The 132,238-nt window shown below is 39.9% G+C and overlaps 3 protein-coding genes across 7 annotated transcripts; 1 reads left to right on the top strand and 2 right to left on the bottom strand.

Annotated features, from left to right (window-relative positions):
- Positions 1-356: 356 nt before the first annotated feature.
- On the top strand, positions 357-5,349 carry LOC128028606 (endonuclease domain-containing 1 protein-like). Its single transcript, XM_052615875.1, has 3 exons — positions 357-691; positions 4,288-4,444; positions 4,677-5,349. Exons 1-3 carry the CDS (start codon positions 395-397, stop codon positions 5,066-5,068), a joined length of 846 nt encoding a protein of 281 aa, XP_052471835.1. The 5' UTR covers positions 357-394; the 3' UTR covers positions 5,069-5,349.
- Positions 5,350-11,716: 6,367 nt separating this feature from the next.
- Positions 11,717-17,918, bottom strand: LOC128029445 (TRPM8 channel-associated factor homolog). Of its 4 annotated transcripts, none has more exons than XM_052617232.1 (9): positions 17,819-17,918; positions 17,305-17,426; positions 14,779-15,481; positions 13,703-14,694; positions 13,518-13,612; positions 13,221-13,434; positions 12,889-13,128; positions 12,410-12,747; positions 11,717-12,286 (listed from the first exon to the last, which is right to left on the bottom strand). In XM_052617232.1, the coding sequence occupies exons 3-9, from the start codon at positions 15,393-15,395 to the stop codon at positions 12,044-12,046; spliced, it is 2,739 nt and encodes a 912-aa protein (XP_052473192.1). In that variant the 5' UTR covers positions 15,396-15,481; positions 17,305-17,426; positions 17,819-17,918; the 3' UTR covers positions 11,717-12,043. The 4 variants fall into 4 exon arrangements, with proteins under 4 accessions (XP_052473192.1, XP_052473195.1, XP_052473194.1 ...); XM_052617235.1 differs by having other exon boundaries at positions 12,928-13,128; XM_052617234.1 differs by having other exon boundaries at positions 17,781-17,879.
- An 11,045-nt stretch (positions 17,919-28,963) lies between these two features.
- On the bottom strand, positions 28,964-118,796 carry LOC128029446 (TRPM8 channel-associated factor homolog). 2 transcript variants are annotated; one of them, XM_052617238.1, is made up of 8 exons: positions 118,731-118,763; positions 32,288-33,019; positions 31,212-32,203; positions 31,027-31,121; positions 30,677-30,890; positions 30,340-30,579; positions 29,862-30,199; positions 28,964-29,653 (listed from the first exon to the last, which is right to left on the bottom strand). In XM_052617238.1, exons 2-8 carry the CDS (start codon positions 32,902-32,904, stop codon positions 29,411-29,413), a joined length of 2,739 nt encoding a protein of 912 aa, XP_052473198.1. In that variant the 5' UTR covers positions 32,905-33,019; positions 118,731-118,763; the 3' UTR covers positions 28,964-29,410. The 2 variants fall into 2 exon arrangements, with proteins under 2 accessions (XP_052473198.1, XP_052473197.1); XM_052617237.1 differs by lacking the exons at positions 28,964-29,653; positions 29,862-30,199; positions 30,340-30,579; ... (2 more) ...; positions 31,212-32,203; positions 32,288-33,019 and adding exons at positions 107,618-108,137; positions 108,322-108,659; positions 108,795-109,034; ... (2 more) ...; positions 109,668-110,659; positions 110,745-111,477 and having other exon boundaries at positions 118,731-118,796.
- Between the last annotated feature and the right edge of the window lie 13,442 nt (positions 118,797-132,238).

Raw genomic sequence — 132,238 nt, 5'->3', positions numbered from 1 at the left:
ACTGACAAACACAACCTTTGCAGGAAAAATAAAACAGAAATATATATATATATATATATATATATATATATATATATATATATATATATATATATATATATATATATATATATATATATATATAAATTTTAACTACATAATACATTTATTTATTTGATCTGTTCATCCAAATGTGGCTAATTTTGGATCTAGCATGTGATCTCTAGTGCTTATCAGTCATGTAACTACATAATACATTTATTTATTTGATCTGTTCATCCAAATGTGGCTAATTTTGGATCTAGCATGTGATCTCTAGTGCTTATCAGTCATGGGGAGTGAAAACAAATAGGAGCGATAAAGGAGAGCTGTGTTATAAGACGTTTCTACATTGTTGCATTTAGTCTGTTGCATTATGAAGGTTACTTTCATCGTGTGTGTCCTCACTGGTGTGTTCCTGAGCCCTGCAGATGGACATGTGGTGGCAAATTTCTGGGATTCACCTGATTGCATCAAGTTCTTCTACAAGGAGAAAGTTCCAGATTTAGGAGCTTCCCTGACGGATGTGGTCCGTTTATGTCAGCGCTTCCTAAACACGTATCACTTTGCCACGCTGTACAACACACACTACCACACAGCTGTCTATTCTGCTTACATATTTCAGCCAAGCAATGGTGGAGGCAGAGAGACGCGCTGGTTTATAGAGCCACAGGTGAGTTCAATCTATTTATCTATATTGCCTTCAAACATTTTGGAAAATTTGGTTTCTCACTTCAATAAAACAATAAATATATACAAAACGTATATTTCTATTTCGTGTGTATGCTTTTCTGTTTGAACTCTGATAACTTCATGTTTTCATAAATGATGTATATTTATTTATTTATTTATGTGCTGTATTTTTATATGATCTTTTCTTTTAGTTTTTTTTTTTTTTTTTTTGCTATTTTACTTGTATTTTATTGTAAATATGGCTAAAAATGAACAAAATACTTTTGGAAACTAATGGAAGGATTTACTGTGATAAAAGGTTGAACAATATATATACAGTGGGTATGGAAAGTATTCAGACCCCCTTAAATTTTTCACTCTTTGTTATATTGGAGCCTTTTGCTAAAATCATTTGAGTTAATTTTTTTCCTCCTTAATGTACACACAGCACCCCATATTGACAGAAAAACACAGAATTGTTGACATTTTTGCACATTTATTAAATAAGAAATACTTAAATATCACGTGGTCCTAAGTATTCAGACCCTTTGCTGTGACACTCATATATTTAACTCAGGTGCTGTCCATTTCTTCTGATCATCCTCGAGATGGTTCTACACCTTCATTTGAGTCCAGCTGTGTTTGATTATACTGACTGGACTTGATTATGAAAGCCACACACCTGTTTATATAAGACCTTACAGCTCACAGTGCATGTCAGAGCAAATAAAATTCATGAGGTTAAAGGAACTGCCTGAAGAGCTCAGAGACAGAATTGTGGCAAGGCACAGATCTGGCCAAGGTTACAAAAAAAATTCTGCTGCACTTAAGGTTCCTAAGAGCACAGTAGCCTCCATAATCCTTAAATGGAAGACGTTTGGGACAACCAGAACCCTTCCTAGAGCTGGCCGTCTGGCCAAACTGAGCTATCGGGGGAGAAGAGCGTTGGTGAGAGAGGTAAAGAAGAACCCAAAGATCACTGTGGCTGAGCTCCAGAGATGCAGTCGGGAGATGGGCGAAGGTTTTAAGAAAGTCAACCATCACTGCAGCCCTCCACCAGTCAGGGCTTTATGGCAGAGTGGCCCAAAGGAAGCCTCTCCTCAGTGCAAGCCCCCATGGAGTTTGCTCAAAAACACATAAAGGATTCTCTGGTCTGATGAGAACTATTTGACCTTAATTCTAAGTGGTATGTGTGGAGAAAACCAGGCACTGCTCCTCCCCTGTCCAATACAGTCCCAACAGTGAAGCTTGGTGGTGGCAGCATCATGCTGTGGGGTGTTTTTCAACTGCAGGGACAGGACGACTGGTTGCAATCGAGGGAAAGATGAATGCGGCCAAATACAGGGATATCCTGGATGAAAACCTTCTCCAGAGTACTCAGGACCTCAGACTGGGCCGAAGGTTGACCTTCCAACAAGACAATGACCCTAAGCACACAGCTAAAATAACAAAGGAGTGGCTTCACAACAACTCCGTGACTGTTCTTGAATGGCCCAGCCAGAGCCCTGACTTAAACCCAATTGAGCATCTCTGGAGAGACCTGAAAATGGCTGAGGATCCCCAAATCTAGGTGTGAAAAACTAGTTTGCATATTTCCCAAAAAGACTCATGGCTGTATTAAATCAAAAGTGTGCTTCTTCTAAATACTGAGCAAAGGGTCTGAATACTTTCTGTACCCACTGTGTGTGTGTGATATATATATATATATATATATATATATATATATATATATATATATATATATATATATATATATATATATATATATATATATATATATATAAGCACTTTGTAAGAAAACTGGTACAGAGAAATGTTAAAATATAATACATTTTAAAATATAATAATAAAACACTAATATATAATACATTTTATCCTTAAATATTCACTGGAGTTAAAAAATACCTCTAGTTCCAATATTGTTAAAATGAAGGGGCTTGTGTTTTTTAAAGGGTTAGTTAAAGTTTTTTAAAGGTACTCACCCTCATGTCGTTCCAAACCAGTGAGACCTCAGTTTATCTTCGGAATGCAGTTTAAGATATTTTAGATTTAGTCCGAGAGCTCTCAGTCCCTCCATTGAAACTATGTGTACGGTATACTGTCCATGTCCAGAAAGGTAAGAAAAACATCATCAAAGTAGTCTATGTGACATCAGAGGGTCCGTTAGAATTTTTTGAAGCATTGAAAATACATTTTGGTCCAAAAATAGCAAAAACTACAACCTTATTCAGCATTGTCTTCTCTTCCGTGTCTGTTGTGAGACAGAGTTCAAAACACTGCAGTTTGTGATATCCGGTTTGCGAACGAATCATTTGATGTAACCAGATCTTTTTGAACCAGTTCACCAAATCGAACTGAATTGTTTTAAATGTCTCCAACATGCATTAATCCACAAATGACTTAAGCTGTAAACTTTTTTAATGTGGCTGACACTCCCTCTGAGTTGAAACAAACCAATATCCCGGAGTAATTCATGCACTCAAACAGTACACTGACTGAACTGCTGTGAAGATGAACACCGAGCCGAGCCAGATAATGAACAAAAGACTGACTCGTTCACGAGTCAAGAACTGGTTGCATTGGTTTTCGGATCACCAGTAGTTCTTTCTGACAATTTGATTCAATAAACCGGTTGAAGAAAACAGTTCATCAGTTCTTTTGCGCTCGACGTAATGGCGTCATTGGCGCTGACTGCAAGCCTTCAGTTTACCTGGGCTCATAACACTAGCACAGAATCAGTTCAGAATCAATCACCAAAAGAATCAGTTCAGTTCAGACGCCCTGTGTGTCGGTTTGCTTCACGCTGAATCACACATGCGCAGTATCATCAGCTCCTCGGTACTTGAATCGGACGCATCTGACAGAAACGGTTCTTGACTCGGGACGAGTCAATCTTTCGTTCGTTATCTGGCTCGGCTCGGTGTTCATCTTCAGTTCTCTCTTCACAGTAGTTCAGTCAGTGGACTGTTTGAGTAAATTAATTACTCCGGGATATTGGTTTGATTGAACTCAGAGGGAGTGTCAGCCACATTAGAAAAGTGAACAGCTTAAGTCATTTGTGGATTAATGCGTATTGGAGACGTGAACCGTTTAAAACGATTCAGTTCGATTTGCTGAACTGGATCAAAAAGATCAGTTTACATCGAATCATTCATTCGCAAACCGGATATCACAAACTGCTTTGTTTTGAACTCTCTGTCACAACAGACACGGAAGAGAAGACAATGATGAATAAAGTCATAGTTTTTGCTATTTTTGGACCAAAATGTATTTTCGATGCTTCAAAAAATTCTAACTGACCCTCTGATGTCACATGGACTACTTTGAAGATGTTTTTCTTACCTTTCTGGACATGGACAGTAGACCGTACACATAGTTTCAATGGAGGGACTGAGAGCTCTCGGACTTAATCTACAATATCTTAAACTGCGTTCCTAACATAAAAGGAGGTCTCACTGGTTTGGAACGACATGAGTGTGAGTTATTAATTACAGAATTTTGATTATTGGGTGAACTAACCCTTTAATTACTCTTAGTTATGCTAATGTAATGTTGATGTCTCTGGATTAAGCCATTAAAATGATGACGTTTTGCTAGTTGGTGAATCCCTCATGGTCTGAAGAAATGGAAGATGGGTATAAGCTGTTGCAGCAGAACCCAGATATCTATTTAGGAGAAAAACAGGCTCTGAATGAAGACTACACAAACTCAGGATTTGACCGTGGACACTTGAACCCCAATGGACATCATGCAGGTAAAATTAAGCATTTCGTTATGCCTACGCTCCTGTTTAACTTTTTAGTGACTGAGGTCATAGTTTCAGAAAGATCAGATAACATTTCACACTATTACTTTTATTGCCAAAGTTAGAAGTTAGTATTGTGAACACTTACTGATATACGTTGAAATTGAATTTAATCAAAAGTGAAATTATTTCTAATGTTTACTTTTATTCTCTTTCTTTTATCATAACTGCTTCCTATTAGTTCCAAGTCGAAATGCCACCTTTACCCTGACAAATGTGGTGCCCCAAAACCCAACGCTGAATCAGAACGCTTGGAACAAACACGAGTCTAAACTGACCAGCTTGTTTAATGGCAACTGTCATCAGGCTTATGTGTTGGCTGGTGCTATTCCCTCTTCTAACAACTGGATCATCAAGAACAATGTCAGACGGGTCAACATCCCAGAGTACATCTGGAACGCTTACTGCTGTGTCGATCAAAATGGCCGCCCCATTCTAAGTGGTGCTGCAACTGCCCTAAACACAGAGCTGAATGTGGTAGTTGAACACACCTTAGATGAGATGGTCGACTTCCTTCAGCAATTCTCTGATGCACCGGTGAATGAACTGTTTAGCGGCCAATGCAAAGCTTAGGCCAACACATTCACTTCAACTGGTAACACTTTATATTAACTTTCATTAATAAATCATTAACAAGCATTATGTAATACTTAACAGATAATTTTATGTAAGTTCAAATGCTTACAACTGTTATTTAACTTTCAGTTCATATGATCAGGCACCTTTTAAAAATCTACAAATTTATTTTTAAAAATCTTTTAAATTTCAACAGAAATTAAACAATTATTACAAGGTTATTTGTTAATGTACTTTTGAATGCTAACAAATGTAATTAAACTTTAGTTCACACATTACCTAATGTCTGTTTTTTTACACAAATGTTGTGAAAAAACTTGCTTAATCAGTTATTTTAAGCTCTTTACTGTTCACTGAACTATTCATGTTAACATATTTTTTGTTCAATCAATCTATAAAGGTAATATATTTGGTCTTCATTTTTTTCTATTATTTTCATCTACTGTTTTCACATCTTAAGAAATTATTTGTTCATGCATGTTTTTTAGTACCCAATCTAAAGTGGAAACTATTCATCCTTTGTAAATGTTTATAAAGTTTTCTTAAAATTTGTACATTTATAAGGAGTCACCTCGATCGCAAAAAGCATCCCAGATGTCCAAAATTCACCCTATATACACATAATATTTATTACTCATTTGTTCATGCTTTTGCAGTACTCAATCTAAAGCATTAACTATCCATCTATTGTAAATGTTTATAAAAGTTTATTAATAATAATCACTTAAAATCAGTCATCTCAATGGCAAAGTGTGTCTCAAACAGTGGCAGTTTCTCCATTAGGGTGATTGGGCGACACACCACCAAAGGAAAGGGAGGGATTTTTATACTTTTGCATTCAACCAGTGTTACGCTAGCTTTCACTATTCTAGACTGTTTGTGCTGCCTCTAAACAGTCAAATCAGCGTCGAGTCGCGTTTTGTGTAGTACCGCCCCTTTTTGGGTGATTTTTTTTGTCAAACTGAGAATCGCCCCGAGTTCTCTCATAGACTTCCATTCAAAATATTTTTTTTTTTCCTAACTGTAGGCACTGCACTGAAATCTTAATGAGTTCCGGGGGGAACTAACATGCTTTCGTCATCATGCGTAACCTTAACTTGTGCAACGAGTGGGATCAGTGATATCCAATATTTAAAAACTATTTTGAATTTTAACAAGAAAAAAAAATGAAAAACTACTTTAATATCTTCATTAAATGTAAAAAAAAAAAAAAAAAACAGAGACGGGGACAGCTATGCCTTTGTCAGCTGAACTTGATCGACATCACGGTGAATGTTACCGCAGCGCAGATTAATTCTATCATGTCACTGAAAGAAATACCATTCATTCGCTGTAGCAATAAGGATAAATTAAAGATTTAGGATAACCAAGACCAAATTTAAACATCAAACAAGTATCTACAAAGGGCGGGAAGTTGTATAAACAAGGATTTTCGAAGACGTGGTATGAGCAGGGAAAAAGGCTAATAGGATGCGAAGTAGCTTTATTCTGCTAATTTACCGCTGCATTTTGTTCCATTGCGAGAGCGTGACAGACATTGCATAGGCAACTACAGGTGTCACCGAAATGCGTCATCTCTCGGAGAAAGTGAAAAAACACGAAAGAGCAAAGATGCATATGGATAGTAGGGAGCAGTTTAATATGCATATGGATAGTAGGGAGCATCGCGTCCTCACCAGAGACGAACAGAGTAAAAGTACAGATACCCCTTGCAAAATTTTACTCAAGTTTAAGTAAAAGTACTACAGTCAGATGTGTACTTAAGTAAAAAAAGTACTTGAGTATCAAGAGTACATTTTCTAAATATTGCATTACTACTGCCACAGTGCTTACATTTATGTACAGAAACGTCCTTCATGGAGTTATGAAAAATTGTAATGTTAATACCTTGGAGAATGTCAAAGGAATTTTTACCATGTTGCTTTATTTAACATTTCTCACTTGCCCACAAGGCAATAGCACAATGGCAATGCTCTGACAAACCTCTGCAAGAGTTTTAATGGATTTTTTTGCACCCACATTTGAGCCTGTGTTAAACACATTGCATACTCAAGAACATCAAAGCAAATGCTCAGCTTACATTAATGTGTAATATCAGAAATGAAAATTCAGCTAACAATTGTGTACATGTAAGTTTCTCTGTTTTTTCATTAATCAAATCAATAAACCTAAACCAGCAAAGAAGCCAATATAGCAATGTTCTGACACACCTCTGAACCTGACCGTGTTATACATGCAGCATAGAAGAGAAAATAATAATTATTAAAGAAAATCAGCTAATCAGCTGTGTTTAGGTCAGCGTACAAAGAAGGAAACATAAAATTCAGCTCATTTGAGTGGCAGTATTAAGCACCTTCCTCTGACACTGACATACAGGCAAAGGCAAGAGAAAATACTTTCAGCTGAATAACACCATTCTCACACACACAATCTATGTGTGACAACTGTCTCTGTGTGTATGTGTGTGCACAAAATTTCTAAATTTTTCCTTTTTTTTTTTTCGTCTCACACATTTTTAAGCGGATAGGCGTTTTCGTCCACATAGATCTGGCGTTTTGGAAGAGTGAAACCAATGTTTTTTTAAACCGGGTCCCAAAGTTGATAAATCTGAAAACGCGGCCTTTGCATTTTCGTCTGGACGGCAAATCCCTGAAAATATGATGTTAATCAGCCCACGTCTCGCCCCTAGTCAAACACCACTACGTCACGTAACAGCAACGAAAACATGAACAAACACTGAACATAACTGTATTTTTTATTTACTAACATTAACATGGATTAATAAATGTGTACCACGAGCAAGGTTTATGAGCAAGTCCATGTCTTCTTCTCCTTTTTAAGTGTATCTCTGTAGCAGAATTACAAATTACAGAATTACAATTTGTTTTTCGTGTAGACGCTGATATTTTTTTAGATGAGGGGAAAAAAAGATCGGATTGGGGCAAGCTCCGTCTCCGTGTGGTCGGGGCCGAAGAAGTAACGGGTACTTACGGTTATGGATAGAAATGTAGCGGAGTAAAGAGTACAATATTTGCCTCTCAAATGTACTTGAGTAAAGTCATGAGTACTCCAAAGAAATGATACTTGAATAAAGTACAAAATTCCCTCATAATTGTACTCAAGTACTGTACTCAAGTGTACTCCGTTACTGTCCGGCTCTGGTCCACACGCAGTGGCTTCTCTCTCCCCCGACAGAACGGTGTTTTCGTGTTTTTGGTCTTGTAATTCGCAGTGTTTTTGTACATCATCATCCCGTCTACCTGTCTTTAAGCGCACATACAGTCATGAGTTTCTAGTGGATGTCAACCGCATTTTTACAGTTAAACTCTGCTTTTTAGAAAATAAACTGGACTACATCCGATTACTACATTCAACTCTGTAAAAGACAGTTGTGTTTTTGTGTTCATGGAAACATGGCTCAGCAACAGCATTCCAGACTGCGCTATTCAGCTCGACCAGCTGACATGCTATTGAGCGGACAGAGCTCTCGTCGCGGGAGGAAAAACCCACGGCGGCGGGCTTTGTGTTTACATTTTTGTGCTCATTTCGGTTTATATTCCCCTGAACATCAACTGCAACAGGAACGATGCACTAAATGAACTGTACCAGCACATCAGTGAGCAGCAGACAGTGCACCCTGATGCTTTTCTCATCATAGCTGGGGATTTCAACCATGCTGACTTAAAAGAGTGCATTTCCAAAAATACACCAACACATTAACTTTCCAACACGAGGTAATAACATTTTAGACTTTGTTTACACATCACAGAGAGGAGCCTACAAAGCCCTCCCCATCCCCCACCTTGGTGACTCAGACCACATCACTGTCATGCTAATGCCTGCATACAGACTGCTCATTAAAGTCGACAAACCAGTTCAAAAACAAATTCAAGTGTGGCCGGAAGGATCGTCAGGGGCTCTTCAAGAATGCTTTGACACAACTGTGTGGAATATGTTTAAGCAGGCTGCCACATACAATAACACCACTGAACTCCAGGAGACTGTGTATTGATGATGTAACAGTCACAAAAACCATCACTGTCTGGGCCAACCAGAAGCCGTGAATGACAGGGGAGGTCTACAGACTCCTGAGGATGCGGAACGCTGCCTTCAGAGCTAGAGATGAGGTGGGCCTGAGAACAGCCTGGGCCAACTTGTCCCATATTTAATAAATTCATATTTATCCGGGAGGATAGCCCATCAATTCAGCGACAGCAGAGACACTCTGAATCTGTGGCAGGGGATACAGACCATTACAGACTACAAGCCCCTACCGCGGACCTGTGACAGCAATATCTCTCTGCTGAATGAGCTGAACACCTTCTTCACTTACTTTGAGCAACAAAACAGCACCAACTGCACAGAAGACCCCACCTCCTCCCGGTGACCAGGTGATGACGCTGTCCCCAGACGGCGTGAGGAGATCCTTCAGCAGGATCAATGCACGCAAAGCTCCGGGTCCTGACAACATCCCTGGGCGTGTACTGAGAGACCTGGCCGGGTGGTGCAGTGACAACAATCTCTCTCTGAATGTGGAGAAGACGAAGGAGATTATGGTTGACTTCATGAGAGCAACCACTCAGCACGCTCCTCTGAGTGAGCAGCACCAAGTTCCTGGGTGTACACATCACAGAGGAACTCTCCTGGACTGAAAACACAGCAGCACTGGCCAATAACTCACAGCAGCATCACTACTTCCTTCACAAACTGAGAAGAGGCAGAGCCCTGCCATCCATCATGTACACCTTCTACAGAGGCACCATCAAGAGCATCCTGACAAGCTGCATCACTGTGTGGTATGGGGCCTGTAACGCGTCCTGCCCAAAGACTCTGCAACGCATAGTGAGAGCAGCTGAGAAGATCATTGGTGTCTGTCTCCCCTCCCTCCAGGACATTTATGGAACCCGTCTGACTCGCAAAGCCCTCTGCATCTCAGGTGATCCCACACACCCATCACACATCTTCTTCAGTCTGCTGCCATCAGGGAGGAGACTGCAGAGTCTCCAGGCCAGGACCAGCAGACTGAAGGACAGGTTCATTCATCAGGCTGTCAGGAAGCTGAACTCGCCCCCGACCTTGCCCCACCCCCCCACCTGTGCCTCATCTGCCCCAGGCATCACAGAACTAAACCCCCCCCCCCCCACCAGATCCCACATCTCCAGTTCCTTCCACCACCCCCCAGTCCCCCTTCACCCCCACTAACATACGATGACCTGCACCAGTCACTTTATGCACAAGCATGGAACTGACGTCATTATACTATCTCATCAGTCAGTTTAAATAAAATAACTGCCCTTGAGCCCTTTATCACTTCAATCAGACTGAATAAGGTTTTTTATATTTTTTATCTGCACTGTTTGTTCACTTCACTGGTTTGCACTCTATCTGCCATGTGCCTTGCACTGCTTTATTAATTTTAAATTGTATTATATGTCTTTTTTTACATTCCCTATATAGTCGCATCTTATATTTTATTCTTAGGCTCTACTGTTAGTGTTATACATGTGGAAGAATTGACAATAAAGCAGACTTGACTTGATAAGTGAGTAATTTAAGTAAGCAGTGTAATATAAGTGAGGAATGCGATATAAATGAGCAGTGTAATATAAGTGAGTTGTGTAAACAGTGATTTATGTGACTTCAATTATTTCTTATTATAAACTGATATCGAAGTAAAATAACTTTTTGGAAAAACCACATCCTGGCGTCAGTCTTCATGTGCTCCTGAATTGTGTTAACACGCATATGGAAACATAGGGAGGGCAAGAGATTGATTCCTATAATGTCAGTTTATTTTTAATTAATACAATAAAAGTTAATTTAAGTTACCTTTACATCTTAAACCATTAATTATTTTTTTTACACATTTTTTACACATGTTTTTGCAGTAGCCAATCTAAAGTTTAAACTATTCATCATCTGTAAATGTTTATAAATGATTACTAATCATGCAGTACTTTTATGGGCACTGGATGTTTAGCTGCCGTAACAACATCTATTTAAAGGGATTTTTAGTTAAATGCATCTCAAAGAATCATTCTCAAAGAAAAATGTTTTTATTGCCTCAACACTTATATTAGTATACTATATCATTAAACATGTTATTCCTTGAATCATACATCCGTGGAAGAAAAAAATTTCATTTATCAAAACGTTATGTAAACGGATTGACCTGTGTTCCCTTATAGTAACCAAACTGTCCCATCTACACTTTTGACCCATTAACCAACCCTTAAACCTACCCATACCACACAACCCCAACCTTGTATCACACTACGATAACAGCAAAAGTGTTGTATATTAACAAAAGCTCTTAATTATTAGATAAAATCTGTTAAAATCATTTGTAGAGTTTCAAGACGTGCATGATCATAAAAGTTTTAATTTACATTAATTATTTGTTGATCATTAGGTAAAGTTTACTAAGTTTAGTAAACATTAACAAGCACATTATAACACATTTCTAGTTATGTGAATATATATAAACCAGTTAAAATTATATGTTTGTTAATGATTCATTAATGAAAGTTATTATAAAGTGTTATCCTTGCATTTATTAAATCTGTTGAGCATCAGCAACAGGTCTTAATTCCATATTTTCAAAACACAATAACATTATGCACCATCCAGAGTCTTAGACAATAATATGATATATAGGATTTATTCTCTTGGATAAGAAAAAGATTCACCAATATAAAACACCATGCCATACAGTTAAATTGACTTTTTGAAGAGCATTTCATACAGTAATACAAGTGGTTTTTAGTATTTATGTATAGTATGTGCTGTGATTTAAACACACATTTTTCTGGTTGTGCTTAACCTTAGTCCACTTAGACTATACCCACCAATAACAAGTGTTGCTCATCTTCTTAAGCAAAATGAGAACAATAATGATTTCAAATTACATAAGCATATATAATCTTACTAATTAGCAACATTTAAACATTTTAACAGCTAACTAAGATGTTCTTATGCATACTGGACCATAGGATGGTCACTCCACTCAGCGAGATGAGAGATTTTCTCTTGTGTGCTGGTCTGGATGGGCCAACCCCACGCTTTGAAGAAGGGGCAAAGATTCAAGTTGACCACTTTGGAGAAGGTCTCAGCATACAGATTCATCTTGCCTGCATTGTCGTTTGGCACTCCATTCATATCATTGTAGGCAGTAAAAACTTTCTTGAAAGAATCCCAGCCAAATTTTTCCTGAAGCTGGAAAAAATTAGATGTGATGATGAAAGATGAAATAAAAAAAAAATATAAATAATTATTACCCACAAATAATGCATTTATTTTATTAAACTATCTTTTAAATTATATGCAGTCTGTTCGCACCTGCATGTAAGTCTCAAGTGCCGTCCACATACACCAGCTGTTTAAGTCCTTACCGCCACTGCAATACATTGAGGTACGAGCCTGGCGGTTTTCTAGAGTCATGGCTGGATGAGCATTAGACCTATTCAAACCCAGCACTTCCTCATGTACGTACACTGACCATAGGTTGCAAGTGCACTCAGTGGTGTGTGGAGGGAACTCCCAAACTCCACGCTGCTGGTTATGACCCAGCTCGTGAATGGGTCCCCACAAACCACTTTTATAGGCTTCCTGTACATTTACTAGTTCTGGGGCAGAGGTAGAGTGCATCATGATGGGATATCCAGCATGCATCCAACCTGCAAGGGGAAAAGGGGAACAGTGTTATCACCAGCACAGTGTGAGTGTAATTAATATTATTAGCATGATTCCGTTGTAATAGTGATGGTTCTTTTTATCAACTAACAAAGATACTGTGAGTGTTTAATAGTACCACCAACCGTGAGAGATCTGAACATCGGCAACAAACCGCTCCTTACGGGGGAACTTGCCAGGCCTTGCTGCCAGGTCAGCAATGCTTCTCATTATGGTATCCCAAAGTTTTGCCACCTCATCAGGGCAGTCCAGATTCCTTATATATTCTGATTCTAAAGTTATGATGATGTTCTCAAATTCAAGCTCCGCCCAGGGGGCAGGTGCCTGACGGATCCTGTTCACCCAGTCAGCCACACTGGTCTCTCCTGAGGGACAAAACATGTTAGCACTGCAAAGTTTTACCATACAACATTAAATGTTCTGTATAGAAACCGGAAATCACAATCAGAAATCTTACCAGACTTGAAGTATGGAGCCTGTACTGAGACCTGCACAACAATTTCCACCCCATCCACTTTGCTTTGAGGAGGTGCTATTAAGTAGATGAGCCCTCCCCATAGATTGCAAACTTGGACCATCTCTTTGTCCAAAGGGAATCGCTCATGGACCACAGGAGCCCGTTTCAGAACATCTGATGCACCAATGTTATCCGTTTGGCAACCAAGCTGCACCTGCATATTGTTATCCCCTCATGTTAATAACATGCCCTCCAAGAATTCCATGATTGGATACATGTATAGACTTTATTCATCACCTGCCAATTTTTCCCAACAATCTCTGGAGGAACTGCTATGTACGTCTTCATACCAGGAGAAAGATATAAGCCTGTGCTTATCCATTCTTCACAAGCTGAAACAAATAATTGCATTCTTATTGTATAGTATTCAAAAATTTTGAAACTTAAACATGAGATAACTTTTGGCGGGAAAACTTTTGTACCTGCAGTGTTGGCACTGATCCGAACTCTTGCATTGGACACAGTCGGCAAGTTAGGTCTGTCCTTAATGATGTATGGAAGAAGGGCATCAGGATCAGGAGACACTTTGTATACCTCAGTTCCAACGTGGAGCATCAGGTGGTCTTTTTCACTCTGAACAGGGCAGTTCATACACACTTGTGGAACACCTACCTCCTTCACTATGTCACTAAGAACTGCTACCATTGAAGTATAGGCAGCACTGTCATGAGATCTCATGCGAAGGTAACTGGAACAGTCATTGCCCAGCTGTTTCAAGCAGCTCTGTTCATGATTTGTCAGATCATTCCCCAGGCTTACATGTTTAGCAAAACGATGTAGCATGCTACGAAAGTGGTACACCTCTTTACACATATGTTCTATCTCTGGGGCTTTATATAACCCCCCACACAAAGTGTTGCCCAAGAGACAAAGACCCATCTTATTAAGAATGCGATTTCCTGCATAATCGGTCATCACATTAGAGCCACAGTTGGTCTGAGCCCAATACCAGGCATGGCCCCCAATCATAAGACCTCCGCCTTCAGCAACAAAATCTTGGATCTCAGCACACTGGGCATCACTGTATGAAGTGCAAACATAGACGCTTAGATCTTCTCTGAAACCAGTCAACTGACAATCTAAACCAGATTTGCTCAGTACTGTGTGGGCTGCCTGTAGGCTGGGTATGATGCCAATAACACCCTTGCGACCCTCGTCAAGCCACTTGATAGCATTGATCAGGAAAGTGGACAAAGAGTCCCGGCCCATGTAGCCTTCATGTGACACCAGAATTACTCGACCTTGCCCATAATAGGCACCAGCAATGAATGTTTTTCCATCTGGAGTGACTGCAATGGGAAATGCTAATGGTCCGTGCACCATCACCTCAGACGCTATAGCCCCACCTTGGACGTCGAACTCAGACACACCTTCTAGTAGGAACTTTAGGTCATCTTTAAAGTCCTTGCCTATACTGAAAAGTAACAATTGAAAACAGTTGGTGAAATGTATGTTTCTGAAAGAATGAGTAAAAATTAAGAATGTCTTCTGAACTTACGATACAGCAAGCCAATTAGAAGGGATGTTTCTTGGAACAGGAAAGATGCCAATTTCTCCACAGTGTTCTGAGAAGTAGATTCCTGCAACACTGCACACCTTGTTTCCTGGGAAGTTCTTTATGGTGTTTTCTTGCGGGTGGGTTGCAGCCCAATGCCAGGCCTGGCCAGCAATGATCAAGCCACCCCCAGCTTTGATGAATGCAATCAGATCCTTTGCACAGCTCTCAACACTGTAAGCATCTGTGATATATACAGCTAATCCATTCCGAAAGTCTCCTAGCTCTGTCTTGATAGGGCAGTAGTTCAAGTTTTCAGCTACTGAACGGAAACTCTTCTGAATCCCTACAGAGCCAGAATCACCAGTACGTGGCATGAGCCACTTTATGGCATTCTCTATCAGGACAGGGAAGCGTGTTAGGTATTCCTCATGTCCCAACACCACCACACGTCCCTGACCATAATGAGATGCAGCCATCAGCACCTGACCTCTTGGATTCATGGCAAGTGGAAAGGCTTTTTCACCTATTAGTACAAGATCACTGGGCACTGCTTTCCCTTGGAAATCAAGCTCTTGCAACCCATTCATGATTGTGTAGTAGTCCTGTTCACGTGCCATGGTGGATTAGTAAGTCAGTTCAAAACAATCACTCTCAACCAGTTTTACAGGGTATGAGCACTGGGTTTGTGAGTAAAATTTCAGTCCTACACAAAAACAGAAAATCAAAGAATAAGAAATCAAGTTGCATAAATATTGTAATGGTAAAGACGTTTTTCATTAATTATACCACTTAACATGGTATACAAAAGTCTGAAACAATTCTAATCACAATTTCAACTTCATATCCTTTCCCAATTATGACTTCATGTGTAACAATTCCGATTCACATCTTAAAACTGAAACTTGGCATCACATAATTTCGACTTAATTCTAAAAGGAGCATTCTTTGTACACACTCACCTTCATTTGGAGTTCTTCCTCGCCTTGACTATGTTTAACTACTGTGAGAACGAGTTTGGGGCTTTGACAATGTCTCGCCTACAAGGAGCACACCCAATGAACACGCCCATGAATATACCTTTTTCATGTTGTTTGTTCACCCAGAAACCAGTTGACCACTCCCTCTACAGTATTCAACATTTTTAAATTAAATTAACTAAATTAAATTGAAGCTATCCATTAAACATATTACAAAGTAATATATTTCTGATTTTGTTTAATTTTTAACAAATCACTAGAAAATCTGAATTATTATTTAATATTCATTGACAGTGGGAATGTAGGCTATGATAACTCAAGTGGATTTTTTTCTTTTTTGATGGCAGAGTGGGTTCTTGGGTAAAAAAAAACAAAACAAAAAAAACCCCAGGTGTGACCATCTACATTTTACAAGTTTTTCCCACATCAGTCCTAAAAGTATAGTTCAGAAAAGGTCTTCAAATTAATGTCTTTTTTTATTTTTTAGCTCTTGTTAAAATGTCATTCCCCCCCCCCCCCCAATTAAGATGTTTTCATTAGAGTGTATTATCATTATAATAGACTTTCAAGTTTGGGATCAGTAAGATTTTTCATGTTTGTAAAAGAAGTCCCATATGGTCATCAAGGCTGTATTCATTTGACCAAAACTACAGAAAAACAGTTAGATTATGAAATGTTTTTACAATTTAAAGTACTATTTTAATATGCTTCAAAACATAGTTTTATTCCGGTGATGGCAAAGCTGAATTTTCAGCATAATTACTTGTCTAAAGTGTCACATGATCATTCTAATATACTGATTTATTATCAAAATTGGAAGGAGTTATGCTGCTTATTTATTTATTTATTTAGGAAATTGTAATACTTTTTTAACAGGCAAAAACAATCATTCTAACAATAATTGTAAAGTTTTGAAAGCCATTCTAAATGTCCACACCATCTAACAGCACAGAGAAACAATGTCAATGAAATCACTTTGAGAATTATTTATTTCTAGCTCATGAACAATAAAAACATTAATAACCAATCTTTACTACTACTTCAGACCACAATTTTACAGTGCTAAATTTACCTGCAGTAACTTTGGTAATGCAAAAAATATTCACCTCTAGTCACACCCAATGATTTGTAAGCAACACAATGAATGTCCCTTTTCAACATCGGACATATTATTTACGTGTCAGAGCAGTAAAGCGTGTACAACAAATGAACCGCAAGACAACTGGTTAGCGCTATTTTACAATATTGCGTTTTTAGCCAAATCATGGGGGTTAGATGGAAGTATAATTTTGGGGGACTTTGTAGATACACGCAGACTGCGCAGGTTGTACAGTTGAGCCCTCTGGCGTTCATTATCTTTACACAAGACACATTAAAGGATGTATTAAAAAAACAAAGTTAACGTATGTAACGTTAGCTAATCAGTTATTTGTAATATACATATTCATAATATTAAATATTCATCATTAGCTCAAACAGTACGTGTACGGCAACGTTAGCATGTTAATTTGGCATTTAATTAGGCTGTTTGAATCTTAATTGTTCTTACCGTAACTTCTCCTGGAGTTCAGCTGTTGTCGTCCGTGAATGGAGGTGCAGTGCACACTAATAAGTGTGAATGGAGCTCAGGAAGAGCTGGGAGATGGTCGAGCTTTAAATTAGGTCGAGGTCCTGAAACCAGAAACCAAAAGAAGTGCTCAAGGCATCAGGGTGGGTTTTAAGGTCACATCACACCTATCACAGTTATACAAAGGTTGCACGTGTCACGCTTGTTTCTGTTCATAAAGAAACACGGAAGCGCGTCTCTTCTTGACTAACTTGTGGGCCAACTATGGAAATCCAGGAGGTTATGGTTACGCAGGTAAAACCAACACATCAAAGGTTTCAGAAAAGAATTTCAAAACGTTGTTATTTATAAAATGTATCTCTCAGTGAATGTTACAGTTTACTGGGAGATACAATTTAATAAACAAAAACGTTTTGAAATTATTTTCTAAATATACAAAAGCATAAGTGAGTTCAAACCTTCCTGTGTTTCCACAGCTTGGGCACAACCTTCTTACCTGGACGGTCAGTGTTTGGGACGTGGAGCCTCTGGATGTCTGATAACTGGTTGCACACTGCACCTGGTTAATCAGCCCCACCTGTTCACTGTGGAAATATCTGGAAATTCACACGAAATCCCCTAAAAGCCATTAAAATTCAGACTAGATATATGACCCTGGACCATAGAACCAGGTGCTGGGCTATATTTGTAGCAATAGCCAAAAATATATTGTATTGGTCAAAATTAGAGATTTTTCTTTTATAACAAAGTAAGAATTATGTTCCATTAAGATGTCTTGTAAATGTCATACCATAAATACATCAAAATCTTTTTGATTAGTAATATGCATTGCTACTTCATTTGGACAACCTTAAAGGTGATTTTCTCAGTATTTAGATTTTTTTTTTTTTTTTGCACCCTCAGATTCCAATTTTTTTTAATTGTTGTATCTCTTAATATTACCCTATCCTAACAAACCCTACATCAATGGAAAGCTTATATATTCAGCTTTCAGATGATGTATAAATCTCAGTTTCCAAAAATTTGCACTTTTTGTGGTCCAGGGTCACATATATATCACCCTTCCAGATTGAACGTGTAAGCACATTTCATTGACGTCAGATTTTTTTTAGTTCCATTTTCATTACTTAAGTAGAGTTTGGTGATAATAGATATAGTATAATTTATATAACAAAGTTTTACAAAAGAAAACTATAATCTTATATAAATATATAATCTTCTGCAAGTTTGTCTGAGAGCTTGTATAGTATCACTTAACCAAGGCTCTCTTAGTTTTTACACGTTTCACCTTCAAAGGTGCAGTAGAGTCTAAAATATTTAAAACAAACATAGTTAAAAGAACACAGTAGAGGCTCAGGAACCAAATATAATGGAGGATTTTCAAAGGTAGAAATATTATGATTTCTCGAAAAATGCCCTATAAAACTCGCTATAATCACACTAGATTTCAACATCCGACACAAACGTGTCGGTGGGCAAGATCTAACAGGCTGATATGGGCGAGAAAGAACTGGATTGTGTTCAGAAAAGGTTGCAACACAAACATTCACATAACCCAAAGAAATACCATAAGATAAAACTAAACCCAATGTATAGAAACAGTTTTGAAGAATAAATAGCTTGTGTTAAAAGTCTTTAGGAGTTTCAAAATATATGAATTTTAAAAGTATTAATAGTGAAAAATTTATGCTTTTTAATGAAAAAACACTTTTATCATTATAGAAATTATTATTATTTTGTTAATTAAAATAAAATATATCATGATAGAAAAGCATAAACTTTTAAATTTACATTAGAAATATTGCTTTAGCAAGTAACTAAAATGATCTAAGTTTAAGTATTAAAATTACTAAAACTAAAAGGTGCTGTTTAATCCACTATTCCTTTGTTTTATGTTGAACTGAATTTGCAGCATCAGTACATTTGACTGTTTGTCTAGTGTAAATGTTTGTAGTTATTTTTGCTTTTGTAGCACAATTCTTGGTCATATTTGTGTCTTTTTAGGTTGTGTTTTTTCACTATTCAGATGGGTATTTCTGGAGGCAAACTCAGACCGGAAGTGTTCAAATCAAAAGTTGAGGATATTCACACATTTCTGCAGTTGCCCATCCAGGTTAATGACACGTTGGATTTTTTACATACAGTGCCATTTGGGCCAAGTTTTGGGTCGATAAGATTTTTAAACCACTTCTGAAGGAAGTCTTTTATACTGACCAAAGATGCATTTACTTTATATTTCTATATATTAAACATTTGTTTACTGATTTGTTTACATTATGTAAAAAAAAAGCGTTCTATTAGAGAAACCTGTGTATATTAAGATACTGGAGTGTTTTTGCAGGCAAATGGTTTCAGGTACTGTAGATGTGTCACGGAGCTTTATATGTAGGAGGTGAGCTCAATCAAGTTATTTCAATGATCAGTGTTTGTGATTAGCACTGATAGCACATGTTTTAATACTGAAAAGTATTATTTTAGCAGTGTTTTATTTATCTTTTTAAATATTATTTTAGAGATCTGTTGAGTAGCTCTGAATCTTCAAGCTAAATATACAATTTATTGATTATTTATAAATGACAATATAACAGAAAAATGTTTATGATTATTTGACATCAAAAGTTAAGCTTAAAATATATGTTCTATATCACTTGAAACTAAATAAATAAATAAAAAAATTAGTCAAACACTTTGTTTTGATAACAACTGTATTATTTGTTGCTCAGGGCGAGAAGGCAGATGGTCGAGCTTTAAAGTTAGGTCGAGGTCCTGAAACCAGAATTACAGAAAAGAAGTGCTCAAGGCATCAGGGTGGGTTTTAAGGTCACATCACACCAATCACAGTTATCCAAAAGTTGCACGTGTCACGCTTATTTCTGTTCATAAAGAAAAACAGAAGTGCCTCTCTTCCTGACAGTCAAACTTTTGGGCCAACTATGGAAATCCAGGAGGTTCTGGTTACGCAGGTAAAACCAACACATCAAAGGTTTCAGAAAAGAATTTCAAAACGTTGTTATTAATAAAATTGTCTCTCTCAGTGAATGTTACAGTTTACTGGGAGATACAATTTAAATAACAACAACGTTTTGAAATTCTTTTCTAATACATAAATATACAAAAGCATAAGTGAGTTCAAACCTTCCTGTGTTTCCACAGCTCGGGCAAAATCCTCTCTTACCTGGACGATCAGTGTTTGGGACATGGAGCCTCTGGATGTCTGATAACTGGTTGCACACTGCACCTGGTTAATCAGCCCCACCTGTTCACTGTGGAATTAACTGGAAATTCACATGAAATCCCCTAAAAAGGCATTAAAATCCAGACTATATATAAAATATATGTTCTATATCACTTGAAATAAAAAAAAAATAGTCAAACACTTTGTTTTGATAACAATTGTATTATTTGTTTACAGCACATGCTGCAAAATGACCCAATATACCAGGTTGCTATGCCCAGTCATGTTTTTCCTTGCTGTACTGATAGGACGTCCTGCTCACTGGGCACCAGGAAAAAAGAAGAAATTAACTGCATTCTTCATTACACATTATTCAGAATGGCTTTCTGTGAGTTACTTGTTTTACATTAATAAGTATTTAAGTAAATAAAGTGCAATAGCTTTACTTTATTTTGTCCACAAGGAGGCGCAATAGTGCTGTCTTGTGCCATTTTACTATATAAAAAGGGGGAAGTTTTACAGCCTTCCACAAAATGATTTATTTTCTTCTCCCTTTCTCCAGTTCAGCTTGCCAGAATTTGACTGCTTCTTTTTTCATGTAGATATTTTATACCTTTAACAATACTGTTTAAAGGGGGGGGGGGGGGGGGGGGGGTGAAATGCTATTTCATGCATACTGAGTTTTTTACACTTTTAAAGAGTTGGATTTCCATGCTAAACATGGACAAAGTTTCAAAAATTAAGTTGTACGTTTGAAGGAGTATTTTTGTTCCAAAAATACTCCTTCCGGTTTGTCACAAGTTTCAGAAAGTTTTTTTCGAGAATGTGTCTGTATGATGTTAATGGAGCGGAATTTCCTTATATGGGTCCTAAGGGCACTTCTGCCGGAAGAGCGCGCGCTCCCGTAGAGTAGAATTGGGCAGAGACATTCACTGCTCAGAGTGAGAGCGTCGCGAAATGTCACAAAAGAAGTGTGTTTTTGGTTGTGAGGGCAAGACAACCCTGCACAGATTACCAAAAAAAAAATATTAAGGGACCAGTGGATGGAGTTTATTTTTACAGAGCATCGACGGAGTTGTGCAAGTGTTTTTATTGGTTCCCTGCATTTCGAAGATGCTTGTTTTACAAACAAGGCCCAGTTTGACGCCGTATCGTTTATATGTTTAATGCAGTCCCAACGAAAAAGGGTCACGATCGTGTGTGGGAACCACAGGCAGTGAGTAAAACTGCTTCAAATATCTCTGTGTTGTTAACTTAGCTATCAGCGCGTAAGCACATCAACACATCACATACCACATGTAGACGTCCTGCTGTAGTCATTGCTGCTGCTGCTTTCGTTCAGTTTCAGCTTGGGGATTGGATTCTGGATCATAAATAAACGGCTGAATCTGACTGTAAGCCATGGTTTGTTTTGGATGTTTTTTTTCCCTCACGGTAATGTCACAACTTCCAAACTCTCTCAAAGCAAAAGCCTACTCGCGCTCGTGATTCTTCAGCTCCGCCCACACGTCACGCCTCCAGACGCTCGTGTTTTTCCGAAAAAAAAACGGCACAGACTATTTTTCTCATATAGATATAATAAAACTAAAGACTTTTTGGAGATATGAAGGATGCAGTACTACTCTATAGGTACTCAAGATTAACAGGAGATTGAGTGAAAATGGGCATTTCACCCCCCCTTTAAAAGTTTGAGGTCAAAGTATATATATATATATATATATATATATATATATATATATATATATATATATATATATATATATATATTGTGACAAGTGTCCCGAGGGCTTATCAGCGTCGCCCTGGCAACATCGAAGACACATCTGTGCCTACTCATCATGGGCTGAGCGGCCACACCTGCGTGTCATCAGCTGCTGCCCATATAAACCCAGCAAGCGGGCACAGAGGTGAGAGATGTCTCCACAAGAATCGGCTAACATTGTCTTTTCCTTAAGCCCTAGACAGCAGCGTGTGACCGCCAGCCCCAATGCCACAGGAGAGCATGGACCCACACTGCCCTAGAGCACTACCAAGACAGGATGCCGAGCACTGAAAACCCAAACCACCTCACAGCAGGTCATTTTTGATATATATATATAAAAAATTACAGCAAAAGCATTTATAATATGACAAAAAATATATATATTTCAAATAAATGCTGTTCTTTTCAACTTCCTATTCCTTCCTAATTTCCTAAAATATGTTTTCAATATTGATTTATTTATAAGGTTATAAGGAGCAGGAGATCAGCATACTAAACATCTGTAATAATGTATTGTGTTTTTATCTCCTCATCCAGGGAAAATTAGATTCTAAAGGACATGTTTACGATCCTCCTGATGCCTCCCTCACATCCACCAAGCAGGAAGTCATTGTAGCAGTGGGATTTCTTGGATGTGAGACATTTTTCAGTGGGTTTTTTTCATACTGTTTTCAGTTGACTATTTTTTTTTTTTATGACATAACACAACTTTTTTTATTTTGCAGCGGGCAAAAGGACGTTTTTCCAGACACGCATCATTACAAAGGGCTATGTATATCTGAACAGGGTGAGTTAACTGCCACAACTGAGAACCAAGACACAATAAGTTGATCTAGAAGAGCAGGATATCAAGCTGGTTTAGAAGCTTTGGAGGAAAACATCTAAACTTGTATAATGACTTGTTTTAACTGTTTTATTGTTGTGACGTGCACATGAACTCTAAGACATACTTGGCTTCTGGCAGCAGTGTGTTTCAGCCTGTGAACATGCTCTTTTTTTCAAAACAAATGCTTATTTCAAATCTGCTATGGCACCAGCAATAATTTTTTTCCAAAGATATATATGTCAGACAAAGCATAGTGCTTCCTAAACATGTATCACTTTGTCACGCTGCACAAAACACACTACCAAACAGCTGTCTATTCTGCTTACATATTTCAGCCAAGCAATGGTGGAGGTAGAGAGAAGCACTGTTTTATAGAGGTGACCTGATAACTTCATGTTTTCATAAATGCCAGATATTTATTTATGTGGAAAGCTGTATTTTTACATGGTATTTTTTTTTTTTTTAAACAGGTAAAATTAAGTCTTCACTCCTGTTGACCATTTAAGGGTCTGAAGTCATAGTTTCATTAAGATCAGATAACATTCAACATTTTTACACTTAGTGATAACATACTATTTTAACTAATTATTTATTACTCATTTGTTCTTGTTTTTTCAGTACTCAATCTAAAGTGTTAACTATTCATCTTTTGTAAATGTTTATAAAAGTTTCTTAATCATTAATCACTTAAAAGCAGTCATCTCAATGGGAAAATGTGTCTCAAATGTCCTCAATTCACCCAATTTACACATCTTAAATCATTTATTAAATATTTGTTCATGTTTTTGCAGTAGCCAGTCTAAAGTGGAAACTATTCATCATCTCTAAATGTTTAAAAATTATTACTAATCAGGCAATACTTTTATGGGCACTGGACTTTTAGCTGCTGTAACAACATCTATTTATAGGGATTTGTAGTTAAATGCTTCATAAAGACGTAACACACATTGCAATTTGGGTGCAAAACTTGTTTTATTGAATTAAAAAACACTTATATTAGTATACTATTGTCAGACACAGACGAGGACACAGAGGATTCAGTGAAACAGTATTTAATGTGAATCAGAGGTTTCAGACACAGGTGAATCTTGACACGTGGAGGACACAGAAACAACACAACTTTCCTTCAGGTGAGTGGTGGTGCAGACGGTGACTCAGACGAAGACGATGGTAGTAGAAGTTCCGATGAGGATGAAGAGGGGAAGGCAGATCAGGTAGGTAGATTAATGTCGTTCAGGTAAGTGAGGAGATCGGTGCAAGACCAGACACTGAGTGATGGTGACTGGTGGCTTTATATGTGGTGCTGGTGATGATGCACAGGTGTTTAGAATTCAGGTTATTGGGGACGAGTGGGTGTGGCGTAAGTGTTCGATCCTGGGAGTGTAGCAGGTGTGGTTGTGACAGTACCCCCTCCTCCACGGGCGGCTCCTGACGGCTGGGATCTTGTACGACGACGGGGTCTCCCTCGGCCACGGGGAGCGGGGCGGTCTGGATGGTCTCGGTGAAAGTCAGTGAGAAGGCTGGGGTCCAGGATGTCGTTGCGATTAACCCAGCAACGCTCCTCCGGGCCGTAATTCTCCCAGTCTACCAGGTACTCCAATTGTGGACCCAGTCGTCGAGAGTCGAGGATAGCTCTAACCCGGAAGATGTCGTTGTCTTCTTCGATGGCTGGAGGAGGAGGTACGGCATCATCACCAGGCTCTGTGGATGGAGGAGACAAGGGTTCAGTGAAGGGTTTGAGGAGTGAGACATGGAATGAGGGTGAGATGCGGTACTGTGCAGGTAGCTGGAGTCGATAGGTCACTTCATTCAGTTGCCGTTCAATGGTGAATGGTCCGATGTATCGGGGACTCAGCTTACGGCAGGGCAGCCGGAGGCGGATATACCTCGTCGAGAGCCAGACTCGCTGTCCAGGTTGGTATTGCGGTGTAGGTCTTCGAGCGTCCGCTTGCTCCTTATGCCTCCGCACTGCCCGCTGGAGATGCACGTGAGCCGAGTCCCAGACCCTCTCGCTCTGTCGGAACCAGTGATCTACCGCTGGGACCTCCGAGGGCTCACCTGACCATGGGAAGAGCGGAGGCTGGTATCCGAGGACGCATTGGAAGGGGGTGAGCCCGGTGGTGGATTGCTGGAGGGAGTTCTGAGCGTATTCGGCCCAGGGTAGGTACTGGCTCCAACAGTCCTGGTTACGGTGGCAGTATATCCTCAGGAACCTCCCAAGCTCCTGTATCTTACGCTCCGTCTGGCCGTTGGTCTGTGGGTGGTATCCGGAAGAGAGGCTGACGGACACCCCTAGAAGACGGAAGAAAGCGGACCAGACTCTGGAGATGAACTGGGGACCCCGGTCGGAGACGATGTCCTCAGGAATGCCAAAGTGGCGGAATACATTGTGGAACAGTGCCTCTGCCACTTCAAATGCAGTGGGAAGCCCTTTGAGAGGGATGAGTTTACATGACTTTGAGAACCTGTCCACCACTACCAGCACACAGGTGTAGCCTTGAGAAAGAGGGAGGTCAGTCATGAAATCTATACCTATATGGGTCCAGGGATGTTCAGGAATGGGCAGAGGCACCAGTTTACCCTCCGGGAGTCTTCTAGGGGTGTCTGCTATGGCGCAGACGGAGCATCCCTTGAGGTAGCGGACGGTATCCAGAGCCATCGATGGCCACCAGTAACGTTGTTGAAGGAGCGAGAGGGTCCGCCTCCTGCCTGGATGTCCAGATCCCGGAGAGGTATGAGCTAAGTCCAGGAGGGTAATCCGATGTTGAGGGGGGGGCGAAGAGTTTCCCTCCTGGACCTCCCGGCGGAGCTGGGTGTTGAAGGTTTTCTTGTTCAATCAGATGATCAATGTTCCATTGGATGGGACTTACAATCATGGTTGGAGGGAGGATTGGTTCCGGAGATTCGGGTTCAGGATCTGCTTGATGAAGACGGGAGAGGGCATCGGCTCTATTGTTCTGAGAGCCAGGACGGTAAGTGACCTTGAAGTTGAATCTCGTGAAGAACAGGGCCCATCTGGCTTGGCGATGATTCAGTCTCTTAGCTTCATGGAGGTATTCCAGGTTCCGGTGGTCTGTTACTACCTCGAAAGGGAACTGGGCTCCCTCCAGCCAATGACGCCATTCTTCCAGGATAGGACTGCTCCGACTCCGGTTGATGAGGCGTCCACTTCCACAATGAACTGTTGCTTAGGGTCAAGGTGGACCAGGATCGGAGCAGTCTTGAAGGCCCGCTTGAGTCGGTGGAAGGCTTCTGTGGCTTCGGGGTTCCAGGACAGAGACTTGGGCCGGTTCCGGATGAGAGAAGTTAGAGGGGAGCTGAGTAAACTGTAATCTTGGCTGAATCTTCTATAGAAGTTGGCAAAGCCCAGGAAGCGTTGGAGGTCTTTAATGGAACCAGGTTGAGGCCAGTGTGTAATGGCATCCACCTTCCCCTGGTCCATCTTCACGCCTTGTGGGTCGATGATGTATCCCAGGAACTGGACTGAGGGCATGTGGAACTCACATTTTTCCATTTTGAGGTAGAGGTGGTGTTCCCGGAGTTTTCGGAGTACGAGCGTGACATGTTGGATGTGTTCCTCCTTGGAAGTGGAGTAGATGAGGATGTCGTCGATGTAGACAATTACGAACTGGTTAAGGTATTCTCTGAAGACTTCATTCATGTAATTTTGGAAGACGGATGGACTGTTGGATAACCCATACAGCATGACCCGGTATTCGTAGTGTCCGGAAGGGGTAATGAAAGCAGTCTTCCACTCGTCCCCCTTCCGGATGCGGATTAAGTTGTAGGCGCTCCTCAAGTCCAGTTTTGTGAAGATCTTGGCTCCGCGTAGTTGTTCTAATGCTGCTGGGACCAGGGGAAGAGGATAGCTGAATTTGATGGTTTGAGAGTTGAGGTGGCGATAGTCGATACACGGCCTCAAGCCTCCGTCCTTCTTGGCCACGAAGAAAAAGCTGGAAGCGGCAGGGGAAGTAGATGGTCGGATGAACTCCTGAGCGAGTGCTTCCTGTATGTACTCCTCCATGGCCTTCTGCTCCGGCATGGACAGTGGATAGACTCGTCCTTTAGGAAGGGTTGCTCCAGGCAGGAGGTCGATGGCGCAGTCCCATGGCCTATGAGGTGGAAGTTTCGTTGCCAACCGCTTACTGAACACATCCTGGAACGCCCGATATTCCGGAGGGATGACATGATCAGCCTCAGAGTCGGGGCTTTCCACTGATGTGGACTGGACCGGTAGGGATGACTTCTTCCCGGGAGGAATGACCTTGGGAATTTTAGTTGGGGGAGTGATACAGGTAGGATGACAGGATTGTCCCCATTTCAGGATCTCACCAGTGGGCCAATGGATGTGAGGTTGGTGTTGATTTAGCCAGGGGCGTCCCAGGATGATGTCTGCGGTGGATTCCTCCAGCACCATAAACGTAATGTTTTCCTCGTGCAGGAGTCCCACGCGGAGGATGATTGTGGGGGAGAAATAGTGGACACGACCCTTGCCCAGCGGTTTTCCCTGTATTGTTGTTATTTTGAGTTCGACGGGGCTTCGATGACGTTTGGCACTAGACGAGTTAATGTTTGCCGGTTGATGAAGTTCCCCGCCGAACCGGAGTCGATGAGGTCTTGTACTGAAACGGAAGAATGGAGATGTCTTAGAGTAACCCAGGTTTTAGTCAAAGGAGCAGTTAGAGGTGGAATATGGATGGTACTCACCGCTGGGCGTGGAGGTCGTACTGGACAGGATGGTAAGAGGTGTCCATCTCCCCCACAGTAGAGGCACAGCCCGATGTTAATCCTCCGCTGACGTTCCGATGTGGATAGATGGTTAGAATCCACTTGCATGGGTTCTGGTGCTGGAGGAGCGACAGATGGTATAGCGGGCGGAGGAAGTACAGCGGGAGTGAGCGGGTGACAGGCAGTGAGTCTCTGGGCAACTCTAATGGATTTTTGGATTAGACACTCAAGTCCCAGTGAGTCTTCATATACCACAATCAACTCTTGTACTCTGTCACACAAACCGTGGCGATATGAGCAGTTGATCTTGGACAGATAAGGCCGAAGTTTGATGACCAAAGACGGATTTTAACTGAGAACAGAAATTTGTTACCGATCCGATAGCTGAGGAGTTAGAGTCCCAGAGAGATTGAGCCCATTGAAGAGCTTTACCTGAGAGCAGGTTGATGATGAATGCGACTCGACTGCGTTCAGTGGTGAATAAATGAGCGTTGGATTCCAGGTAGAGGGAACACTGTAGTAGGAACCCGCTGCAATCCTCCGCCGAGCCGCTGTATGTCGCAGGTTTGGCCATGGGACTCGCAGGGGCAACTGAGGAAGTGACCGGCGGTGTAGCGGTGATAGTCGGAGCAGAAAGTTGAGTTTGTTGTAGTAGTGAGGACCGTACAGCGTGAACCAGTTCGGTGAAGGGATCCGCGGTGCGGTCCTCGCCTGTATCTGGAGAGCTCTGCATTTGGTCTGGTCTTCTGTCAGACACAGACGAGGACACAGAGGATTCAGTGAAACAGTATTTAATGTGAATCAGAGGTTTCAGACACAGGTGAATCTTGACACGTGGAGGACACAGAAACAACACAACTTTCCTTCAGGTGAGTGGTGGTGCAGACGGTGACTCAGACGAAGACGATGGTAGTAGAAGTTCCGATGAGGATGAAGAGGGGAAGGCAGATCAGGTAGGTAGATTAATGTCGTTCAGGTAAGTGAGGAGATCGGTGCAAGACCAGACACTGAGTGATGGTGACTGGTGGCTTTATATGTGGTGCTGGTGATGATGCACAGGTGTTTAGAATTCAGGTGATTGGGGACGAGTGGGTGTGGCGTAAGTGTTCGATCCTGGGAGTGTAGCAGGTGTGGTTGTGACAACTATATCATTAAACATGGTTTTCCTTGAATCATACATCAGTAGGAGAATACATTTAAAAAAAAAAAAAACATAACCCTAACCTTGTTTCACACCAAGATAACAGCAAAATTGTTGTACATTAACAAAAGCTTTTAATTATTTTATAACATCTGTTAAAATCATTTGCAGAGTTTCAAGGCATGCATGGTCATAAAAATTCTAATTTGCATTAATTATCTGCTGATCATTAGGCAATGTTTAATAAGTTTTATAAACATTAACAAGCACATTGTCTCATGTTTCTAGCTATGTGAATATATATTAACTAATGATAACGTAAAAATGTATATAATGTTTGTTAATTATTAATTAATGAAAGTTATTATAAAGTGTTACCCTTGAGTTTATTCATTCTGAAAATATGGAATTAAGAACTGTTGCTGATTCTCAACAAAGCACATTAATATTATGTTCTTATGCATACTGGACCATAGGATGGTCACTCCACTCAGGGAAATGAGAGATTTTCTCTTGTGTGCTGGTCTGGATGGGCCAACCCCACGCTTTGAAGAAGGGGCAAAGATTCAAGTTGACCACTTTGGAGAAGGTCTCAGCATACAGATTCATCTTGCCTGCATTGTCGTTTGGCACTCCATTCATATCATGGTAGGCAGCAAAAACTTTCTTGAAAGCATCCCAGCCAAATTTTTCCTGGAGCTGGAAAACATTAGATGCGATGATGGAAGATGAGAAAAAAAAAATAAAAAAAATAAAACAATTAATATATATATATATATATATATATATATATATATATATATATATATATATATATATATATATATATATATTACCCCCCAGGGATCACAAATAATGGATTTAATTAATTAAACTATCTTTTAAATGATATGCAGTCTGTTCTCACCTGCATGTAAGTCTCAAGTGCCGTCCACACACTCCAGCTGTTTAAATCCTTACCGCCACTGCAATACTTTGTGGTACGAGCCTGGCGTTTTTCTAGAGTCATATTTGGATGAGCATTAGACCTATTCAAACCCAGCACTTCCTCGTGTACGTACACTGACCATAGGTTGCAAGTGCACTCAGTGGTGTGTGGAGGGAACTCCCAAACTCCACGCTGCTGGTTATGACCCAGCTCGTGAATGGGTCCCCACAAACCACTTTTATAGGCTTCCTGTACATTTACTAGTTCTGGGGCAGAGGTAGAGTGCATCATGATGGGATATCCAGCATGCATGAAACCTGCAAGGGGAAAAGGGGAACAGTCTTATCACCAGAACAGTGTGAGTGTAATTATTATTATTATTAGCATGATTCCGTTGTAATAGTGATGGTTCTTTTTATCAACTAACAAACTGTGAGTGTTTAATAGTACCACCAACCGTGAGAGATCTGAATATCTGCAACAAACCGCTCCTTACGGGGGAACTTGCCAGGCCTTGCTGCCAGGTCAGCAATGCTTCTCATAATGGTATCCCAAAGTTTAGCCACTTTATCAGGGCAGTCCAGATTCCTTATATATTCTGATTCTAAAGTTATGATGATGTTCTCAAATTCAAACTCCGCCCAGGGGGCAGGTGCCTGACGGATCCTGTTCACCCAGTCAGCCACACTGGTCTCTCCTGAGGGACAAAACATGTTAGCACTGCAAAGTTTTACTATACAACATTAAATGTTCTGTATAGAAACCTTAGTGTGATGCTCATTCAGAATTCTTACCAGACTTGAAATATGGAGCCTGTACTGAGACATGCACAACAATTTCCACCCCATCCACTTTGCTTTTAGGAGGTGCTATTAGGTAGATGAGCCCTCCCCATAGATTGCAGACTTGGACCATCTTTGTGTCCAAAGGGAATCGCTCATGGACCACAGGAGCCCGTTTCAGAACATCTAATCTATCAATGTTATCCGTTTGGCAGCCAAGCTGCACCTGCACAGTGTTACCCCCTCATGTTAATAACATGCTCCCCAAGCCTATGAACAACAAGGCTGTATCTATCATGACAAGTATAGTTCATGCAGCAACTATACCATGATTGGATACATGTATAGACTTTATTCATCACCTGCCAATTTTTCCCAACAATCTCTGGAGGTACTGCAATGCAAGTCTTCATACCAGGAGAAAGATATAAGCCTGTGCTTATCCATTCTTCGTGAGCTGAAACAAATAAATGCATTCTTACTGTATAGTATTTAAGTATTTTGAAACTTAAACAAGAAATAAAATTTGGTGGGAAAACCTTTATACCTGCAGTGTTGGCACTGATCCGAACTCTTGCATTAGACACAGTCGGCAAGTTAGGTCTGTCCTTAATGATGTATGGAAGAAGGGCATCAGGATCAGGAGACACTTTGTATACCTCAGTTCCAACGTGGAGCATCAGGCGGTCTTTTTCACTCTGAACAGGGCATTTACTACACACTTGTGGAACACCTACCTCCTTCACTATGTCACTAAGAACTGCTACCATTGAAGTATAAGCAGCACTGTCATGAGATCTCATGCGAAGGTAACTGGCACAGTCATTGCCCAGATGTTTCAAGCAGCTCTGTTCATGATTCGTCAGTTCATGCCCCCGTCTTACATGCTCAGCAAAGCGATGTAGCATGCTACGAAAGTGGTACACCTCTTTAGACCTGTTCTCTATCTCTGGGGCTTTATATAACCCCCCACACAAAGTGTTGCCCAAGAGACAAAGACCCATCTTATTAAGAATGCGATTTCCTGCATAATCGGTCATCACATTGCAGCCACAGTGGGTCTGAGCCCAATACCAGGCATGACCTCCAATCATAAGACCTCCGCCTTCAGCAACAAAATCTTGGATCTCAGCACACTGGGCATCACTGTATGAAGTGCAAACATAGACGCTTAGGTCTTTTCTGAAACCAGTCAACTGACAATCTAAACCAGATTTGCTCAGTACTGTATGGGCTGCCTGTAGGCTGGGTATGATGCCAATAACACCCTTGCGACCCTCGTCAAGCCACTTGATAGCGCTGATCAGGAAAGTGGACAGAGAGTCCCGACCCATGTAGCCTTCATGTGACAAAAGAATTACTCGACCTTGCCCATAATAGGCACCAGCAATGAATGCTTTTTCATCTGGAGTGACTGCAATGGGAAATGCTAATGGTCCGTGCACCAACACCTCAGACGCTATAGTCCCACCTCGGACATCAAACTCAGACACACCTTCTAGTAGGAACTTTAGGTCATCTTTAAAGTACTTGCCCATACTGAAAAGTAACAATTTAAAACAGTTGGTGAAATGTATGTTACCTAAAGAATGGGTAAAAATTAAGAATGTCTTCTGAACTTACGATACAGCAATCCAATTAGAAGGGATGTTTCTTGGAACAGGAAAGATGCCAACTTCTCCATAGTGTTCTGAGAAGTAAATTCCTGCAACACTGCACACCTTGTTTCCTGGGAAGTTCTTTATGGTGTTTTCTTGCGGGTGGGTTGCAGCCCAATGACAGGCCTGGCCAGCAATGATCAAGCCACCCCCAGCTTTGATGAAAGCAATCAGATCCTTTGCACAGCTCTCGACATTGTAAGCATCTGTGATATATACAGCTAATCCATTCCGAAAATCTCCTAGCTCTGTCTTGATAGGGCAGTAGTTCAAGTTTTCAGCTACTGAACGTAATTTCTTTTGAATCCCTACAATTCCAGCATCACCAGTACGTGGCATGAGCCACATTAGCGCATTCTTTATCAGGACAGGGAAGCGTGTTAGGTATTCCTCATGTCCCAACACCACCACACGTCCCTGACCATAATGAGATGCAGCCATCAGCACCTGACCTCTTGGATTTATGGCAAGTGGAAAGGCTTTTTCACCTATTAGTACAAGATCACTGGGCAATGGATTCCCTTGGAAATCAAGCTCCTGCAGCCCGTTCATGATAGTACAGTAGTCCTGTTCACGTGCCATGGTGGATTAGTAAGTCCGTTCAAAACAATCACTCTCAACCAGTTTTCCAGGGTATGAGCACTGGGTTTGTTCAACCAGAATTTACAAAGTAAATTATACTGAGTGGTTTTCAGTCCTACACAAAAACAGAAAATGAAAGAAAAATAAATCAGTTTGCATAATTTTTTTAACTGTAAATACATTTTTCCTAAATTATACAATTTAACATGGTATACAAAAGTCAAAAATTCAAATCACAATTTCAACTTCACATCCTTTCCCAATTATGACTACCTGTGTAACAATTGCTATTACTATTTAATTACAAAATAAATTGAACTATAATCAGTTACAGTTACTAAGAAAAATGTGTAATTAAATTACAGTTACTTATGAAAATGTTAACAATTACAAAGGGGTTTACATTTTAATATTTACACACATCCACATACAGATTTAATTGATTCAAAGATTAAAAATTTCAGTGACTATTCTGAGACATATTGCCCTATAATTTTCTGTGATGCAGAAAACACAGTCTGGTTCGTAGAATCCAGTCATAAAAACAGAATTCCTATTGCCTAACGTGGACGGAATATGCCGCATTTTGGACAAATACATCAAAAGTAGTTCAGTACACTTGAATCAAAATGTGATATGGTCTAGTGTCTGTGAATATTAAGCCGCAAAAAGACAATATATGAATCCTGCAGATTCTGTGTTTGTGGATATCAGGCACGGACTGGCCATCGGGAGAACTGGGACAATTCCTGGTGGCGTGGCAGCCGATTTGGCCCACTATTTTAGTATTATCATTGTATGATTAACTGACTATATGTCTAAAGGATTCTTTTTTCGAGTTTAACTGCTGCAAATAAATCAATAATCGCACTTTGCTGGGACGGTAAGGGAGACATCTTAAGACTGTGATTACATATGCAACAAATAGTCATGATGGAATGCTCCTTAGCTAGATTTAATAAAGCTAAACCAACAATGGTACAGGCCTGGCAAAGAGCTGTTAAATCTATTGGTGACCTGTTCTTTAGGTAGTGAGATGTAGATGTATCTCTTTAGAACTGAGAAGTATCCATATCTAGGGTATTATTATGTTATATAAAGTATTCATCTTCTATGCAAGTAGTGCTGACAGATCTTGTTTCTTATCTCTGTTTTGTTCAGTTTTCATTGATTATGGATATGTTTGTGTTAAAAAAAAAACCCAACAATATCAAATTTGATATTTTATGAGGATTTATTTTAGGTGTTTTTGTTTATACAGGACAGTACAGAAAGCACACAAGTGGGAGAGAGTGGAGGGGATGGCGTCTGAAAGCACCTAGTGCTGGGACTCTTTCAAGGGTTACCAAAATAAAAGATCAACTGGTTTCAGTTATAAAAGTACAAGGGTTTCTCTTGCAAGTGCAGCACAAAATTTGCATATTATTAAAAAAAAACATTGGTGGTCTCATATGGTGCATCCAAAGAGATTATTATCACATTATCACATTATTATCGACGACTGATGACTCTGATGACTGAATGTGTCCTGGGTGATGTCAGAAATGAAGGAATGGGGCATTTCCGGTGAGGCCCCTGAAGCAGCCCCTCCCCTTGGGTGCCAAAGTCAGATAGTGAACTTAAATCCGTCCTTGCAAAGTCTGTGGAAGATCTGGGCCTCTAGTTGTTGGCTCCAGACGAGCCCGTCCATGGCTTACTTGATGAGTGGTTTGTGCCAGAGACCTGCCAGCAATCCTCTCGCCAGTGCCCAGCCCAGTTCTTGCCATACACATCAAGCTTACCAAGATGTGGCGTGCCCCCTATTCAGCATAGTTAAACCCCTCCACTGCAGCAGTTCTCGCCACCATTGACGGCGATGACGAAAGAAAATAGGGCAAACTTATCCCCCTGGAGGAAGCAATCACCAAACACATATGTGCCCACCATCTGCCCTTGGCTTAAAGGGCCATGCAGAGCATCCATCCAAGCCCTTCAGGACCACCCCGGCCATCGCCAGTAGGGTTTATGCTGCATACAATGGCGATCCTCCAAGTGTTTCAAGACAGACTTCTCCGTAGCATGGATGAGTCTGGCCAAGAGCACCAGGAAGCCTTTAAGGAGCGAACATATGTGGACATATCTGGCTGGACACAGCAACATATCTGGCTCTGCACACTACAAAGGCCACAGCACAGGCAAGACCATGGCCAGTCTGATGGTGCTGGAGTGCCGCCTCTGGCTAATGCTGACAGAGACCTGGGATGCCGAGAAAATGGCCTTCCTCGACTCTGCAGATTTGCTGGAAAGGCTATTTGGCTCCTCTGTAAATGCGTTCACTGAATGGTTTACGGAGGCTTAGAAGATGTCACAGGCACTGCATCATTTCCTTCCTAAAAGCACTGGCACCATGGCTGCAGGCCACCAGAAGAGCCCCTCTGCTCAGCCTGCAAAGCCAGCTCAACGTGGCACGTACCCCAATATTTTACCTCTGTGATAGCGGACCCACATACTCTGAGAGAGGATAAGGAAATTCGCTCTTTAACCACAAACAGCTCGTTCAGCTCTCACCCGGGAAGGCACTATGGAAATACTACACTCAGCTAACAGTGAGTCAGGCTTTTTCAGCTGCTATTTCCTATTTCATTGATTTACAAAGCACTTTGTGTTTTGAGTTTTCGAGCTTAATGACTGCAAGGTCATTTTGAAACCGAGACACGGCTATATTCCTAAAGTGCTCTCTACTCTTCTACGGTCTGCAAGTTATATCCACTCTGCAGATGGCGAGCAGGGACAGAACACTTTCTGCCATGTTAGGTCTCTGTGAGTCTATGTGGAACATAGGCAGTCTGAACAACTGTTTGTTTGCTTTGAAGGCTGCCAGAAGGGTCTTCCAGTTACCAAGCAAAGACTGTCTCTCTGGATTGTTGATGCAATAGCTCTGGCTTACGCATCGGAAGAATTGGAATGACCTATTGGTGTGAGAGCCCACTTCACAAGGGCAGTGGCCTCCTCATGGTCGTGGTCCAGTGGTATATCCATCAGTGAGACTATAACTCAGACATCCCTGCCCTGAAGGCACAGATTCTATCCGTCTAACCTCCCCTTGTGGGAAGTGGTCTCTCATGCACTCAGCTAAGCTTGAGGCAAGATAATGCCCAAGTCCCTTAGGGCCCTTATTAGTGCTCTAACACTGGGCTCGCAGAGCAGCATGTGATTGTTGCTTGTAGTGCGGTGTGATTGGATTCGTTCCCATATATAACGAGAGTGAACATTTGAAAGGGAATGCTTTTGGTTACCTAACCTTGGTTCCCTGAGATAAGGGAGCAAGTGTTATGTAACTTGCCGCACTACAAGCTGCATGAATCGATGATCATCCCTTCAGTCAAATCATCAATCATCCCTTATCTCAGGGAACCGAGGTCACATTAAGAAACCAAAACGATCCGCTGATTCCATGAATCCGCTCAGTGTTTTCCTGCCATTCCACAGCATCAATCACAACTTGTGTGCCGCTCTCTGGATTAGAGACCACAGTTCTCAGAGCTCGTTCCTTATCAGGTAGATGCATTACAATCCACATTACAGTCAGTGGATGATTCGCTGAATTAGTCATTTGGTAGTTTGTTTTTATTTTTCTGACGTTAAAGTAATAAAAAAGTGATTACTACAAAATATCCAAGTTCTTAGAATTAGAATGTCTAACCAAATTGTAATACCCGATCAGATAACATAAATAACACCAAATCTGCTGTTGATGGCACACTTGAGAGAAAGAGTGAAGGGAGGCTGCTAAAGGCAGTTCAACATTGCAAACATGAATTCAAAGCTCCAGCAAGCCAACAGATAAATCATCATGTAGAATATTTAGTAGTTTGTCGAATGACCCGAGATGGTGGCGTGTACAGATCGCGAGGCTCAGCGTCTCTCAAGTTTTTGCTATTTTGCAGTATTATCTCGAGTCTGTTCATTCTGAACAGCTTTGCTTTAACATCCTACACCCGACAGAAGCTTTTGGATATCGGTGAGGACTTTTCCATCAGTTTTATCACCAATCTTTGACTCCTTTCTTAAGATCGCCAGAACAACTGAGGCTACGCACTCTACCCGGCTGGGCGGAAGTGCTCGCAGGTCGCGTCGTCGCGGAGGTCTAAGAGCTTAGCTAAAGCTAACACAGCTTACAGCTCTCTTTACCCATAGCATTTTCCTCACTAATGTGCGGTCACTGGTGAACAAAATGGATGAGTTATGACTTTGCATCACCCACAGTAAGAGACCTTTGGACTGCAATGTCATGGTTTTCACAGAAACATGGCTACACAGCGACATACCCAATAATGCTATTGAGCTAGCTGGACATTACACCGATAGACAAGCCGATAGACAGATAGACAGACAGACAGACAGATAAACAGTCAGACAGACAGACTGACAGAGAGTAAGAAATAAGTATGTCTGTGATTTTGTAACTGTTAGGTGTTGTTAAGGCAGATATATTGGAGGGGGGGGGGGGGGTAAGGATGGTTGAAGGGGAGGGTTGGAGAGGGGGTGAGTGGGATGCACGTGGTTTACATCAGCTGTTGAATTTGTAGAAAGGTTATGAGAGGATTCCAGGTTTGATTTAAAGGCAGATATATTGTTCTTTTTTGGAGTTATGGTTTCTTCTGTCAAAATGAATTCTGTAATTAGGCTAATCCAATGGGAAAAATGGCAAAGGTATTTTGATTTCCAGTTTTGAAAGATAATTTTTTTAGCGATTGCTAGAGAGACAAGTACTGGGGTTTTGTATTTGGGAGGGATAGAGGTTTCTGAAGTGTCTCCCAGGAGACAGAGTGCAGGAGACAGTGGGACTCTGCAGTCCAGGATCGAAGATAGTGTGTTGGTTAATGTGGTCCAAAGAGAGTGAACAGGCTGGCAAAGCCAGGTTGTGTGGAGATAGGTGTCTGTGCTCCCGGAGGTGCACTGTGATCAGATGTCTGTGTCAGATAATTTAATTTTAAATAGTTTACTCTGAGTGATGTGAATTCTGTGGATGGTATTATATTGTATGAGTTGTAAATTGGTGTTGGTGGTCATAGTAAAGGTGTTCCTGCAGATCTGTGTCCAGAAATCCGGGTCGGAGGATAGCATGAGGTCACTTTCCCATTTCCCCTTGGGCAGGGTTATTGTGGGGTTAGATGAAGTGATGAGGCTGTAGAGTTTAGATATAATTTTAGAAGGCTGTAGGGTGTTAGTTAGAGTTATTTTGCTTTGAATTAAAAATGTAAGCTGTTGGTAGTGGAGAAATTGGTCTCTCCCAATCCTGAATTTCTGGACAATTGAGGGGAATGACATAAATTTAGGATTTTCAAATAAGTGGTGAAGGTGGGTGATGCCATTTTGTTGCCATTTGGGGAAGTGGATTGGTTTATTGTAAAGACGGAGGTCAGGGTTGTGCCAGTTGGGGTTATACCTACATGGAGTTTGGGGTGATTTAGTGATTTTGTTGGTTTTCCACCAGGCTGACAGAGTTGTTGCTATTGTAATGTTGTGATAGAAGTCTAGGTCTGTGATTGAGTTGGGGGAGCACAAGTATTGCTCAAGATCAAGCCATGGGTCGGAATGTGTCTGTTGTGGAGTCCATTTATATAGGTATTGTAATTGGTTTGCCAGGTAGTAGTGCATGAAATTTGGTGCTTCAAGTCCGCCTAAGTGTTTTGCGTTTTGGAGTGTTGTAAGTGCTATCCTTGTTTTTTTTTATTTTTCCAGTAGAAGTGAGTGGTGAGGAAATTAAATTTTTTGAACCAATAGTCTGTCGGGGTAATTGGGATAATTGAAAATAGGTAATTGATCTGGGGGAGTATCTTCATTTTGATTGTTGCTATACGACCTGAGAGTGTGAGTGGGAGCTTGTTCCATCGTTTATAATTATCTTCTATTTTCTTCAGGAGTGAGGCATAGTTGAGGTTGTATAGCTCTGACAGCCTGGGGGAAATTGATATACTTAAATACTTGATGTTACCTGTGTTGAGGGGAAGGGAGGGGTCATGAGCTGCAGAGTCCACATCGTCTCCTAATAGCGGAAGTATGGTTGATTTATTCCAGTTGGTTTTGTAGTGAGAGACTTTTGAGAATTTGTTGATGACATTGAATACTTCGTTAAGTGATTGGGATGGAGTTTGTAAGTATAATAGTAAATCATCTGCATATAGACTAATTTTGTGTTGAGAGTTGTTGACTTGGATTCCTTTAATTTTGTTGTTTTGGCGTATTGCTGCTGCGAGTGGTTCGATGAATATGGCAAAGAGGGATGGAGAGAGTGGGCATCCCAGTCTGGTTCCTTGGTGCAGAGTGAAGCTTGGTGAAGTGATCCCATTTGTGATGACTGCGGCCTTTGGAGAAGTGTATAGTGTTGTTATCCATTGGATGAACGACTCTCCAAAACAAATTTATGGAGGGTGGTGAATAAAAATGTCCAGTTGACCTTGTCAAATGCTTTTTCTGCGTCTAGTGATGCAACTATAGTTTTTTTGTGACTGTCCTTGTGCAATGCTGATGAGATTGAAAAGTCTGCGGATATTGTCTTTTGCATTTCTATTTTTGATGAAGCCTGTCTGGTCTGGGTGAATTAATGAATGCATAACTGTTTCAATCCTGGGAGTCTTTGTAATAATTTTCAGATTAGTGTTGATTAATGAATCTGGGCGGTAACTAGAGGGATGTGTTGGGTCCTTGTTGGGTTTCAGAAAAACAGTAATGAGTGCTGTGTTCATATGTGTGGGAATGGTACATGTAGTTTGGATTTCTGTGAGTAATTTATTAAAAGTTGGAGATAAGATGTCCCAAAAGTGTTTGTAGAATTCTGCCGGTAGTCCATTGTGTCCAGGCGATTTATTGTTTTGCATGCTTTGTAAGGCTTTGATAAGTTCTTCAGGGGTGATGGATTGTTCTAAAAAGTTAGCTTGTTCTGTGGTTAATGACGGAAGGTCCAGATTGTTAAGAAAAGAGTCAATTTCAGATTGTAGAGGTTGGGTGCCGTTAGTGTACAAAGAACTGTAGAAATGGCGTAAAGAGTTATTGATTTCTTGAGGATCCTGTGTAGTTTTGCCTGTATTGTCCAGAATTGATGGGATGAGTCATTTTTTCTTTTTTGTATTGTAACATGTTTGCCAAATACTTACCTGCTTTATTGCTGAGGTGAAACTGATCATATTTGAGTTGCTGTATACAGAACTGTGTTTTTTTGTTTATGATACTATATAATTGAGTCCTAAGTTGCTTGAGTTCAGTTTGTACTTCTTCAGATGGGGCGGTAAACTGTAGATTGCTAAGCAGTTTTATTTTCTGCTCAAGAGTGTTTTCCAATTGTTGTTGCTGTTTTTTCTTGTGTGATGAATATGATATAATTATGCCTCTCATCACTGCTTTGCCCGATTCCCAAAGTGTTGATGGTGAGATTTCTGGAGAGTCGTTCATCTCCAGAAAGGATGCCCACTCTCTTTTTATAAGGGTGGTAAAATTGGGGTCTTCTAGTAGAGAATTGTTGAAGCGCCATCTTGTAGAGGTTTTCTTTTGTGCTGGGATGTTTAATGTTAAAGATACAGGGGCATGGTCACTGATAATAATTAAATGGATAGTATTTTCTAATATTTGTTGAATTAAGAAGTTGCTAACCAAAAAAAAATCTATTCTAGAGGAAGAACAGTGGGCTAAAGAGGCATATGAATATTCTCTTAGCAGTGGGTTTCTTGCTCTCCAGCTATCGCCAAGGCCATAATCCGTCATGTATTGTTTAATTACTTCCGATGAGTGACAAGTTCTTCTGTTTACTGTGATTATGTGTACGGTCAAATAATGGGTTGAGAACAGTCACGGTTGGATCACGGTAGAGTGTTCCATCCACATAAAGTTTGTCTACCGATAATTTAGCTCGCTTTCCTTCTTCACGGAAACGCTTCATCATCGGGACTAGTTTTCATCTGCGATCTTGAATTTGTTTGGGGAACTGATCGTACATCCCATACGTGGTGTTCTTCAGTTGATTTCCTCTGCTTTTAACGAGTTCTTTGTGATTCTATTTTTCAAATTTAATGATTATTGGAGGTGGTTTTTTGGGTCTTTGGATGGAAGACGGTGAACTCGGTGGAAAGTTATTTCCTCAACTGTTGCTGCAGGCAGTTTGAGCGAGTCGTGCATGAACTCTCGTATTGCCTTCTCTGGATCGTCGGGTGTGTTTTGTGGAGGTATGTTTATTCCAGAAAATATGAGATTATCGCACATGCTGCGACACTGGATGTCCAATATGGTTTCTTGCATAATTTGATTTTCTTTGGTGAATTTTGTGACTTGAGTGGAGAGGTGTGATGCGTTTTTTATTATTATTATTATTATCTAGCATTAGAGTTTCGATTTGGGATTGGGAAAATTCGAGACTAGCTTTCAGATCACGGATGTCTATATGGAGAAGTTTGAGTATGGCAAGTTTGGAGTATATCGATGCGAGTACACTGACCTCGACTGTAGTTTCTTCATCTGTTTCAGTGGATGAATCCCGTTTGCGTATTTTCTTGTTTGGTTCTGACATAATGTCCAGATTATAGAAATAGCTGTCAATGAAGTTGAACAGGTTATCCAGGTCTTGACAAGATTGGTTATCCAGTATGGTGAAGATTGTTTTGATAAATGAGTGAAGTTGATAGTAATCCAATGTTTGGGTTGCGTTTGCGTTCAGAGCGCTGCCATGTTGGTTCTCACCCACAGTCTCGCGATAGTCTCAGTCTTGACTCATCTCCCTCTCCCACACATCACGGATTGGTCATTTATGTCAACAAAGCTTGGTGTACGAACACTGTCATTGTTGGGAGACATTGCTCAGCTAATCTAGAGTTTCTCATGGTTAAATGTAGACCTTTTTTCTGCCGTGGGAGTGGTCACTTCCACCATAATAACCGCAGTATAAATTCCACCGGATGTTAATGCCAAGCTTGCTTTGAACAAACTACATGCAGTCATTACTAAACAACAGACTGCTCACCCGGAGGCTGCATTTATTGTCGCGGGTGATTTTAATCACTGCAAATTAAAGACAGTGCACCCCAAATTCCACCAGCTTGTTTCCTGCCACACCAGAGGAAACAAAACGTTTTATCATGTTTACACAAACATTGATGGAGCTTACACTGTCCCCACCTCCCCCACCTCGGACAGCCTGATCACCTTTCTTTGTTTCTCATCACCTAAGTATTCACCTCTCATCAACCATGTGAAGCCATCAGTGAGGACCATCAATGTGTGGCCAACTGGAGCAGACTCTTTACTTCTGGTAAGATTTCAATACAAGGACTGGAGTATGTTTGCTTCTCAGGCTGCCTGTGGCTCTCACACGGACATTGATATCTATACTTCTTCTGTATTAGACTACATCAACACCACGATTGACAGTGTTACAACGGAAAAACAGATCACAACATACCCTAATCAGAAGCCATGGATGAACAAGGAGGTGTGACATCTGCTGAAAGCCCGCAACACTGCCTTCAGGTCAGATGACAGTCAGGCCTACAGCAAATTCAGGGTAACCTGAAAAGGGGCATCAAAAAGTCCAAATACTGCTACAAGCTGAAGGTAGAGGAACACTTTTCCAGCTCTGACCCCTGACGCATGTGGCAGGGCATCGAGATCACCAGTTACTACAAGTCAAGCAACTCCACTCCAATGGTCACGGACGTCTTTCCTTTTTGAGATAAATTACTTTTATGCTCACTTCAACAGCGACAGCAAGGAGACGGCCACCAACATCACAGCCTCAGCAGACCACCAACCCCTCAAACTCACCCCTCAAGCCCTTAAATAATTTAAAACATGAAAATAAGGCCAAATGGGAAATTAAAACCGCCAGTAGGTGACAGCAAGTGAATGGTAATGAGTGAATTAAAATTCAACCGATTTATTCAAATGGCTGATTCATTCAGAAACAAAGCATTTAACTGTGTTAATGAGTGAATCACTGAATCTTTTATTCAACCAAAAAGCTGATTTATTCAATAAGTAAACACCATCCATTGCTCAGAGACATAAAGCAGTGCTGTAATCTTTGTTTGGAACTACTTTGTTTGGCAAAATTGAGCAAAAACAAGCATTGTTTAAAATGTAAGTCACTTATTGCTTTACTGAACTTGTATAAAATGATTATTAAATAAGATTATGCATCTACAGAAAAATGGTACTCTTTGTGTCAAATAGATTAAGTTAACTTTGCCTACATTAAATTATATAAATATAAAAAGTATACGGAAGAGTTATTGCTGACATTTAGAATGCCTGCAATACTGAGTTTTATAAGACTAATAAAATAATGTGCATGCACTCTGTGTATGATTCGGTGATATACAGTAGCCGACTTAATAATGTCAGATTGCACATCATTACAACAACATTTACTGTACCATATCATTGCAGATGATGCTGTATATTGGCCTCGACTTGAGTGGAAAAGTTAAGTCATCTGTGGTTGTGTGCGACTCGCACTTGTTTGCACATAAGCAAAAGGGTTTTCAGGAGTCTAACTTGTAAACGCCAGACCACTGAGACGTCAAATATGCTTCCTGCAGTCTGTGTTCTTCTGACTATTTTATAGTAAATAATGAATAGACTTACGGGACATGTATTAGAGTAAAAGTATACATTTTAATTAGGAAATGTAGTGGAGTAAAAGTAAAAGTTGCTTGAAATATAAAAGCTCAAGTAAAGTACAGATACTCACAAAAAATACTTAAAGGGATAGTTCACTCAAAAATCTAAATTATGTCATTAATAACTTACCCTCATGTTGTTCCAAACCCGTAAGACCTCCGTTTATCTTTGGAACACAGTTTAAAATATTTTATTTTTAGATTTAGTCCGAGAGCTCTCAGTCCCTCCATTGAAACTGTGTGTACGGTATACTGTCCATGTCCAGAAAGGTAAGAAAAAAATCATCAAAGTAGTCCATGTGACATCAGAGGGGTCAGTTAGGATTTTTAAATAATAATAATAAAAATAATAAAATATATTTTGGTCCAAATGTTGCAAAAACGACGACTTTATTTAGCATTGTCTTCTCTTCCGTGTCTGTTGCGAGAGGGTTCAAAACACTGCAGTTTGTGATATCTGGTTCGCGAACGAATCATCCGATGTAACCGGATCTTTTTGAACCAGTTCACCAAATCGAACTGAATTGTTTTAAATGGTTTGCGTCTCCAATAAGCATTAATCCACAAATGATTTAAGCTTCTGAACTGTTTCTGTGCTAGTGTTATGAGTGCGGGTAATCCGAAGGCTTGAATCAAGGGCAATCATCGCCAATGATGCCATTACGTCGAGTGCAAAAGAACCGGTGAACTGTTTTCTTCAACCAGTTTATTGAATCGAACTATCCGAGAGAAGTACTGGTGATTCGAAAACCGATGCAACCGGTTCTTGACTCGTGAACAAGTCAGTCTTTTGTTCGTTATCTGGCTCGGGTCCGGTGTTCATCTTCAGTTCTCTCTTCACAGCAGTTCAGTCAGTGTACTGTTAGAGTAAATGAATTACTCCGGGATATTGGTTTATTTTAACTCAGAGGGAGTGTCAGCCACATTATAAAAGTTAACAGCTTAAGTAATTTGTGGATTAATGCGTATTTGAGACGCAAACCGTTTAAAACGATTCAGTTCAATTTGGTGAACTGGTTCAAAAAGATCCGGTTACATCAAATGATTCATTCGGAAACCGGATATCACAAACTGCTTTGTTTTGAACTCTCTCTGACAACAGACACGGAAGAGAAGACAATGCTGAATAAAGTTGTAGTTTTTGATATTTTTGGACCAAAATATATTTTCGATGCTTCAAAAAATTCTAACTGACCCTCTGATGTGATTATATTTTTCTTACCTTTCTGGACAGGAGAGTAGTTTTCTCCCTCTCTGGGTCCCAGGAGGGCACGGAGAGTTGCGGACGGCCAAGCACCGGACCTCACTCATCCTCCTCCTTCGCCAGATGGCAGCAGCGGACGGTTCGAGAGCGTCAACAAAGGCCCTACTCACGCACCCTCTGCCAATCCGTGGAACCTGGTGAGCCCTGTACCACACTCCGGCCTGCTCACAAGCCGCCCGAGTTGGGTCTCTGTGTTCCACCTTGCTGCCCCACTGCGGGTACGGCTGTGGTTCCGCTGGTCCCGCTTGTATGGTTCTTAGGCGCCTGGTCAGCGCTACCCAGCCTGTCTCGCTGGCTTCTGCGAACCATCAGCCTCGGCTATGCAATTCAGATCGCCCGGCTTCCCTCCAAGCTCTGCGGTGTATGCTTCACTACAGTGAAAGCGTCCGATGCCCCTGTCTTGCGAAAAGAGATCGCAGTCCTACTGGCGAATGCCGCGATAGAGCCGGTCCCTCCAGCCGATATGAGGACGGGGCTTTACAGCCCGTACCTCATTGTACCCAAGAAAAGTGGTGGGTTACGATGTAAGCAATGTCAAATGTTGACACAGAAACTCATTTTCAGGTGCATCCGTCCCCAAGATTGGTTTGCAGCGATTGACCTGAAGGACGTGTGCTTTCATGTGTCCAAACTTCCGCGCCACAGACCTTTTCTGCAGTTTGCGTTCGAAGGACTAGCATATCAGTACAAGGTCCTGCCCTTCCGGCTATCCCGGCCTCCTCGTGTCTTCACGGAAGTCACGGAGGCAGCTCTCAGAGAGCAGAGTGTTCGCATTCTCAACTACTTAGACGATTGGCTGATACTAGCACAGTCTCGAGATCAGTTGTGCGAGCACAGGGATGTGGTGCTCCGGCACCTGAGCCTGTTGGGCCTTCAGGTCAGCTGGGAAAAGAGCAAACTCTCGCCGTTGCAGAGGATCTCTTTTCTCGGTATGGAGTTGGATTCGGTCGAACAGACAGCACGCCTCACAGAGGAACGTGCGCGGTCGGTGCTAGCCTGCTTGAATACGTTCAAGAACAGGACAGCAGTCCCACTGAAACTCTTTCAGAGGCTCCTGGGGCATATGGTGGCCACAGCGGCACTTACACTGCTCGGCCGATTACACATGAGACCGCTCCAGCACTGGCTTTATGGCCGAGTCCCAAGGTGGGCGTGGACACTCACCGAGTCCAAGTTACACTGGCCTGTCGTCAAACCCTCACTCTGTGGTCAGATCTTGCATTCCTCTGGGCAGGGGTGCCCCTAGAGCAGATCTCCAGGCATGCTGTGGTTTACACGGATGCCTCCACCACCGCCTGGGGTGCCACGTACAACGGGCATGCAGTCTCAGGGGTTTGGATGGGCCCGCAGCTGCAGTGGCACATCAATTGGCTAGAGTTGTTAGCAACGCACCTTGCCTTAAACCATCTCACCTTTGGAGTCAGAAGGTTCTGAGGTCACTTCGTGCCGTTAACATTCCAGGCCTGCTCAGTCGTACAGCCGACGAGCTGTCTTGAGCAATGCTCCCGGGAGAATGGCGACTCCATCCCCTGACGGTCCAACTGATTTGGAGGCGGTTCAGAGCCGCTCAGGTAGACCTGTTTGCTGCTCCAGAGACCTCTCACTGCCAGGTTTTCTACTCCCTGACCGAGGGAACTCTCGGCACGGACGCACTGGCAAACAGCTGGCCGCGGGACCTACTCAAGTATGTGTTTCCCCCAGTGAGCCTTCTCGCACAGACATTGTGCAAAGTCCAGGAGGACGAGGAGCAAGTCTTGCTAGTAGTGCCATATTGGCCTACTCGGACCTGGTTCCCCGAACTAGTGCTCCTCTCGACAGCCCCTCCTTGGCCAGTTCCTCTGAGGAGGGATTTACTGACTCAGAGACGGGGCACCATTTGGCACCCGCATCCAGACCTTTGGAAACTCCATGTTTGGTCCCTGGACGGGACGCGGAGGTTCTAGGTGACCTACCCCAAGAGGTAGTGAACACCATCACTTCGGCAAGAGCACCGTCTGAGAGACACGCCTATGCCTTGAAGTGGAACCTGTTCATTGAGTGGTGTTCTTCTCGCTGAGAAGACCCCCGAAGGTGCCCGATTGCGGTTGTGCTATTCTTTCTGCAGCAAAGGGTTGGAGCAAAGGCTGTCTCTCTCCACCCTCAAAGTCCAGGTTGCCGCTATTGCCGCATACCATGACCCCGTGAATGGGAAGTCTTTGGGTAAGCATGACCTCATCATCAGGTTCCTTAGAGGGGCCAGGAGATTAAATCCATCCCGGCCCCCCTGTATACCCTCTTGGGACTTGTCTCTAGTGCTTAAATCACTACAGCAGGGCCCATTCGAGCCTTTGCATTCAGTTGAGCTCAAGTTTCTTTCATTGAAAACTCTGCTCCTGCTTGCACTGGCCTCCATCAAGAGGGTAGGGGACCTGCATGCATTTTCGGTCGACGATTCGTGCCTAGAGTTCGGGCCGGCTGACTCCCAGGTAATCCTGAGGCCCCGGCCTGGGTACGTGCCCAAGGTGGTGAAAGACCAAGTGGTGAACCTGCAAGCACTGCCCTTGGAGGAGGCAGACCCAGCCCTGGCTTTGCTTTGTCCCGTCCAAGCATTAAGGTGTCTATTTCATCAAACCGCAGTTTTCGCAAGTTCTCGCAATATAATTTGGCTCCACTGTCATGTAACAAATCGAGAAACTGCTTCACGCGTTCTTTTGCGCTTATTTTTGTTGCCAAATAAGAATGATTTGCGCTCTTCAAGTTTCACCCTGGTTTCAAGAGGGTAGGGGACCTGCATGTATTTTCGGTCGACGATTCGTGCCTAGAGTTCGGGCCGGCTGACTCCCAGGTAATCCTGAGGCCCCGGCCTGGGTACGTGCCCAAGGTTCCCACTACAACCTTCAAAGACCAAGTGGTGAACCTGCAAGCACTGCCCCTGGAGGAGGCAGACCCAGCCCTGGCTTTGCTTTGTCCCATCCGAGCATTAAGGTGCTACATGGACCGGACGCAAAGCTTCAGGACCTCAGACCAGCTCTTTGTCTGTTACGGAGGCCAGCAGAAGGCGAATGCCATCTCTAAGCAGAGGATGACCCACTAGATTGTGGATGCCTCGCTGACAGATATTTGTAGAGCTGCGGGCTGGGCGACCCCTAACACGTTTGCTAGGTTCTATAGCCTTCGTGTAGAGCCGGTATCCTCCTGTGTTCTCACCTCAAACGGGTAGTGGCACTGAGAGGCTCCGGTTTGTGTTGGCTTGCTAAAACTGCTCCAGAGTGTCCGTACTGTAGACCCTGTTGAGATCCTCCATCACCCTAGGCAGCTGGACACGGCGGAACATCCGGCGCCAGGCCTTCATGATGAATCCGTGAGAACCATGGAAGGCTGGGTTCCATATTGAGACCTAAGCGGTACTCGTATGTGTATAGTCCATAGTATAGCCTTAGAGCCCGTGTTTCCCCCGGCAGACTTCTAACTTCCCAAGAGGGTTTTAATCACCTCAAATTTCTGAGTGTACTCCTAAACGGATGCTATATGTGTATTTGCCTCTGAGACCTCCTTCGGGAAGGATGGGGCTTCCGCAGCGTCCCGGCTCCAAGCGGACCGGGTACGTTTTCCCAGTGTTATCCAATCTCACCCATTGAGGTAGTGCTTTGACAATGGTGAGTAGAGCTACTTGTGTGGGGGTGTTGGGGGAATCACCTTTTTTGTCTATTTCATAAAACCGCAGTTTTCACAAGTTCTCGCAATATAATTTGGCTCCACTGTCATGTAACAAATCGCGAAACTGCTTCACGCGTTCTTTTGCGCTTATTTTTGTTGCCAAATAAGAATGATTTGCACGATTCAAGTTTCACCCTGGTTTCACCGCGGGGTTTGCAGATGATGTTCACGTCACGTAATTACGTCACTTCAAAATGTTCCCATGGCAAAAGAGGGGAACTGGCGCTTTACTTGTGTGAAGTAAACGCAACATTTTTCAACTTTCTGCTAATATATATGTGTTTTTTTTTGCAACGAAAATACAGGGATAATGAAATCATGCTAGCCCCGCATATTTTGCTTCCTGAAATCGGCAATTTATGCGGCAAAAGAGCGACGTATTTGAAAAAATGCGACCCCGCATAAAAATGCCGCCTTTGGCTGATTATGCATTAAATCAGGCGATCGCATAATCACGTTTTTCTGGAGGGACTGATTAAAGGATGTATTAAAACAAAGTTAATGTATGTAGTGTTAGCTAATGACTTGCAGTTCAGCCATAGGTGTAATTTGCGGATGGTACATGTCCCCACCACTTTTTGCCAGGGTCGATATTGTCCCCACCACTTTTTGAAAGTAACTGAAAAAAAAGTGGCCTAGTGGATAGAGAGTTTGACTCCTAACCATAAGGTTGTGGGTTCAAGTCTCAAGCCAGCAATACCACAACTGAGGTGCCTTTGAGCAAGTCACTGAACCCCCAACTGCAAGCTAACACATAAATTAATTGGCTCAAAACACCGTCAAAGTGATTATGAAAGTATCAGGGGAAAAGAAGACATTATAATAAACTATTAATAAACTACTGCTTTCTAAGTCGGGTGCAAAGATGAGGTTGCCGAATGCCAACACTGACTTGCCATCTCCATGTACCTGACTTTAAAAGAAATAAAACTTTTCATACAGACTACTAAATTAAAGAATATCCTATAACAAAATCGAGTGGATGAATTTTCCATATTTATTTTATTATTCATATAAAAAAATAATAACCTGTTTTTTTTAGGCTACTATTAAGTGCTAAATTGAGTGAGCAGTCTCACTATCATGACCTCCGCGTTGTTCAACGCATGAAAGCTGCCATTTCTGTTGTATATGTGAAACATCAAAGCACAACTCGTTTGAACTGCGCAGTGCTTCGAATGTAGAGCCTGGTTTGAACTTGCGGCTTCAGCAAAGAGCACGAAGATGCGCTCAGCAAAAATGACGCGAATATTGACGGTTTTCACGCTAAAGTAAAATAAAGTAAAACACCGTTTCTTAAACCAGAGAAGGTGTACTACATGGTATTCATGTGGGGAGAAAACATGCAAAGCTGTCACCGACAGCAAGTTTGTTTTTACTTTTCTTTTGGTTTTGATTTCATTTTGAAAATCTTATCTTTGTGGTTTACATAACGTTATGCTATGCCAGGGGCGTAGATTACGCGGGGGACGTGTCCCCCCCACTTTTAATATCATGGAAATTCGTCCCCCGCACTTTTTCGGTCAAGTTTTTCTCATAGAGGTTTTCAAGAGCTGGTGTGGGAATAAATATAGATTTAAACTCAAAGAGATGGTATAGTCTGCATATGATTTGATATTTAATTCGGACCCAGAATACAGCGAGATGGACATCACAGAGTGCAAACACTCCTGTAGTGTGCGTTTCATTCATACTCGAAACCGGAGGGCACTCTCGCGCAGAAAGTCATTTCAGGAAGATCCTAATATGGCCAAAAGCGTCCAGCAATCACTGTATGAAAACAGTTTTTCCACAGAAAAAAAAGCCCAGAAACTTTTGCAAACATGAAGACATTAAACATACGATTGCAACAATATATGGTTTTTCCAAGTAATCTCCAGCAGGTGATAAATAAAGGATGAACAATGCAGTACCAATTGACATAGCATTTATTACAGAATAGAAACTATTCTGCCTTATTATGTGATTTAAAAAATTTGTTTGTAGTATATAAACAAATCATGGTTGCACTTTATTTTACAGTACGTGTACTAACATGTACTTGCAGTGTACTTACAGTGTATTTATCTAAGAAAGTTCTGGTAATACAAGGTAACTACATGGGGTAGGGTTAGGTTTAGGGGTAGGTTCAGGGTTAGTATCTAGTTATTACATAGTTATTGTAATTACTATAATAAGTACATATTATGTACATGAGGAATAGGACTGTAAAATAAAGTGCTACCCAAATCATTATTATTTGTTATTTTGCAACAGTTATAGATTTCTAAGCCATTTAAAAGCTATTTGAGAAAAAATAAAGTTGCCTATAGTATCTACTACCAGTCAAAAGTTTTTGAACAGTAAACTTGTTAATGTTTTTTTAAATAATGCTCTTCTGTTCACCAAGCCTGCATTTATTTGATCCAAAGTAAAGCAAAACAGAAAATTGTGAAATATTTTTACTGACCTATTTAAATTAACTGTTTTCTATTTGGATATATTTCAAAATTTAATTTATTGAGATTTCAAAGCTGAATTTTTAGTATCATTACTCCAGTCACACGATCCTTCAGAAATAATTCTGATATTCTGGTTTGCTTCTCAAAAAAAAAAAAAAACACATTATGATAATGTTGAAACCAGCGGAGTAGATTTTTTTTTTTTTCAGGTTTCTTTGATCAATAGAAAGTTCAGAAGAACAGCATTTAATTTGAAATATAAATCTTTTGAAAAATTATTACTTTATCATTGATCAATTAATGGTGAAGTGAAGTGACATACTGCCAAGTATGGTGACCCATACTCAGAATTCGTGCTCAGCATTTAACCCATCAAAAGTGCACACACAGTGAACACACACCCGGAGCAGTGTTCATCATTTATGCCCAGGGAGCAGTGCTGTTGCTGGCCTGAGACTCGAACCCATAAAAGAGTCCTTGCTAAATATAAGTGTTAATTTCTATAATTTTTTTCCAAAAAAACAAAAATTATATATTGACTCTAAGATTTTGAATGATATAGTGTATTATGTTGCAAAAGCTTTTTATTTCACATAAATGCTGATCTTTGGATCCTTATATTTTTCAAAGAATACTGTAAATACTGATAATCAGCAAATCAGCATATTATGATTTCTGAAGGACGTGACACTGAAGACTGGAGTAATGATGCTGAAAATACAACTTTGATCACACGAATAAATTACATTTTAAAATATATTCAAATAGGGAAAAAAGTTATTTTAAATATAAAAATATTTCACAATATTACTGTTTTTGCTGTACTTTGGATTAAATAAATGCAGGCTTGGTGAGCAGAAGAGACTTCTATAAAAACAAAATATCTTACAGTTCTAAAACTGTTGATTGGTAGGCTATATAGATTACAGAAATGTTAAAATAAAATGAGGGGGACAGAAATTTTATATATATATATATATATATATATATATGTATATAATTTCTGTCCCCCTCACTTCTGAAAAGATGGCTACGCCCCTGATGGAGGCTCTCTTATTTTTTTATTTGATTCCTCAGTGTTTGTTTGTTATACGTTCTGTAATTTATTAGTCATTAGGCTATTTAACTAGTCTAATATGCAGTGTAGGCATGCCATGCCTCATCTTAATGTTTTTGTTAATAAACGTCTTGTAAGCTATAGTTTAATTGAATCTTACAGTTTTATTGTTGTTGTACATTTGAATTAAAAATAACAATGAATCCATCTTTTATTTATTTTTCTTAAAATGTGAAAGGTGTATAGATGTAAGCAAAACAGACAATTATCGTTCATTGTATAACCTAAAACGATTGCGAAATCAAAAGTGAAAGCATCCGATATAATATAGAAAAAGAGGACCTCCCGTTGACAAAATTAAAATCACACATAATACTACTGATGAAAAAGAAAGGATCGAGTGATAACCACTATCTTTTCCATATAAATATAAACAATGATAGAAGTTCTTCAGCATGCATTTAGCAGCATGTTGAAGCAAAAAAAAAAAAAGAATTCCTGTCGTGCGACCAACTGAGAAATTTGGTCACAAAAGAATGGCCAGTGGGAAGAATGCATCTGGAGCCCTGAATTCCCAGCTCTCCCTCAGCACCAGCATTCAAAATTCTGTGGCGCAGCCCCTGGAAGGGTACATCGATGTATTTTTGAAAAGCGAAATTTTTCCAACTCTTAACCCAGTCCCCATTTAATTTATGTTATTAAAAAAAAGAAGAGAAAAGAAAAACGAGTTGCAGTGTTCGAGTCAGCAATTAATAATTCAACATTTTCACAATATTAAATATTCATAATTAGCCCAAACAGTACGTATAAGTAAGTATGTTAACTCAGGCTGTTTGAATCTAATTGTACTAAGTTATATTTCTTACAGTATCTTCTCCTGGAGTTCAGCTGTTGTCGTCAGTGAGTAGAGGTGCAGTGCACACTAGTAAGTGTGAATGTAGCTCAGGAAGAGCTGGGAGATGGTCGAGCTTTAATGTTAGGTCGCCCCGCCCCATATACTCTGATTGGTTCGATCGTCTTTCATAGTCATACATGATGGGAAACGTGTGCGTTGTTGGTGTAGGACGGAGTATGTTGCTTAAAAAGCTAAACATGCTATCCAGTTTCGCAATGCCTTCATTATAATGCACAGTTTATTGTTTATTGGACCAGTCAAATTCACAAATGAATCATTGGGACCGAATGGGCTCAAATAAAAAATATGCCATAATTTGAAGCTCGATAACATTTGAACAGAATGACTCACTTTCATAAAACATACTGTAAAGTGTTCATCTACAGGTAGGTATAAGCTATAATGGACACCATTCATATTTTTCACAATTATTCAAATAAACTATAAATCATATGTAAAATATTGCTACTTTTCTTTACCGAATGGGCTCAAATGTAAAATATGCCATAATTTGAAGCTCAATAGCATTTGAACAGTGTAATAGACGTGACCAGTAAAGTAAGAAGAACACGGAGGCAGCAGGCTACAACAAAAGTCTAGGTGTTTATTTTCCACAGAACGGGGGTTACAAAAGTTAACAGATGTTAACCCGACTGAGGTAAACCAAAATAATCATAAAGAGAAAATAAAGAAGACAAAAGAAACAAACCAAAAAGGAAATACCATAAACCTAAGTCACTGCAAATGCCTCTCAAATATTAACAGAGGTCTAGGGACTACAGTACTTGTTCTATTACAGAACACAACTCACTCATGCAAACACAATTAACAAACGTATAGATTGGTGGCCAGCACCAATTAACACAAAAATGGAATAAACTCAGCAAACTAAACGTTAAAGAGTATGTGCACAACTCCAAACGCAAGTTTACATAAAATTTATTTAATCCAAATTAATGTTCTTATTGTGTGTTCTTTACTGCCAAATCAATTCTATTAAATAAAAAGATAAACTAACCTGACCCAGATTCACCAATATCCACCATACACTCCCCCACTTCTGGTTTCACGCCGGCAGGCGGGAAAGGAAGTCAGCCATCACATTATCTCGACCTGGGATATGCCAGATGGAGAATCGATAGGGCTGGATCGACAAATACCAGCGGGTAATTCTGGCGTTTGAGTCTTTCATACAGTTCATCCATTGTAGTGCTCTATGGTCCGTCTCAAGCACAAACTCGCGTCCAAGCAGATAATACCAGAGAGTATCAAGGGCCCATTTTACTCCCAAACATTCCTTTTCCACAGTGGAGTGTACCGAACCTCCCTGGAGAACAACTTGCGGCTGATGTACGCTACCGGATGTCGATCTTTTGTCGTCCCCTGGAGTAGAACTGCTCCTACTCCCTTACCTGAGGCATCAGTTCGGAATATAAAGGGTTTTTTTAAAGTTAGGACAACGCAAGACTGGCCCTTGACACAGAGCATTCTTAATATCCTTGAAAGCCTGCTCCGCCTCCACAGCCCACAGGATCTGGTTTGGACAGTTCTTTCGTGTTAAATCTGTAAGGACAGCTGCCCTCACAGAAAAGTTGGGTACAAACCTTCTGTACCAATTTGCCATCCCAAGAAAGGATCTTATCTGAGTCCTCGTCTGAGGTATTGGACAACTCTCTATTGCCTGGATCCTTTGAACTAGAGGTTTAATAACCCCGCGGCCGATCACATACCCCAAGTACTCAGTTTCTGCCATTGCAATGGAACACTTGGAAGGATTGATTGTGAGCCCTGTGGATCTAATAGGACTAATAACCACTTCCAGATGTTGTAGGTGTTCTTCCCAAGTTGAACTGTAAATGACAATGTCGTCCAAGTATGCAGCTGTAAAATCAGTCAGTCCTGAAAGTACTTGATCGATGAGCCGCTGAAAAGTTGCTGCAGTTCCATGAAGGCCAAAGGGCATCTTAGAAAAATGGTAAAGACCCCAAGGGGTCCGGAAGGCTGTCAGTTCCCGTATCTTGCACTCAACGGAACCTGCCAATAACCTTTAGCTAAGTCAATAGTTGTTAAATAATTGGCTTTGCCCAAACGGTCAATGAGGTCCTCAATTCTGGATAAGAGTCAAACTTTGACACAGAGTTGAGATATCTAAAGTCAATGCAAAACCGTAGGCTCCCATCCTTTTTGGGCACTAAGACCACTGTGCTGCACCACTCGCTTTTTGATGGTTCTACAATGTTCATGGCTAACATTTCATCCAACTCTTTGCGCAAAGCTTCCAAGAGCCGCTCAGGTATTCTATAGCTCAGTCGTTTTGGAAAAGTACCTTCTCGGAGCACTATGTCATGTTCAACTAAATTGGTGTGACCTGGTCTCTGCTGAAAAACTTGATCACATAATCTCTGAATTTCAAACTGTTGCCTTTGAGACAGATGACTCAGTGACAAACCAGAAGGAGCTGAAACTGGTAGATACTGATCTTCTACCTTCCGAATCAGAAATGCTCCTGCTGCATCTCTTGGTCAGGCAAACCACTCTTTAAGCAAATTCACATGTAAAGTCCATTTCGAATGTCTCTGACCCGGGGTGGCAATCTCATATGTAACCGGCCCAAGCTTCCTCAGCACTTCAAAAGGACCCTGCCATTTGGCAGTCAATTTACTCGCATCAGTGGGCAACATCACCAGTACCTGAGTGCCTGGTTCAAAGCTCCTTGTCCTGGCCTTCTGATCATACCATGTCTTTTGCAGTTTTTGTGCCTCGGCCATATGCTCCTGGGCCAACGAACTCATGGTTTCCAGCTTCTCCCACATCTGAACCACATAATCAACAATATGAGTGGGACTTACAGAGTCTTGTTCCCCATTCCACATGTCCTTCAGCAGCATCAGCGGTCCTCGCACCTCCCGTCCGTACAGCAATTAAAATGGGGAAAATCCAGTTGAGGATTGGGGAACTTCCCTGTAGGCAAAAAGCAGATATGGGAGCCACTGATCCCAATCGTCACTTTTGTCTGCAACAAACTTGCGAAGCATTTGTTTTAAAGTTTGATTGAAGCGTTCGGTTAACCCATCAGTTTGAGGGTGATAAGGTGTGGTCCTTATTCCCTTTATACCAAAAAGTTTATACACCTGTTTTAAGAGTTCTGACATAAAGTTGGAACCTTGATCTGTAACGATATTGGCCAGCACCAATTAACACAAATATGAAAACATCAAATGGCACACCAGCCACAGCTCACGGGTCTCAGCCGCAACAAACACGCAAACAAAGATTGGTAAGAATAAACTCAGCAAACTAAACGTTAAAGAGTATGTGCACAACTCCAAATGCAAGTTTAAATAAAGTTTATTTAATCCAAATTAATGTTCTTATTGTGTGTTCTTTACTGCCAAATCAATTCTATTAAATAAAAAGATAAACTAACCTGACCCAGATTCACCAATATCCACCACAAACAGAATGACCCACATTCATAAAACACAATGTTAATTGTTCATCTATGTGTCAGCTATAGTGCACACATTTGATATCTTTCATAATTATTCAAATAGACTGTTAATCATATGTAAATAATTGCTACTTTTCATAACCAAATAGGTGCAAATGTAAAATATGCTCTAATTTGAAGCTCAATACCATTTGAAAAGAATGACTCACATTCATTAAACATACTGTAAAGTGTTAATCTATGTGTCAGCTATAATGCACACCTTTTATATTTTTCATAATTATTAAAATAAACTAAATCATATGAATACAATTGCTACTTTTCATTAATGGATGGGCTCAAATGTAAAATATGCCATAATTTGAAGATCAATAGCATTTGACCAGAATGACTCACTTTCATAAAACATACTGTAAAGTGTTAATCTATGTGTCAGCTATAATGCAAACCTTTTATATTTTTCATAATTATTCAAATAAATTGTAAATCATAAAAAAATTGCCACTTTTCATTACCAAATGGGCTCAAATGTAAAATATACCATAATTTGAAGCTCAAAGACGCGGGAGAGATAATCTTGCTGTCATTGCGCGAGAGTCCAAGTCTATTCCTAGAAAGGTTATATGTTGAGAGGGAATTAAAACACACTACTGGAAATTCAACGGGGCCAGAACTGCATTTGTAAATGTTCAAGGAGCCAAGGCTAAGCCGAAGGGAAGAACACGGTACTGATATGCTTTGCCCTCTAAAGGAAATCTGAGGAACTTCCTGTCTCAAGGGAATCGGCTGGCGGAAAGCGTCTGATTGCTGTTTCGCTGCCCTAAACTTTTCCACCACCGAAGTGACCGCCTCTCTGAACAGACCGTCTTTTGAAATAGGGGCATCAATAAGAAAAGATTTGTCCTTTTCCTTAATGTCGGTGAGATTAAGCCAAAGGTGGCGCTCAACTGTAATCATACCAGCCATAGAACGGCCCACTGCTCGAGCAGTATGTTTGGTAGTGTGTAGTGCCAAATCTGTTGCTCGCTGCAGCTCTTTCACAGCCTCGGGTGTGATGCCCTCGTCGAGTTCCTTTAAGAGCTCCACTTGGTAGGCTTGAAGAACTGCCATCAAGCGGAGCGAGGCAGCAGTCTGACCTGTAGCCATGTAGGATTTTCCGAGGGTCACGGTCTGGCATGTAAGAAATGGTGGCTAAATCCCTAGCCGCAGCATTAGTAATGCACACAGAGTAAGGCTGTTTCCAGCGCAATGCTGTCCTCATAGTCCATGTCGCACATGTCTCGTGCGGTGCCTTGGCAGTTGCAGAAGTGACACAGTGGCGGTTGGATGCGGGGGCAACCTTAGAAATTACTTCTACCCTCAAGCGCAGTACTTTAGAAGAAAGGCCACTAAGCGCTGCCTTGTGCATGATGTAGGTCCAAGCACACTGCGCACCTTTCATGAGTATCTACCCCCTTGATGAACCTGCCACTCGGCTCCTTACACTTTTGAAAGCTCATTGCGTCCATGAAGAGGAGTTAAACACAAGTGGCTTAGCCATTTCAAACAATTAACTAAGCATCCTGGCCTATGCTACTTTATTTTCACTTAAGTGTTTAATGCATTCCTTTTATACACGTACAAACACACATTTATCTCAAAATATTTGATATATTAAATATATTAACTTTTACATGAAATATTGCTTTGTCATGTAACTAAAATAATCTAAGTTCATTTTGTACAGTTGTACAGGGGCCTTTTAGTTTTGGATAAGGTAATTGAATTAATAAGTGTATTAAGAAAAAAAAAAGTATAAAAATGTATCAATGTAACATAAGCTTTTGTGTTTTCGTCCCAAAGATGTATTTTCTTAATTTAACTTATTTTACATTTATGTGCTTGTTCAGTGCAAAGTGTTTGTGTAGCTTATGTTTGCTAAGTGTACTATAAATCTGTATCTATATTTATCTGTATGTTTTAGAGCTATTTTAAAGCTTAATTTCATAGTAAGTTTTTTTTTTTTTAAATTTGATATTCGTTTAATCAACTTGCTTGCTTTATGATAGTATCCCTTATGAAAAAAAAGAGGTTTATTCAAGTGTCCTATTAGTATTCTTCCATTAAAGGGGGTTAAAATGCCTTTTCATGCATACTGAATTATTTACACTGTTAAAGAGTTGGATTCCCATGCTAAACATGGACAAAGTTTCGAAAATTAAGTTGTACGTTCGAAGGAGTATTTTTGTTCCAAAAATACTCCTTCCGGTTTGTCATAAGTTTCGGAAAGTTTTTTTTGAGTATGGCTCTGTGTGACGTTAGATGGAGCGGAATTTCCTTATATGGGTCCTAAGGGCACTTCTCCCGGAAGAGCGCACGCTCCCGTAGAGCAGAGCAATTCACTTATCAGAGCGAGAGCGAAATGTCACAAAAGAAGTGTGTATTTGGTTGTCAGGGCAAGACACCCTGCACAGATTACCAAAAAAAAAAAAAAAAAAAAGGATTAAGGGACCAGTGGATGGAGTTTATTTTTACAGAGCATCAACGGAGTTGTGCAAGTGCTTTTGTTTGTTCCCTGCATTTCGAAGATGCTTGTTTTACAAACAAGGCCCAGTTTGACGCCAGATTTGCATATCGTTTATTTCTTAAGGATAATGCAGTCCCAATGAAAAAGGGTCACGATTGGAACCGCAGGCGGTGAGTAAAACTGCTTCAAATATCTCTGTGTTGTTAACTTAGCTATCTTCGCGTAAGCACATCAAGTAAACAACATGCGATGTTATCATCAAACTGCACTTTCCACATGTACACCTTAAAAAAAAATAAAAACGACATAAAGTGGAACTTAGTCATTTTCCAAAACCGCTGTGGAAAGTGCAGAAAGACCGCACGGATGTGGTAGTCTTCTTCGCCACCCTGGTGGGTTTCTGACTCAACCGCATGGCTCCAGTTCCACCTTGCTCCACCATGGGTTACTGCCCTGTTGGTTCGGCCCTGGGCCACTGAACTTTCTGTCCTTCCTGGACTTGTGTATTGTTGTTGTTTTTCTTTTGTTTTTTGCCCTTTTCTCTCTGTTTCCCTCTATGGACCTGGCCCTCTGTCCCTCCCCCTGATCCTCCGCCGGTCCACCTCCCTCCTGGGCTCCCTGTTTTTGTTTTGCACTTCTTGTCTCTGTTTCCCCATTTTTACCTGTCCCTCCCCTGGTCCTCCGCTGCTCCACCTCCCTCCTGGTCTCTGTGTTCCTTGGTCTCTTCTTGGTTTCGGGTGGAGCATCTGGTAGCTGCTCCGTGGAGGAGGGGGTAATGTCACGCTGTCTGGTCTCTTTTTCCCTGGGTGTCCACTAGTGGTCTCACCAGTGCTATGCCAGTTCATACTTAAAAAGAACTAGCTCAAAGTTCAGTTCATACAGATGATAATGAACTAGTTCACGTTCATTTGTTAAATTCTGTTTAAGATAGGCCACTACAACTTCAACTTCAATGGTCAAAATCATGTCTGACCCGCTCCATGTCTCATATTGCGCATCCTATCTTACTCGGTCGTGCTGTTCACTTTTCATAAATCAACATAAATGGGAAAAAAAATAACATTTACAAAATTTTAACAAATATGAAACTGACTTTTTTTAATGGCTAAAACAGTATAGTATGCCTACATAGCCTACTTTCTATTTGTACAAATTTCTGCACATTAATTTAATTCTGAATTTTGCACACACAAGTTGAAAGGCATTTGTTCAAATCAAGTTCACGGATAATTGTGCGAACATTTATTAGCGTAATCATTATGAAACTAAAATCCTAACAAATAGGCTATGCTATGTACAAAAAATCAGATGAGCCCATAATATGAACGGTTAAGCATTTTCCTCCCATAGAAAACCATTATAAGAATGCTTAATGTGGCTTAATGCAGATTAGAATGTCCCCTTATTATGTCAAAATAACGAGATATTGATACTAGGCTACTGTGTCCACCGTGGTCTCCTTTTTGATCAGCGGAAACGATTTTTGCTTGTTTGGGATCTGACTGTCCAGCGTATTTGAAAAAGTTAAGCAAACTTTCCTGTCTTTTTGACATTTTTCCCCTGCGTATAACGATCAAGGCTTACAGCAATCTCAACTAGTACAACAAGCGCACAAGTCATGTGTCACAAACATTGAACACTACACAAACAGTATTTTTTTTTTTCATTTAGGCAATTAATTTTAGTAACACAGGAGGTGCCGGATCCAATGTCGGAGGTGACGGAACATGTTCCGGCTCAAATTAAGCCCTGGTAAAACCTGACTTTTCAAATGAGCTTGAACGTGAACAGCGCGTGCTGTTCATTCCTGCCAGAGTGAGCGCCACTCTCGTTCACGTTCAGCGTTCGGCGAAAATATGAACGCGTTAGTGAAGCGAGTGAATGTCGTTCATTGAACACGTTCATGCACAACACTGGGTCTCACTTCCCCATAGGCATCTCACCGCAGGCAATACAATTCCCACAAAGCCTTGTCCCTTCATCACGGTAATTGCACACCTGTTAATTGCACTCAGGCGTCTTTACTTTCATAGTCATTATCCTGCCTATTTAAACCATTCTGTTTCTGTTTTTGTCATGGAGTCCTTACTTTCCGTCACCTGGTTTCCTAGTGTTCCTAGTTTTCGAGTTCCTGTTCCTGTTCCTGATCCTGTTTGTTTGTTTGTTTCTGTTTGGACTGATGTTTGGTTACGACCCCGGCTTGTTTTGACTCTGATTTTGACATTTCTGACAAATGTTCCCCACTGTCACGGACTATATATTCTTGTCTCACCACCACTCTGCCTGGCTGTATTGTTAATCGTTAATTGTTCAATTAAATTCAATTCAAGTTTATTTATATAGCGCTTTTTACAATACAAATTGTTATAAAGCAACTTTACAGAAAATTAAGTTTCTACAATATTTAGTAGTAGCTTATAAGTGGTGACAGTCAGTTTGTGCACGTTTGACAGGATTTTTAGAAAAATTAATACAAGACGTAATCAGCCAGACGATGAACATTATTAATATCATTAATAATTAATAGTTATTATATGATGCAGTCATAGGGGAGCGAAGCGGTTCCAGGTGGAGATCTCAAAGACCGGAGGGGGAGAAGTCGTTGCCCGGGGCCTGGCTCGAGTCCTCCGCTGTGGATGCACCCAGGGTCCGTGGTGTCCCAGCGCCGGAGTGAAGGACATCTGGCAAGATCGCGTCCTGGGTGCAGAGAAACACTCGGAGTAGACCTGGTGGGACTGTTAACAGCACGCTGTATACTTACCCCAGACTTGTGAGCGTCAGCCCGGGATGATTCCAGCGCGGCTCTCCGCTCTCTCAGCTGGGCCTGCCTCACCTCCAAGTCATGAATCTGCTTTTCCACGGGCCTCCAGTTCGAGCTGCACAGAATGCAGCTCGAACGTGTCCTCACCTGCAATCAAAGGTAGACATTCATCCGCCATTAAAGCAAGTAACTTTGAGAAAAGCAATGGTAATGTGTGTGAATAGATTATTAACAATGCAAGCGCAGTTAGCAGCAACCACACTTGCTGATGCTAACGGGCTATAAGCTAATAGCGGACCCAGGAGATCAAAATAATACTAGTGATAACGAGGCGCTCTGATTGTTTTTGTTATAGATTACGAAAGAGGATATATTCACACATTATAGAAACGGAAACGATGGTGTATGAAATTGATTTTTAAGATAAAAATTATCTATAAAAAGAATATAGTGATGGAGCTCAAACGCAGTACAGACACCAACAACAAACAGGAAGTGACGATATCAACCAGTGAATGACCAGTGAATGACCAAAATGTTTTGGTCATTGTTACTCATGTCCTGCATTTTGACTGCCTCTGCTTCTGTCCTGGTTATCTGTTTCTGTTTTGTTTTTGCCTTGTTGGCCTTTTTGTTCATATTAAAGTAATTTCCTTGCACATGGACCCAGACCCTGTTTCTGTTTTGGTGCGGTAGGACATAAAGCCAGGCAGAGTGGTGGGTGAGAAATATTATCATAGCCTGCATAGAACATTACCTGCCAAACCAATTACACTGTAAAAAAAAGAAAAGAAAACCAGGTGCTCTTCTTGACCGATTCCATGAGACGTGTGTGTCGCGTTCTTTAACCTTCTGCCTGGAAACAAAAATGCTGTGGCGTTAAACCACCTCAAGAAAGAAGAAAACCGTAGTATTTACAACTGTGAACACGAGTACTTATCAGGATCAAATGAACTCTGGATATTTAAAAGTATCTCAAATATTAACATTTCGTGGCATGGAGTCTTTAAAATATGTCCAAGCGTTTTACAGAGTTTACAAGAGTTTTTTTAAGAGTCTGTTGTTGTGGCGACATTTCCACGCCCCGAAATGTGACACTGAATGAAATGAATTGTGATTAGTTTTTTGACATGTCACTGTCAGCAGGGATCTCAGGGTTTCAGGTGTTTCGCCCCTTAACCTGAACACCTCACCTGAGTGGGGCAGTAAAGACTGACTAGCCTTTACCTGTAGAAGAGTTCCAACTGTGGGTTCTCTTCAGCCACAGCCTTCTTTGGCTGGACTCGGCTGCTACAGCTACATCCCTGTTGGCTTTCTTCAGCTGTTTAGACTACAGGCCCACCCTCTGGAGGAAATAGTGCACCAATTTTGCTGGGAACCCCCGGCAGCAAACTTAGATAGGGTAGCTGGTATGCTACCCCTTTACAACAGCTTCGTCGACCAGGTCCTGGTACTGTGCATTTTTCAGTTGGTAGGACGTGGCTAACCTCTCTTCTGCCAGGGATTTCTCGGCCTTGGACATTATAGTGGGAAGAGGTAAGCTCCTGCTCTGAGACAATGATATATCAAATAACCAATCACAATTCGTTTCATTCAGTGGCACGTTTCTGGGCGTGGAAATGTTGCCACAATAACAGTGTGGAAAACTCTGAGACGTACAGTACAGACCAAAAGTTTGGACACCTTCTCATTAAAAGAGTTTTCTTTATTTTCATGACTATGAAAATTGTAGATTCACACTGAAGGCATCAAAACTATGAATTAACACATATGGAATTATATATGGAATTATATACATAACAAAAAAGTGTGAAACAACTGAAAATATGTCATATTCTAGGTTCTTCAAAGTAGCCACCTTTTGCTTTGATCACTGCTTTGCACACTCTTGGCATTCTCTTGATGAACTTCAAGGTAGTCACCTGAAATGGTCTTCCAACAGTCTTGAAGGAGTTCCCAGAGAGATGCTTAGCACTTGTTGGCCCTTTTGCCTTCTGTCTGCGGTCCAGCTCACCCCTAAACCATCTCGATTGGGTTCAGGTCCGGTGACTGTGGAGGCCAGGTCATCTGGTGCAGCACCCCATCACTCTCCTTCTTGGTCAAATAGCCCTTGATGCCTTCAGTGGGACTCTACAATTTTCATAGTCATGAAAATAAAGAAAACTCTTTGAATGAGAAGGTGTGTCAAATTTTTTTTGTCTGTACTGTATTTGAAAGATTATATGCTGAGAAATTTTAATTTTGGAGATGCTTTTTAATATCCAGAGTTCATTTGATCCTGATTAGTGCTCGTGTTCACAGTTTTTAACAAAAGTGTTTCCACATTTGTGTCCTATATGCAGCAGATTTTAGCCAACGGTCCATGGGAGTGACGTCTGAGGCTGAGACTACCTCGGGTCAGAAGAATGCCAGGTTTGATTTTTTTTTTGACAGTGCATTCGCTCTGGCAGGTAATGTTCTATGCAGGCTATGATAATATTTTACAATAAGATCTGAATGGTATTTGTTCACAACATGTTCTTCTGTTCAACTGCTTAGGTGGCTCCACGTTCGTCAGTTCAACTTCTGCTCTGTCTTCAATCCTGCCTTAAAGAGCCACACAGATGGGAAATCAAAAATTACCTGTATTACAGTGTATGATGTAGCTGTCCATCAGTGTAATTAATGTGCAAAGTTATTAAACCAAAAAGTACACTATTTATAAAAAAGTACACGATTTATTGTAATTGGCTTCTAAAGTAAGGAGTCGACTCTGAATAGCTGAAACGAGTCGTTATAGATTTCAAATCTTTTGCCCATCTCTATGTACGTCACTAGGAACACTTTGCATAAAAATCCCCGCCTACCATCTTGGGAGAAACAAAACTACTCCGCCCCACCCCCCCACACAGACGCTCTGTTTGGTGTGATAGCATCATGTCGAGGAGACAGTGTGTTTTTAATTGTAAAGGCAAGTTTGTTTTATTTTCACTGCCAAAGAATGAAGATCAGAAGAACCAATAGCTAAAATTCATGTTGTGTTCACAACATTTCACTGATGACTGCTTTTCTAATCTCGGTGAGTACATGGCTGGATTTTCAAAGCGTTTGGCCATAAAAGAGGGTTCATTACCAAGTTTATTTAGACCAATGAGCATCTCCGAATCACAACGCGAAGTATGATTATGAAGTTATGTGTTTGTTTTCTCCTGAGCGTCTTATCAGTATGTGTGGTGTCTGCAGCCTGTCTGCGCTGATCTTTGTTTACAAAAACGTCATTAAAATGAAGTGTAACTCCGTGAATACTCAACGAAGAGACATGAGAGAGATATCTATAGAAAGCTTGACATGTCTACTTTATTTTACAGTTTGCTTCGCAGTGAGAGGAATAAGACATAATTCGTCCCAAACAGATGCTAACGCATTGTTTACCGTGAAGTTGTGTGCGGAACAACCAATCAAAACTATGTCAGTTGACCAATCAGAACACAGTATGCAACCGAAAGGTGGGGTTTAAGGAAACTGAATCTTTTGAACAGCTTCGCGCAAACCGTTTGGGGATCTCTGAGAATTGAGGTAATTTTAAAATGATATTTTGACAAAATGACAATGTTTTTTAACCTTGGATGGATTTATACCTAATGTACAGGACTTATAAACAGTGATAGGAAGCTTAGAATTTTCATCTTACTGGCTCTTTAAGTCATTCTGTAGCAGTTTTTCCCAACAGTGTCATGACTTTGTGACGGTTGGGTTTAGGAGAAACACAAGGAGAGGGTGAGCTCACTAGGGAACACCCAGGAAAACAGAGACTGACAGCGTGACATTACCACCTCCCCTACGGAGCAGCTCCCAGATGCTCCACCTGAAACCCCAGAAAACCCAACAGGAAAAAGAGATAGGAGGGAGGTGAAGCGGCGGCGGACTAGGGGGAGGGACGGAGGGTCAGAATACAGGGACAGGAGAACCAGAAGCATGGACAGACAGAGACAAACAACCAGGTAGAATGGAAAGACAAAAGACAGGACAACCAGGTAAAATGGAAAAAACAGAGACGGAACAACCAGATGGAATGGAAAGGCAGAGGCAGGAAAGTGTAACACAAAACAGGGAGTCCAGGAGGGTGGTGGACCGGCAGAGGATGAAGGGGAGGGACGGAGGGTCAGGTCCAAGGAAGGAGATAAATAGAAAAACAAAATGAAAACAAAAACACAAAAACATGGGTACATGGGGGACATTAAGTGATGCCCACCCGGGCGAAACAAAGGGCCATCACACCCATGTGGTCAAGGCAGAAACCCCCCAAGGGCGGAGCGGAAGACCACCACGTCCTCGCGGTCGAGGCCGGAGTGCCCCAGGGCGGAGCGGAAGACCACCACATCTTTGTGGTCGGCCCAATGGGAGGACGAAGATCACCAGTGACTTGACTCAGTCCTCGAAGATCACCGGTGACTAGCCTTGTCTCTGGAAAGTCCATGGTACTTAGTTCAGACTCTGGAAGGTCGATAGAAATCTGATTCAGGAAGAACAACTGGAACATGACTCGACTCTGGAGGGTCAACCGAAAACTGACTCAACTCGGGAAAGTCAATGGGCACCTGACTTGACTTTGGACAGCCTGTGGAGATGCGAGACGTCTCCGCTTCGGGCACCGCCTCTGGAACGGCCTCGGGCACCACCTCGGTCACCGCATCGGGAACGGCCTCGGTCACCGCATCGGCCTCCGGAACAGCAGCGGGCACCGCCTCGGTCACTGCATCGGGAACGGCCTCGGTCACCGCATCGGCCTCCGTAACAGCAGCGGGCACCGCCTCGGTTACCGCATCGGCCTCCGGAACAGCAGCGGGCACCGCCTCGGTCACCACATCAGCCTCCGGAACAGCAGCGGGCACCGCCTCGGTCACCGCATCGGGAACGGCCTCGGTCACCGCATGGGGAACAGCATTGGGCACTGCCTCGGCCTCCGGAACAGCAGCGGGCACCGCCTCGGGAACGGCCTCGGCCTCCGGAACAGCATCGAGCACCGCCTCGACCTCTGGAACAGCATCGGGCGCCTCCTCAGGAACGGCCTTGGGAACGGCCTCGGGTACCGCCTCGGCCTCCTGGACGGCAGCGGCCCGCTCGGGAACGTCCTCCTGGACGGTAGCGGCCCGCCCGCTCCGGAACGTTCTCCGAGTCTTGAGGAACGGTAAACGTCTGTCTCCTCCTCCTCCGCCCCCTATAATGGAGAGTCGGTGGCACCTTGACTGGCGACTCAGGCCTGAGTCGGTCATCTTGTGCTGTGGTGCTGGGCTGGCGGCCATCTTGTACTGTGGCTCTAAACTGACGACCATCTTGTGCTGTGGTGCTAGGCTGGCGGCCATCCTGGGCTGTGGCGCTAGGCTGGTGGCCATCTTGGGTTGTGGCGCTAGGCTGGCGGCCATCTTGGGTTGTGGCGCTGGGTTAGCGGCCATCTTGGGCTGTGGCGCTAGACTGGTGACCATTTTGGGCTGTGGCGCTAGGCTGGCGGCCATCTTGTACTGTGGCGCTGAACTGGTGGCCATCTTGTACTGTAGCGCTGGGTTAGCGGCCATCTTGTGCTGTGGCGCTAGGCTGGCGGCCATCTGTGACCGCTTGCTCAAGAGCGACCTCCCCTGGTCCCCCGGAACACCACTAGGCGAGAGCCCTCAAAACCATTTCTCTCCCTTTTGCTGGCTGGGGAGGAAATGGTAGTAGACATACTGCTGGATCCAATTGGATGGAGTCCTTCTGTGACGGTTGGGTTTAGGAGAAACACATGGAGAGGGTAGGATCCAAATGCAAGTATGGTTTATTGTAAAAAAGGTTAAATACAAAATAAACAGTCATGAGAGACAAACCAAACCAAAACAAAAGAGGAAACCGGATGAAACGGGAACTCGGAGGAAGCGAGAAGGTAAGGGGAAGTCTCGGGAGACGAGAACAATTCACACATAGGGTAAGGACTCCATACAGATGACAGAGAAAGACAGCTATACATAGGGAGACTAATGACAAAGGATTGTCAGGACCTGTGCGATTTAATTGGAATGCAATTACTGTGAAGACAGAACCAGACTAGAGGAATTAAAGTGCCTATGGTGAAGTGCCTAAGGAGAAGTGAGCTCATAGGGAACACCCAGGAAAACAGAGACTGACAGCGTGACAGACTTAGGTAAGCACTATTTTATGTATATTAAGTAAAAGTATTTAGATTAGGATTAAGGGTATAGAGTTTTCTTTATTTACTTATAATATGTTCATTTTGTACAGTATTGCAGGGGCCTTTGAGTTTTGGATAAGGTAATTGAAGTTATAAGTGTATTAAGAAAAAAAAAAGTAACAATATAAGATAAGCTTGTGTGTTTTTGTACCAAAGATATATTTTCCTTACTTAAATCGAGCATCGCGTTATTTCAGTCAGGTCATGTTAGTCATGCTTGCATCAGCTGACAGTCAGCTGTTCCTGAAGTGTAGCAATCCAGTCTTGACACCCATCACCTGTGGTCTATTTAAATTCCCATTATTCAGTGTCTCTCCATCGCATTGCTGCTTGCAATTAACTCCCTCCTCCAACCCCAACTCCATCAACTAAACCTGTAATCTGATCTAACTTATTTCTTTACAGTGTCTTCATTGGAAGCAGTCTCTATGACATTTTGTTAACAACTCATGTAATTGTGAATTGTAATTATGTATGCTTATAATGGTTCTGTTCTGTACCCCAGGGGGGTTTGTCTTGCTGCTCTCCCTGCTCTGTCCAAGCATGGCTGCATGGACAGGCATGTGGAGTGTTGCCCAGAACATAACCATACCGCCAACGCTAACTGTATGCAATTATAATTGTCATTAAATATACTTGACGGAAGTGGTCCTGATTGAACTTATTTTAAATGTATGTACTTGTTCAGTGCAAAGTATTTGTGTAGCTTATGTTTGCTAAGTTTACTATAAATCTGTATCGGTATTTATCTGTATGTTTTATAGCTATTTTAAATCTTAAATTCATAGTATTTTTATTTATTTATTTGATATTCGTTTAACCAACTTGCTTTATGGTGATATGGCATATCAGTGATATATGTTGGGTCCCTGCTATTATAACAGCAACATTCACAAATGCCCAGTGAACCCAGTGTGCCTGTAGCTTTCTCTATTTCAGTTTTATCACGTGATAGAAAGTCTAAGGCCATCCCAAACCGAAGGGCAAACTCATCTAATCTGCGGCCTATTATGCATCAAACTAAGATTAATTTAAAGTCACAAAGCACTGCCATCAAGTTAGCACTTTTAAACATTCGCTCACTAAAAAATATATCATTTCTAATCAATGACTTTATAACTACAAACAATCTGGATTTTATGTTTCTTTTCTGAAACATGGCTAGAAGACATTTGCATTGCAACAATCCTAAATGAAGCAGCCCCTCCTAACTTCACTTAACATGTGTCTGCAGTAGAGGCCGTGCACGGATTCGGGTACCCGCGGGTAAAAAATCACAACTGCGTGACCGGCTGCATGAGTCATTAGTTAACAGACGTAAAAGATCAGCCAGCTGTTTTTTTTCATTGTTTTTGTTTTCCGTATATATATATATATATATATATATATATATATATATATATATATATATATATATATATATAATATATCATCAAGAGCTGCCTATTTAAGCACAGCAAACGAACACAGAGGTGAGAGATGTCTCCACGAGAGTCGACTGATCCTAACTATCTGTCTTGCTTTCCGAGAGCAGTGTGTGACCACCAGCCCCACCACACACGGGAGACCAAAACGGATCCACACCGCCTTCTGCCACTCTATTTATTAATAAAATCCACCCTTCGGGGAAATCACCTCTGCTTACTCGTCGTGTCCTTCTTCACCCCGCCACACTGGTGGAGAATACGGGCAGGACAGTGAAGAAGACACCGACGACCCCTTCCCAAGCGGTGTTTCCCCAGCTGGACTTGTTTGATTGTTTTTTTTTTTTTGGTGTTTCTTTTGTCACATCCCCTGTTGGCTCACGTGTCTTCTCTGGTTTCCCCAGGTGGCGCTCCTCCACCGGCGACAGTTGTTCCACCTCTTCATGCCACCAGTGATGCTGCAGACAATTGTAAGAAACACAAATGTCTTTGGGGCTAAGTTACAAAAAGCCCAAAAAGCGTGAAAGGATATTTCTTTGAAAGACTTATATGCGTATCTGACACTTGTCATATTCATGGATCTGGTGAAATTGCGTTCACTGTCGGATTACTGGAGGAAATCCAACATATTCGCACATCCCTTTCCTGCACACGTAATGTCTGCAAGGAAATTCTATTCCATCTCCTCTCTACTGCATCTCAGTGATCCTGAAGTGGATGCTGAAAACCTAAAAAAAAAGGAACCGCTGCCTATGACCACCTATGCAAGATCAAGCCCATGTATCAACAGCTGAGAGATGCATGTAAAAACTATTTTCATCCTTCCAGAACATTGCTATTGATGAGAGGATGGTTGCAACAAAGGCCAGAAATGGCCTAAAACAATATATGAAAGGCAAGCCTACAAAGTGGGGATATAAACTCTTTGTGCTGGCCGACTCGCTCTGTGCATACACGTGGGACTTTTTTATCTATGAGGGTAAATCCCCAGCAGCACTGATCCCACTGGACAAAGGACTGAGCTATGAGTCTGTCATGGCACTTGTTGATGTGCAGATGTTGGGAACTGGCTATAAACTGTTCGTCAATAACTTTTACACAAGTCCAGAATTGTTTAGAGATCTACTAAAGAAAAACATCTGGGCTTGTGGAACTATTCGGTCCAACAGGATAGGCTACCCTAAAAGCACCATTGACAAGCTTCCGAAAAAAGCAGCTCGAGGCACTCATCGCTGGCTAAGAGAAGGGAACCTGCTATTTGTTGAATGGAAGGATACAAGGGAGGTCCAAATGTGCTCCACCATTTACAGTGGCAGTGACATTGGGACTGTGCAGAGGAAGGTGAAAGGTGGCAATGGACAGTGGTCAACCATGGATGTACCTGTTCCACACTGTGTTCTAGAATACAACAGGTTGGTAGAAAGTATTCAGTCATATACATTTTGCTTCTTTTTATTTCTCAAATACAGATCCCCAGGTGTAATTCTGACCTTTTCATTCTAAAATGTAAAATTTGTATTTCTTTTTAGGTGCATGGGTGGAGTCGATGTATCGGATGCACTCATCAGCTACTACACAGTCTTGCACAAGACAAAAAAGTGGTCCCATACCTTTTTCTACCACTTTGTGGACATAGCCATCGTAAATGCTTTCCTCATATATCGAAATGGCTTGTGCAAAAAATCAGAAGCCCATGACACAAAAGGAGTTCAGAGAAAACTAATTGAGGAACTTCCTGGATTAGTGCTTCCTGACTTTACTTCATCTCCTCCATCCCCTCCTCAGAATATTGACTACTTACCTGAGTACTTTGCTGCAGACAGCACCAAAGGAAGGCGACAATGCAGGGTTTTTGCACAAAAAACACTGTATTTTGCCCGAGTTGCTCCGTGGCAATATGCTTTCAGCCGAAGCGTAACTGTTTCTCTGCTTGGCATAAGCAGCACTGACCTTTTATAACCAATTACTAACATTTCTAACTAATATTTTAGTACTTTTCTGAGTGTGCTTTTCTTTTCTCTCCTTATGCACTAGACACTTTTCTTATAAAACACTCCCTCTTACAAGAAAAAGTCTCTTACATCTATTTTGCATTTGTATATTTATGTCAGATTTTAATACCCAACAATACAATACTTTTGTTTGATTGTAATACTTCAGAATTATTCTTATTGTATTTTTCTTGTGCCCTAATAAATCCCTTATAGAATCACTTAACAATTTCAAGGAGTCAGTTTATTACTTTTTTATATTGTATTTATTATTTATATAATATGTTTTGAAAAACTATGCAGTGGTATGTATTATGACTGAAATTGTTTGTAGAATCCTTCAGCATATTTTGCCATCGTTTTTTCTCAAATCGGGGGAAGGAGAAAGAAAATAGACAAAGTCTCAGAAAAATGGTTGTAGAAATTTCATTTCTCATGGTAGCTTCTTCAGATTTTAAATATAAATTCATGAGGACGTAGCACTATCTGATCACTTCTGTATTTTCTTTGATATATTGAGCTATATATTGATATATTGAACTAGCCACAGCTAGACAGAATTTCTTCTCATATCTTATAAACAGTAACTTAAACAACACTCTCAGACAGCAAATACAATGAGTTTGCTTCCTTCTTTTCTGAGAAGATCATCAATATCAGGAAGGATATTAGCATATCATCAAGTAATACAGAGGTCAGACAGATTCGGCCACAATATCAAAATGATACTATGTCTATTTTTGAAGCAATTGATAGCAACATTTTTGAAGAAATAGTGCAGCACCTAAAATCGTCAACCTGCTATCTTGACTCACTTGCCACATCTTTTTTCAAAAGTGTGCTTAACTGCTTAGAAGCAGATCTTTTAGAAGTCGTGAACACCTCACTTCTTTCTGGGACATTTCCAAACTCCCTAAAATCTGCAGTTGTTAAGCCCCTCCTGAAAAAGAGCAATCTTGATAACACCATTCTGAGCAATTTAAGACCAATATCTAATATAATAAGCAAAATTATAGAAAAGGTAGTTTTTAATCAGCTGAACAAATGGATCCCTGGACAATTTTCAATCTGGTTTTCGACCGCATCACAGCACAAAGACAGCACTCATTAAGACAGATAATAAATGATATTCGCTTAAATTGTGACTCTGGCAAAATATCGGTGCTGGTATTGCTAGATCTCAGTGCTGCATTTGACACTGTCGATCATAACATACTTCTACAGAGACTGGAAAACTGGGTCTGGCTTTCTGGGATGTTACTCAAATGGTTATACTTAGAAGGGAGAGGCCATTATGTGAGTCTAGGAGAGCATAAGTCTAAGTGGACGTCAATGACATGTGGAGTCCCACAAGGCTCAATTCTTGCACCGCTCTTGTTAAGCCTGTATATGCTTCCAATGAGTCAAAGAACCAAATTGCCTATCACAGCTATGCTGATGATACCCAGATTTACCTAGCCTTATCTCCAAATGACTACAGCCCCATTGACTCCCTCTGCCAATGCATTGATGAAATTAATAGTTGGATGTGCCAGAACTTTCTTCAGTTAAACAAGAAAAAAAAAAGAGAAGTCATTGCATTTGGAAACAAAGATTAAGTTTTCAAGATGAATGCATATCTTGACTCTAGGGGTCAAACAACCAAAGACAGACCTTAGTCATGTCAAAGCAGTAACTAAATCAGCATACTATCATTTAAAAAACATTGCAAGAATTAGAGGTTTTGTTTCCAGCCAAGACTTGGAGAACCTTGTTCATGCCTTTATCACAAGCAGGGTGGACTATTGTAATGGGCTTCTTATTGGCCTTCCCACAAAGACCATTAGAGAGCTGCAGCTCATCCAGAACGCTGCAGGATTCTGACTAGAACCAGAAAATCTGAGCATATCACACCAGTCCTCAGGTCCTTACACTGGCTTCCAGTTACATTTAGGATTGATTTTAAGGGTGTACTCACACTAGGCACGGTTGCCATGAACCGGGCCCGAGTACGATTGTCCCCCCTCCCCACTCCCCCTCTGGCCTGCACTCACATATAGGGTTTCAGCATTCGTGCCGGAGCACGCTTACATCATTATTGTGTGACGGTTTCGGGATAAACAGGAAGAGCTGCGCTCTTTCAACACAATGGAGTCCATCGCTCTGTTTTCTTTGTGGATAATTTTGTGTCATTTGGTCCACGGTGGTCCACAGCCCTCTCACAGCCTGTTGTTAAACAGATGTGTCGCCTTAGTGGCGCGAAAATTTTCGCGTAATCGTGCTGCTCGTATGAGGATGTTTGCAAGGTACCAGCTGAAGTGCAGAAAGGACTTTGCAGTTTTGAGTTTTTATGCGTTTTGTCCAGCTGTTCTTGTCACTGTAAAAAATTGTCCTGTAAATTAACGGTAGTATACTGGCAGCAGGGTTTCCAGCAGTGTACCGTAATTTTACAGTTTTATTACTGTTTTCTGAATTACGGCTTTTTTGTAAATTAACGGTAATATACTGGCAGCAGGGTTTCCAGCTGTGTACCGTTATTTTACAGTTTCCAGAATTACAGCTTTTCTGTAAATTAACGGTAATATACTGGCAGCAGGGTTTCCAGCTGTGTACCGTTATTTTACAGTTTTCTGAATTACAGCTTTTTTTGTAAATTAACAGTAATATACTGGCAGCAAGGTTTCCAGCGGTGTACCGTAATTTTTCAGGATCATTACTGTATTCTAGTTTTTTTTTTTTTTCTAAACCGTAGAACTGGCAATTTTGCCAATCATTAACTTTATTAAAAATATCTGTATTTTAACAAATTCACAAACTGGCATTTCATTTATACTAAAAAGTGGCAGCAAATAGACAGAAAAGAGAAGACCAAGGGGGTATTTCTTATAGAACACTATTTATTTAAGTGCCCAACCAATAATTCAAATGCTTTCTCCAAAAAAAATAAGCAATCAAAATGGAAGAGTCAGTCTTTGTATGTGTTAGAGAAAGATGAGATGAAGAGAGAAGAAAATTAACCAATTTACAAAACAGACAATGTGCAAAATGAACCCTGCAGAAGTCTGTGGACATATTTAAACAAATTTAAGTTGACCATATAAAACACAAAACAAGCAGCCATTTTAGGTCTAGCTTTGTGCTATGAGTATGACAATGCATGGGCATGGGCTTGGAGTGTACGTTCCCCTAAAAACAGCCTTTAAGAAATGGCAAACAACTTCTGAACAAGAATCTTATTTTGGTGTAATAAGTCAAAACCTGGCAAGGATTTGTAGAACAGTCCAAGAACGTTTCAGAAGCATAAAACTGTCACCAACTCTGATGCAAGTGTAGCCAGGGAGGGGTGTAGTCTGAAACATAAAAATTGAGAAAAATCCTTTTTAAGTTAAAATAACATCAGCAGAATTTTAATAGAACGTAACAAAAAACATGTATACTGCATAATAATATAAAACATTTCAGAAACTTAGGACCCTACGATTTCCACGATGTGAAAAACATGGAGGCAATCACGGAATCAAATCATGAAAACGGAATTAGGCAAATAATGTGGATTGTCACAGAATTTGTCACATTTGTGATGAATACAATAAAATAGTGTTGTACACTAACTGAAATCGCGATGTGGATTAGTGTATTAATTAATAAAAGTTGCAATATTATGTTAGAAGTTGTACTTATAATTTTTGTAAAGTTATCCAAAGGATTAATTAGCTAATCAAAAAAGGGAACACTAGATTAAAGGGGGGGGGGTTGAAATGCTATTTCATGCATACTGAAGTTTTTTTTACACTGTTAAAGAGTTGGATTCCCATGCTAAACATCGACAAAGTTTCAAAAATTAAGTTGTACGTTTGTACGTTTGAAGGAGTATTTTTGTTCCAAAAATACTCCTTCCGGTTTGTCACAAGTTTCGGAAAGTTTTTTTTCGAGTATGGCTCTGTGTGACGTTAGATGGAGCAGAATTTCCTTATATGGGTCCTAAGGGCACTTCTGCCGGAAGAGCGCGTGCTCACGTATAGCGAGGCTGAGCACAGACATTCCCTGATCAGAGCGAGAGCGTCGCAAAATGTCACAAAAGAAGTGTCTTTTTGGTTGCCAGGGCAAGACAACCCTGCACAGATTACCAAAAAAAAACAGCATTAAGGGACCAGTGGATGGAGTTTATTTTTACAGAGCATCAACGGAGTTGTGCAAGTGTTTTTGTTTGTTCCCTGCATTTCGAAGATGCTTGTTTTACAAACAAGGCCCAGTTTGACGACGGATTTGCGTATCGTTTATTTCTTAAGGATGATGCAATCCCAACGAAAAAGGGTCACGATCGTGTGTTGGAACCGCAGACGGTGAGTAAAACTGCTTAAAATATCTCTGCCTCCTTGTTAGTGTGTCCGCCTCCCATGCCGAGACCCGGGTTCGAGCCCCGCTCGGAGCGAGTCGTTGCTGCTGCTGCTCTCGTTCAGTTTCAGCCTCAGGATCTGATTCTGGATCATAAATAAACGGCTGAATCTGACTGTTAACCATGGTTTGTTTTGGATGATGTTTTTTTTTCCTCACGCTAATGTCACAACTTCCAAACGCTCTCAATGCAAAAGCCTACTGGCGCTCGTGATTCTTTAGCTCCACCCACACGTCACATTAGTTTACAGAAAAGATAATCAATAGTTGCAGCTCTATCCCACATACACAAAAAAAAAAAAAATCAAGTGTCTTCACATCAATCCTTCAAAATAAAGGTTCGGTCTAATGTGATGTGATTGTGACGGAAATATATCACTTTTGTACAGTAGAATATGTCATTTTCAAAGTAATATAATAATACAAATAAGAATTATAGTAATAAAAATAATAATAATCATTAAAAATGATGTTTAAGGAATAATTACACAATTGTTATTCCATGTTTTAATTGTAACAGGAATAAAAATGGAATTTGAGAATAAAACGTATTTCTAAAATGTATTTTAACCATTAAGATGTAATTTGAAAAAGTTAAAACAAAACAAAAAAAATCATAAAACATATTTACTTAATTTCTTCATGAGTGTTAAGTTAAATATTAAGCAGACTTTGAGCAACATTAGTGGACCAACTAAACTGATTAATAGTGTGCATGTACTCAAAAAAAAAATAAAAAATAAAAAAATTCATGGTTTTAATAAAATCATTATATTATTTCAACCTCGAATTTTTTTTGTGTGTTTGGATAGTTTTTGTGTAACCTGGGACTGAACAGTCGCAACAACATAGGGGTTGTAATGAGTGCGGACTGTATCCTCTTCAGGGTAGTTCTCAGTGCCACTGACGACTTTTTTTGGGGTCAAATATAGGTTTGTGGATTTTATTTATAAAACCGTTTCTTTGCTGTAAATTATTTTATTTTATGTAATGCAAACTACAGGGACGCAACGTTAGTAACCAAAATGAGTCACACCAGTCTTTTTCAACTGACTACTTTTAAATGTTGATTTTTTTTTTTTGTTAAACAAGTTTAAATGTGAGAAATATTGTGTGTGTAAACTGTGAAATCAGTTGTATTAAGAACTGTATTTAATGAAAATGTATGTGTAACTTCACTTGCCTAGATGAAGTCCCATTTGAAGTCCATTCGATTTTTGTGTAGAGTGGCAACCTTTGGATTGACTGTAGTGGACTTCTTATTCACCACCTTCCCCGTCTTCTTGGAGACTACCTTGCCTCGGCAGGTCTTTGAGCCTCTTTCTGGGTTTATTCCATAGAATCATCTAAGGAAAGTTGCATTACACATTACCGAAGTGTATAATAACCATTTTTCAAAATTCTGATTAATTAATTTGGTTTAGAATTTAGATTAATTTTGTAAAACTTTATAATAAGTATAAAGTAATAAAGCACTTATAAATCATTTGCAAACAATCTATATATATATATTCTGACTCGTTTGGATTTAATGTGGATCTACATGCCTTTCTCCTATTTTCTCCGTGTCTGGCATGCGAATAAAACCACATTTGACAGTGTTTCAGATGATGAACTGAAAAAACTGAAATGGAAGAACACAAATAGAACACAGGAGAAAGGTTGAGGTAACTAGTTTGCAAATAATTTATTACTTTACTACTGTATACTTATTATAAAGTGTTACCACAGATTCTAAGAGAGTGATTAAAACATACGCAAAAAGGAAAACACTTACCTTTGAAAAAACTCTAACGTGCAACAAGCCGCCTCTTGATACTGCAGGTTGAAGATGTAGTGCACAGCAAACACTTGCAACTGCAGTCAAAAATGTTGACTGGACACTCACAAAAAAAAAGAAAAAAAAGAAGCAATTTTAACAATTGTGCACAACAGCAATGTTAACAATTTTAGATCTCAGCCATCAGTAAATGTTTCTTCTTCGTCATGTGCAATGACACACTAACCCAGCAAAATCAGATGAGGATTGGCAGGTAGATTGAGTGTCTTCTCAACCTCAGATGCAGATGCTGCAACCTGTAGAGAACACACAATACACAAATAATAATATTACATAATATAATGTGGTGAAGTGGAAAGAAGAAAATTAAATACTTACATCTGCATGTGAAACCAGTCCATCTTCATGTTCCTGGAAGTGGGACATTAACGTTAGAATCTTGACAAGCAGGTGTACCATATCTTTGTTCTCATCCTGGGACATCCTCCAACTTTTCATTAAAAACACTTAAAAATATTCTGTCTACTGCTCTTCCTCTCTCTCTAACTCTCTCTCTCTCTCACACACACACACACCCACACACACACACTCACTCACTCTCTCTCTCACACACACACACACACTCTCTCTCTCTCTCTCACACACACACTCTCACACACACACAAAACTGTATTTGAGGCTGAGGAACAAGTTAGAATGTAAGTAAATGAAGTAACGTTTCCTCTGTGATATAGAGATTTGTGCCAATAAATCCAGTGCAAAATTAAAATTAAAATGTGCTCACATACAAAGCCCACTTTATTAATAATAAGTTCGAATATATTTAGATTACACTCTAACTAGTTTTAGATACGACTTATATTGAAAGACTAATGTGTCACTCCGAAAAAAACAAACGTTTTTCACCATAACGTTAACGCTACTCTTTCCATCTATCAAGTAAAGTGCTCATGCAAAAGGCGATGAGTTTATGCTTCCTAAGTAAAATTAAGTTTACAGGCCTATTTTCGATTTCCCAATATATAAGGATAATATATAAGTTACCAACTTTATACGCACCTAACTTAGCAACATTAATGCAAATAAAACAAATCCTCCATTTTAAACTACACTGGGTTGGCGCCAATGCAAAATGTAAATATAATTGTGCAAATACGTGTTTCAGAAAATCAGGAAAACACACTTACTTCATATCCTCGTTATCTGCAATCTGTAATCGAGATTATATTTGAGATAATATCCGTTTTATTCACAGAGACTTTTCTCTGGTATCAGACGCTAACCGTTGCTCCCCTCCCCCACCGATCACGTGCTCATCTTCTAAAGTTGCCAAATATGTTCAATTCATATCCAATTAAATAATCAGCGAACGCAAGTATTTTATATTTAACTATTTACAAGTTTAACATTTACAGGATTTTACACCAGAAAAAAAAAACAAAAACGATGCAAATCCTTCACAAACACACTCATACACACTTAACTTTCAGGAGAAATTTGTAAAAATTGCATACATGCTAGTTCACCGTCTTGGCAAGATTTGTCAAAGGTAAATTCAAATATTGTGCCCACATAAAAAAAAAAACGCTGCAGTTTAAGATAAAAATGTATTCAGACTTTGATCTGCTTACCTGTAAATGAGCCTCAACTTGAGATGAAATCCATAAAACTTTGACTGAAACCATGCTCCTCCATGCGTCAGCTAGCCTTTGGTTCCCCCTCTCCCACCGATCACGTGTGCATTTACGGTAAGACACCGTAATTTTAGAAAACAGTTCAGAACTGTATATTTACGCTGTTAATATGCTGTAAATTTACAGAAATTTTTTACAGTGTATGCTCTCATCTGCCCAAATTTCCAACAAGCATTGCACCTCTGCCGTAGACCAAAGCGACCCTTTCCCCGCCATGTTGGTTTTGGAGCATCGCAAAACCGTGACGCAACGTGTCCTTTTCCATGCTCCTGCATGGTTAGCGCTCACACTGCATGCGAACCGCGCCCGAGTCCAACTGAACCGTGCTCTGGCCCACCTCTTCCAAGCACTCACACTAGTCAAACGAACCGCACTTTGGTGGTCAAACGCACTTGGGCACGGTTCAAACTGGCTAGTGTGAGTACAACCTAAAGTACTTTTACTCGTATATAAGTCACTAATGACCTAGGACCGAAATATATTGCAGATATGCTCACTGAATATAAACCTACCAGACCACTCAGATCACTAGGATCGAGTCCGTAAGAAATACCATGGGTTCACACAAAAACAGGGAAGTCTGCCTTTAGTTACTATGCCGCCCGCAGTTGGAATCAGCTTCCAGAAGAGATCAGGTGTGCTAAAACATTAGTCACATTTAAATCTAAACTTTAAACTCATCTGTTTAGCTGTGCATTTATTGAATGAGCACTTTGCAATGTCCGAACTGATTGCACTATATTGTCACTGTTTTCTTTTTATGTAAAAAACATTTTCTAACTGTTTTTCATTTTAATTAAGTACAATTTTTAATCATTTTAAAAGTTTTTAAAATTGCTTGTTTTACTTTTTGTAATAAAACCTTCCTAATCATCGGGAAGAAGGAGGCAGGAACCGACGGACAATCAAAATGAAACTTTATTTACAAAATAAATACAAAACAGCGCATTAGCCCCTCACGGATGACTGATGCGCACAAATAAAAAACAAAACATAAAAGCCCAGGCCTGGTCCTCTCTCGTCCTTCACTGTCGTCGCTCCAGTCTTACATGTATATCCTTCCATCTCCTCTGTGGGACTCGAGACCGGTGGTGGGTCGCAGGTGTCGCTCATTTCCCAATCACTCCACCGGCCTCGCTCGTTCCCACATCCCTCGGCCCCGCACCACTCGTCACACTTTTTTTATTATTTTTCTTCATGATTATTTTCTTTTCTTTTATGTAAACCACTTTGAATTACCATTGTGTACGAAATGTGCTATATAAATAAACTTGCCTTGCCTATTGTAAATGAAATGAGTTGATTTGGCTTGTGATTTAAAACTAAACAGGAAATTGGAAGTTTAACTAAAAGTTTAGTTTCCCCCATCATTTAGCACAATCATCCTGTACAGCAAGACCTCCAAGCTTCTCCTGCCAGTTTCATCGGTGGTCAAGGAGTTTAAAGCTGCCAAGGCTAGGGCCAGTACACTCCTCTCATCTGAAGATGGGAAAGTAAGACAAGCAAGACCATCAAATGCGGTAGAAAGAGGAAGCCCCAGCAAGGCGTGATGGAAGCAGAATCCCAAGATGTGTATATTTGTGAGGAGTACGTAAAGCCAACTACTGAGAAATACATGAAAAAGTCAACTAAAAGCATACTTCCTTAATTTTAGTTTAAAGGAAAAATACTAATAGCTCACTTGAATAAACCTCTTTTTTGTAAGGGATACTATCATAAAGCAAGCAAGTTGGTTAAACGAATATCAAATAAATAAAAACGGAGTCTGTTTGGGCTGTCTCCCTCAGCTAGGGGTGGGTGATATAATAAAAATCTAACAAATCATTTTTTATTTATTTTATAGACATATCATGATTTTATCCTGATTATTTGTCATGTTGGTTTTTTTATTTTACAAGCTGTTTGAGTATCACAGCCAAACTAATTCCCCTATTATAAAGCCTTTTAAGGTAACAAAATATTTATATTTAGGCAAAAGTGCATGGGTAAAGATAAAAAATCTTGAATTGTTTTTTAATTGTTATTAAAAATTATAACAAAGATACAACACTAAAATAAAACACTATATACACTGATTCATATTAAAGCAACTGAAATAAAGTTTTTCAGTCAAGAGAACTGAGTGATTTTTCTCTGTGTTTGGTGTTTTATTAACATTAAAGGGGGGGTGAAATGCTATTTCATGAATACTGAGTTTTTTACACTGTTAAAGAGTGGGATTCCCATGCTAAACAAGGAAAAGTTTCAAAAATTAAGTTTTACGTTTGAAGGAGTATTTTTGTTCCAAAAATACTCCTTCCAGTTTGTCACAAGTTTGGGAAAGTTTTTTTTCGAGTATGGCTCTGTGTGACGTTAGATGGAGCGGAATTTCCTTATATGGGTCCTAAGCACCGCTAAGCAAATACACAGTTTCAGTACATACCACATAGAGACGTCTTTGCTGATGCTGCTCCTGTTAAATTTCAGCCTCTGGATCTGATTCTGGATCATAAATATACGCTGAATCTGTCTGTTAGCCATGGTTTGTTTTGGATGTGTTTTTCCTCACGGTAATGTCACAGCTTGCAAACGCTCTCAACGCAAAAGCCTACTGGCGCTCATGATTCTTTAGCTCCGCCCACACGTCACGCCTCCAGCCGGTCGTGTTTTTCCAGGAAAAATTGGTACAGACTATCTTTCTCTTATGAATATAATAAAACTAAAGACTTTTTGGAGTTATGAAGGATGCAGTACTACTCTATAGGTACTCAAGATTAACAGGATATTGAGTGAAAACGAGCATTTCACCCCCCCTTTAAAGGAATAATTCACCCAAAAACTTAAGTAGTGAAAAAAAAAAACTGAATGAGTTTCCTCCTTCTGCTAAAAATAAACTTTATTTTGAAGAAGGTGGAAAACCAAACAGTTGCAGGTTCACAGTGACTTCCAGAGTATTTCCCCCCTACTATCAAAGTTAATGTGGACCAGCAACTGTTTGGTTATCTGTTTGGTGTTCAGCACAAGAAAGAAGTTAATGTGGGTTTTGGACAACATGCGAGTGTATAAACAATACAATTTTAGGGTGACCTATCCCTTTAATTCACATGGCAGCATGTTATGGAGCCAAAAGAGTCTCAATAAAGATAAATGCACACACTACATTCACATATGCACACATAGGATTCATACATGCACACACATAATCCATAAATACACACACAGGATACACAAATGCGCACAAATTTCACAAATGCACACACAAAATTGAAAAAGCACAGAAGATTCACAAATGCATACAAAATTCAGAAATGCACACAAAATTCAGAAATACACACACAATTCAGAAATGCAAACAACGTTTACAAATGCACTCAAGATTCACAAATGCACAGGACAAGATTCAGAAATGTATTTCTGATGCACACACACATATATCTTGATTTAAAAACTGCTTGCGGTCTGTGATCTTCATTGCACACACAAATTCCTTTTTTTTTTTTAAACAGGGAATGATCTGCAACCAATCAGATATCTCCCTTGTTTTAGCCAATCACAAGAATGCACTCCACGTGGGGGATTGTTTACTTATAAGCCAATCTGCGAACAACTCACTTTCCTCACACAGCGAACGACTCACTTTCCTCACGCAGCGAAAGTGAGCGAACGTTTCACTTTCCTCAAGCAGCAATCAACTCACGCCGCCTTCACACTGGCAGTTGAAATCAGCTCCGTAATACGCAAAACTCCCCCAGTGGACGCCATACTACACAGCTGAAAAGCTTCGGAAGCGAGTAGAACAAAAATGGCGGAGATATTAGAACGATTGATATTGTCTGTATCTGAATGTGCATGTCAGGTCAGCTAAATTTGATATAGTGGTATATAGGGCTGCAACAACCCTGCACTCAAGCGAGAGAGACCGAGTGTGTCTGAGAGCGGGGAGGCACAATATTTAATTATTAATTTTAATTGTATTAACTGCCCTTATAATGTTAGAAAATCATGAAAATAAAAAAAATGACATGAAAACGTATCATTATAAAATCATTATTTATTTTATTAAAAGTTATGAATTCAAGTTTGTTTATCAGTACCATAGCAACGCCAACTTCCGCTGGAATTGTCGGATAGGAACATAGACAGTAAAAGAAATGGACACAGCGACCCCATTAGAACTCAATTGAGACAAGTGAAGCCCATTTTTAGCGTTTTTTAGCACTTCCGTTTCTGACGCGCAGACTCAAACGAAGCTTGATGACGTCAGCAACCTGTCTGACAGATGTAAATCTTCTAAGTGGCTGTGCGTGCAAACTGCCATCGTTAATCTTGCAGAGACGGCGAGCTTGAGCGGGGAGTTCTTTGTCGTGAGTGAGCAGGAGTAAGTATTCTGATTAATTATTTTGTATAGTATTTTAAAATGTAACGCCACTACGCCATATTAAGTTAATTGCCTGCGAGCTTCTCCTCCTGTGTGTACGGTAATGCGACAGAGAGACGAGTGGTTATGACGCAATCGTTAGCCAATTTTTTACAAAAACTGTTTATACGGGGCCATAATGTAACATAGAAGGTAATGGAGCCCTTTATACATTGTCGTGTATCTTTAGAAATAAATAATGGACAAACGGAGTCTTTAAACACCTCAGATGTAAAGTTATTCGCTGTCAAAGTGAACGCCAAAATGAATGGGAGTCAATGGGAATGCTAACGCAAGTTAAGTTCTGTTAAAAGATGTTAAAAGATGTTAAAAGAAAAGTTCCTTGCCCCCTGGATAGGAACCGTCCGTAGCCTTTCGCAAGAGTTCAATTTTTTGAACACATCCGGATGACCAATGGACACGATTTTTTTCGCACCGCACTCGTTTGGACCCGGTTCGTAGCCATTCGCATGCGGTCTGCGAATCTCCAGAGGAAATGAATGACTTCCGGTCGTTTCGTAGCCGTATCGGAGCTGATATCAACTGCCAGTGTGAAGGCGGCGTCACTTTCCTCAGCGAACGACTCACTTTCCTCACGCAGCCAGCGACTCACTTTGCGCAGCCGGAAAGTCACTTTCCTCTTGCAGCAGACCACTGACTCTCTCTTCATGTAGGGACCGAATATTATAATTAAAGTGACTTCTATATTGCATCCAAAAGAATATTTAGATATATTTAAATATTCAAAAAGGTGTAAAAAATGTTTTTACTTTCATTAAAATATTTCAATAAAAGGAAATAATTGCAAATTTATGAATCCGTCTTGGTTCTTGTTGGTTAAACCTGTAATTTCTTATTTTGTTACTTAACCTTTTATTAGTTCATTGGCTTATATCTTTCCTTGTCTTGAGTTTAATTTGTGTTTTTGTGGAGCTTTGTCCTGTCTAGTTTTGTGTTCGAGATCCTGACCTGTCACCGTTGTGTCCTGCCCTGGTTCTACCTACCTGGCACTTGGTCTGTTTCAGAGTCAGTGGTTAACAAGTGTCTGAGATCTGCTCTACGGTGCCTTGTGTAGTCTTCTCCATCAGCCTGGTTTTGCTGCCCCCTCTGTTGCCAAGTATTCTGCCAGTTGTTTCCTGAAGCTTTCCCACTGGCCTCCCCTACCTGTTCCTGTTAACTGTTATCCTGTTGTGTTATCTATTGTTCACTTCACTACCCTCTTGTATCAGTCTGTTTTGTCAATAAAACCTTATTACCTCCCAATGAAATTGGGTCCTCCCTCCTAGATCCTTTACATAGGTGCTAAATTCCTGCTGCAAAATTAAATCAGCATCTCCATAAAGCTTGTCAGCAGATGGAAGCATAAAGTGCTACAAAATCTCCTGGTAGATGGCTGCATTGACTTTGGACTTGATAAAACATAATGAACCAACACCAGCAGACGTCACGGCACTCAAATCATCACTGACTTCAGAAACTTCACACTGGACTTTGGATTCTGTCCCTCTCCAGTCTTCCTCCAGACCTTGAATTCCAAATGAAATGTGTAACCCATGTTAAAATGACATAAATAATTAAAATGTTAATTAAAGTTAATTAAATGTAGTTAATAAAAAATGTTAATATGACAATTTAATGTTAAGATTAAAAGTATACTGACAGAAAATTTATGTCACTGCCCCTTTAAGGGACTAGTGACGCTAAATACAGCACTTCAGTGACGTTGCAGCAGAGGAGAAATCGGAGATAACGAGCTGTGTTTAATAAGCAGAGAAAAGAGTGAAAAAGTTGATTTTGCAGTTGAAAAAACATAACTTAAGGCTGGTTCACACGGCAGGATAATTGGGCCGATTTTAGCCCCGATTCAGCCCTTCCGACAATCTTAGGATGCTCCGATTATCGTAAAATAATCTGATCAAATATTCCTGCTGTGTGTGGTGTGTTAAGACTGCTCTCCTCTGCTCGGAAGAATGTCGGGACCGCTCCGATCTCAAATCGGGGATATCCAACATGTTGGATTTATTTGGCCCGATTTCTTCTCGTGTGTGGTGTCCCCCGAGGACAAACAATCACGCAGCCTGTGGACTGTGGTGTGTAGCCGATCAGAAAGCGAGGTGATGAGGCGCTGATGAAGTACCAGGAAACAAAATCAAAACAGCCGGCGTATATAACAAATATAACAAATACAAATAAAGTCGATGGGCTTAACTACATCCACAACTGCAGTCCACCAGAGTACATGGAAACGAATATATGAACGTTTATTTCAACGGTTATTAATCTGTGTAGCACGTAACAACATTTCTATGAGATAAAACAACAACTTATCTCCATATTATGATATAGCAAGTATAGTCCATGCTCGCGTTGTCTCCACCTCTTTGACCATAGCCTTTTCTTGTTTTTCTTATGTTTTTTTTCCGTTAAAAACAAAGCACAAACTATGGCCACTGCATCCTCTTCATCCGCCATGATTGTTTACTTTGAAGTCACGTTTGATCTCGAGGGATTTTGCGAGATTTCCCGTCTGACCTGGGAATGCTCGGGATTCAAATCAGTTTGTGTGTGATGTGTTGATATTGCCGTGTGGCTGCACACCACACACGGAACGACCAAAACTGTTAGACCCGTGATTTTTTATCGCCGTGTGTGGGGTCTCTCAGGTTTGGAAAATCGGCCGACAATTTTAAAATCGTCCCATGTGAACCAGGCCTTACCTGGTCGGGAACTGACAGGGATTTTATGGGAACTAAGCCACACCAGTTTTGGTGAGTTTGAGTTGTTTTCTCACAGTTTGCCTTGAGGTAATTACTTTTTTTTTTTTCTCTTCTTTCTCCGGCGGAGAGCTAACGTTAAAACGTAGCTGTTTACAAAGAAATGCTTCGCCATAAACTGTTTACCAGTTAATATTTTAGGTTTATGGAAACTGTGAATGTTATAAATGTGAATGTATGCTTTGTAAATGAGAGATGTGTACATAGCTGTGTGAGGAATGGAGCCGTGAGTTAAAAGAAATCGCTCCACCACCATTTTTTAGGTGAAAAAGCACCGTAGCAGTAACGTTACAACTCAGAGATTGAAACATTAATTTGTGTAATTTGAGGATTTAAAAAGAGTTTTATTGTGTTTATGACCTGTTACACAGGTCAGGTTTTTCTGCTTGGTTTGAAGCTTGGTCAGAGCGAAGATTGGTCTGCTGTGTGCAGGTGTGCACATGCACAGACGGGATTCAAGATGGCGAGCCAGACCCAGACTTTCAACTCATCTTCTCCATTGCATCAGTGATGAAATCTCTTGTGTATGGTAGCTCGCTGCCAGAGTATGGAGCCAAAAGAGTCTCAATAAAGATAAATGCACACACTACATTCACATATGCACACACAGGATTCATACATGCACACACATGATTCATAAATACACAGGATACACAAATGTAGAGCTGAAACAACTAATCGATTTAATCGATTAAATCGATTAATAAAATAGTTGTCAACTAATTTAGTCATCGATTAGTTGCTAAACAACTTTTATTTGCCGTAAGCGGCTCATTTTGTGCATATTTTAAATCTGCACTGACCAAGGTGTGGCAGTAATGAGCCACCGCAGGTTGTGCTCAGCCAGTACAGCAGGAGAAGTAGCGAATAGCCAATAGCTGGCCTCGTTTTATGTCACGTGTTTCCCGAACTGCGTCTGCAGCATTCAGCGAGATGGGGGGTTGGGGAGGCTAATTGGTTTGACCAAGCCTTTGAACAGAGTTGACTCAAAAGTGAGCATCGCTCACTTCTCATTGTCCAGAGAATAGTAGACGGCGTGTTTGGAATAAACTGAAGCATTTATAACATTTATTGCATTAAGATAAAGTAACGAGAGGAGCGTTGCCCACAGTAACGAAGTAAAAGTACAGATTATTTCCCAAAAAATTACTCAACTAAGAGTAAAAAGTACCCATCTTTAAATATACTCCAAAAGTATTACAGTGTATCAGTGGGGTCATAAAAAGTCATATATTTAACAAAAAGAATTTAAGGCCATAAAAAGTCATAAAAACGTCCGGATTTTCCATACAAGGTCATAAAAAACATTTAGCCACATCTTAAATTGATATGCTAGTCCATTAATTTGTTCTTCCATCAAAATGCGATCGTAGCGGCAACGGCATTCATTTGTTTCACCTGTTGTAGTTCTGTTTGAGGAATCTATGTGGTATCACACTGGTATCACAGCGCTCCAGAACTACAAGGTCCATGCGGCAGCATACAGACTTGTCAGAAGAACTTTCACAGAAACCCGTGCGAACTCCGATCATACTGTATCATACTGTGTGTTGGGATGTACTACATTACCCATAAGGCATTTGGGTGTATGACGTAATGCAAGAGGCGATTGCACTGGAGAGTGTGTCGCAGATGTTTACTGACTTCCACATGTGTCGGATGTGTTAACTGTTGCTCATAATAAACCGTAACCGATAAGAGCCATACACTTGTGTGTGTGTGTATGTGACATGGTGTCAGAAGTGCGTCGTACCCGCTTCACTAAATAAACGACGATGTCAATGTTTCAAGCTCCGGAGTCGTTTGACTTCAGCCAGCCCTCCGCATGGCCTCTGTGGATCCAACGCTTTGCACGATTTCGGATCGCTACTAAGTTGGACAAAGAGGAAGGTGATGTGCAAGTTAACTCACTGCTTTACACAATGGGGACGGAGGCGGAGACAATATTCACCTCGTTTCGGTTCATAGAGGCTTCCCATTCCAGCGACGATAAGAAGGTAGTGGAAAAGTTTAACGACCATTTCATACCTCGCAGGAATGTTATACATGAACGCGCATGCTTTCATCAACGTATGCAAAAGACGGGTGAATCAGTGGAAGCTTTTGTGAGGGGATTATATGAGCTGGCGGAACATTGCGAGTTTGGAGCACAGAAAGACGAACACATTCGAGACAGACTGGTTATAGGGATAGCAGACCGGGGAGTGTCACAAAGGCTTCAGATGGAAAGCGAATTGACACTGGAGAGAGCAGTGCAGATGGCCCGCCAGGCAGAGCTTATAAAAACACAAAACTCGGCTGTAGTGATGTCTGCGGAGGTGGCTGCGTTACAGCAGCGGTCCAGAGGAGTTAAACACTATAATGCTGGTAAGAGAACAAACAATACAGGACAGCAAAGTGATAAGCAGACAGAAGAGAAAATGTGTTCACGCTGCAATAGATGTCATAGGCCACGCGAGTGCCCCGCATATAATAAACAATGCCGCAAATGCAGGAGACTGGGACATTTTGCTGCTGCCTGTCAAAGTAAGGCTGTGAGAGCTGTATATTTGCAATATAAAGAAGAGGATGACAGTAAGGCTTATTTTCTTGGCAGCATTGAGAAAAGTTCCGTTGACCAAAACGGAAATACAGCTTAACAGTCCTGGTGGCAATGTGGAAACAATAGGAAAATTCTTAGCTGAGACTAAAAGAAACACAACTCATCAGTTTTGGATTTATGTAGTGGATGGACGTTATACACACAACCTTCTCAGCAGAAGTGCAGCCTGTGCTATGAGATTAGTAGCCAGAGCAGATCACATTCATGCCGAACTTTTTGGAGAAATTGGCTGTCTGAACTGTAAACCAATAAAAATTGAACTTAAGCCAGATGTACAACCCTATAGCTTGGCTACACCAAGGAGGGTGCCCTTTCCCTTAATGCAAAAAGTACATGAAGAGCTACAGAGGATGCAGTCTATGCAGATAATAGGAGAAGTCACTCAGCCTACAGATTGGTGTGCCCCAATGGTCCCAGTAGTTAAGAAAAATGGGAAAGTCAGGATATGTGTAGACTTGAAGCGCCTCAACAAAGCTGTGAAGAGGGAAAAATTCATACTGCCCACTTTGGAGGATGTTGCCGTAAAACTGACAGGAGCTAAAGTTTTCTCAACGTTGGACGCTTCCTCAGGATTTTGGCAAATCCCGTTGGATTACAGTAGTTCAATACTCACAACATTTATCACTCCAAGAGGCAGATTTTGTTTCCAGAGACTTCCCTTTGGAATCACATCTGCTCCAGAAATCTTCCAGAGGGAAATGACCAAGCTACTGGAGGGACATGAAGGCTGTGTAGTAGTCATGGACGATGTTCTGGTGTATGGCAGAGACCAAGAGACACATGATAAGAATCTGGAGGCAGTTTTACAGACAATCCAGGAGTCTGGATTAAAGCTCAACAAGGACAAATGTCATTTTAGTAAGGAAGAAATCATTTTCTTTGGACATATCATTAGTGGTGATGGAGTAAAACCTGATCCAGACAAGGTGAAAGCAATTACAGACCTGCCATGCCCCAAAGACCTCACCCAACTCAGACAGGTATTAGGTATGGTCAATTACCTTGGAAAGTTTCTTCCAGACTTGTCGACGGTGCTGCACCCACTCAATGAACTGTTAAAGAAAGATTCTGCATGGCTGTGGGACACACAACAACAGCAGGCCTTTAACAACATAAAGACAATGCTGTCTTCAGCTCCGGTTTTAGCTTTTTATGACATCACAAAACCTACCATTGTGTCTGCAGATGCCAGCAGTTTCGGACTGGGCGCCACTCTCCTGCAAATCCATGGTGATAAACTACTTCCGGTGGCTTTCTGCTCCAGAACCCTGTCAAGTGCTGAGTTAAAATACTCTCAAATCGAAAAGGAATGCCTCGCTGCTGTCTGGGCATGTGAGCGGCTTGCGTGTTATTTGCTGGGTCTTGCTGAGTTTACACTGCAAACGGACCATAAGCCATTGGTCCCCCTGATTAACACTTATGATCTGGACAAAACACCTCTGCGCTGTCAACGTCTGCTGATGCGCCTGATGCGTTTCAATGTCAAAGCAGTACATGTCCCAGGAAAATCACTTGTCGTGGCCGATGCGCTCTCGCGCAACCCCTTAACTGGAACAGGAGTTCCTGATACTGAAGGTGATGTGCGCGCTTATGTGGAGGCTGTGATTCAAACTAAGCCAATATCAGAGGCAAAGCTGGATGCCATTCGTGAGGCCACATCCACAGACCCTACTATGAGGGAAGTAATGCGTTTCATTAATGAAGGCTGGCCACACCATGTGCCGTCGGAGCTTAAGGCTTACCATGCAGAACGGGCATCATTGTGCAGGGCCGAGGGTCTGCTTTTACATGGTGACCGGATTGTGGTTCCTACTGCACAATGGCGAGAGATTCTTGTTCGCTTGCACGAGGGTCACCTGGGACTAAATAAATGCAGAGAACGGGCCAAAATGTCAGTCTGGTGGCCTGGCATCGGAAAAGATCTTCAGACGACAATTTCTCAATGTGCCTTCTGTCACGAGCACAGACCTACTCAGAGGAAAGAGCCCCTCATTACCACTCCACTTCCTCCCAGTCCTTGGCACACCATAGGAGCGGATCTGTGTGAATATGGTGGAAAGAACTATTTAGTGGTCGTGGATTACTATTCTAGAGACATTGAACTTGCACATTTAAGCCGCACTAGCAGCCGCAGTGTGATCACTACGCTAAAAGGGATGTTCATTAGGTGGGGGATTCCGCATGAGTTACACTCAGATAATGGTACCCAGTTCAGCAGCATGGACTTTGCAGACTTTTGTAAGAGCTGGGGCATCCATCATGTTACTAGCAGCCCACACTTCCCACAGTCAAATGGGACTGTTGAGCGGGCTGTCAAGACAGCGAAACATATCTTACGTCAACCTGACCCTCAATTGGCACTTTTGAGTTACAGAGCCACTCCAATTACTGCCACTGGTGCAAGCCCTGCTCAGCTGATGTTGAGACGACAAATTCGCACTACACTGCCTGTGCTTGAGAAGACTTTGCGTCCACGCCATATCAGCTTTGAGCGGGTATTGGAAAAGGACAAAAAAGCTAAAGCAACTTACAAACACTTCTTTGACAAAAGACATTCTGTTCGTACGCTTCCCTGCTTAAACCCAGGAGATCAAGTTCTCTTAAAGTTGGATGGGGAGAAAGCATGGTGCACATCAGGAACAGTGGTGAGAAAAACAAAGGAGCCACGATCCTATCTTGTTCAGACACAAAGTGGAGCTGTGTTAAGACGTAACAGACGTCACCTCCAATTGGTAGAGCCCACAGAAACTGATTTTGGAAAGAATAATGTGGACAGTTCTACACCCATCCCACCTGCACAAAACACACAGGAGCATTCTGTTCCTGTCATGAATGCAGAGCAAATTCCACCTGACTCTGTTCCTGGTTCTAAAATGACCTCTAGTGGCAGGTTAATAAAACTGCCAGTTCGTTACAGAGACTAGAAGTGGAGGGAGACAAAAAGTCAGAAAGTACTGATAATGGCAAAAGGGTATTCAATGCATAATTAGATGTTTATGAAACGGCATTCCTGTAAATGTTTTTGCATTTCAGATTTCTTAATGTGGTGCAAAATGTTTGAAGTTCAACAGAATACAAGCCACAGTAATTTGTTTATTGAATGCACTTTCCCTTTGGCTACGGTTCATAAGTTAACTGATATTAACTAATGAGTTATGTGGGGATAGTTCTGTTAAAATTTAGATTGCATTCTGCACTTATACTATACTTTGGAATTTTTTTGCAGTCCACTTAGAATTCAACATGGAAATCATTTTTGTTTTTTATTGGCATTGATTGTTTTGAAATTCAAATGGTACTTACATGCCTGTGTTTTTATTTCTGTAATAAATATGGCTTTCAAGCCAACAGTTAATTTGGAGGATATTGATGGTTTATTGCAGGTATGTTGTTTACATGAGAAAATCTGTGTTACAAGTTAAACAAAAATTCCAATAAACAATCATATTTTGAATTTAAATAGTTTCTTTGTCTTGAGTTTACATTAATTATTTACATTTTACATTTACATATCCAAAAAGTTTCAGTCTTTTAATTGCGATTAATCACGATTAATCGCGATTAATTTTAAAAAATTGTGCGATTAATTAGTTAATTTTTTTTAATCGATTGACAGCACTAATATATATATAAAATGTAGAGTACAAAAAGAGCATCAGTGAGTGCTGTTTTTGAACAGAGTGTCAGTTCTAAGTGCTAGGATCAGCAAGACTAGTTGTAAGTACTACAAGAGGAGATGTTTTCTGATTATAATGAAATTCTGGGAAATGGGAATGTGTTTTATATCTGTTAAGTTGTATGTAACCATTTACAGTTGACATGAGACATAAGTTTGTATTGGAATGCAAGTCGGATTATTGAAAAGGAGCAGTAAATTGGTTGTATTCTATCTTGCAGTTGATCGTGGGTGGGGTTTAAACACACTGTGCTCCAGGCCAATGGAATTTGTAAAGGGCATGGTCTCTGAATTGGAAAACAACACGTAGCCTGCAACAGACTATTTAAATTAAAACTGAAACAATTTGAAACAAATAAAACATTTTATTTAACAAAAGAAAACATGACCATAAGTAGCCTAATCATCTGCCTCAGCCCGGTTAGACCAGTTGGTCAGGCGCCTCCTTGCCGCACCACGGTCTGCAGCCAAGTTAAACCATCTTATGGCATAACGTTGAATGTCTGTGTCTGTGGCTGTGCGACACAAACTATTTGCATGTACAGCACCTGTAGACACAAAATGAGGTTTTAAATTCAGCATGCATTTGGTAGGCTACTTATGACTTAAGCCCAGGCTGCCCAGTTATTGGCTGGAATTAATCAGTGTTGCCAGTTTGGGCATCTTTTGACTTCGTCGGCTGGGGAAAATAAGCCGGTGTTACAATATATTCGGTCTAATATTTGGTTCCAATGGGTGGAACTATCATGAATACTCACGAGACCATAGCATGGGCGGGGCGACAAATACAAGTGAGTGGAACAGAAATTATTTATCGTGAGCGCCTCGTTTTGTTTTATGGATTATTTATTTCAAACAGGTAATAAAGTTGAACGAAGTTAAGCTTAACTACTCAGACATCCCAAATCTCCCGGAAGTTCCGGGAGTCTCCCGCATATTGAAAGCGACTCCCTGAGACCCGCAAATTAGTTAAAATCTCCCGGAATCTAGACCGAGCGAGCAAAAGCGCGCATTTGAAACAGATACTGTGTTTCAAACCGTGTAGCGCGCGCACGGCAGAGAGGGAGAGGGACCGAGAGACCTTGCGTGTGTATGCTAATGTGCGTGTGTGCGAATCGCATGTCAGACAGGGAGCATCCTGATTGGCCTGTTTCTGCAAATCAACCAATCAATTGTCAGTGTGGGCGGGGTTTTATCTCTTCTCCCGAACAAAATTAATCAGTTATGTCTATCTAGAAACAGGAGCACCTTCGGGATACCTCCCTGAAATGACTTTTTGCAGGTTGGGATGTCTGACTACTTATATATAATTTTTAAATAATTCATCGTTTTGTATGCAATGCTTTAGAACGTTGGTCAAATTAATTGATAATAATGACTAACCATTAATCATAAAAATTAGTCCTACATCTTATCAGTTTAGTAATGTTATCATTCTTATGTAATCTTTTTGTAAACAAGTGAACACAAAAACACTGGTGTAGAAGGCATGGGTATACAAAAATTAAGGAAAGGTACATTTATAAATACATATTTGAATAATATAGTAAATATTTTATTGGTCCTGCTGTATTAATTTAGTCCTTGATCCCATGTTTTTCTCTTGTCTAACATTCTCGTTTTTACAGATGAATATGAATAAAATATGTAATTTTAAGACACTGTATCTTACTTTAAAAGTAATTTCGAGTTAATGAATGAATGCTTTAAAAAAACTCAATTTTTACACAGAAATATGTTGAGGCAGATGTTTTTGTTTATCAATTTTAAACAGTCTAGATCGTATTTAGGACAGGTATAACTTCATGCATATTGTTTTACATTATAAAAATTGTATATATTATATTCTTTAAATGAGAATACTTTTTAATTTGTCTTGAGCTATCATCCTATTATATAAAAGCTATTTCAATAATAGCCTACAGACAACTTTGGGAGACAGAATCAAAACACAAGAATATATTTGTTAATATTTATTTAAACATGCAATAATAGACATTTAAAAAGCTTAATCTCAGTCATTCGTGAGAAACGAACAGTTAGAAGTAGTTTAGAACAAAACACCATCTGAATCGCTAATAATTTGTTCCACTCGCTTGTATTTGTCGCCCCGCCACGCTATGTAAATATTCATGGTAGCTCCACCCATTGGAATCAGATATTCCAGGAACTTAATATATTGTAACACCGGCTTAGGCGGGCAGATAAAGTTAAATTGTAGGGCAGATTGGAGTTAAATTGTTTATCTGTGACAGAATCGTTGTTGGGGCGGATTTTTTTATGAAGGGGACGGGTTTTCGATCATGATTGGGCGTAAATCACTCAACCCAATCTGGCAACACCGTTTACAGTTTCAGCCGACCCCAGCATTGCACCGCACGCAGCTGTGTGTGGGAGCCGTTACACTTCCCTTCCCTTCCCTGCAGCTGAATACTTAAAGTGACTTACGGTACATTAGTGTCTTTGACGACATGTGACTGAATGCCCTCTTGCCATTTGCCCCCTTCCAGCTTATGGTCTTGGCCACTTCTTCTGTGAACATCCGAGAGAGGATGTTCCACGCCACTCTCTTCACATCTTGGCCACCAATAGTGGCCAAAGAAGAAATCTAAAAGTAAGTCACAAAACACCTTAAAATACAGACAAGGTATAAAGCCTATTTTTGTGGGTAAAAAAATGAGATTATGCTTTAATATTTGTTTGAATGTGTGGGCGGCGCCGAAACGCCCCTTTCATCCCTTTTGTACTGCACCGACAAGCGACAAGCGGCAACCACAAACTGAGAGAAGCAGCAGACAGCAGAGTTTATTAATCCTGCGAATTCTTTGCTAGTGGTGCTTGCAAGCTTTATATATATATATATTTTTTTTATTTTTTTTTTTGACCAAACAAAAATTAATTTATTCAATGACATTTGAATTTTACTGTAAGAAACATGTTTTCATTTGCTATACAAACAACAGCAACTGAAGCTTTATCTTGTAGAGTGTAGTCTGCTGCACTTCTCCGATCGGCGGATCCCGATCCACAGCTTCCATCCCGATAACAAGAGGAAAGAGCTTTAGCTCCATCAGTTTGGGTCGTAAGACAACCTAAATAACATGAAAACTCAACAGGATTTGCTTTCTGCCACCTCGGTCTACATTAACTTCTTTCTGAAACGTCAGAAATGAACCAGGCTCATGCATCAGACGAACCATGTCTAGCTGGACATGTCTACTTTTAAAATAAGCCATTTAAATAGAATAATAATAACAATAATTTTATATTTAGGCCTATGTAATTCAAATGAAACCAACCAGAGGTGCAGTGTTTCCCGTCTGAACTCATTATCTGTAATGATATCACGCCATTACTATATTCATATGGTCATCTACAGAATTCGTGAATTCAGTTCATAATTCTAAGTAGCCTATAGCCTATAATTAAAACATTTAAAGTAGACTAATTACGGGGAAAACTTAACTTATTTTAATATACATTTTATTATAAATGTGGGGTTGGATTTTTCCCATTAAATTTTTTTTTATTTTTTATGAATGGCCTAGAATAAAATAAGTAGGCAAAAAAATTGTAGTAGGCCTATATTTTATTCCATGTCGTTGTAGATCACAGGCTAAAGTAAAATTCAAATGGTGTTTTATGAATAAAGTTGTCAAGTCTGCTTTGTCAATAACATGCAGCAGCCGGAAAAATATAATATTATTTTATTATAAATTTAATTATTATTATTATTATTATTATTATTATTTTAAACTGAGCTCGCGGTTGCTGCTTGTCGGTGCAGTACAGAAGGGATGAAAGGGGCGTTTCAGTGCCGCCCACACATTCAAACAAATATTAAAGCATAATCTCATTTTTTACCCACAAACAAAAATACGAAAAATCCAGCTAAATTTTCGTTTTCCCTTTCTTAAACAAAACGCAAAAAACGAAAGTCAAACCGTTTCTCATTTATCTTTATTTATTTTTAAATAGAAAATCGAATGACCAAAAGATACACGGACCCATCTTGAAAAGCTTGTAAAATTGCTTAAGTCTCTGTCTTTTGACTTAGACAAAATAAAACGGCACACAAAAGTCACACTTTTGACATAGGCGATTATACTACAGGGGTAGAATTGCACGATCTGTTCAACTGAGGACGTGGGCAATTTTACATCATGAGAAGATGTCTTATGCAAAAAAAAAAATAATTTTTGTCAAAAAATGACGTAGGCAATTATTTTAGGAAGGTGACGATATGTGTTTGTACACTGATAAACCACGAAAAAACACATGGAAGCTGCAAAATCATATAGAGAAGTAGTTGGTAAGCAGGAAAGAGTGCACAATTTTGACAAACTAACATTAATAGCCTAACGTTATGTGGTAAAGATCCGAATGAGCTCTAGCTCTTACTGCAATTCTTCCTTCTATTTATTATCCCGATATAGACTACGTTCAGATTGTCAGTCCAAAAAAACTAACGTTAGCACCAAGCTAGCACCAAGTTACTGCAATGAATTAGACTAACGTTACATACTTTCCCAAATTAAAATAACTTAACATAGGACGTCCGCGATAGAGCTCGAATATGGGTAATGGGAATTAAAATCAGGCATGGGCTACTTTATGCTACACAAGCTATTCTGAAGCCTACTGCAATGGCTTATAAAATGGCAACCAAAATCCACGAACATTTTACCAAAACCTTCGACAAAGCAGGTTACACCGATAGATTATATTTCAATGACAGATATAACATTAATAAAATATATCTTAACGTTACACTTACTTGGCAGCCGAACTTCACGCGAAGGAGATCCCGACTAATTCCCACACGGCGTACGTTATCTAAGGCGCGTCCGAAGTGCGGATCCGTATGTGATTCGTTCTGGGTCCGCTGATTAAAAGCGCAGGCGGGGCCGATCCTGTTAGCGCAGCGAAAACGAATCTGACAGTCAGGCGGATCTGGCGGCTTGAGGGCGGGTCCGCCACGGACTCTTTTGCTGTGTGGGAACTGGGAAGGCGTCTCAAAACGCTTGTAACCGAATTTGCTTCTTTGTGCTCCTGTGCCGAAAAATACATAGGCCTACAAACTATGTCAAAATACCCGACTTGGAAAGAATGCCCGAATTTTTTTTCTTCTTCAGTTATTTGTCAGTTATTTCTTAAGTGAGAGTAAACAGTTGAGGAAAAAGATGCGTTCATCGTCTCTTAAAGGGACCGCGCCTAATTTAGTTAATGGCTGCTGTAATGTTAATCCAAGAAAATGAAAGAAAAATCACTCACTGCTCTTGACTGCATTACTTTGTAGTTTTAACAAAAATTTATGCACAGTCAAACCAAACATTATGCACAGTCAAACCAAAAATTATCCAGACTCCAGATATAATTTTTTATATACATATTTGACTAGTAGGTACAGGACACTAATACATTTATGTAAGTGAGTATAAGCAAACTTTGATATATTATACCCAAAGAATCTTCATACAGTGAACTACTAGTGAAATAGATAGATATAAATGTTTTATGTATCTATCTATATATAAAATTGGGAACAAAAATTATTCAGCACCTTATAAAGCACCATGCATTGCTTATGTGTTTTTTTTTGTTCTGAATTGCTAATGCAACCTTTTCACACCACAGTCTGAACAAAATGAAGCATTGCTTGGTAATTGGTCAACAAAGTATTGATAGTTGTGTAAATATTGTCATAATAACAGTTGTGTCTAGTTTTGGTTGATTGTAACCCATTACATACATTTCTATCAAAGTTATGACATTGTCAAGACTAATTTGTTCTGACAGAGTTTAACTCTAAATGTTTGTCATATTTTATAACCATTTTAGAAGCAATAGCAAATAAACTAATAATGTGAGAAATCTTCAAGGTGTATGATAATTTTTTGTAAAATAAATTTTGGTTTGATTGTATATAACATTTTTACATTGAAGACTAACCAGTGCTATTTTACATTTAATTATTCGGTCTCTGTACCTGGACCCCTACAAACTTAAAAAAACGTTGTAAATAGCAAAAATAAATAAAAATGAACGAACATACAAATTAAACAATTTCAAACAGGGCCCACTGCTACAACCTTCAGCGGGGCCCCGCAAACCCCAGCTACGGCCCTGCCTGTGTGTGTTGAATACTGTGACCAAACACCAATAACACTTGTTATTTTGGAAATTAATTCCATAAAATAATTGTTAATTTACAATGTTACAATTGTTAAGTGTTCCTGTGTTCTTGATCCTGAAGAAAAAGAAGGCGAAGGCTTCAGTTTCTTAATATTAAAGGGGGGGTGAAATGCTCGTTTTCACTCAATATCCTGTTAATCTTGAGTACCTATAGAGTAGTACTGCATCCTTCATAACTCCAAAAAGTCTTTAGTTTTATTATATTCATAAGAGAAAGATAGTCTGTACCGATTTTTCTCGGAAAAACAAGACCGGCTGGAGGCGTGGCGTGTGGGCGGAGCTAAAGAATCACGAGCGGCAGTAGGCTTTTGCGTTGAGAGAATGTGGAAGCTGTGACATTACCTTGAGGGAAAAACCATCATCCAAAACAAACCATGGCTAACAGTCAGATTCAGCCGTTTATTTATGATCCAGAATCAGATCCCGAGGCTGAAACTGAACGAGAGTAGCAGCAGCAACGACTCGCTCCGAGCGGGGCTCGAACCCGGGTCTCGAACCCGGGTCTCCGGCATTGGAGGGGACGCACCAACAAGGAGGCAGAGATATTTTAAGCAGTTTTACTCACCGCCTGCGGTTCAAACACACGATCGTGACCCTTTTTCGTTGGGACTGCATTATCCTTAAGAAATAAACGATACGCAAATCTGTAAAAATAAACTCCATCCACTGGTCCCTTAATGCTGTTTTTTTTTGGTAATCTGTGCAGGGTTGTCTTGCCCTGGCAACCAAAAACACACTTCTTTTGTGACTTTTTGCAACGCTCTCGCTCTGATCAGTGAAATTTCTGTGCTCAGCCTCGCTATACGGGAGCGCGCGCTCTTCCGGCAGAAGTGCCCTTAGGACCCATATAAGGAAATTCCGCTCCATCTAACGTCACACAGAGCCATACTCGAAAAAAACTTTCCGAAACTTGTGACAAACCGGGGCAAAAATTAAGTTGTACGTTTGAAGGAGTATTTTTGTTCCCAAAATACTCCTTCAAACGTACAACTTAATTTTTGAAACTTTGTCCTTGTTTAGCATGGGAATCCAACTCTTTAACAGTGTAAAAAACTCAGTATGCATGAAATAGCATTTCACCCCCCTTTAAGAAATAATATATTTTTTTTTATCGTAATTTGTGTAGGTCATAAATTCAAATCCTAATGGTCATAAAAAGTCAAAAATAAATTTGACTGATTAAACCCTGCAGAAACCCTGTATTAGTTACCCAAAAAAATTACTCAAGTAAATGTAACGAAGTAAATGTAACGGAGTAAATGTAACTCGTTACTACTCCTGACAAAAGGTACATTTGTTTCTACTAAGCTGTTCCACACGTAGGTGCTACTTTTAGAGGAGTCGGTGGTTTACTTGGATCATATTTCACTTTATTTAAGCTATTGACAGTTTTGTTGTCGACTAACTAGCTAGCAGCTTCGTGATTAACGTTAGCTCTCATTAGGCACGCTACCTTGGTTGTTAACTGATTTTACGTTTGAAATATTTGAGGGCCAGGACTAATCAATATCTGTTTGAAATTGTGTCTGACAGGCCTGTACACATCAGAAACAATGAAAAACAAAAGGTCCCTGGAGCGAGTTCTGTATCAGGAATCCGTTTGTTTTCCCCAAAAAAGGGGTGTTACCCTTAGATTATGCAAAAGTAGTGTTGGTCTATGATTTTTATGAGAAAACATCAACTAACAAGTCAGCGTTTATAAAAATATGAAGTATCTCATCCGCCAATGACAAAAGCCCACAGGATACGCCACTGATGGATAATCTGTTCACCTTTAACAGGTACATTTTGAAGTAATATTTTAGCATTAAATAGACCTGTATTCTATACACATCTAGTTAAAAGATTGGAACAATTAAGATTTTCTATTTTTTTTTTTTTTTGAAAGAAGCCTCTTATGTTCACCAAAGATGCATTTATTTAATTGAGAATGCAGTATAATTTAATTAAATGAAACTATTTATATGAACTATATTTAACTATTTTAAAATATAACTTATTCTTGTAATGCAAAGCTGAATATTCTCAGCAGGATATGGATCAAATCTATATGCTGATTTGTTGCTCAAGAAACATTTATTATTATTATCCAAGGTGAAAATGGTTGTACTGTTTCCAGGGCCGGCGCTCCGCACACGCACATCATGCACTGCAAATTAGTCGAGAAAAAGGTGAATCTCTGTGCCAGTCTCCCTCTGGTGCCCCCCCTTCCCCACCTCCCAGTGGTCTGTTCGATTATGCCTCAATTAATATGCATGTTGAGTCTTTTATTTTAACGGGGTCCGGGGAAATTGTGAAACTTGGGCTGTTAAAGATGCAGTTTGTTTGAGAAGGAAAGGAAGGCCAATCGATGGGGTCCTCATCGTCATATTTCAATGACAAATAAAGCAAATTTTCCCCGTACGTTACAGATGTGTCACGTGTGCATATAGCTATTAGGGCAGAACGTTCCCTATTGTAATTTCTTTGCTTCAATACAATGTTTATCTGCCTCAGTCGGAACTTTAGAAAAACCCTGCAACTGAACGTGATGTGATTTTGCCAAATTAGACCGCTTAGATAAAGAAAGGGGAGGGGAGGGGGGAGGGCACCGCCAAGCATTTGTGCTTAGGGCACCCAAATGGCTAGCGCCGGCCCTGAATATAATGAGTAGCAAAAACAGTTTTTGATGATAATTAACACTGATAAGATGAACCATTATTAATAACTGCCATTAATAATTACTATTAACTGATAAGCATATTCTAATGATTTTTTTCATGTGACACTGGAGGCTGGATTAATGAGTATATACAAATATTTAAAAATAACAGCTCATTATTTTTCATTAATAATTTTATACATTAGCAAGTAAATGCATTGCGCATTAGAGACTTCTTTCAGCAAAATTTCAACTTAATCATTCCATGATTTTGACTGGTAGGGTGTATAAACATGCACACACATGTTAGCACACAAACAGTTTGTTAACATTTTGTTAGTAGTTGTAGGTTTGACCGTTTCAGTGATCTTACCATTCTCTGCATAAACCCTCTGTCTGCCAGTCTTTGTTCCAGCCTATCTAGGTCTGCAGTAGATGCTAGAGGAAAGACACCACCCTCTTCCTCTTCAGCCATCTGCATTTGGGGTATAAAATATGCCTGTTTCCCACTAGAGACTGGACCAGTGAAGTCAGATGGTTGATCCTCATGTCCATTTTCTCTAGTGTGTCCAGAATTGCCCTTTCTACAGCTGCAACACAGAAGATAATTTAATTTTTTATGTAGCTTTGATTAATTAAATTATGCATTTTGCAAAAATATTTAAATTAATAAATAACGTACGTGTACATTGATTTGTTACAGTACTCAACACTGGATTTTCCTGTCTCCCACAAGAACTACCTGTAAGTATAAATTTACTGTAAGGTTTTAAATGTTAGATGTAGTGTTACATGCATCTGCCTTGAGGTTATATATGAAGAGTTCAGATGCAAAAACCTCTAAATGCCATCTGAAATTTTCATCTGAAATTCGGATTATTATCAGGCTCCTATATTTATGTTCAGTTATTTTACTTTAATAGCCTGGAAAATGACCTGCACGTTGCAATTAAAGTAAAATGACTCAACCTAGGCATAGGAGGTTGATAAAAATCTAGATTTTAGATGAAAATTTCAGATGGCACTTAGAGGCTTTTGCATCTGAACTCTTCATATATATATATATATATATATATATATATATATATATATATATATATATAAAATATTGTACATATATATATATATATATATATATATATATATATATATATATATATATATATATATATATAAAATATTGTATATATATATATATATATATATGTGTGTGTGTGTATATATATTTATGTGTGTGTATATATGCATTAAGGGTGGGCCGTTATCAGCGTTAACGTGCTGCGTTAACGCGAGACTCTTATCGGGCGATAAAAAAAAAAATATCGCTGTTAATCTATTCTCAAAGTTGGGTTGGGAGCTGGGTCTATACTAAGCAAGCTATGATGACTTTCACCTTGATATTTTATATAACCGACTGGCTAAGGCCAGCCTAAAAGATGCTCAGGACAGTTGACGGGCCACTGCTGCGCATCGTCACGAAAGCGTATCTTTTTCACATGTTTTACCGCTCATCGATTTAAAGAGTCATGAAACCCTAAACCAACCAATTTCGGAGATTTTAACAGAGGTATGTGTGTTGAACACCACTGAAGACAATGTTAGCATCTGTTAGATTTAATAGTAGGGGGGAAATGGTTAAATTTTAGTTTTTATATGCTATTTTCGTCTTCCGGGTTTAAAATCTTCATCCTGTCCACGTCACAGCTGTGATGTGTCGTTCTTGAACGATTCGTTCATTTTGAACGAATCTTTAATGTGACTCGGGAAGAACAAGTCGTCTCGGGGAGTGATTCGTTCAGTCGCGCATGCGCATTATTCTATGGGTTCTGTTCTAGTAGTAGTAATTCACCTGTCAGTCAATGCAGTCTTGAGCCGGAAAGAGAATTGATTAGTTCATAGTTCGGGTCTATCGGGTTTTTGACTCGTTCCTTGATCACGTGACAGCCCCATACGCTTACCCAATGCAGTCTGAGCCGGAAAGAGAATTGATTAGTTCATAGTTCGGGTCTATCGGGTTTTTGACTCGTTCCTTGATCACGTGACAGCCCCATACGATTACCCAATGCAGTCTGAGCCGGAAAGAGAATTGATTAGTTCATAGTTCGGGTCTATCGGGTTTTTGACTCGTTCCTCAATCACGTGACAGCCCAATACGTTAAACCCAATGCAGCATGAGCCAGAAAGAGAATTGATTAGTTCATAGTTCGAGTCTATCAATCTATTCTCAAAGTTGGGCTGGGAGCTGGGTCTATAATAAGCAATCTATGATGACTTTCACCTTGATATTTCATATAACCGACTGGCTGAGCCCAGCCCAAAAAGATGCTCAGGACAGTTGACCGGCCGCTGCTGTGCATCATCACGAAAGCTTATCTTTTTCACATGTTTTTAAGCCTTACCACTTGTCGATTTAAACATTAAAGCATCCAAAAACAAGACGCGGAAAAGCTGAACAGAGTAGCTGATCACTCGCGCTGTGTTCGGTGCACACGAGAGAGAGAGAGACGCGTTTCACGGACAGCGACACTGAACCGAGCTCTCTTCTGCGAAGTTCTCCTCGAAGTCCCTCCTGCACCTGAACGAACAAATACAAATCGCAGTTTGAACCAACAAAAAGATGTGAAAGAGCCCAATTCAGTACTTGCGGTGTTCTGGTGTTCAGGGCTCACGCAGAGAAAGGCGTCTCAAAACACTTGAGCATCGAATTTGCTTATTTTTGCTCTTGTGCCGACAAATACATACAAAATATGTCAAAATATCCACCTTGGAAATTATGCTTGAAAAAACTGTCAGTTATTTCTTAAGTGAAAGTAAACCATTGAGGGAAAAAATGGGATGCGTTCATCGTCTCTTAAAGTGACCTTGCCTAATTTAGCTACTGGCTGCTGTAATGTTAATCCAAGAAACTGAAAATGAGAATCACTCACTGCTCTTGGCTGAATTACTTAAAAATAACCAAAAATTATTCAGACACCAGATATAATTTTTGATATATAGCAAAACTGTAATAATGTGAGAAATGTTGAAGGTGTCTGAATAAATGTAGGTTTGACTGTATATTTCAATTTTACATTGAAGACTATCCAGTGCTATTTTACATTTAATTATTTGGTTTCTGTACCTTGACACCAAAAAACTTAAACATTGTGTAAATAGCACAAATAAATAAAAATAAACGAACATACAAATTAAACAATTTCAAACAGAGGCCACTTTTTCAAGCACTTTGTGATGCATTTTGGAAACAGGAGATGAGCCCTTTTTCTAATGCACCACCTAGCTTGATAAACCCCTTTTCAAAGACTTACTGTTTGTCAATTTTATTTGGGTAACACACATATTCTGAATGCCGTCGGCAGAATTCGAATGAGCCATTTTAATCCAGATTAATCTAGATTAATTTCAAGATCACAGTGAGATTAATCTAGATTAAAAAAATTAATCTATGCCCACCACTTATATATATGTATATATATATGTATGTATGTATGTATATGTGTGTATATATATTTACTGTATATATAATATTACTGTTTTACTATCATTTTGATCGAAAAAGTGAAAACTTGGTGAGACTTCTTTTAAAAACTTTAAAAAGTCTAAGCATACTAAGACTATTGAACAATAGCATACTAAACATCTGAAATAATGTATTGTGTTTTTATCTCCTCATCCAGAGGAAATTAGATTCTAAAGGACATGTTTACGATCCTCCTGATGCCTCCCTCACATCCACCAAGCAGGAAGTCATTGTAGCAGTGGGATTTCTTGGATGTGAGCCCTTTTTCAGTGGTTTTTTTTTTCATACTGTTTCCAGTTGACTCGTTTTTTTATGACATAACATAACTTTTTTATTTTGCAGCGGGCAAATGGACGTTCTTCCAGACACACATCATTACAAAGGGCTATGTGTATCTGAACAGGGTGAGTTAACTTCCACAACTGAGAACCAAGACACAATAAGTTGATCTAGAAGAGCAGGATATCAAGCTGGTTTAGAAGCTTTGGAGGAAAACATCTAAACGTGTATAATGACTTGTTTTAACTGTTTTATTGTTGTGACGTGCACATGAACTCTAAGACATACTTGGCTTCTGGCAGCAGTGTTTTAGCCTGTGAACATGCTCTAAAAGAAGGCCGAAGCATCGCAGTTGACAACACTAACACTTACCCTGAGTCTAGAAAAATGTGCCTATCTCTTTTTTCAAAACAAATGCTTATTTCAAATCTGCTATGGCACCAGCAATTATTTTTTTTCCACAGATATATAGATGTCAGTCAAAGCACTGGAGATCCCTGCAGGTGTTTCAACTTCACAGCAAATCTGGAACAAGCAAAACAAAACAACAGGGTATTTGGGTTTTTACTGCAGTTATTTTACAGTATGCTATATGTAAATTAAATATGAAACCAAATGTAATGATACCATGATGAAAGGTTGGAAAATGGAATTGAAAATCTGTTTTCTGGGCTATTTTTTACACCAAAATACACAATTATTCATTGATCTGATCTAGTTTTTGCTGGTTTTAGTTTAGTGAGATGGTCCCTTCTGCCACCAAGCATGTTCCTGTCAATGACATGGTGATTCACTGCTACAGGCGAGTCAACACACAAAGCTAAGCTTTTTCAATGGACCAGATCATTTCCTCTGAAATCACCATCTTTATTGGCTAACTCACACAAGCCCTCTTCTTTCATCGTGTGTGTCCTCATTGGTGTGTTCCTGTCCTGCAGATGGACATCCTGAAGATGGACATGTGCTGGTTAATTTCTGGGATTCACCTGACTGTTCTTCTACAAGTTCTTCTACAAGGAGAAAATTCCAGATTTAGGAGCTTCCCTGCCAGATGTGGTCCATTTATATTAGTGCTTCCTAAACATGTATCACTTTGTCACGCTGCACAAAACACACTACCAAACAGCTGTCTATTCTGCTTACATATTTCAGCCAAGCAATGGTGGAGGTAGAGAGAAGCACTGTTTTATAGAGGTGAACTGATAACTTCATGTTTTCATAAATGCCAGATATTTATTCATGTGGAAAGCTGTATTTTTACATGGTATTTTTTTTTTTTTACTGGTAAAATTAAGCATTTCATTATGTCTTCACTCCTGTTGACCATTTACGGGCCTGAAGTCATAGTTTCATTAAGATCAGATAACATTCAACATTATTACACTTAGTGATAACATACTATTTTAACTAATTATTTATTACTCAGTTGTTCATGTTTTTTCAGTACTCCGTCTAAAGTGTTAACTATTCATCTTTTGTAAATGTTTATAAAAGTTTCTTAATCATTAATCACTTAAAAGAAGTCATCTCAATGGGAAAATGTGTCTCAAATGTCCTCAATTCACCCAATTTACACATCTTAAATCATTTATTAAATATTTGTTCATGTTTTTGCAGTAGCCAATCTAAAGTGGAAACTATTCATCATCTCTAAATGTTTAAAAATTATTACTAATCAGGCAGTACTTTTATGGGCACTGGTCTTTTAGCTGCTGTAACAACATCTATTTATAGGGATTTTAGTTAAATGCTTCTTAAAGACAACACAGATTGCAAGTTGGGTGAAAAAACGTTTTTATTTAATTAAAAACACTTATATTAGTATACTATATCATTAAACATGTTATTCTATGAATCATACATCAGTAGGAGAATACATTTTTTAAAACACATAACCCTAACCTTGTTTCACACCAAGATAACAGCAAAATTGTTGTACAATTAAAAAAAAGCTTTTAATTATTTTATAACATCTGTTAAAATCATTTGTAGAGTTTCAAGGCATGCATGATCATCAAAATTGTAATTTACATTAATTATCTGTTGATCGTTAGCCAATTTTTTATGTTTTATAAACACATTATCTCATGTTTCTAGCTATGTGAATATATATCAACCAATGATACGTAAAAATGTTTGTTAATGATTCATTAATGAAAGTTATTATAAAGTGTTACCCTTAAATTAATTAAATCTGTCTTAATTCCATATTTTCAAAGCACATCAACATTATGCACCATCCAGAGTCTTAGACAATTATATATATATATATATATATATATATATATATATATATATATATATATATATATATATATATATATATATATATATGATTTATTCTCTTGGATAAGAAAAGGAGATACACCAATATAAAACACCATGCCACACAGTTAAATTGACTTTTTTAGTACACTTCATACAGTAATACAAGTAGTTTTTAGTTATTTATGTAGAATACATGCTGTGACTTAAACATGCATTTTCTGGTTGTGCTTCACCTTATTTCACTTAGACTATACCCACCAATAACAAGTGTTTTAAGTCTTAATCTGAATATTTAAAATGTAAGCCACATGCTTTACAGTGCTAAGAATCAATTGCTTTACTTTATTTAACTGCATCTACTTAAGCAAAAGGAGAACAATAATCTTTTCAAATGACATAAGCATATATAATCTTGCTCATTAGCAACAGTAAAACATTTTAACAGCTATCTAAGATGTTCTTATGCATACTGGACCATAGGATGGTCACTCCACTCAGGGAGATGAGAGATTTTCTCTTGTGTGCTGGTCTGGATGGGCCAACCCCACGCTTTGAAGAAGGGGCAAAGATTCAGGTTGACCACTTTGGAGAAGGTCTCAGCATACAGATTCATCTTGCCTGCATTGTCGTTTGGCACTCCATTCATATCATGGTAGGCAGCAAAAACTTTTTTGAAAGCATCCCAGCCAAATTTTTCCTGAAGCTGAAAAAAATTTGATGCGATGATGGAAGATGAGATAAAAAAAACTAGGTGTGTGTATATATATATATATATATATATATATATATATATATATATATATATATATATTATTACCCCCAAGGATCACAAAAAATGCATTTAATTGATTTAACTATCCATTAAATTATATGTCGTCTGTTCGCACCTGCATGTAAGTCTCAAGTGCCGTCCACTTTCTCCAGCTGTTTAAATCCTTACCGCCACTGCAATACTTTGTGGTACGAGCCTGGCGTTTTTCTAGAGTCATGGCTGGATGAGCATTAGACCTATTCAAACCCAGCACTTCCTCATGTACGTACACTGACCATAGGTTGCAAGTGCAGTCAGTGGTGTGTGGAGGGAACTCCCAAACTCCACGCTGCTGGTTATGACCCAGCTCGTGAATGGGTCCCCACAAACCACTTTTATAGGCTTCCTGTACATTTACTAGTTCTGGGGCAGAGGTAGAGTGCATCATGATGGGATATCCAGCATGCATCCAACCTGCAAGGGGAAAAGGGGAACAGTGTTATCACCAGCACAGTGTGAGTAATTAATATTATTAGCATGATTATGTTGTAATAGTGATGGTTCTTGATCTTAACAAAAATACTGTAAGTATTTCATAGTAGCACCAACCGCTTGAGATCTGAACATCTGCAACAAACCGCTCTTTACGGGGGAACTTGCGAGGCTTTGCTGCCAGGTCAGCAACACTTCTCATTATGGTATCCCAAAGTTTAGCCACTTTATCAGGGCAGTCCAGATTCCTTATATATTCTGATTCTAAAGTTATGATGATGTTCTCGAATTCAAGCTCCGCCCAGGGGGCAGGTGCCTGACGGATCCTGTTCACCCAGTCAGCCACACTGGTCTCTCCTGAGGGACAAAACATGTTAGCACTGCAAAGTTTTACCATACAACATTAAATGTTCTGTATAGAAACCTTAGTGTGATGCTCATTCAGAATTCTTACCAGACTTGAAATATGGAGCCTGTACTGAGACATGCACAACAATTTCCACCCCATCCACTTTGCTTTGAGGAGGTGCTATTAGGTAGATGAGCCCTCCCCATAGATTGCAGACTTGGACCATCTTTGTGTCCAAAGGGAATCGCTCATGGACCACAGGAGCCCGTTTCAGAACATCTAATCTATCAATGTTATCCGTTTGGCAACCAAGCTGCACCTGCATAGTGTGAACCCCCTCGTGTTAATAACATGGTCTCCAAGCCTATGAACAACAAGGCTGTATCTATCATGAGAAGTATAGTTCATGCAGCAACTATTCCTTGATTGGATACATGGATAGACTTTATTCATCACCTGCCAATTTTTCCCCACAATCTCTGGAGGTACTGCTATGCAAGTCTTCATACCAGGAGAAAGATATAAGCCTGTGCTTATCCATTCTTTATGAGCTGAAAAAAATAAATGCATTCTTGTTGTATAGCATTTAAATATTTTGATACTTGAACAAGAAATAACATTTTGTGGGAAAACCTTGGTACCTGCAGTGTTGGCACTGATCCGAACTCTTGCATTAGACACAGTCGGCAAGTTAGGTCTGTCCTTAATGATGTATGGAAGAAGGGCATCAGGATCAGGAGACACTTTGTATACCTCAGTCCCAATGTGGAGCATCAGGCGGTCTTTTTCACTCTGAACAGGGCATTTACTAGACACTTGTGGAACACCTACCTCCTTCACTATGTCACTAAGAAGTGCCACCATTGAAGTATAGGCAGCACTGTCATGAAATCGCATGCGAAGGTAACTGGCACAGTCATTGCCCAGATGTTTCAAGCAGCTCTGTTCATGATTTGTCAGTTCATGCCCCCGTCTTACATGCTCAGCAAAGCGATGTAGCATGCTACGAAAGTGGTACACCTCTTTAGACCTGTTCTCTACCTCTGGAGCTTTATATAACCCCCCAGCCAAAGTGTTGCCCAAGAGACAAAGACCCATCTTATTAAGAATGCGATTTCCTGCATAATCGGTCATCACATTGCACCCACAGTTGGTGCGAGCCCAATAGCATGCATGACCCCCAATCATAAGACCTCCACCTTCAGCAACAAAATCTTGGATCTCAGCACACTGGGCATCACTGTATGAAGGGCAAACATAGACGCTTAGATCTGCTCTGAAACCAGTCAACTGACAATCTAAACCAGATTTGCTCAGAACTGTGTGGGCTGCCTGTAGGCTGGGTAGCATGCCAATAACACCCTTGCGACCCTCGTCAAGCCACTTGATAGCATTGATCAGGAAAGTGGACAGAGAGTCCCGACCCATGTAGCCTTCAAGTGACACCAGAATTACTCGACCTTTCCCATAATAGGCACCAGCAATGAATGCTTTTTCATCTGGAGTGACTGCAATGGGAAATGCTAATGGTCCGTGCACCAACACCTCAGATGCTTTAACCCCACCTCGGACGTCGAACTCAGACACACCTTCTAGCAGGAACTTTAGGTCATCTTTAAAGTCCTTGCCTATACTGAAAAGTAACAATTTAAAACAGTTGGTGAAATGCATGTTTCTTAAAGAATGGGTAAAAATGAGGAAATGTCTTCTGAACTTACGATACAGCAAGCCAATTAGAAGGGATGTTTCTTGGAACAGGAAAGATGCCAACTTCTCCATAGTGTTCTGAGAAGTAAATTCCTGCAACACTGCACACCTTGTTTCCTGGGAAGTTCTTTATGGTGTTTTCTTGCGGGTGGGTTGCAGCCCAATGCCAGGCCTGGCCAGCAATGATCAAGCCACCCCCAGTTTTGATGAATGCAATCAGATCCTTTGCACAGCTCTCAACACTGTAAGCATCTGTGATATATACAGCTAATCCATTCCGAAAGTCTCCTAGCTCGGTCTTGATAGGGCAATAGTTCAAGTTTTCAGCTACTGAACGTAATTTCTTCTGAATCCCTACAATACCAGCATTACCAGTACATGGCATGAGCCACATTATGGCATTCTTTATCAGGACAGGGAAGCGTGTTAGGTATTGCTCATGTCCCAACACCACCACACGTCCCTGACCATAATGAGATGCAGCCATTAACACCTGACCTCTTGGATTCATGGCAAGTGGAAAGGCACTGTCACCTATTAGTATAAGATCACTGGGCACTGCTTTCCCTTGAAAATCAAGCTCCTGCAACCCATTCATGATAGTACAGTAGTCCTGTTCACGTGCCATGGTGGATTAGTAAGTCCGTTCAAAACAATCACTCTCAACCAGTTTTACAGGGTATGAGCACTGGGTTTGTTCAACCAAAACTTACGAAGTAAAATTATACTGAGTGGTTTTCAGTCCTACACAAAAAAAAGAAAATGAAAGAAAAATAAATACATTTGCATAAATTGTTTAACTGTAAATACATTTTTCATTAATTATACAATTTAACATGGTATTCAAAAGTCGGACAAATTCAAATCACAATTTCAACTTCACATCCTTTCCCAATTATGACTACCTGTGTAACAATTGCTATTACTATTTAATAACAAAATAAATTGAACTGTAATCATTTACAGTTACCAAGAAAAAACATGTTTAATTAAATTACAGTTACTTTTTGAAAATGTTAACAATTACAAAGGGGATTACATTTTAATATTTACACACATCCACATAGAGATTTAACTGATTCAAAGATTCAATATTTCAGTGACTTTTCTGAGACATATCGCCCTATAATTTTCTGTGATGCAGAAAACACAGTCCGGTTCATAAAATCCAGTCATAAAAACAGAATTCCTATTGCCTAATGCAGACGGAATATGCCACATTTTGGACAAATAAATCAAAAGTAGTTCAGTACACTTGAATCAAAATATGGTATAGAAATATGATATGGATTAGTGTCTGTGAATATTAAGCCGCAAAAAGACAATATATGAATCCTGCACATTCTGTGTGTTTGTGGATATCAGGCACGGACTGGCCATTGGGAGAACTAGGACAATTCCTGGTGGCCTGGCAGCCAATTTTAGTATTATCATTGTATAATTGTCTTCCGAATGTATTAAAGCGATTATTTCAGAATCCATCATTCAGTAATTAAATCACTAATAAATCATGAATCGGTTAGTCAATGCTTTGGCTCAAGTGTTCTCTGGGCCTCCGCCAAAATGGATTGGATCAGAGTAATCAATGCGAGAGAGAGAATGGAGTGGACTGTGGAAGCGCACAGCTGGAGAAGAGAAGCAAAACTACTGTTCAGGGTTTTAAGTGCAGGTCAGTTTCATCTGTAAAGACTTAAGTTAAGCAGCAGCAGCCCTTGCACCCTCGCTGACATTGGTGGGGCCAACGAACTATGAGCAAGCAGTGACAGCACTAAATTAATATTTTGTTCCTCAGGTAAATATGGCATTTGCTAGATAGACATTTTATCAACTCAAGTAGAAAACGGGACAGACCGTACAACAGTTTGTCACATGTTTAAGGCACACAGCCAGTGATTGGGACTTTGGAACTGATAAAGATAGGTGCGAGAGATCAGAAAACACTTAAGCAATACAGTAAATGAAGAACAGATTCCAATAAAACTTCTTACAGATCCAGACAGTCAGGTAATTTTGCAAAAGATTATAAATGGCCCACACATGGAAAGTCATGCAGGAAATGCAATGGGAAAGATATGCAAAGATATCTGACATAGAGGTTGGAGATCAAGTGCTTGTGAGGCAAGACAAAACAGACAAATTTAAAACAATATTGTCACAGTACACCTCACAAAGTCGTACACAGAGAAGGTAACTGTCATTGTTTATGCTCAGAACATAACATTCGTCCAATAAGTTTCATTAAATGGAAACATCATCAGTTAATCATGATATGAAATGTGCTCACGAAATATAAGGGAGTGGAACTGGCCTATAAGTACTTCTCTACAGCCATCTGCTAGGGGTAATTTAATCTCTTTTTTTATTTTTTAATACAGTAATTGTTTCCTTTCCTACATTATGAAACTTTTAGTTTTATTCATGGGGGAAACCTATGAAGGATGAACAAATATCATCATATTAAAAATAGGCAAGCTTTCAAATTCAGTAATACTTGAAGCTTTGAAGTGCTGCGAAAAGTTGTGTGAAGCATTTAAAAACACTCAAAAACATTAGACCATTTCTGCTACAGGTTGTTCCTGTAGTTTTACATGTTACATCCATGGTGAATGGCGGTGATTTGTGTTTATTGATCAATTTTTTTCCTGATTTCCACATCAGTGGTGTACTGATCTCTATAGCTTTGACAGAATTCTGTGCCGAATGTGAATGCTTCTCACAAGATTTAACAGAGATGTTGGTTCTTTGGCGAAATTGACTGCTTTCTATCTCCCAACGCTGTGTATATTAGTGCCCCATGATCGAGATCAGCCCACGGCTCCATTTCGACCAGATAAATGATCTGCGCTGTGTAGGCAAAACTAGTAGCGCGGATTCATTCAGCTTTTGGTTCGTGTATCCAATATAGCTCTTGTACATTGTTCATGATGAGAACACAAGGCTGTTCATTCCATTTTTGGAAATGAGAAACAACCTTTCTTTGACGGAATGCGCATTGCAATAACATCACGGGACTCATCTAAGCCAAAATTCTGTGGGAAATTTGAGGCAATTATGAAAAATTGCAGAGTTTGCTTGATTTTGCGGTAAATTCAGCAATTGCAAAATCCTTGAGGGGCTGATATAATTGAAAATGTCAGTACAATTTAAATGAATTAAGATTGTTTAAAGCAGTGGTTCGAAATTTGTCAGGCTCCCTCTAGTGATACACAGATAAATCTCTAAATTAAATTTAAATGAATGTTAATACATTTAAATTTAATCTTTGAGTTTTTTTTATTTAATTACAGTAAAGTTATGTAACTTTTGTTATAACACATTTCAATTTAATCTTTAAGTATTTCATTTGCCTGTATGTAAGCACAGTGCAGTGTTAAGGTTCAAACTGTATATTTACATTGTTAAAGTGGCTCACAACAATAAATATTCTTATTATAAATAAAACTGCCTCATTTTTTAACTGTGCAGAGCTGTAGCTGCAAAGTTAGGCCTACTACACTGCTCACATTTAATGTAGGTCATTATGGTGGTACTAAGAGAGCCAAATATTTTCTGAAGTGGTACTTGGTATAAAAAGTTTGAGAGCCAGTGGTTTAAAGAAATGGTATATAATGAAATCCTGCTTTTTAAGAACTTTTCAGTAAACCATTTCTTCTTTCCCCTTGTAGAGTCATCAAGGATCCAGCTTATTTTTGGCAAATTGGTAAGAAATTGTCCATCTGCTACATTGCATTGTCACTTCTGGTAGAGATTCATTGACCTTTTGCGGTAGGTTGTGATTTTACTTAGTTTAATAAAAAATTACTTAATTAGATTTTACTTGATTTACTAAATACACTGTATAGACAGGGTTATTATTAAAACAGTGTAACTGGGGGCTCTGAAAGCACTGTGAATTTTAAATATTGTAAACTTTCATCTTAATACATTAAAGAAATGCAAAATGAATAGCATTGTGCACTTTGATTCCCTTCCCACTGTTCCAGAACTGTAAAATGAAAATATTGTGTGATTTGTTTATTTGCATTCAGTTTTCAGTTAAAAATATTTCACAATATCAAAGTTGTAGGAGTCATGTGACCTTGACCAGTGATGTGGCTGTATGTTTTTAGGCTCGCCCTCAAATCCCCCCAAAATTCCATGCTAAGAATCGTACTCATCTGATTAATAATGTCATCTGGCAAATCTGCAACAAAAAATGTCCCCTGATTAAGAAATGACCAAAATAAATCCTAGGTCTATCAACCCAAGGAACTCAACGACGCCATTTTTAAAGCTGTAAAACCGGCCTTGACAGAGATGACAGGTTAATCAGAACCTATCAACAAAAACACTTCGATAAGGCAGTTCAGGCAGCGGTCAAAGGAGCTGTAGATAATTTGGTGATACCACACCTAACAGATCTGAAATGTCAAGTCAAGCAAGCGAACAAATCTGTCAGCTTCATCTCCATCTCCTCATTGAATGTTTTCCTCCTGATGGTCTACAGTGGCTGTTCTTTACCCTATGTCTGGATCCTGCAAGCTGGGGGAGAGGGAAGTTTTTGAACTTATTCCTGTGTGTATGAGAGAATGAATGGCGTGGGTGTGTGAAGGGTGATCGGTATAAGAGGGGGGAGTCGGGGAGTATATGAACGGAGTAACACGCCTTTATTATGTGTGCAGTGTAGGTTGATGTGACGTTTTGAACAGGGGGAACCATTGTATTAATCTATTGCATTTGAAGATTCACTGTGTGTGTGTAGATAAATTGATGTGGGTGATTGCGTGTTGTCCCATGCCTTTGTCTTCTGTCCTCATACTCGCACCTGTGTCTATTTAGAAGTTTCATTTATTCCAATTGTAATAAAGGAAGTGCTTTCTTTGGTACAATGACTGTGGAGTTTTATTTTGACAGACAGATTTTCGGTTCAGTTCATTACAGGCTTCAAGATCTTTCATAAACAGATTTAAAAGGCAAGAAATTTTAAGTTAAATTTGGCACTATAATTGCTAATTGTTTGACAGTTAGCAAAAAAAGCAGAGAAACTGTTTGAAACCGTACCTAAACTTTATAAACTCTCCTCTCTATGGAACAACGCAAATATATTGACAGGAAAGAAACCTTTCACATGCCCACTTTGGGCTGTTAAGGGAATTCGTATGCTGCGAGACATCTTATAGTAAAGATGGTTTATTTTCATTTAATAATCTACAGACTTTGTTTGACATACCTGGCTCTTCTTTTTTTCTTTATTTGAGACTGAGTTCAGCCATGAAGGCTTACAGAGTTCCATGGAACATATCAATACCTTCGCATCCACCGGCAGGATTGTTTGATCCTTTAAAAGAGTCTAGAGGCCTTGTTTCACAAATTTACAATTCTCTATTAAGATATTTTAGATTTAGTCAGAGAGCTCTCAGTCCACTCTCGGACTAAATCTAAAATATCTTAAACTGTGTTCCAAAGATAAACAGAGGTCTTACGCGGGGTTTGGAACAACATGAGGGTAAGTTATTAATGACATAAATTTAATATTTGGCTGAACTCAGTCTATTTGGCCTTTAAGTACTGTAACAAAGTATTTTTATTTCATCACATTAAAACACTCCCTAATTTCCATTTTTGGGTGAACTAAACCTTAGTTTGGCTTTATTGCTAAATCACCTACATGTATCATACATATTATAAGAGCTGGATAAATTTACTTTGATGTAACAACCATTACATCTGTTATAACTTTGACAAGCCAAATAACATTAAAGTAAATGGGTGCCTCCCACTCCTCCAGTGTGTTTCTCATTATCACAGTCTGGCAGAAATTATGGGTGGTTCCAAAATAAATGGTCACATGACAGTAAAAGTTACAATTGCCAAGAAACAGGGGGTAGGTGAATTTACCCCACTCTCCCCAACTTTCACTGAAGATGAGGCAGTAGCAAGATTAGAGAGTGAGGGAGAGCACATTCTTATAAAAAAAAAAAATTGCAATAAAGTCTGAAATTATTATAGTGTGTGATGTCTTCTCTTTTAATTGTATATTTGTAACAACTGGATCACTTGTATTATCAAGCACACACCCCCTCAAAATGTCTGTGCACAGCCCTGATTCCCAATTATCTTAGATAACTCAATCCAGCCATTCTAATCATTTACAACAGCTGTGTTCGAAGAACCAAATTAGCCAGATCCTGATTACCACGATACCATATTGGGTGGGACATTTAATCTCGAATGTAATAAGTGACATACGAAGAATGGGCCCCTGGTTAGAGGTATTTAGATTTTGTATTGCATTTTAAGCAAAATCATGGTGGTTTGATTGAAATATAATTTTGGGGGACTTTGTAGATACACGTTGTAAGGTTAGTCTGAGCCTATATGAGCCCTCTGGTTTCAAAGTCCGGCTGAGTTCATTATCTTTACACAAGAAACATTAAAGGATGTATAACAAACAAAGTTTATGTATGTAACGTTAGATAATGACTTGCAGTTCAGCCATAGGCGTAATTTGCGGGTGGTACTGTACATGTCCCCACCACTTTTTGCTAGGGTCAATATTGTCCCTACCAATTTTTGAAAGTAGCTGAAAAAAATGTGCCCTAGTGAACTCACAACCATAAGGTGCCCTGTGAATACCACAACTGAGGTGCCCTTGAGCAAGGCACTGAACCCCCAACTGCAAGCTCACGCATAAATTAATTGCCTCAAAACACCGTCAAAGTGATTGTGAAAGTATCAGGGGAAGACATTATAATAAAGTATTAATAAACTACTGCTTTCTGAATCGAGTCAAAGATGAGGTTGCCGAATGCTTTCCATCTCCATGGACCTGCCTTTAAAAGAAATAAAACTTTTCATACAGACTACAAAATTAAAGAATATCCTATAACAAAATCGAGTTGGCGAATGTTCCATATTTATTTTATTATTCATATATGTAAGAGCTGTCACAGACAGCAAGTTTATTTGTACTTTTCTTTTGGTTCTGATTTCATTTTAAAAAGCGTATCTTTGCTGTTTACATCACGTTATGCAATAGAGGCTCTCTTTTATTTTTTCATTTGATTCAGTGTTTGCTTGCTAAACGTTCTGTAATTCATTAGGCTATTTAGCTAGCCTATGCCATGCCTCATCTTATCGCTTTTCTTAATAAACGTCTTGTAAGCTAGTTTGTCATTGAATCTTAATGTTTTATTGTTGTTGTACGTTTGAATTAAAAATAACAATGAATCCATCTTTTATTATTTTTTGTCTTAAAATGTGAAAGCTGTATAGATGCAAGCAAAACTGACAATTATCTTTTATTGTATAACCTAATAAGATTGCGAAATCAAAAGTGAAAGCATCCGAAGCCGGTCTTATAATATAGAAAAAGAGGACCTCCCATTCACAAAATTAAAATCCCAAATAATACTACTGATGAAAAAGAACGGGTTAAATGATAACATTTTCCATATAACTATAAACAATGATAGAAGTTCATCAGCATGCATTTAATAGCATGTTGTAGCAAAAAAAAAAAAAAAAAAAAAAAAAAAAAAAAAAAACCTGCTCGTGCGACCAACTGTGAGTGGCCAGTGGGAAATGCGCTCTGAATTCCCAGCTCTCTCTCAGCACCAGCGTTCAAATTCTGTGGCGCAGCCCTGGAAGGGTACGTCGATGTATTTTTGAAAAGCGAAAATTAAGTTAATTTATGTAAATATAATGTAAATTATGTTAAAGAAAAAAAGAAAAACGAGTAGGCTACTATTCATAACAAAGTTACCCCACTGTTCAGTTATTCATAATTCGACATTTTCACAATATTAAATATTCATAAACCCAGTCCCCATGTAAATTGTTATTAAAATAAAAAAATGTACTATTCATAACAAAGTTACCCCACTGTTCAGCTATTCATAATTCGACATTTTCACAATATTACATTTTCATAATTATCCCAAACAGTAGGCTACGTATATGGAATCATGTTAACTCATGCTGTTTGAATCTTAATTGTACTAAGTTATATTTCTTACTGTATCTTCTCCTGGAGTTCAGCTGTTGTCGTCTGTGAATGGAGGTGCAGTGCACACTAGTAAGTGTGAATGGAGCTCAGGAAGAGCTGGGAGATGGTCGAGCTTTAATGTTAGGTCGCCCCGCCCCATATACTCTGATTGGTTCGATCGTCTTTCATAGTCATACATCATCAATATAATTGCTACTTTTCTTTACCGAATGGGCTCAAATGTAAAATATGCCACAATTTGAAGCTCAATAGCATTCGTACAGAATGACTCACATTCATAAAAAATACTGTAATGTGTTCATCTAGGTGTCAGCTATAGTGCACACATTTGATATCTTTCATAATTATTCAAATAGACTGTTAATCATATGTAAATTATTGCTACTTTTTATAACCAAATAAAATATGCTGTAATTTGAAGCTCAATGGCATTTGAACAGAATGACTCACTTTCATAAAACATACTGTAAAGTGTTAATCTATGTGTCAGCTATGATTCACACCTTTTATATATTTTCATAATTATTCAAATAAACTGTAAATAATATTTTAAAAAATGCTACTTTTCATTACCAAATGGGCTCAAATGTAAAATATACCATAATTTGAAGCTCAAACGTGCGGGAGAGATAATCTTGCTGTCATTGTGCGAGAGTCCAAGTCTATTCTTAGAAAGGTTATACTTTGAGAGGGAATTAAAACACTCTACTGGAAATTCAAACGTCCTGGAGCCACAACGGGACCAGAACTGCGTTCCATGCATTTTGTAAATGTTCGAGGAGCCAAGGCTAAGCCAAAGGGAAGAACACAGTATTGATACTGTTCCCTCTAAAGCAAATCTGAGGAACTTCCTGTGTCTCTTGATGATCTGAATATAAAGATATGCATCCTTCAGACTGATCGTGACAAACCAGTCGTTTGGTTGTATCTGAGAAAGAATAGACTTTACTGTTTACCTTGAATTTGCTCGTCCTGAGTGCAAGATTCCAATGGCGTAAATCCAATATCGGTTTTAAACTGATTGTGCTGTTGGTGCCTGATGCCGTTCAGTTTCCCTTGGCATGTGACGGAATCAGCTGGCGGAAAGCGGCTGATTGCTGTTTCACTGCCCTAAACTTTTCCACCACCTCCGAAGTGACCGCCTCTCTGAACAGACCGTCTTTTGAAATAGGGGCAGCAATAAGAAAATATTTTTTCCTTTTCCTTAATGTCGGTGAGATTAAGCCAAAGGTGGCGCTCAACTGTAATCATACCAGCCATAGAACGGCCCACTGCTCGAGCAGTATGTTTGGTAGTGTGTAGTGCCAAATCTGTTGCTTGCTGCAGCTCTTTCACAGCCTCGGGTGTGATGCCCTCTCCCTCGTCAAGTTCCTTTAAGAGCTCCGCGAGGCAACCGTCTGACCTGCAGCCATGTAGGATTTTCCGACGAGGCTGGACGTGACTCGACACTCCTTTAAAGGAAGAAGTGGGCGAGACTTCCATGCCATGGCCGAATTAGGCAAGAGATGTTTGGGGAGAGTCTCTTCCACCAGTGAAATCGTTGTTTATCCACGGTCTGCCATGTCAGAAATGTTGAAAGGCAATTGAAAGGTTGTGAGTTCGAGTCTTGGGCTGGCAGGAATTGTAAGTAAAGGGAGTGCATGTACAGTGCTCTCTCCATCTTCAATAACACGACTTAGGTGCCCTTGAGCAAGGCACCAAACCCCCAACTGCTCCCTGGGCGCCGCAGCATAAATGGCTGCCCACTGCTCCGGGTGTGTGTTCACAGTGTGGTTGTGTGTTCACTGCTCTGTGTGTGTGTGCAGTTCGGATAGGTTAAAGGTCCCCTTCTTCGTGATTCCATGTTTTAAAATTTAGTTAGTGTGTAATGTTGTTGTCAGAGTATAAATAATATCTGTAAAATTCAATGCCAAGCGAGATATTTTATTTAACAGAATTTGCCTACATCGAACGACCCGTTTGGACTACATCCCTCTAGTTCCTGCAGTAATGACGTAATTAAAACAGTTTTTTAATTAACCTCCGCCCACATGAATTCACAGAAAGGGGGGCATGGTCTTGTTGCGCTCAGACGGAGAAGAAGGAAGAGCTGCGTTTGTGTTTGTTGCCATGTCGTCAAAAACGCTGTTATTTTCATCTCGGAGTCCAATCACCTTTGTTTGGGCTTCCCAGGGACGCTGTACTTAGAGATCAATGGTTACAATTTATGTTTAACCTGGTTCCCGAAAATTATAATCCATATGTAAAACTATGTGCAGCACATTTTGCTGAGGACAGCGAGCTTCCTCAATCTCTATCAGTTTAATGCTGGATTCGCACAAAGATTATTCTTGAAAGATGGAGCACTTCCCTCTTTTTCTGGAGAATGGATTTTGTAAGGGCCACAACCGGTAAGTATATTTTATTATTTAGGTTGGTGCGTTTAACAGTTTCTGTAACTTATTACACAAAGGGCAATGCTGTTTAGCTTTCTTAACTAGATGTTAGGGCTGTGCAAAAAAAACGAATGCGATTTTCATGCGCATCTCGTCTGTAAAAACACTCCTGTGATTATAAGTAAATCTCCAGCACATGCTCCTGCCCACTTGCTTCTCAAAACTAGTCCAATCGCGTTACCAGGAGGTCAGGCTATTCTAAGCTGCTATCGAATCACAACACAGGAACCGCTGACCCAATCAGAACTCGTTACATATTTCTGAAGGAGGGTCTTTATAGAACAAGGAAGTCATCAGCCCATTTTTGTAACAGTGAAAACAGCGGTATACAGATAGGTGAATTGTGTGAAAAATACTGTTTTTTTTACACGCGAAACATGAACACATGTTATATTGCACACTGTAAACACAATCAAAGCTTCAAAAAAGTGTGAAAAACGGGACCTTTAAATCCAGAGCACAAACTCACACGCCACTTTTAGATTAGAAATATTGCTTTGGCAAGTAAATAAAATAATCTAAGTTCATTTTGTATAGTTGTACAGGGGCCTTTTAGTTTTGGATAAGGTAATTGAAGTAATAAGTGTATTAGGAAAAAAAAAAGTATAAAAATGTAACAATGTAACATAAGCTTTTGTGTTTTCGTCCCTAATATGTATTTTCTTCATTGAACTTATTTTACATTTATGTGCTTGTTCAGTGCAAAGTATTTGTGTAGCTTATGTTTGCTAAGTGTACTATAAATCTGTATCTGTATTTATCTGTATGATTCAGAGCTATTTTAAAGCTTAAATTCTTAGTAGTTTTTTTTATTTTTTTATATTCGTTTAACCAACTTGCTTGCTTCATGATAGTATCCCTTATGGAAAAAAGAGGTTTATTCAAATGTTTATTCCTATTAGTATTCTTCCATTAAACTAAAATTAAGGAAGTATGATTTTAGTTTACTTTTTATGTACTTCTCAGAAATATACTTAAAATAACATTTAAGTATACTTGACTTATACTCACAAAAAGTATAAATATATTTGAGCAATACTTGTTAGAATCCCTGTTTTCCTTATTATACTGTACGGTGCTCCAGTACACATCTTCTGTACAGAATTTCCAAAAAAACACAAGTGAAGAAGAAAAAGAATAGAATAGAAACAGACAATAACACATGTAATATAACACAATCCAGTGACATGAAACAGCATCAAAACTGTAACATTGTGGAATAAAATGTAGACGGATGAAGAGGTAACAGTCAAGCTTTGGGGTGTTGATCAACTCCATCTACGTTTTGATTATCATCCTGAATCCAATTCATAGTCTTTTTTTCAACTTTTTGTTCAAAATTTTATTTCTTTATTTTTTATGAAACACATTAAAGTGTTTTAAAAAATAATGCATGAACTTAGAATAAAATGTTTTTGTTTATAAGCAGATACCCTGTTCTTTCTTTGGATATTTTGTTTGTTCAGATATACATACAACAAATATACAAATATACTTTAAATATAACTTTTAGGTAAGGAATTTTAAGTTGTTTGTTTATATTGTTATCTAGCAATGAATTTATGAAACCCTTGTTGTTAAAAAAACAATTATGTTATGTTGTTGACCAAAGAATTAATTCTACCACTGTATTTTTTATTTTTTTCTGATTAGGGTGATAAATTGCAAGATATGCAGATTTGAACACCCTGCTCAGGAGGTCCTTTTCAAACATTACCGATTGCGCCACCTCCAGATTGCATTGGCTCATTTAAAACCACTGGTTGAAGTTGTCACAGTCATGGACTGCCATTCTCCTGGTTCTTTTGAGTTTTTTCCTTATTTGGTCATTTACCTTCACTCCCCACAACTGTTTCACACACACACACACACACACACACACACAAACGTTTGTTTTTGTGAAAAGTGGGTACATCCCATAGGCGTAATGGTTTTTATACTGTACAAACTGTATATTCTATGGCCCTTCACCAACCCTACACCTAACCCTAACCCTCACAGGAAACTTTGTGCATTTTTACTTAAAAAAAGAAAAGAAAAAACTAATTCTGTATGATTTAGAAGCATTTTGAAAAATGGGGACATGGGCTATGTCCTCATAAGTCACCCTTTCCTTGTAATAGCTGTGTCAAACCCATGTCATTATACAGAGTTGTGTCCTGATATGTCACAAAAACAAGAGCACACACACACACACACACACACACAAGTTTCTACAATATTTAGTAGTAGCTTATAAGTGGTGACGGTCAGCTTGTGCACGTATGACAAGTTGCTGTCTAATATAACACCCAGATTTTTGACTGTAGAGGAAGTAACAGTACATCTGTCTAGTTAAAATAGTTTTGTAATTTTTCTATGAGTATGTCATGATCTAACGCAGTGTCTAATGCAGCACTAAGATCAAGTAAAACTAGAAATGAGATGCAGCCTTGATCTGACGCAAGAAAAAGGTCATTTGTAATTTTAACAAGTGCAGTTTCTGTGCTATGGTAGGGTCTGAAACCTGACTGAAATTCTTCATACAGATAATTTTTGTGCAGAAGGGTACTCAATTGAGCAGACACAAATTTTCTAAAATTTTTGACATAAATGGAAGATTTGAAATAGGCCTATAATTTGCCAGTTCACTAGGATCTAGTTTTGGTTTCTTAATAAGAGGCTTAATAAACGCTAGCTTGAATGGTTTTGGGACGTGACCTAAAGATAACGACAAGTTAATGATATTGAGAAGCGGTTCTTCGGCTACAGGTAACAGCTCTTTCAGTAATTTAGTAGGTACAGGATCTAATAAACATGTTGTTGGTTTAGATACAGTGAAGTTTAATTAGCTCTTCCTGTCCTATATTTTTAAAGCGCTACAGTTTATCTTTGGGTGCGATGGATAAAACTGAAGTGTTAGACGCTGTAGAATCTACATTCGCTATTGTATTTCTAATGTTATCTAATTTATTAGTGAAGAAATTCATAAAGTAATTACTATTAAACGTTGATGGAATACTTGAATCAGGTCGCGTCTGGTAATTTGTTAATTTAGCCATTGTGCTAAATAAAAACCTTGGATTGTTTTGGTTATGTTCTATGAGTTTGTGTATATGCTCTGCCCTAGCAGTTTTTAGAGCTTGTCTATAGCTGGACATACTGTTTTTCCATGCAATTCTAAAAACTTCCAAGTTAGTTTTTCACCATTCTCCATCATCGCTTTGAGGTACGATATCTAGGTCAGTAAGATCGATTCTATGCGATATAATTAAATCTAGTGTATGATTAAAATGATGGGTGGGCCCGGTGACATTTTGCTTGACTCCAAAAGAGTTTATTAGGTCAGTAACCGCAAGTTCTAATGCATCATTTGTATTATCAACGTGAATATTAATATCTCCCATGATAAGCACCTTATTAACTGTAACCAGAAGGTCTGAGAGGAAATCTGCAAATTATTTTAAGAATTCTGTATACGGCGCTGGTGGTCTATCCACAGTAGCCAGAGCAAGAGATACATTAGATTTATTTTGTATGTCTGACAGTGTAACATTAAGCAGAAGCATTTAAAATGAGTTAAACCTGCATCCTTTTTTCTGGGTAACATTGAGAATATCACCATATATTGCTGCAACACCACTGCCACGACCAGTCTGACGGGGCTCATGCTTATAACAGTAATTCGGTGGAGTAGACTCATTCAGACCAATATAATCATTTGGTTTTAGCCAGGTTTCAGTCAAGCAGAGTACATCAAAACTATTATCTGTTGTCATTTCATTTACAATAACTGCTTTGCGTGTAATATTTACTAATATTTATGAGCCCAAACTTTAAAAATTGTTTTTGTTCATTTACTTTACATGTTTCTGGTTTAATCACAATAAGATTTTTTCTAGATCCTACATTAAATGTATATTTTGACCTCACTATTTTGGGAACAGTCACAGTCTTAATAGATTGTACATGGCAAGTACTTTTATCATTTAAGCGAGTGGAACAAAAGTCATCATAATAATATTTATTTGAGAATTGTCTTACTAGTCACATGGAGCGAAGTGTCCTGGAGATGTTGTCAGTGAGCAGCTCCGCTCCGCCTCTGCTGGGGTGAAGGCCATCAGCGCGAAACAGTCTAGGACTCTCCCAGAAAAGATTCCAGTTATTAACAAATAGCAGTTTCTGTTCTTTACACCATGACAACAACAATTCATTTAAAGCAAAAAGTCTACTGAAACTTTCGTGTCCTCGTCGATACCTGGGCAGTGGTCCTGACATGATGATAGTCGCCGCGGGCGTTGTGCTGTGAACCGTCTCGATCAGGCTGCTGAAGTCCCTCTTCAGCGTCTCCGTCTGCCGCAGCGTGGTGTCGTTAACACTGGTGTGAAGCACAACTGCTCTGGGGCTCTCGTCGGCCTTCAAGATTGTGGGTATCTGCGCAGAAATATCGAGAACACGAGCACCAGGGAAACAATGAGTGTGCACTTTACCTTCGGCAACGTAGCACGGACATGTCGGACGATGGAGTCTCCGATGATCAGAGGGTCGTGTCCCGTCTCACGGAGTGGAGTGAAGCGGTTCCGGGTGGAGATCTCAAAGACCGGAGGGGGAGAAGTCGTCGCCCGGGGCCTGGCTTGGGTCCTCTGCTGTGGATGCACCCAGGGTCCGTGGTGCTGGAGTGAAGGACATCTGGGAAGATTGCGTCCTGGGTGCACCGGGCCTGTGCAGAGAAACAGACGGAGTAGACGTGGTGGGACTGTTAACAACACACTGTATACTTACCCCAGACTTGTGAATGTCAGCCCGGGATGATTCCAGCGCGGCTCTCCGCTCTCTCAGCTGGGCCTGCCTCACCTCCAAGTCATGAATCTGCTTTTCCACGGCCTCCAGTTCGAGCTGCACAGAATGTCCTCACCTGCAATCAAAGGTAGACATTCATCCGCCATTAAAGCAAGTAACAGTGAGTAAAGCAATGGTAATGTGTGTGAATAGAGTATTAACAATGCAAGCGCAGTTAGCAGCAACCACACTTGCTGATACTAACAGGCTACAGGAGATCAAAATAAAACTAGTGATAACGAGGCGCTCTGATTGTTTTTGTTGTAGAATACGATAGAGGATATATTCACACATTATAGAAACGATGGTGTATGAAATTGATTTTTAAGATAAAAATAGTCGATAAAAAGAATATAGTGATGGAGCTCAATCGCAGTACAGACACCAACAACAAACAGGAAGTGACGATATCACCCAGTGAATGACCAGTGAATGACCAAAATGTTTTGGTCATTGTTACTCATGTACTGCATTTTGACTGCCTCTGCTTCTGTCCTGGTTATCTATTTCTGTTTTATTTTTGCCTTGTTGGCCTTTTTGTTCATATTAAAGTAATTTCCGTGCACATGGACCTAGACCCTGTTTCTGTCCTGGCACGGTAGGACGATAAAGCCAGGCAGAGAGGTGGGTGAGAAATATTATCATACTGTATCCTGCATAGAACATTACCTGCCAAACCAATTGCACTGTAAAAAACAAAAACAAAAAAAAAAACAGGTGCTCTTCTGGCCCGATTCTGTTCAGAATTTTTAGAATCTTTGAAATACGTCTGAGAGTTATTGTGGCAACATTTCCACGCCCAGAAACGTGACACTGAACAAAATGAATTGTGATTGGTTGTTTGACATGTCACTGTAAGCAGGGATGTCAGGGTCTCAGGTGTTTCGCCCCTTAACCTGAACACCTCAGGTTCTTCATTTAACTTATTATAAATTGATGTGCTTGTTCAGTGCAAAGTATTTGTGTAGCTTATGTTTGCTAAGTGTACTTGTGGCGAGTGGGGCAGGGCCGAGAGCCGTGGGAACGGAGCGAGGCTGGTGGAGTAATTGGAAATGAGTGACACCTGCATGACCCACCGGTCTCGAGTCCCGCGGAGGAGATGGAAGGATATAAAACAGGAGTGACGACAGTAAAGGACAAAAGAGGACCAGGCCTGAATTTTAGTTTTGGTTTTGTTTGTGCTGTTTTGTGTTTATTTTGATGATTTCTATTTGATTGTCCGCTGGTTCCTGCCTCCTTCTTCCCGATAATTATGGAGTTTTTATTGTTACAGTACTATAAATCTGTATCTGTATTTATCTGTATGTTTTAAAAATGCAAATAATTTAAGAGCTATTTTAAAGCTTAAATTCATATAAGTTTTTATTTAATTTTATATTCATTTAAAACTTGTTTGCTTTATGATAGTATTTTAAGTTGTTCTTTTATATTGTTCTCTAGCAATGAATTCGTGTAACCATTGTGGTTAAAAAATAAATAAAAAAAAAGTTTTTCTTTTTGCAACTCAAAAGTGACAAATATAATTTGTATACAATAAAAAAAAAAATAATAATTTTATTATTATTTTTATTCTAATTTTAATTATTCTGTTGTTTATCGTTCTATATATTGTTTCTGCTTCCGGCTTTGATACCGTTGGGATGTTCTAGCTTACTGCTCTGGGCTCTGCTTCTTATTTCTGTACTTTTCTCTGATTTCTCTAAGATTTTTTACTTCAGCAGATCAGCACAGTGCTCAAACAACAGATTTTTGGCACAAACGCTAAAACTAAAAACTTTCGGACTGGAATAATTCTACAAAAAGAAGACTTTACCTCCCACTGCTAACAGCTTACATTCCTGAGACTGGATAACAACTGCCTACATTCAAACAGAAGAGAGAGAAAATGCCTCCTGTTGGATCTACTTGTTGCATGAACTGCTGAAAACTTCTACAATGGATTGTGATTCCTTAACCAAAGTTACATTCTGGACTTCCAAAACAGACGGAACACTCTGTAGACTGTAGTCATGGACCTTTTCAGCATACAGCCGTTGAGTCCCTTGAATCTTCTGAATCTCAACAGTTTATACCAAGTGTAGAGGAACAAGCCGAAACTGATCGCCACACTAATCAATGGCACAAACAGGGAGCGAGACCCAAAGGAACACAAGATATCAGATTGTCACGAGTTTTCATACATATCAGAGATATCAGATTGTCACGTGATATACCAAAACAGCTACAAGATTCAGCACCCAAGGACGACTTTCTGGAAAACAGCCAGGGAAGCCAGGACAACATATTACAGCCACCGGAAACACCAGAGACACAGCCCCGCTCACCAGACACATTATTCCTCTCTCCAGCATCTCCACTTCTGTGCTTTTCACAGAAAATGGAGGAATTGGAGTATGCTGGGACTAAACTCTCTCACACATTCGCTGTTAGCCCTCAGATATCAACAAAGAAACGGTGGACCCCCCAACCACCAAAGCCTGTGGTCCCTGCTCCTGTGAGAGCTCTTCGACCACTGCCACAACGCCAGGGCCCAAACCCTCTATCTGCTGAAGGTGAACCAAATACAACTGGTAGCAGCACTCAGTGATATGTGTTGGGTCTGCGCTATTATAACAGCAACATTCACAAATGTCTATAGAACAAGCAGGAACCCAGTGTGCCTGAAGCTTTCTCTATTTCAGTTTTATCACGTGATGGAAAGTCTAAGGCCATCTCAAGCCGAAGGGCAAACTCATCTAATCTGCGGCCTATTATGCATCAAACTAAGATTAATTTAAAGTCACAAAGCACTGCCATCAAGCTAGCACTTTTGAACACTTTGTTGGCATTAATGGAAGTGCATTAGCATGGTTTAAATCATACTTACATGACCGCCATCAGTTCGTAGCAGTGAAAGAAGATGTATCATATTGATCAGAAGTGCAGTATGGAGTACCTCAAGGCTCAGTACTAGGGTCGCTACTCTTCATGCTTTAAATGTTACCCTTGGGAGATCTCATCAGGGAACATGGTGTTAGTTTTCACTGTTATCCTGATGATACTCAGCTCTATATTACTTCGCGGCCCGATGAAACACACCAATTTGAAAAACTAATGGAATGCATAGTTGATAGAAAAAACTGGATGATGAGTAATTTCTTACTGCTAAATTATGAAAAACAGAGGTGTTAATTATAGGACCTAAAAACTCTGCATGTAATAACCTAGAAAACAGAGACTAAGACTTGATGGTTGCTCTGTCAATTCTTCGTCATCAGTTAGGAACCTAGATGTGCTATTTGATCGCAATCTTTCCTTAGAAAGCCACGTTTCTAGCATTTGTAAAACTGCATTTTTCCATCTCAAAAATATATTGAAATTACGGCCTATGCTCTCAATGTTAAATGTAGAAATGTTAATCCACGCATTTATGACCTCAAGGTTAGATTATTGTAATGCTTTATTGGGTGGTTGTTCTGCACGCTTAGTAAACAAACTACAGCTAGTCCAAAATGCAGCAGCAAGAATTCTTACTAGAACCAGGAAGTATGACCATATGACCAAATTAGCCCGGTCCTGTCAACGCTGCACTGGCTCCCTATCAAACATTGTACAGATTTTAAAGTATTGCTTATTGCACTGAATGGTTTAGCACCACAGTATATGAATGAGCTCCTTTTACATAATAATCCTATATGTCTGCTACGTTCTCAAAACTCAGGCAATTTGATAATACCTAGAATATCAAAATCAACTGTGGGCAGCAGATCCTTTTCCTATTTGGTGCCTAAACTCTGGAATAACCTACCTAACATTGTTCGGGAGGCAGACACACTCTTGCAGTTTAAATATAGATTAAAGACCCATCTCTTTAACCTGGCATACACATAACATACTAATATGCTTTAAATATCCAAATCCGTTAAAGGATTTTTAGGCTGCATTAATTAGGTAAACCGGAACCGGGACAACTTTCCCTTAACACCCTATGTACTTGCTACATCATTAGAAGAATGGCATCTACGCTAATATTTGTCTGTTTCTCTCTTATTCCGAGGTCACCGTAGCCACCAGATCCAGTCTGTATCCAGATCAGAGGGTCACTGCAGTCACCCGGATCCAGTACATATCCAGACCAGATGGTGGATCAGCACCTAGAAAGGACCTCTACTGCCCTGAAAGATAGCGGAGACCAGGACAACTAAAGCCCCAGATACAGATCCCCTGTAAAGACCTTGTCTCAGAGGAGCACCAGGACAAGACCACAGGAAACAGATGATTCTTTTGCACAATCTGACTTTGCTGCAGCCTGGAATTGAACTACTGGTTTCGTCTGGTCAGAGGAGAACTGGCCCCCTAACTGAGCCTGGTTTCTCCGAAGGTTTTTTTCTCCTTTCTGTCACCGATGGAGTTTCGGTTCCTTGCCGCTGTTGCCTCTGGCTTGCTTAGTTGGGGTTACTACATCTACAGTGGAATCGTTGACTTGATTGCAAATAAATGCACAGACACTATTTAACTGAACAGAGATGACATCACTGAATTCAATGATGAACTGCCTTTGTCATTTTGCATTATTGACACACTGTTTTCCTAATGAATGTTGTTCAGTTGCTTTGACGCAATGTATTTTGTTTAAAGCACTATCCTAAACAATCCTAAATGAAGCAGCCCCTCCTAACTTCACTTAACGTGTCTGCAGGACTGTTGGGAGAGGTGGAGGTGTAGCTTCTCTATTTAAAGATGTCAATCAATGCAAGCAAGTGTCATTTGGTCAGTTCTTGTCTTTCGAATACCTAGGGATTGTGCTGAAGAGGTCACAGAAATGTTATCAATGATTTCCTTAGAGTTTGACTGTTTTGCTATTGCAGGGGATTTTAATATTCACATAGATAATGCAGAAAACAAAACTGCAAAAGAAATGATAATGGTTCTAAACACTTTTAACCTGATTCAGCATGTGCATGGACCCACACACAAAGGTGGACACACTCTAGACTTAATCATCAGTAGGGGTCTAAACATTTCATCCATTGTTATTAAGGACGTAGCACTATTGATCTTTGCTACCGCTGAATCTAGATCTGTCTCTGTCAGAAGGAGATGCATAAACGAGAACACAAGTGTACTATTTAAGGAGGCTTTATCTTTAACACCATGCATTTCTGCAGACTCTGTTAATATTCTCCTTGATGGCTTCAACTCAAAGGTTAAGAATGCTATTGATGATATTGCTCCAATAATAGTCAGCAAGAAAACAAACAGATAGAAATCAGTTTGGAGAATATCAACAGCAGTTCAGATTATGAAAAGACAATGCAGAAAAGCTGAGCGGATGTGGTGGAAAACGAAACTTGAAATTCACTATAGCATCTATAAAGACAGCCTTCATGCTTTTAATGTGAAACTAGCCACAGCTAGACAGAATTTATTCTCAAACCTTATAAACAGTAACTCAAACAACACTCGTACTCTTTTCCTTTTATAGGCAAAATTATAGAAAAGGTAGTTTTTAATCAGCTGATCAAATACCTAAACTTAAATGGATACCTGGACAATTTTCAATCTGGTTTTCGACCGCATCACAGCACAGAGACAGCACTCATTAAGACAATAAATGATATTCGCTTAAATTGTGACTCAGTATTGGTATTGCTAGATTTCAGTGCCGCATTTGACACTGTTGATCATAACATACTTCTACAGAGACTGGAAAACTGGGTCTGGGTTTCTGGGATGTTACTCAAATGGTTCAGGTCATACTTAGAAGGGAGAGGCTATTATGTGAGTCTAGGAGAGCATAAGTCTAAGTGGACGTCAATGACATGTGGAGTCCCACAAGGCTCAATTCTTCCACCGCTCTTGTTAAGCCTGTATATGCTTCCATTAAGTCGAATAATGAGAAAGAACCAAATTGCCTATCACAGCTATGCTGATAATAACCCAGATTTACCTAGCCTTATCTTCAAATGACTACAGCCCCATTGATTCCTTCTGCCAATGCATTGATGAAATTAATAGTTGGATGTGCCAGAACTTTCTTCAGTTAAACAAGGACAAAACTGAAGCCATTGCATTTGGAAACAAAGATGAAGTGTTCAAGGTGAATGCATACCTTGACTCTAGGGATCAAACAACTAAAAATCATGTCAGGAATCTTGGTGTGATTCTGGAGACAGACCTTAGTTTCAGTAGTCATGTAAAAACAGTAACTAAATCAGCATACTATCATTTTAAAAAAATTGATAGTAAGAGAAACTTGTTCATGCCTTTATCAATATCAATATTG

This window comes from Carassius gibelio, chromosome A15 (genome assembly GCF_023724105.1).
Source record: "Carassius gibelio isolate Cgi1373 ecotype wild population from Czech Republic chromosome A15, carGib1.2-hapl.c, whole genome shotgun sequence".
Taxonomy (NCBI): Eukaryota; Metazoa; Chordata; class Actinopteri; order Cypriniformes; family Cyprinidae; genus Carassius; species Carassius gibelio.
The sequence above is the reverse complement of the archived record's forward strand: the minus strand, read 5'-3'. Positions and strand labels throughout refer to the sequence as shown.

Excerpts from the sequence above, each read along its gene's own strand:
- LOC128028606 (XM_052615875.1), top strand. The coding sequence starts at position 395 with ATGAAGGTTACTTTCATCGTGTGTGTCCTCACTGGTGTGTTCCTGAGC. Across the intron at positions 692-4,287 it reads GCTGGTTTATAGAGCCACAG|TTGGTGAATCCCTCATGGTC; the intron begins GTGAGTTCAATC and ends ACGTTTTGCTAG. Across the intron at positions 4,445-4,676 it reads CCCCAATGGACATCATGCAG|TTCCAAGTCGAAATGCCACC; the intron begins GTAAAATTAAGC and ends GCTTCCTATTAG.
- LOC128029445 (XM_052617232.1), bottom strand. The coding sequence starts at position 15,395 with ATGGCACGTGAACAGGACTACTACACAATCATGAATGGGTTGCAAGAG. Across the intron at positions 13,129-13,220 it reads GGCTCCATACTTCAAGTCTG|GAGAGACCAGTGTGGCTGAC; the intron begins GTAAGATTTCTG and ends TTTGTCCCTCAG. Across the intron at positions 12,748-12,888 it reads CGATGTTCAGATCTCTCACG|GTTGGATGCATGCTGGATAT; the intron begins GTTGGTGGTACT and ends TTCCCCTTGCAG.
- LOC128029446 (XM_052617237.1), bottom strand. The coding sequence starts at position 111,361 with ATGGCACGTGAACAGGACTACTGTACTATCATGAATGGGTTGCAGGAG. Across the intron at positions 109,346-109,482 it reads TTGTGGGGAAAAATTGGCAG|GTGCAGCTTGGTTGCCAAAC; the intron begins GTGATGAATAAA and ends CACACTATGCAG. Across the intron at positions 108,138-108,321 it reads CACTTGAGACTTACATGCAG|CTTCAGGAAAAATTTGGCTG; the intron begins GTGCGAACAGAC and ends AATTTTTTTCAG.